The sequence below is a fragment of the Neovison vison genome, chromosome 6, assembly GCF_020171115.1.
Source record: "Neovison vison isolate M4711 chromosome 6, ASM_NN_V1, whole genome shotgun sequence".
In the NCBI taxonomy this organism is placed as follows: Eukaryota; Metazoa; Chordata; class Mammalia; order Carnivora; family Mustelidae; genus Neogale; species Neogale vison.
In genome coordinates this window covers 119678776-119779744 of record NC_058096.1, presented here as the reverse complement: position 1 = coordinate 119779744, position 100969 = coordinate 119678776, and the positions used below count along the sequence as shown (strand labels likewise).

General features: G+C 47.5%; 1 protein-coding gene and 1 pseudogene across 2 annotated transcripts; one reads left to right on the top strand and one right to left on the bottom strand.

Annotated features, from left to right (window-relative positions):
• Nucleotides 1–2896: 2896 nt before the first annotated feature.
• HEG1 (heart development protein with EGF like domains 1) lies at nt 2897–90894 on the bottom strand. Of its 2 annotated transcripts, XM_044252147.1 has the most exons (19): nt 90382–90413; nt 88497–88553; nt 63491–63778; nt 61548–61844; nt 54706–55059; nt 52946–53293; nt 48523–48792; nt 46555–47895; nt 44302–44418; nt 43552–43671; nt 39566–39669; nt 36802–36860; nt 36395–36555; nt 32267–32401; nt 27360–27402; nt 27212–27249; nt 13998–14085; nt 10477–10651; nt 2897–8190 (listed from the first exon to the last, which is right to left on the bottom strand). In XM_044252147.1, exons 1-19 carry the CDS (start codon nt 90392–90394, stop codon nt 8041–8043), a joined length of 4158 nt encoding a protein of 1385 aa, XP_044108082.1. In that variant the 5' UTR covers nt 90395–90413; the 3' UTR covers nt 2897–8040. The 2 variants fall into 2 exon arrangements, with proteins under 2 accessions (XP_044108082.1, XP_044108083.1); XM_044252148.1 differs by lacking the exons at nt 88497–88553; nt 90382–90413 and adding an exon at nt 90839–90894.
• On the top strand, nt 25919–26072 carry LOC122910894 (annotated as a pseudogene).
• Nucleotides 90895–100969: the final 10075 nt, after the last annotated feature.

Here is a 100969-nt window from a genome sequence, read left to right as displayed (position 1 = left end):
AGATCACAAGTAGGCAGAGAGGCAGAGAGAGAGGAGGAAGCAGGCTCCCTGCTGAGCAGAGAGCCCGATGTGGGGCTCGATCCCAGGACCCTGGGATCATGACCCGAGCCGAAGGCAGAGGCTTTAACCCACCGAGCCACCCAGGCGCCCCTCCTGTCCCCACAGTTTTATCTTTTCCAGAATGTAATATAGATGGCATTACGCAATATGAAGGCTTTTACATCTGGCTCTTTTTACTTAGCGCCTGGTTCTGAGACCAAAGCAGGGGCCTGCCTCCTGTGGTGGTTTGTTCCTTTTCTTCGCTGAGTACTAGTCCATTGTACCCTTGTTCCCCAGCCCATCAGGTGAAGGGTTTCCTAGCGCATCTTTAAAGTTCTTCATCTAGGGGTGCTTGGGTGGCTCGGGCTCTCTGCTCAGCAGGGGGCCTGCTTCCCTTCCTCTCTCTGCCTGCCTCTCTGCCCACTTGTGATCTCTGCCTGTCAAATAAATAAATAAAATCTTTAAAAAAATAATAAATTGTTTCATCTACAAATGCCTGCTTGGGCTTTGCTACAGGAGATCCTTGCTAAGCGTTCCTGTTCAGTTACACGTCATAGTTGTGCACACGCTTGCTATCAGGGAGTCACCAGTCTGCAGCTCCTAGAGTGACTGAATCCCTAGGACCTTCAACTTCAGTGTATTTCTTCTGTTGCAATGGTTCGTCTTCTCACTTACTCACTCATTCTGTTTTAGCAAATGCAGGTGGTATTTGAACATCTAATGTTCAATAGGACAGTCTTAATTCCCATCCTTACAGATATCCAATTTTGGGCTCATTAACCCCTTTGTTATATGGGGAGCAGGAGGAGAGGAGGGAAGGGGTAAATGACAGCAAGTCCAAGGTCTTTGGGGCCAGTTACTAGTGAATCAGCACTGAGATAACATTAATTATGCAGTTATGTCTTTCTTTGGGTGACAGGAGTTCCCTACTGTAGAGAACTGATATATTCTCTTGGTGTTGCATTTCTTTGCTTACAGAGTCTTCTCACATAATTCTCCCCTTTAATCCTCACAACTCTGCAAGGCAGTCACTATTATCCCTGCTTTAGGGATCAGGACTCTGAGGCTCAGAGAGGCTCAGAGAGCTGAGCAACACCTTTGGCCTGAGATCACAATCTGGGAAAACAGCCATGAAATTTAGAGAATGCCTCATATCAGTGGTTGGAGCCCAGGCCTTGCAGTGGTGCTGTAAGTTTTTACAAGGTAAATTTAAAAATCGATAAATACCTTTATTCTTGGCACTTCTCTCTCTCTTTTTTTTCCTAAAAGATTTATTTATTTATTTGACAGCGAGAGAGATCGTAAGTATGCAGAGAGGCAGGCAGAGAGAGAGGAGGAAGCAGGCTCCCTGCTGAGGATTCATTTTATTGCATCATTTACTGACTAGAACGCCAGACTTAAAGCCCGATGTGGGGCTCCATCCCAGGACCCTGGGATCATGACCTGAGCTGAAGGCAGAGGTTTTAACCCACTCAGCCACCCAGGCACTCCTCTCTCCCTTCTTCTTAAAGATTTTATTTATTTGTTTATTTTGGAGAGAGAGAAGCTCTGTGGGGTGAGTCAGGGTGGGGCAGAGGGGGAAGGAGAGAGAGAATCCCAAGCAGACTCCATGCTGAGTGCAAGCCTAACATAGAACTCAATCTTACAATCCTGAGATCATGACCCGAGTCAAAATCAAGAGTCAGGATACTTAACTGACTGAGTCATTCCGGAGGCCCCGGCATCCCTCTTCTATCTTCCTGAAGTTCATGCTTGCTACATCAGATGGCTACAGGACGCCACAACCCAGTTCTGGGGATTCAGAGCTGTCTTTGCCATCTAGAATCCAATACACAAGGACTGTGGTCCACCTCCCTTATTTTTTGTCATTTCCCAAGCAACTGGAACAACTCAGTGTGCACTGATGAAGTCCTTTAAGTCCAAGAGTCTAAAAATATTTTTTAGATCTTTGCTTACTGGCGAATCAAATCTGGTCAGATGCACAAGTAGGACAAGTACTCTGGCCAGCTTGTCAGCAATAGACCCACTGTTAGGTCCTAAAACAATACCACGGGTGAGTGGGTCTGTAAATGCTCTGATGTCCTGCTGAGGTGGGTAGGAGAGTGAGAGGGGTCAGTTCTGGGGTCCTATTGAAATCTCGGTTGGGACGGGCTAAGAAAGCTGAGTTGAGGGGGAGCTGGGTCAGGAGAGGAGAGTGCAGCTGGTCATGCCCACTCCGAGCTATCTGATGGACTTCTACCCTGATCTAATGTGCCCAAAGTTCACCCTCAGGCACCAAGCCGACATGGTTAGCCTCTCCCAGTGACCAAGGTTTCCATCATACAGCGTCTGAGAGGCTTACCATCCCTGCCATGAGAGGAACTGAAGGAAGCAAATAATTAATGAACATCTATCTAGCCAGGCAGCCATATTCGCGGGCCAGCATGAGCGTATGTCTCATGGTCTGCTGTCTTCATGTTCCACGGATTCTCCTGGCCATGGAGCACAGACATGCTTGCTTCCTGTCCCTTCCCGTCCAAGATGTGAAAAGGTGGCCTGGGGTGGTTGCGGGGGAGGCATTCAGGAGAAAATATTGAACATCTGAACTGGTTATCTATTCTCCAATCCATAGAAAGGAAAGCAAACACCAGCAGGTGTTATACACCTGAATCAGGCTTTTTTATCATTTAGGTCAGTGTGTCCATCCATCCACCCATCATCAAAAGTGCATTTCCTCACTGAGCTGGGCACTAAGGATCCAGAAATAACTCAGTCCCTATGTTTGCCACACAAGAGTTTCCCAAAGAGTTCCATTGTTAACTCGTGAAAGGTAACCTGATGCCCTCTGTTTGCTTGTTATTATGAGAAAAACACACAGTGAAAATGATATTCATTTTATTGCATCATTTACTGACTAGAACGCCAGACTTAAAGTAGATATAAGTATAAAAATAACCAGGTTCTTACAAATAATACTTTGCTGCTACAGTACTGAATAATTAGTGGAGGTGGCAATTATAATACAACTTTAAATAACATTCTCATAATGGTTTTAACACAATCGACCAGGGGTTTAAGGTTTAAAGGTTTGCAAAAAGAAATTCGGGACAATGTGAAAACTCAAGAAGTTCACATTCCAGCAACATGCTTCTTTTAACCGTTAAGTCCAACAACACAAACATTAACGAAACTCACAGCAACCCAGGATGAAAGACCTTCTGTTTTTGAAGAAACGGGCCAAGGTAATACAGAAATCTGGGTTAGTTTCCCGGATAGACTGGTTCCCTCCCACCCCCAACCAGTCCATCCTTCCTAGGCAATAACTCTGCACCTGCATTGCATGTCCTAAAAACAACAACAACAATAACAACAACAAAAAACAAAAAAACCAACAACAACAAAAAACCTCCAGAATCTAGTAGGCAAATCCTTTGAAATGTCCTGTTAAAAAATGCGGAGGGGACAAAGCTGGTGTAAGATATCTGTTTATAGACCTAAATTGTCCCCTTGGGTTTCACAGGCTTTTTTGTGAGCAGTTGCCAGCAAACAGGATGGATTATAACACTATGGAAAGATACTTTAGCACAACAAATTGACTGGCATTTAATACTTTGATATTTCTAGCCTTTTAACCAGTATCCTTCTCTGGGGATTTCAGAAAAGAAAAAAAAAACCATACACTCAAAGGACAACTCTACAAAACCCTATCTGTTTCCATAAATGCACACAAGAACCTCAGAAAGATGCTTGGTCAGGAAGGAGGAAATGACATGTCCCTTCTAATCCCTACAAAAGTCTTCCCATAGAAAAAAATAGCCCTGATGTGAAGGGCAGTTTTAAAGAAGACAGAGAATACTCTAATACTGAACTTTGCATTCTTCCTGTCTCCAAACAAGTGTTCTCATTTTGAAATCAGGGTATCTTAGAACAATGGGTCCGAACACGACTTTGGAGCATGCTAGGCTAAACTAAGCCTGAAGCAACTAGAATGCTTGGCTTTAGCTTCTTCAGGCTAAGTTACCGGGTACTCGGGCCCTTGGCCAGTGGGCAAGATGGCTTCACAGAGACCCCACAAAGCCACATGTGTGGTATGTCCCTCAGAGGCGCTCTGGGAACTTCCACATCTGAATAAATACCATCCTTCAGAAACATTTTCTTAGGCAGCCGTCCAGCCCTGCAAAGATGCTGCCCTTCTGTTTGGACCAACTTTAAGAATTACCTCTTCGAGAACTTAATAGTCACATCTTTGTTTAGAATTCCAAATGCTAGCAGCCAGCTCGATTACCCTCTTCATTCAACATACTTGGCTCTAAATGAGTTAGCTGCTTCTGAAAACAAATTTTCGTCCAAGGAAGAAGATTTGTCAGCATTTAAGACATTCAACTGAGTATGTTCACGACTCTGATCACATTCACAAAAATATGCTTCTAATACGTGGGAGCCACAGCCTTCCCGCGGACACAAGGCAAAACGCCCTCAGTGGGCATCTAAGTCTGGCTGTGTTTGCCAGAAACCCGGGTCATCACCTCACCCTTCCTACGCCCCAAGCCACGTACCAGTACACTTCCCGCTAAACACAAACTAGCCACTCTTAACCTCACGTGTCCAAGAAATGGATGCAATTACATGCAATGAACCCAAAAGGACTTTTTCAAAAAGGAATCAACGTTGGTTTTTTTTTTTTTTTTTTGCATTTCATGTCATTAGTTCAGTTAATGCTTCATAATATTAAGGTTCTTCAAAAAAAAAAAAAGTATATTATAAGCCCACTTTCCCCTGCCCTCTTTGACATGTAAGGTCCATTTGGATGGTGAGGCATTCACAGGAAGGCAAGGCAGGGAGAGGGGTTTGAATCCTGGCTCTCTAAGGCAAGATATTCACTCTCTCTGGAAGTTCATGTATGCAAGAAGCAGACACTCTCATGCACACTTCACCAGGGTGTGGTGAGGCCAAGGGCCTTGCACAGAGCCGGGTCATGGTGGGAACACCAGAGATTTGGGTCACAACAGGTAGACTTCATCAATTCTCTCCAGGGCCCTGGGCTGGCTCATGGGGCCGAGAGGAAAAGACAGGAGAAAGACCCCCCCCCACACACAAGCTTAAACAAACCCACAGTAGCCAGGAGGCTGACAGGTAATCCCCACGCCCCATCCTGCTCTGAGGCACTGCCCGGCCCTCTAGAAGTTGAAGCCTCTCATGAGCAGTGAAGTATCCCTTTTCCCTTCCACCTTCCCCTAGCTGTGGGGCCCCAAGGAGGCAGGACCGTGGCGTTTCTATGGGCACGAATCGCACATTCCAGGTGCAGGGGCAGGCATGGAGCACCCATGCTGGAGCTGAGGGCTTCTGCTCCCCAGGGGCACACCCTACCCTGTCTCTCCAGTCTAGAGGCTACTGCTGTCCCACTGCTTGTTTGCCCTCTGCCCAGGCAGGACCCTCTGGGAGGTACTGAACCCCAGGCAGACGTGCAGCCGGCCTCTCCCTTCCTCATTCAGGATGGGCAGCCAACATGTAACTGGGGAGCAGTCATGCTGCTTTTCATGCCTTGTTAGACCCTTGTGCTCTTGAGACAGCCCCTCCCCAACCCCACAGCCTCGTAGCAAGGAGATACATTTGAACCTCACATGGTTGGAGGCCTCCTTTTTTCACAGTAAAAGAAAAACAACATTCTTAATCCACTTCACACACACCAAACCTACTCACAAGAAAGCACTCTTGGAACTCACAGGACACTCTTATGGACATCAGCATTCTTCTTAAGAATGCTTTTGAGACAAACACTTAACTTTGTGTAGCTTATAGCTTCTGGTCCTGACACAGGAGATGATCCGTCAGCTGAGACAGCATCGGACACCTTTAGCTGAGAATGCCTGGGAACACACCGCCCCCCCCCCACCCCACCGTGGCTCTGGGGATAAGCAAGGATCTGCATCAAGAGCCAGGAAGCAATATCACCTCACCAGGGAGGCAAGTCTGTTGGCCCAGGTGAGCAGAGGGCAGGTGCTTGGAGCTCTCCAGTTAGATGTGAGACCAGGGGGGCATGAAGGTTCTTTGGTTCCCCAGAAAGAGGCAAGACCCAGAGATTTCAGAAAGGTGATGCCCTGAAATTTGAAGCTGGCATCCGCTGACGACAAGAGAATTTGAATCTCAGGAGATGAGTCCAATGTAATGACTAAAAAGCGTCACCTGACTTGTGTTCCTGCTGCCAGCAGGGTGTTGGTGGCTTGTGGAGACCAGGGGACACAAAAGTTGACACTTAGAACGCTAAGGGTGAAGATTACATAACAGTAAGGGTGAGATAGACTCTGAAGAGATGAGAGAACTCTGAAGAAACAACCACGCCCAGGACAGAACTGTCCCCAAAGGCTAGACAGCTTCCAGAAATGTAGCTCCTGAGCTCCAGGCTTCAGGGTGGGAACACTGCTCTGACCACCGTGTTCTCCTTACTTCATCCCAAACCAGGATGTGTCAAAAGCACATGGCGGGAATAATCGCAGTTCCACAAGGAGCAGGTAAAGACACCGCGCCCTGGGGTGCCCCTCCCCCCACAGGACCCAAGTCACAGGCATAATAAATAAGACACGCAGCACTTCCTTCCCAAAGGCCAACTCTCAACGCCTAAACTGGCCGGAAGGCTTTAGTTCTCTGACGCTGACTGAAACTACCATGTTTCTGGAGGGAACTCTGCAGTAGTATAAAGAGGGACGAATTACTGCATGAGAGAAAATAAGTTATTTCTTCAATGAATAAACAGCTTTGAGCCCTTAGTTGAAAGAGGACACTGAGTTTGTGGGCAAGATCCCAGATGGGGTCACATAAGCCGCCCCAGAAAGGAAGCAGACTCACGGATGTGTGGCTCCATCCCAGCTCCCGGGTCTTCCTCGGGAACCCACACAGGCTTCCCAAAGCACGAGGGTTTCAGGAAGTGGACCGGGCCGGGTCAGCCCAGTCCTCCGGCCACATCCGGGTGCTTCTCCCTCAGCGGCGGAATTCCCGCTCAGGCCCAGTCTGCATTCGGCTTCCCATTTCTACTGCACAGATACAGCAGCTTCCGCCTCCGCGGGGGAGGACAGAGTCCCGAGTCCCGCGCCGGCACCCGGGCACTGCCCTCAGGGAACAGAAGCCCCCCACCCCCCTCCACCCTGGCCCTCAGCTGTGCGACTCTATGAGCCTCCTCCCCACAGCGCCCCGCCTCACTACCGGCAGCGGGAGGCCTCTAGTTAAAAACAAATGCAATTTGTCTTGCCCGAATGCAGACTTGTTTGAAAAAGGGAGAATTAACTGCGGAGGGAAAAAAGAAATAATCTTAAATAAATGTCACCTTGACTACAAAATGGAGTGTGAGCTATGCTTCGCACAGTTCAGTTCCTCATTTTGAGGGCTGGGATGGAAACTGCAGAAGACCTAGAACCTACTAAAAATACTGTGTGCTCACCTGCAGCATCTCCAAACCTTAGTGGTATGTTCATCCGTGGTTTAGCATGTAGATACCGGGCAGGGGAACCACGAAAGAGCCTGTACTTTGCAGTAAATTAATCACCAGATCGAGGCCTATGGGAGCGTCTGAGGAAAAGAGGCCTTCTTTTTGGAACAGTCTTGGAAAAAATCCAAAAGGAGACCTCCCTATCCAATTGACTAAAGTGCAAACTAAGGAAGACTGGGTCCTGGCGAAGGTGCCTGAAGACATGCCCTGGCTAAGAGTCAACCCGTGGCCCATGACCCATGGCTGGTGGCCCCGAGGTGGCTGCCGCATTTGGGGACATGCGGGACTGGCCCCTGTTCATGTTCACAGTAAGGGCAAAGGTGCCCAAGGAGCAGCCCTCAGTTCCATGTCCCAGATCTGTCTCCTTCCCCTGTGGTCACGCCCCTCACGCCTGTCCTGCTGCTTTCTGCTTGCCACAGGAGTGTGGCTCCATGAGTCCTGGGAGCAGCCGGTGAGCACACTGGCCCCCCTGGTACAGTCCTCTGAGTGTGGAGGGCCCACAACTTGCTCAGAGTGCTGGGCCGTCTGTCTCTCTTCTGCACTTAGAAGTAGTCTCTTCTCCTGCTCTCATCACTGATGAAAGATGGGTTATACTGTCCAGGGAAAATGCACGAGTGCCGTGACCCCGGCAGTCCAGTGTATGCCGGGTAGAGTCCATTGCGTTCAAGTTCAGGATTTCTTACGCTTGTGGGCTGGTGGCCAGAGAGAAGAGAAAAGAAGTGCATTTATTATTCATAGATTTAAATTTAATGTGTTTTTTTTTCCTTTTCAAAAAAAAAAGAAGAAAAAAGAACACTATGTTTTAATAAACCCAAGAGGGAGGCAGCTAACTCTAGTGGAGCAGGGTCTGACCTAGAAGTCAGGACCTCCCGGGCCCTCTCTTTGTGGAGACTGGCATCCCTTTTCCAAAGGAGATTTTTCAAAGGCATCCATATTTTCAAAGGAGATTTTAAAAAGTGGAGCCTGGCATCCCTTTTTCAAAAAAGATTTTCAAAGGCATCCATATTTTCAAAGGAGATTTTAAAAAGTGATCAAGGGCAGCCCAGCAATTTTAGACCAATATAGAAAAAGACCTGGGCTAATTATCCTAATTATCATAAAGACTGATTATTACCTGATTATCATCTTGACATTTTAAAAAAGTGTCTTTCTTGCAGAGCACAGCACTAAGGTCCCCGCCACAAACAGGGAACTGACTTTTGCAAGGTCATAGGACTGCCTATTAAAGGTGGAGTCAGGATCCCAGAGTGGGAGGCCATCAGCAACAGGCAGCCATCTCTGACCAGATCCCAGCCTAGACCATGGCTCCCTAGCTGAAGTGCAAAAGAAGCTCACAGGGAAACGACACAGCTACTTTGAGGAGGCCCTCAATGAGGCCCACCGGGAGAAAATGCTTGCCTGGCAGAAAGAAAACACTAGAGACAGCATATAATGAACATGGATCCTAGGAGTGCCCGAGGTACATCTGAGGCCACTGTGAGAGACAGCCTTCTCACTCAGGGGACAGCTTCATACCATAAGCATAGGCTCTACGGACTGCTCAGCCCATTTCTGAAAGGAAGATGGGGCTGGTTTAAGTTCTTGATTATTTCTGCTTCAGGCAACTCTTGTGCTAACTCCACGGAAACACACCAGGGTTGGTCCTCTGGTGCCCTGAGTCTGTCCCTATGCGATTTCGCCAGGCACGGGGGAAGAGTCCCTGGCAAACGGTGTGAGGGTGCAGGTACACTTGCTCGAGCAGCAGACACCCGCAGACACCTGGCTGCCGTGAGAGGAACAGGGCTTCCCACATGGAGAACACAGCCAAGCACTTGTGCGGAAACATTAACACTTAACCCCAGCTTGAAGTTTGTGTCTGCGTCTGTCTTTTCCCTTATTATTTCTTCTACTACTACTACTTCTTCTTCTTCTTTAAAGATTTTATTCACATATTTGACAGAGAGAGATTGCAAGTAGGCAGAGAGGCAGGCAGACGGAGAGGGGGAAGCAGGCTCCCTGCTGAGCAGAAAGCCCGATGTAGGGCTTCATCCCAGGACCCTGAGATGATGACCTGAGCCGAAGGCAGAGGCTTAACCCACTGAGCCACCCAGGTGCCCTCTTACTTCTTCTTGTTCTTCCCCCAGTTTCAAGTTTTCCAAAGGGTCCAATGGAAACAACAGCTTCCTTAGCATGAACCTCTCCCATCCAAAGTCTGAACCCTCAGGCTTCATCCCCATAGCAACTAGTGGGGTTGTAACTTCTGTCACAGCGCTGTTAAGTCACCACGGGGCAAGGTTCCACATTTATTGCTACCTCAAAGAGGTCCACGTGGGATGAGAAGTCACCTCCGTCTGTTTACTTCCCAGTTCAGACAGCCCCATTTGTGTTTGCCACGTTATGTGAAATGAAACGGGCAGGGCACGGGTTATCCAAGGTAGGACAGAAGGAGCCAGAGCTCCCGGGGGTCTACCGTCTTCCCAGATGATGCCGTCCAGGGCTGGATGGGGCCCGCTGTTGAAGACCCACTGAGTGAACATCTCCTAAAACACTGAGAAGTGCTGCTGGGGAGGCCACTGGAGTGTTCTCTTTATCCCTGTTCCCAATCCCACAAGCACAGGAGGTAAAGTGGGGCAGACAAGGGATGAAAATGTGAGGGCCACAGCCTAAATACAACAAATTCTTTCTGCTAACTTTCAGTTTCCAATCTTATAACTCAAAAGCAAATATGGTCCCAGGAAGGGTTATTTCTAAAACCCCATAAAAGTAATGAGCTCGGTTGGGGGAAGTAGCCTTCCTGATCTTGATGTCAAAACTAACAAATACCATGCAAACAGATCATAAGTAAGTTGAATATTAAGTTATATAAATAAGAGGCTCAGGACACCATTCTCTTTAACCCTTAAGCAGCTGAAGTTATCTTTGTTTTACCACAAAACACAATCCCCGTACTTCTCAGAGGGGATCAGAGCCTGAGCTGCCCCGGGCACAGAGATACGCACCGAGTAATACACATCCGTCATCTGGAGGAGATTTTTGGTACTTCCGTTCTCATGCATTTCAATAGCTTCTCGGCCCCATTCTTGTGAGCGGGGGTTTTTGGGGTACTCAGCATATGGGGACATTTGGAAATCTCCACTTTTGAAGATGAGTTTGCTTATGTCATTTTTACTCTTTCTGTGGAATGGAAAATAGTTGATGATTCAAATGAACAAGTTCTGTAAAGAAATATCTATGAAAGCATGTTTTTATTATTTTAGAAGGTAGTTTAGACGGAAAGCTACCATTACATTCTTTTATAAATGCCCACTGAAGAAATGACATTATTGTTATATTTTGCCTAAAACAAATAAAAAGGCAATTAGATGCAAAAAAAATTGCAAAAAGATCTTCCAACTGGAAGGGACGGGTTACCATGGACAGAGGATGAACAGCTATCTATAGTGAAGCAGTCTTCTCCAGGGGACCGAGGTCACTGCATCTTGGGGGCAGTCAGGGAAATCAGAGTCATGAATTCCCAGAATGCTGGAGCCAAAGGGTCTTTAGGATTCTTTAATCCTATGGTTCTAAACCTGCCTAAGGATCAGGATATACACAGAAACTTGTAGGTTTCACCAAAATTTACTAAGAGATGGGCTTTGGGGACGGGACAGCTCTGGCTTTGTGAAAAAATAAGACTTGTTCCCTAGGTCACGTTTTGCTACTAATGAAGCAAGATAAGGCGCAGGCCTCCTGTCGCACCAGCCAGGGCCCTTTTACCCCATGAAGCTACTCCAATGACCATAAAACCAGGCTCTCTCATTTGCAAAAATGCCCATCTGTTTATATTAGCTTCACAAATTCTCATCTCATCAGGTCAGGGAAAGCCCAGGACAAGCTCCCCTACTTGTGAGGGTTCCCTGGCTGGAAATGGTAGAAATATGTGTAATTTACCTATGGAATGGGCCTAGAAGCAGACATTTTTCATTATATTTGCCCTGGATAAAATAATCTCAAGTTTCTTCCTTCTTACCTCCCTACTCTATAAATAAACTTTCTGGGAAGGCACAAAATGACTCAGGGTCATAAAACCAAATGTCCCGCATGTGGCTTAGGCGTTGTTCCTTCTTGCAAGTTCAAGAACAGATGCCACTGTGTTGCTCCCTGGAGGGTGGGGCCTCCGGTTTCAAACAATGACCTAGTAATTCATGACTACCTTCCCTTTTGCCAAAGCCCATAGGCATTGGCTCCTTCTCCAGGTAGTCACACTACCTGGTTCTCCGATACTTAGCAAATAGGAGGCTTACTTCCTCTTGAGGTTTAATCCCTCTAGTTTCTGGTCTCCTACCCAGGATTTTATTTCCACTCATAGTTTGTATTTGATGATCGGGTGGCAACTTGGCAAATGTCAGGCAAACGCGGTACCATGAGGTGTGGGTTCCCAGAAGGGCAGTTAGGGCAAACTGCTCTCTGCAGCCTTGCTGAAAGTGAAAGATATCTTATGGTGTCCTTCTTATCAATGGTCGAAAAGACAACTTGCTATTTTGGTAGGTTCCCACCATCTGTTACGTCAGAAAAATTCCTGTCATTTATAATCATCTAAATCAAAGGTCAGAGTTTTCCATTATCTGACTAGATAATCACCCACAGAAGGGACCAACTCCTTCCTTTCTCCTCCTTTCCCAGCAGACACCCACTGCACTGGCTTCCAAGAAGCCCAGAGCCCAGCATGTGTGCTGACTCCCATTTGCTTATGGGTGAAACAGCCCTGCTAACCCTTCACATTTGTTTGCTTCTAAATTTGCCCATTTGAAGTATGAAGTTTGAGTATATTCAGATGTGTGCGACCATCACCACAATCAATGTTTACAACAGTTGTGTCACCCTAAAAAGAAGCCTCTTACCCTTTACTCCCCAATTCACACCCCTCACTCGCCAGCCCCAGGAAACCATTCATCTACCTCTCTGTCTGTGAGATTTGCCTATTTTGGAGAGTTCATAGAGATGGAATCATACAAGAGGTGGTCTTTTGTACATGTTTCTGTACATATTCAGTTCCCAGGGTATGGACATCAGAGAGCGGGTGCCGGGTGTAAGGGCCTATTTATCCAGAGTGATGCCATCCGGTTAAACAGTGATTTTGTTTATGCAGTAAAACTTAAACTGACCCTGCTCCCCCCACCCCAGGGGAACTTACTTAACGAAGCCCAAATACAAGGGCAGGGCAGGTCAGGTGGGGATAACGGCCCAATGCAGGGATGAGTCAGGTCAGGGGGAGGTATCCAATAGTGTAGGGGGGCGCATACTGTCTCCCTAGCTACCACGGAGTATGGGCCCCACCCTTTGGGCGCCTTTTGGGCGCCAATTCTGACCAAGGTGATAGGCTAGTTCAAATAGCTACTATAGGGTAAACTGAAATTCAATTGGCCACCTGTGTGTGGCCAGGCCCAACCACATGGCCTTTGCTCTATAAAAGTTAGTCTGTAAGGCAGGGAGGGGTCACCCTCTCTGTAAGGGGCAGCCCGACCAGTCAGTTTGATGGTTGGTTTGATTCTCAATGCTTGGCGTGAAATAAAGCTTTGCTTGACCTTTGCTTTGTATCAGTCTCGCTCCTTTAATCATGGACCCATTATTGAGGGATCCAACACCGGGTCACAGGTGGACAAGGTGTTTACCTTCCCAAGGAGCTGACAGACTCCTTCAGAGGGGCTGCACCATTTTGTGTTTCTGGAGCAGGAGTGTTCCAATTCTTCCACAGCCTCACCAATGCTTGCTGTTTTCTTGTTTTTTAATTTTTATTTTTCATTTAAATTCAATTAATTAACATATGATGTATTATTGGTTTCAGAGGTAGAAGTCCATGATTCATCAGTCTTATATAACAGCCAGTGCTCATTACAGCCCGTGCCCTCCTTAATGCCCATGACCCAGTTACCCCATCCTCCCACCCCCCTCTTGGTTTTCAAATGGGCATCTAAGTGGGTGTGCAGTGGTGTCTCCTGGCAATTTTGTTTGTATTTCCCTGATGGCTAATGATGCAGAACGTCATTTCATATGCCTCCTGGCCATTTGTTCATCTCCTTTGGTGAAATGCCTATTCAAGTGTTTTGCCCATTTTTATTTTTAAGTAAAGTTGCCTTTTTATTATTGAGTTTTAAGAATTCTTTCTATACTCTAGACACAAGTCCCGTATTAGACATACGATTTTCAAACCCTTTCTCCTGTTCCCTAGGTTGTGTTTTCACTATCCTGATAGGGTCCTTTGAAGCACAGGAGTTTTTAAATTTTGATGATGTCCAATCTATCACTTTTTTGTTGCTTGTGCTTAGGGATATTCTTTTTTTTAGTAAAGAAAACAGAGTCCCATTTGCTGTCCTTTCTCAATGGCACTATCTATTATGAATTTCCCTTTCTCCTTTTTTGAATGATTCTGTTATACAGGATGATTTAATACTGTAAAGCACCCCAAACATTCTTTAAAATCTACACAGACTATTGCTTAGCAGAGGCAAAGCGAATAAGAATGTGAACTCCTGGCACTCACCGGCAGCAGGTAACAATCAGCGCAATGCCTAGAATCAGAAGAAGCCCACCTCCTGCTGCTGCGATCACCACGGTGATCAGCTGATAAGCTAAACGAGGGTTAAAAAGGAGAAAAGTAGACAGGTAAGACATAATGAATAAATAAATGAATACAAAAGAAGAGTTGCCCTCCCTGCCCCACAGCTAAGACCTTGCCTCCTCTGGTGACCTCACCTTTCATGGGGTGGGGGGCAGGCACGGCTCCTCAATGCTAGCTCTGGCATTTGCTCTGTTGGAGGATGGCAGGATATCCACCCAAAATAGTCCTCTTTAGCATGCCTATTATTTTGAACTTTTTTAAAAAAAGATTTTATTTATTTATTTGACAGACAGAGATCACAGGTAGGCAGAGAGACAGGCAGAGAGAGAAGGGGAAGCAGGCTCCCCACTGAGCAGAGAGCCTGACTCGGGGTGGATCCCAGGACCCTGAGATCATGACCTGAGCCGAAGGCAGAGGCTTAACTCACTGAGCCACCCAATCACCCCTTGTACTGTTTATTTTTGAGAAACTGGGACTCAGGAGAAGCTCTGAAAACAGCAGGAGTAACCCTTTTTTAAGGGAGATTTGCATTAGAAAAGAGGCCTGTACCAGAAGGCAGCTCAGAGTTCACCTTTTTACCTGAGAGCCTGATGTTGGGGCCAGGGCAGCCTGTGTTTACCAAACAGTTTCTCCTCTCACTTTCCCAGGTGGCTTCCCACCCCTGCCCTTGGCAGCCTGGACACCTAGCCATTTCCTGAACTCTGAAGGGCACAGAAGCCTCAAATAGCCAGCTGCCTTTGAGTCTCGTATCTTTGTGGGGCTCCCATGTGTGCTATGTAATTAAAATTGTTTTCTTTTTCTCCTGTTACTAGGTCTTTTATTTGGGGTAGGGGTGGGGGTGGCAGTAGAGTTCTAGAAGGGTAGAGAAAAAATTATTTTTCCTCCCCTGCCTGCACTGTTTGGAGAAGACTTCTCCTTCCTTCCTTCTTTTCTTTCTTTCTTTATTTTTTTTAAGTGTTTTTTTAAAAAAAATTATTTATTTATTTGACAGAGAGAGAGATCACAAGTAGGCGGAGAGGCAGGCGGGGGAGGGGTGGGGGAAGGGAAGCAGGCTCCCTGTTGGTGAGGGCCTCAATCCCAGGACCCTGAGATCATGAACTAAGCCGAGGGCAGAGGCTTAACCCACTGAGCCACCCAGGTGCCCCAAGATTTCTCCTTTCTCAGTCACTTTTAGAACAATGGGTGGAACCCAAATTCTACCTGTAGATCAGCCCCCTGGTCATGTTTACCAGCGCAAGGTAAATAGAAAAAACTAAAGGATATGGATGAAGTTTTCAAAAACTAAATCTGTTTGGTTTTAATAACTGTTCTGTCTTCTAAGATTTTATCCTTTCTATTCTTTTTTCCCCCTCACTTAAGCTGGGTACATTTTATTATGTGTAAATTATGCCTTCAGTAAAGTTGTTTTTTATTTTTACTTATTATTTATTTTTAAAAGATTTTGTTTATTTATTTATTTGACAGAGAGAGAGAGAGATCAGAAGTAGGCAGAGAGGCAGGCAGAGAGAGAGAGAAAGGAGGAAGCAGGCTTCCCGATGAGCAGAGAGCCCGACTCGGGGCTCGATCCCATGACCCTTAGATCATGACCAGAGCTGAAGGCAGAGGCTCAACCCACTGAGCCACCCAGGTGCCCCAGTAAAGTTGTTTTTTTTTTTTAAGTTATGGAGAAAACAGAGAATCATTTCTTGGCTACTTCCCACGCTTTGGTGTTAACTGTTTTTACATTTTTGAACTGATGGTGATATAGTAGATATAAAAATTATTTATTTAGTTTTAGATTCTTACTTGATAAGATAAAAAGTACAGAACCCTATATTATAAGACATATTATTGGTCAACTAAATTCAGAGTTTGAGAATCACTGCTGAACCATGCCAGGAATGAGTTGTTCCCTGAATACATACAAATTGAATTTAACCACCAGATATTAGCAGTCATATTAGTAAGCACATGCATATCATATGTAAACAACAATATTAAAATTTTAATTAATGGTTTTATACTGGTGTATTTCTGGCAAAATGATATTTTCTTTTTTTTTTTTTTTTTTTTTTTTTTTTTTAAAAGATTTTATTTTATTTATTTAAGAGAGAGAGAGACAGTGAGAGAGAGAATGAGCGAGGAGAAGGTGAGAGAGCGAAGCAGACTCCCCATGGAGCTGGGAGCCTGATGTGGGACTCAATCCCGGGACTCCAGGATCACGCCCTGAGCCGGAGGCAGTCGTTCAACCAACTGCGCCACCCAGGCGTCCCACAAAATGATATTTTCAATAAAGTCTACTAAGTATTCAGTTGATTTTTGTTGTTGTGGAAATAAAATTTATTCTCAGGTTGTAAGGCACAGGATTTCAAAAAAGGGCCAATAATCAGATTTTCTATAGTAAATTATGACTGGAATTTACATGATCTCCAGGTATTCAGGTAAAGTCACAGTAATGCACAGAGCTGACAGCAAGTGGACTGTGCGATAAAACCAAATCAACCGTTTACCTATCATTTATTTAAATAAATAGCACAGAAACCTGATTATCTTGAAAAACCATCGGTATTAAGACATACAGGAAACAAAGCCAAACCATGGAGTGAGGTAATTCTCCCCTTCACCTCCTGACACATGTCTTTAAGCCTCCCTTTAAAAAAAAATCTCTTGAATCTGTTGACATTTCTTCATCCCCACCAACACCACCCTAAACCGCCATCAACTCTTGACCCAGCAACTGTAACCATGTCCTAGCTCACCTTCCTGTGCCCCATCTTGCCCACTCCTTTAAAAAATAAGTCTGATTATGCCATTTCTCAGCTTTAAAATCCTACACTGGCTTCCTTTGTTCCTAATGAAAGACTGAAGTCTATTCCTGCTTATCCCTCCACACCAAGTTCAAATTTTCCCACTTCCAGCAAAACAAGCAGGTGCTCATTTTAGAAGTGACCTTTGCAAGTGGCCACAGCTGTGGCAGAGTCCTCTTTGGAACGAGCAGTTTTTTTTTTTTTTTAAGATTTATTTATTTACTATGGGGGAGTAGTTTGTGCAAGCAGCAGGGGGAGGGGCAGAGGGAGAAAGAGAAGGAAGCAGACTCTCCCCTAGGTGGGGAGCCAGATGGGGTGGGGGGGGTGGGGGCTGGATCCAGGACCCTGAGATCATGACTTGAGCTGAAATCAAGAATCAGTTGCTTAACAGACTGGGCCATCCTAGGCACCCCTGGAAGGGGCAGTTTTTTTCTAAAGAGAGGCATAGCTGGAGTAGACCAGTGCTTCTTAAAACTATCTGCAGCCAAGAACCAGTCCTGACAGCCAGAAGACCTCATGGGCATGAGCATAAATTTCCAGGAGGGTATCTACAGAAATGTTCCCAGAAGTTGGCACTGCCTTGGAAATCATGGCTAACTTCTTTCTTCTTTGTGCTTCCCTGTACTTCCCAACCGTTACTCATATGCGTACACACACACACACACACACACACACACAATTTTTTAGAGTATGTTTGATGCTCTTTGGCAGTTAGATCTTATTACTGGGAACTTGAAATCAGCTTATGGACAAGATAATCCAGATTTTTTTTTCTCTCAAATCTGCTATCAAGTCAGTTCATGAACAACTGATTTTTTTTTTTTTTAAAGATTTTATTTATTTATTTGACAGAGAGAGATCACAAGTAGGTAGAGAGGCAGGCAGAGAGAAAGAGAGAGAGGAGGAAGCAGGCTCCCTGCTGAGCAGAGAGCCCATGCGGGACTCCATCCCAGGACCCTGAGATCATGACCCGAGCCGAAGGCAGCGGCTTAACCAACTGAGCCACCCAGGTGCCCCGACAACTGATTTTTTGAACTTAAGACTGACTTTGACTTTATTATGAGGCCACATAATGATCATAAGTGCATGGGATTTTGGGATACCTCAGTGGCTCTCTTGGTTAAGCATCTGCCTTCAGTGCAGGTCATGATCTCGGGGTTCTGGGATTGAGCCCTGCATGGGGATCCCTGCTCAGTGGGGAGCCTTCTTCTCCCTCTCCCTCTGCCTCCCACCCCTGCTTATGTTCTCTCTGTGTCAAATAAATAAATAAAATCTTAAAAAGAAAAAACAAACATGAAGAAGAGCATGGAATTTGAATCAACATTAACTATAACATTTACAGTTTTGTGGGTGCTCTGAACGTTTATTTATTAGGGTAAGATGGAAGGCAGGGAATGTCATCTTAGGCTTGTCCATTCTATCCTTGAAGGGGCTCTCCATAATGGTGTACTTGGAATTCTTAGTCTTTCTTTCTTACTCTTTAACATTTGTTGATATTTCACAGTCTTTATCTTTTCTTTATTCTTTCTGTGGTTTGGTCATAGGTTGCTACTGCTGTCATTGCTGTTGGGAGCCCATTGGGGGCCTTGGTCTTTCCTACGAGCTACATCTGTTCTTGCTTATGTGCTCATTTAGGATGGAAACTACTGCTGAATTGTCTACTTAGCCAGCCCCTCCCTGGGAACGTTCACCCTGTCATGTGCAGGTTATGGTGGACAGGGTTAGAGCGGGTCATGCTTGTACGTGTAGCGTCAACCCTGGCTACAGCTAACTGGTCTGGGAGTAAACACATGATCCAAGCTGGATCAGTCAGTTCCTTCCCAGTAATCTCAATTTGGTAAAGAGAAAGAGAGAATGAGAGGAGAGAGCACAAGCACCTTATCTTTCAAAATGGCCGAACCAGCGACACACACCTGAAGCCCTCTGGTGAGTCTATTTTCAGTTACGTGGTCTGGGAAGGAGGGAAAGCCTGTACACAGACACAGTGAAGAGCAAAGATGAGAGCTGAAGATGGAGTCGTGTTAATGTGTACCCTGAAAAGCAGGCCCCCAACCTCCAGCTGCTATGGCTCCCCCACAATTCCGTGAATCTTATTCCTTCTGATGCTGGAATTTCATGACACACCTCAGGATCCTTCCCATAAACGGCTTTTTGTTGCTTCAGCTAGCGAGGCTTATTTACCCCTTAGAAGAACCTTAGCCAACTGTGATACTGTGATTTATAATGAGAAATGTTTATCTGGTCTTGTCCCTCGTCCTGGCCAAGAGCTCTTAAAACCCTTAGAGCGGCACTGGGGTGGCTCAGTCCATTAAGTGGCTGCCTCCAGCTCAGGTCATGATCCCAGGGTTCTGGGGTCCTGCCTTGCATCAGGCTCCCTGCCCAGCGGGGAGCCTGCTTTTCTCTCTCCCTCTGCCTGCGGCTCTACTTGTGCTTTCTCTCTCTGAAACAAATAAAACCTTAAAAACAAAACAAAACAAAAAACCTTTGCAATTTCCTAAGTGAAGAGAATAGAAAGGTGAGTCTTTTGTTAGATTAATGAAGTGACTTTTGGAAATCACCTGGTGGGTGGGGAAGCGGGAGGGAGGGGAGCGGGAGAGAACAACCCTGTGATTAGAAGGTTGGGAACTTTCAATCCCTACTCCCTGAGCCCGGGAGAGAGGTGAGGGGCTGGAAGTTGAGTTTGCCAATGGTCAGTGACCTAGTCAGTCGTGCCTACGTAATGAAGCCTCCAAAAAATCCCAAAAGGACAGAGTCCGCAGAGCTTCCGGTGGGTGAACACGCAGAGAGCTAGGGAGAGTGGCTCACTGGGAGAAGCTCCACACCCCTTCTCCAAGCCTTGCCCTATGCGCCTCTTTCATCTGGCTGTTCATCCTGAGTTACATCCTTTTATAATAAACCAGTGATCTAGTGAGTAAATGATTTACTTTCAGTTCTGTGAGCTGCTGTAGCGGGTTAATCCAACCCAGCCTGGGGATGGTGGGAACCACTGATCTACAGCCGCTTGCTCAGAAGCACAGTAACAGGCACCTGGATTTCCAACTGGCATCTAATGAGGAAGGGATACAGTCTTACGGGACTGAGCCCTCACCTGTGGGATCGGACGCTATGTCCAGGTAGATCAAAAGTGTCAGAAGTGAGTTAAATTGCTTGGTAGCGTGGAAAAAACACACATCAGAAATGGTGTCAGAATTGAACCAACCAATACAAATTGTTTTAAAATCCTTGAACCTGTTATAGACCTTTCTAGGTGGCCACATTAGCTTTATTTTATTATTATTTTTTTAAAAGATTTTACTTATTTATTTGACAGAGAGAGACACAGCGAGAGAGGGAACACAAGCAGAGGGAGTAGGAGAGGGAGAAGCAGGCTTCCCACTGAGCAGGGAGCCAGATGTGGGGCTCGACCAGGATCCTGGGATCACAACCCGAGCCAAAGGAAGACGCCCAACCAACTGAGCCACCCAGGTGCACCTTATTATTTCTTTTTAACATAGGCTCCCTGCCCAAAGTGGAGCCCAGTTTGGGGCTCGAACTCACCACCCTGAGATCAAGGCCTGAGCTGAGACCGAGTATCGGCTGCTTAACCTACTAAGCCACGCACACAGCTCTCATTAGTTTTATTTTAGAATTCATTTAGTTCTCCCCATATCCCCCCTCACTGAGCTCATTAGTAATGCACAGTTAAAATTTTGCCTTTTAAATCCTTCCATTCCTCTTGCATCAGCTTTCCTTTAGAATCCCTGTTCACAGCATCTGTTCCTTCTCTGTGCCTTTTGAAATGAGTCTTTCTCATACCTACAGGCCTTATGGGGCCAGGTCCAAGAGCAAACACAGAGCAGGACTCCCCTCTCCCAAGCCCTGCTTGCTTTCCATTCTGACACTGAATGAGGTCAGGCAAGACTGCCTGAGATGGCTTCCAGGTGAATGAGATTTCCAGCTGATTTCTGGACAATTATCTTTTTTTTCCTCCTAAGCAGTTTAGTGCTGTCATCCTGGATGTCTGTGATGAGTGATGGACTCCTGCCAACACTACAGCATTTCCGCTGGTGTGAATCTTTTTGAAGCCCAGTGTAACAATAGCCTGAACACACTTCAGACCTGAACACACTTCTGAGATACTTCATACACCTGCCACCAGATGGTGGGATGGGTGGGAAGACAATGTAGGGGATCTTTAAGCTGAATGTTCTAGTTTCATCAGAAGCTGAGGAAAAGGACTGTACTTGGGGAAAACAGGCTCTAAATCCTTTCAGGCCACGCTAGGAGGCTGGTGGGGAAGGAGTCCTGCTGAGGGGGACACAGGCCTTTGAATGGAAAGACTGCCCTACAAAAAGGCACGTTGGGAACATAAAAAAGGGACGGGTAAAAATGTCTGCAGCCAAAGATAACCTAGGAAAATTATGTGAGTTCTGTAATCACAAAGTGACAAGAACCACCAAACAGAAAAATGGTTTGGAGAATGGGAATATTAAAAAAGACATTAAAAAGGTAGCAAGAGGGGAATGGCGTATCTGCAAGTAGATTCCATAGTTATCGAAAGTGACCTTATAAAATGACGTAAATGGAAATACTACACAGCTTACTAGACTTGAAAGCAGGCTATAAAACAGTATATTCTGTTAGAAAGATATACATATATATCTCTGGAAAGATATATAATACCAGTGCTTCTTAGGCTGTACTATGCATACAAATCTGTACATTGATCAAATCGAGGTCTGCAGTCCAAGTCCAGATTCGCATTCTGTAGGTCCGGAGTGGAGGTGAAGCCGGCGCTGCCAGTGCCTAGGCCACACTTGGTGTGGACAACAGTGCAGACGCCGGGGTATGAACAGTGGTGTTTAATGGGTGTGGAGATGGTGGACTGCAGTTTTCTTCCCTCTACTTAAATCTATTGCTAATTAACTGGAGTTAAAAATGAAAATGGGCATATTATTTTTGTGATGAGACAATCTCATTAATTTATTTTAAAGAGAGGGAAGAGGGGAAGCAAACAGAGACATGGGGGGAGATGCGAGGGGAGCCTGTGTAAACGCAGGCAGAGGCTCGGGAAGCCAGGGGCACCTCTGCTATGGGTCTATAAGGGAATCCTGAGGCCAGGACAAGTGGGAGAACCAGCCTTCCGTGAATCTGCGGTATAAAAAGACATATGTGACATGGAAAGAAAATAAAAAGGAGTGCAGGGACAGGTGCAGACATGATCTGGAGGGTGGGTGCTGGGGGCGCAGGTGGCTGGCCCCTGTCAGGTGCCCACGGGAGTCCAGCTGGGCCCGTGCTACCTCCGAGTCTAACAGGCTTGGCAGAGGGCTCGTCCGGACCCCTCAAGCTTGAAGCAACAAGGAGAGGAATCTGCGCACAACTAGGAAGCTAATGGAAACTTGTAGAAAGGCAGGCCATAAACCCAGAGTACAGTGGAGTTGCATCACTCCCAGGAACGTGGGAGTGAGGGACTCTCAAGACTGTGACTGAACAAAGCTGGGCTCTCCAACTCATGGGGCTTGGGTAGGGCCTGTGCCCCAAGATGTCTGCCCGGAGAAGAAGCATTTCTTGCCTGTAAAGTTTCCAGCTTAAGGAAGCCCCTCTTGGGGTTTCTTGTAGCCCAAAGAAGGCCCTCACTGACTTTGATGGCCATGACAGAAGTGACAGTGTGAGTGGTCAGGGCCCAAAACACTAAGTGACAAACCACAGATTCCTCAAGGTGCCATCATCACAGAGGGGGTCAATCAGGTGTTCCCCACTCCTTAAACAACACTGAGGGATGATCTGAGAGCTCAGACAAGGGTGGGGGCAGGTGCTGTTTACTATCAGTCACTGTTCATTGCTAATCAATAGTAAGACAGCAAAATCACACAGTGATAGCCCCACACCATCAAGGTGTTAACCAAAGTCACCAACACAGCGTGGCTGGGAGAGAGCCATGCAGACAGAAGCCTGCCCTCTGCTGGTCATAAGGAGAAGGAAAAGTTTCAGAATCAGAGAGAAATCCTGGCTATGGCCAAGACCCCACAAACATAACAGGGGACACAGGAACTTGCAGAAGGGTCAATGAATGTAGGAGTATATCATCTTCAGACATATATAGTATTTAATGAACTCTGAAAAAAAAAATCACTAAATGCCTCTTAAAGCAATGCTGGCAGTTCTCTCCCCTTTCCCCTCAACACTTTATGGGGCTTTCCCCTAGATCCGTTCTCCCTCCTTGGATCACTCTTCTCCTTACTGAGAAATCGAAGCCTTTCCTGGTAAAGCCTATTTAGAGAACTGTTTGACAAAAGCAGGTTTGAAATACGGGCTCACGAGAGGCCTGTCAGGACCAGGAGGTGCCAGGAGGACTTGGCAGATGGCATCTCCTACCTCCCGCTCCCTGGTTCAACCCTAGAGCCACACTAATCATCTGCTTCCCTCACTCTCTCTACTCTGCATTCTGATGGGGTGTTCTAGTCTATTTCTTGCACATGTGATACAACTCTACTGTACACTGATTCTTCCTCCGTCCCTCCCTCAAAGTACTGTTTTGTTCCAAAGTATTTATTTACTTGAGAGAGAGAGACAGTGGGAGAGAGTGAGCACAAGCAGGGGGAGAGGCAGAGGGAAAAACAGGCTTCCAGCTGAGCAGGGACCCTGATAGGGGACTCAACCCCAGGACCCTAGGATCAAGACCCCAGCAGAAGGCAGACGGTTAACCAAATGGGCCACCCAGGCGCTCCTCCTCAAATTATTCTTAAGCCATCCTCTGTGACATTATCTAAGCCTCTCTGTTTCTGTTTCTTTTCTTTTTTTTTTTTTTGAAAGATTTTATTTATGTATTTGTCAGAGAGAGAGAGAGAGAGAGAGAGACAGCACACAAGCAAGGGGAACAGCAGGCAGAGGGAGAAGCAGGCTCCTTACTGAGCGGGGAGCCGGATGCGGAACCCAATCCCAGGACTCTGGGATCATGACCCGAGCCAAAGGGAGACGCTTAAGGGACTGGGCCACCCAGGTGTCCCAAAGCCTCTCTGTTTCTAATACTTAGGACCTCTCAGAGTAAGATCTGCAGGCTTGTGGTGCAATCAATACCTGTTAGCTTGAAAATCTCTTCTAAAAAACTCACCATTGAGTTGTCGTATTCTAGCATTTGGTGAACAGGTCTCAGACAGCTTAAACATTGTGCCTGACTATTCAGCCTCCTCTTTCTGCATTGAAAGTTCTAGGCCTTCTTCTATTTTTGTGTGCAGGCTACTCTATTCTGTGATCAGTTTCAGAGTGCTCTATGGCTCGGTTCTGGTTTTAAAGGAGGAGATTCACATGAGAAAGTGAACAAGATAATTCCATATCCCAGGCAGCCCTTGGAAAGCACAGATACCTTCCTGAACACAGGCATAAAGATCCCGGACCCAGATGAGAAAGCTTGTCTAGTGACTTTTTAGAAAAGTCCATACACTGCTATCCATAGGGTTTTATATGAGCCAAATCTAAAAAAAAAAAAAAAGGAAAAAAAAATCCTGAGGCCTCCAGTCATGGGATGAGTAAGTCACAAGAATAAAAGGTCCAGCATAGGGAGAGAGCCAACGGAACTGTAACAGCACTGTATGGTGACAGATGGGAGCGACGCAGGTGGCAAGCACAGCAAAACGTATACCCTTGTCCGATCATCATGTCATACACCTGACACTAATGTAACATTGTGTGCCGACTGTACTTCTACTAAAACAAAAAACTAAAGCCTACTTTTTTTTTTTTTTTCCCCTGAGACTGTAATGAGTTTATGAAGTGTTTCATGAGTCAGGCAGAGTCCCACCTAGCAAGTAGAGAGAGGTCCTGAAGGCCACCTTCTCAAGCACTGGTTATTAAAAGATAATTTTGACTACTTTTTAATGTTTAAAAAGTCTAACATATGATAACTTCCTCTTCTTTTTATTTTTTTTAAGATTTTATTTCTTTATTTGACAGAGAGAAAGAGAGATCACAAGTAGGCAGAGAGGCAGGCAGAGAGGGGGGGGGGGAAGCAAGCTCCCTACTGAGCAGAGGGCCTGATGAAGGCCTTGATCCCAGGACCCTGAGACCCTGCCTTGAGCAGAAGACAGGCTTAACCCACTGAGCCAACCCGGTGCCCATAACTTCCTCTTCTTATTAAACCATGTATATACCTGTGATACTGTGATATAATAAGAAATACCTATTTGGTCTTTACTCCTGGTTCTTAGCATAGGAGCTCCTAAAATCCTTGGAATTTCTGAATGAAAGGGGTGAGAGTTACACCTTTTGTTATTTAGAAGAAGCCTCTTTCCACCGCACCTCTATTTATGCTAATGAAGTTGGGGGGGCTGGAGCTGGTTGCCAAGGGAACCAATCAGAGGGTTGGAACCTTCAGCCCCCACCTCGGACTTGGAATGGCAAATGACCATTAATTTCATCAATTGATACTATGTAACAGAACCCCCCTATAAATCTTAAACAATGAAGTTCAGAGAAATTCTGGACTGGTGAACACATAAAGGTGCGGGGAAAGTGAGGCACCTGCGAAAGCATGGAAGTTCTGAGCAGCTGCCCCCATTCCTGCCCAGGCATGTCTTACATTTGGCTGTTCCTGAGTTGTATCCTTTATAATCAACTGGTAACATTAAGTAAGTTTCTTGCACATGTGAGTCCACTCTACTGTAGCTGTAAGTTCTACAAGCTGTTCTAGCAAATTACTGAACATGAGGAGGGTGTCATGGGAACTTGGGATTTATAGCTGGCTGGTCAGAAGTACCAGAGGCCCAGACTTGGGACTGTCTGAAGTCGGGGCAGTCCTGGGACTCTGAGACCTTAATGTCTGGTGTTTGGCACTAAAATGTCAGAATCGCCTGCTGTGAGGGACACCCCTTACCCCTTCAGTGTTAGAAGCTTTGTGAGTAAAAACCAGTTCACAATAGCCTGGAACACCATTTGGTGTGTGATGATTTGGGTCCATCATGATGAATATCTGTGCTTAAGTGCTTTTATGGCTCCAAGGTGTCCTCAGGGATTACTAAATAAGATAGGGTTGTTTACCACTCTGTGGCCTCAGCTTCCTACTTAAAAAAAATAATAAAAAATAGCTTTGCGCAGTGGCAGTATCGTAGCCAATGAGGTTTATCCGAGGCGTGATTATTGCTAATTGAAAAAAAATAATAAAAAATAAAAAATAAAACATTAATTCTGTGAGCTCCTCCCTCTGTTCTATATGACTCTAAGTATATCTGCTTTGAGAAGCGTTTCCCCCATCTTTCTCTTAGGCTGTCACTGTAACCTCTTGCTGTTCTGTAGTTGGGATCAAGCCGATGCCCCAAATCACCAAAAATCCTAGATGGGATGTAATTCCAAGTCTCCAGACTCTGGCCTCAAAGTGGCTCCATGCCCGGCCACCCAAATAGCTTTATATCTGTTGAGTACTGCATTTTTTTTACTTTGTTATTTTATCTTATTTACTTTTTATTTACGCTCAAAGTGCAGTAATGAAACTTACGAACAAGAAAGTTTTATGAGCAAAGAAAATACCAGCGAAGACATAAACTGTCAGGGGACTAGGGACTGGGCACTTCTATACGTGTTATGAGGTCATGTCTAAGGCACACTCATCTATGGAATGAGGGTCAAAGCTCTCCTCAAATAAAGTATTGAATGTTATTATTCCCATTATATCCTATATCCCAGAATTTTTTTCATTCATTTCTCAGCTCTGGATACCAGAAGATGTCAGTGAAAGTGATCTGAAATGAGTCACAACTGCTTTTCTCCAGGAACTGAATCTGCCCTCCATCCTGCAGCCTGACCTGATTTTCTCCATCAGCTGCAGTCCTGCTCCAGGACTCTTGCTGCTTCCACAATGGATACTGATTAGAGTCTCAAGTCTCAGGGCTAGCTGTCAAGCTAACAGCTTGGTCTGCACGTACTCTGCTAAACTAATCCTCCACTCTGCCTTCTTCTCCTTCCGTCCTAGGCCATACCACACACACCATCCCCGGAACAGCACCAGCCCAGGCTGCCCTGAGACCTTCAAGTTGTTCCCTCTGCCTCCACTCCCTTTCCTCCACACCTGCCCACTCAAAGCCTTCCAAAACCTCCAATCCCATCCCCTCCAAGAGGTGCTCCAGAGGCTCTTCTAGTCTCCTAGACCTGCTCCCTCCCTCCCTGCTCCCTGCCCCACCTAATTTTTTGTGTTAACACTCCACAGTGGGAGCTGTTTAGGAATGCACTCATTTCCCCTGCCAGACCTGGACGCCCTGGAGGGCCCTCTGCTTTCCCCATACCCCTCAGCACTGGAGCTTGTGCACAGAGACCATGTCAGCCCTCTATTCCCCCAAACTCTCCACTCTGCCCCCTTGAAACTCAAGATCTTTGCATACTCACGGTTTCCACAGTTGAGACCACCAAGCCCAAATGGGCAACTGCAAGTCAACAAAGAAAAAATGAGAATTAGTTTCAAAAATAAAAAGAAACCAGATTTCGAGATCTGGTTTGTAACAAATTTATCAGAAAAAATGGTCATGGAGCCTACCTCATACAGGTTTCATTTTCAAGCCTATATCCATCTTCACATGCTGCAAGAGAAAAAGGAAAATCCATGAATATGTCCCTTGACCTCCCCTGACCCAAACTGGCAGTTATTAGACACTGGCCACCTTAAAGTGCACAAGAATATTCTAGAACCAGAAGCCTACAAATAGCTTTAGAATTATCTATAACCTGCCAGCTCAACTTTAAAAAATTTTTTTACAGATTTTATTTATTTACGAGAGAAAGAACACAAGCAGGGGGAGGGGCTGAGGGAGAGGGAGAAGCAGACTCCCTGCTGAGCAGGGAGCCCAATGAGAGATGTGATGCAGAGCTTGATCCTAGGACCCCCCCGGGATCAGGACCTGAGCTGAGGGCAGACGCTTAACTGACTGAGCCACCCAGGTGCCCAGCTCAACTCTTAATTTTATCACAAAATTTTCTTAACCTGTTGGTGGCTATTGGTTTCATATATATATATATATATATATGATCATGATAGAAATAGTAATATCTACCCTATAGTTCCTCTAACAAATATAATTCTTTTTGAAGTTCTCTGGGGCCCCTGTGTAACAGCCTTCCATATACACAAATGCTTTATCTTCTTTAATGTGGGTCAAACCTTTAACCTGCTGTTGGCCTCATCAGCCCCTTCCAAGAGGAAGTGTGGGAGCTGTGAAATCCTCTGGGACATGGTCCCGGTGGGTGCCTCAGTTTCCACGGGCGAATGCTCACCCTGTCTACAGCCTGTGCAGGGGATTCTGGATGTATCTGGGGGAGTGCTAATCAGCACAGCACCCCAGAAGAGAACTTGGAACCCTCTGCTTGGTGCTGCTGACGGACTGGAGGGCTTGGCCCAGCCATTGCTGGGAGTCAGCAGTTCCCCAATTTATCCGATCACGGAACACTTGCAACACTATAATAAGCTGACAGAACAGCATGAGCTATAATGTGTGCTTGGATGAAAGCAGACAATAAAAAATGGCCTCATTGTCCAATTCATCGCTGCAGGAAGTGAGAGAAATTTGATTCATGAATAATGTACGATGTACACTGCATTGAAGATCACAGATAAGAAAAGGTCCACGGCGTAGAGCAGCGATCCCCTGACAGACAGCGCACATACTAACGGTGGGATGTGAGTGCCAGCAGCAGGCGTGGTTGGGGGCGAGGGGCGCACACCCTGTGGGCTGGGACAGGCGCCCTCCCATCCAACGTGCCACAGCCTCCCCTGTGGATTAGCACGTGATGACATTAAGTGCTGTGGATGTGTTCAGTGCTGTTCGTTCTTCCACGTTGAATGATGGACGCTGTCTGTTTCCACCATCTCTTCTGTTGTCACAGATTGCCAGTGTATCACTAGAGTGGACTGGAACAGTTCAGACAACACTGCTCTTCACAGTCTGCAATTCCCTTCCGGCAGGTCTCTCCAGCTGGAAACCTGGCCCGCCCTGTTCTCACTCTACAGAAGCACTTGCCCTGGGCCGCAGCAGTCTCCTGCACCAAGCAACCGTCCTGGGAAAGCTCCTGGGACCTGGGGCAGGTTACCATGGACCACGCCACCCGCCACATACCATTCAGTAAGCGCTCAGTGAGGACACCCCAGAGAAATTTCTCTTGAGCCTTGAGTCCTAAAAAGATGGGGATGCTTCTGAACAACTGTACTTTATTTTATGGTCCCTGTAAGACCGTATTTCTTTCTTTGCCCTGGTATCCAGGAAGCTCAGAAGGGGACCGAGGGGCCTACCTTTAGCAAACAGGCAGGACCTGATAGCCTGCCTTTCTGTACTTTTTTGCAACCACGTGGGCAAACTCATATCCCATGCAGGGAAGGAGGAACGAGGCCCCTCCCACATCTTCGACATGCTTGAGTCCGCTGCTGGCTGTCCTCAGGTGGGGCTCCTCTGAGGAAACAGCTGAGCACTCCTGCTTCCTGGGTGTGGGGAGCATCGTGGCCAGGCTGTCCTCATGCTCCAGGGGTTTGCGGGAGCTGGGGAGCCAGCGCTGGGTGTCCCACACCTCCATCTGCAGGCAGCTTCCCAGGCACTGCTGGCATCCCTGTGACTCACCGCCGTCCGTCTCGGCACTGAGGGCCAGGCTGATGTCACACCGGTCTGTTCTATTCTGAACACTTCTTCCTGGAAATGTTTTTACATCAGATCGACCCACCCTGCCCTCGTCTGCCCGGTGGGAGCTATCCCACCCTGGGGCGGTCATCCTGCGAGACAGAATGTCCATCTGGTATCCCGCCCATGAGCTGACGGGCTGGGCTGTTTTCACCGGGCCTCAGAAGGGGCCTCACTTCCTGGCGTAACGATATTTCTTTACTTCAAATGGGCTTGTTTGGTCGCTCATCAAAGATAGCGGGCCACCACAGGCCTGGCACTGTCCTCAGGCTTCTTGAAGGAAAAGCTCACCAGAGAGGTCCAGGGAATGTTAGGCCCCAGCTCTTCTTCTCCACACGCAGGTGGGACTGTGACCCGAGGGGCACTGAAGACAAGATGAGTGTAGTAACAACTAGTGCTTGTGTCCAGACTGGGCTTTGCCCACGGACACGGGACACAAGCCAGCGGAGGTCTTCTGGCCTTTTCGATACAATTAAGTGGTGGAGTCTTCAAGATTCTTTTTGTTCCCAACCTGCACTGTTGTCCTCCCATATTTGCTGTCCTGGCATCCATGTGTGAATTCAACAGGTAAAGCCCACAAAGTGCTAAGCGTGTTCTAGACACGGGCTGGCTTTCAAGGCATTTGGAGCCTGGGGAGAGAAAAAGGCCTGCATGGTGGAAGGAAGTTAAGACCTCAGTGGGAAGGGCACCCACTTTAATTTTATAGGATGCTTTGTAATTCCGGTAAAGCCACTGCGAAGCTCTCTTCTGTGACACTAAGGAGTGCATATATGTGTACAATAGAGAACAATACAGGCTCACTGACCAACAGCTTTAGAAAACATACCCACATACCTCTATCTCCCGTTGAGACTGAGGACTGACCTCAGAGCTGAAGTGTCCAAAAGGGGACTTGTTTTAAGTTCCCTTGCACTCCAGTACTGATGGCCAGAAGATGTCACTGCCACCCATCAGAACCCAGCCAACAGGGCTGTGGTCCGAGGAGCAGCTGCCAAGGCCTAATGGCCACAGACAAAAGTCTAACTAACAAGGATACTGCAGAAACAAGGCTTCGTGGGGCCGTGGCAACAAGCCCAAGAGCCAATGAAGGTATCCTCACGCTGCACCGTGGGTCCTTACTTGATCAATGTAAGGTTACTGGAGACTGTGTCACTGCATTTGGAAAGTCTCGCACAGTCCTGCTGTCACTACTGCTAGTCTGCAAGCGGGGCATGTAACAAATCGCTGGAAATGGGCACGTGGCTGGGGCCACCAGAGCAGGGGGCAGGGCTATTCTCGAGGCTGTCAGAGACTCCCAGAGACTCAGTGTCCAGGGGCCACCACTCCCACGCCCCACTTCTACCTACCCTGCCTTCCCTCCCGCCAGCTCCCCAGCACCCCAGCACATGGATTTAGCAGAGGTCACCTTCCCACATGAAGCGGGGCTCAATGCCTTGGCCTCCAAGAACAAGGAATACTTTGCATTAAACCAGGGAAGATGGAACTAGGAAGCGTCATCTTCTTTGCGTCAAAGGTGCCAATCAGCGCTGTGGGGTCACCATGCCTCAGGGCTGCTGGCCAGTGCACGGGCCAGCCTCCCCTCCAGAGCCCAGCGCGGGGCCAGCGAGTGGAGCAGAGGGTGTGCACTTTCAAAGCCACTGTGTATGTACCTGAGTCAGAAGGTCTGAAGCTCAGGATGACCGCACCACCCTGAGATGTATTTTTATCTGCTCCTGATAGAGCCAGTCCTCTCCTGCAAAGTCCTGATAGAAAGAAGTGGCGTGTCGCCTTTCCCTAGTATGTGACTTTCACTCAGGGTCCAGTACATCTGTCACCAGCAGGTGCTGGCCGAGCAGGAAGCCTGTGCTGTAGACATGCCAATGTGAGGCACGGCTGCCAGCTACACGAGAGCCTTGGTATTGCTCGTTTTTCCTGGGATTACACATTCCAGCAGTCTTTTCTATAAGGCAGGGACACAGCGCACTGGACTTGAATGAATTTTACTTGGCAGCAGCCTTCCGGCCATCCTTGCAGAGCACCCTTTATTCCAAACTGAATGAATTTAAGTCTCACCTAAAAGGTTAGCAGAATTAGGCTTCTGGCCTCACACCTTTCATGAATACTTTAAACCTGGAACTCACTAATTCATCCGAGTCCTGGATGAAAAACAAGGGCCAATGTTGATGGTTTACAAAACACCTCCCTAGACACGACCTTCCTCAATTCCTAGAATGTCCAAGGGAGCACCACTATACCCATTTCACAGAAGAGGAAACTGAGGCTCAGTGCAGCAACGTGTCTGGCCCAGGAAGAAACGTGGTCCATGAGGTAGAGCCGAGCTCCCCACACTCCTGAGCTCCGGCAGGACTTTGTCCCTGAGGCCATAGCTGCCTCACAAAGGGACAGGCCTGACTCTGGGCTTGGGGCTCCATTTTCAAAGATTAGCAGACAATAGAATCAATCTTTGGGAACTAAAACAAGAATTTTCCAAACTTCCCCTAAGCAGGGGTGGGGGACGGGTGGGGGGAAGGGGCCGAGGAGTGGCAGGGAGAGACACTGCCATCGGCATTCCCATTCTGTCTTCTTTTCCTCTGAGGCTGACTGGCCAGAGCAGTGTGCACCCGTCAGAGATAATGCTATTGTTCTACAGAGATAAAATGTCCAATCCCGCTGTGGGCAATAGGACAAAAACAAGTGACCCTCAGTTTGGAACAGTCACACCTCAAGCAGAGAGTTTGGGTCAGAGGAAAGCATCTTCCCTGTGCCGGGACGGGCCGCAGAAGCCCCGAGAACTTGCTGATACCTCGGCAGGAGTGGTCCATCTTGTTGAACTGGAAGTAGCCCGACTTGCACTGGCACAGGGCGACGCCGTCCAGGTCGGTGCAGATGGAAGTCTCCTTGTCACATTCTGGAGTCTTCCGCTTGCACAAGCTACCCGCTAGAAATGGAAAAACAAGACGGTGACACAAAACAAAACCTCCACTTCAAACCCGAAGATGCATGAACTTTCTATTTAAAGAGGCTCGGAGCACAGTTTCTTGAAAAGCCCGCCAGGTGCAAGTCTCCTTTTGGAGGCCCCATTGGAGCCCCTTCTGCCATTCCTTCCGCAAGCAGGCCGTGGGACAGAAGAAACCCCGATCCCAGCAGCCATAGCAGCCATGGCCTGCCCCGGGGAGCCAGCACAAAGCCGGAAACCATCGCCATGCCCCACTGAGGAAGCGGGGAAGTGCAGACCCGTCTCCAGCGGAGGGTGTGTCTGGGCCTGCTCTGGGTTCCTGAGGCCTCAAGGGAGGCCGTGCACTCACAAGGCAGGGTAGCCTGCTGCCCACACATAAATCCCAAGGACCGGCGGGGCGGGTCTTCCGCTGTCCCCGCATGGCGTTCCTTCACTACATTTCCTGGCTGCCTCCCACTATGCTGGAGGTTTCCTGGGGGCTTCTCCATCTCGGGGGCTCCATCACTGTGCTCAGGGATGTTCAGACACAGCGCTCAGCACATGCACGCCCAAGGGGCTGTTGGGCCACGGTCCCCAGACCGTCACCACGGGTCGGGGGCGGGGGCAGGAGTGGGCAGAGGAGTGTCTCTTTCAGGCTTCTCAGTGAGCCTGGTGAGGTTTTCCATTTTTCTAATTTTTCTCTCTTAAATACAACCTTTTCACAATAACCAAAAGAAACCTACACAGAGATCAACTTGGCTTGTCCAGCTCTGGGTAAGTGGCTGTGTCCATGTCGTGGGTGACAAGGAAATATTTCCTTATCCAAAAGCATTCATTGCTGGGCATGTGGCCCGCCCTAAGGCTGTATACAGCAGACCCTCCCTGAGGCTGCATACAGTAGACCCTCTCTGTACACACGAGACCTAAAGAGGGTATGTTTACTATCTGAGACAGGTCCGACAAAATGACACAGTAGGACAAAACTAGGCAACTAACTGGAGAACAAGCAGTAACATCTTCATAGCTGGGGAAAGGGGAAAGTGACGCTGAGATTTGCTCTTGCTGTTGGGAGGTTAAGAGCAAGTTTGCAACCCAGAGATGTCACCAATGAGCAATGTGTGTATATGGTGCCAGGAGGCATGGTCTCCGCTCTCCCATCTTAAGGAAGACATCAATGTATTAAAAAACCAGGAATTGGCTCTTATCATGGCACAGCTAACCCCACCATGGGTGATGAGAACAGACACCCACACGGGGTCCCCGCATCTGCCTTCTGTTCTGAGTCCCAAGGGCTGGGGACCTGCTGGATGGCCTGGTCACAGGGAGGTAAGTTTAGGACACAGCTTTGGTTTTCAACACTGCATTTCCTGTCCTTATCATTGGAAGCTGGCGTGCTAAAGCAGAAATCCATTTGCGCATGTGATAGAATTTCCTTTGTTTATTGTGAAAAGGTTGTATTTAAGAGAGAAAAATTAGAAAAATGGAATACCTCACCAGGCTCACTGCGAAGTTGGCACTACAGAGGTTCCAACCCCCCACCGTCCCTCCTCTAAACTTTTGAAGGCTTTGCCAGTCCTCAAGCCTTAATATAAAGAAATACTTCTGGGGCAAAAGGCAGGCGCTGGCCTTGTCCAGGAGCCAGTCTGAGTTGCCTGGCCTGATTAGATTATTTTCTGGAAGCCAATGTCACATTTTCCTTCCATCCTGCCCATGAATCCAGCCTGCTGGCAAATACCAATCGCCTGTTAAAGCATCCCTTCCCTGTGCAGAAGCAAAGAAAGTTGGCCTTGCCCCTGCAAGAGAGGAACTGCCAACCTAAAAATCCTTAAAGAACATTCGGTCATAAATCCATCAAATGCAACCATGTACAATCCCATTTTCATTTTAAGCCTGACAATGTGTTTGTTCTCCATCCACAATTCCCATGGTCGTTCCTGGGCATAACATCCGCAGGACAGACAATATGAACTTATGTAAATCCAAGGCTGTGACACTCCTTGGGGGATTTCCAAAGACTCTCAACCTCTGGAGGCATGAGAGCTGCGGTCCTCTGGAAGATAAGGAAGTGGAAAGCCCAGAGTAGCTCAGTGCGGCCCATATGTTTGAAACACCCAGATGTCAGAACATGACAGCCCCTGCTTATCCAAGCTACCTCTCTTGCACTCGAAAGGTGAGCACGACACAGAGTTGGGTACAGAGAAGAACCTGGAGAAGAACTGGGAGGAAAAACAGAGAAGTCAGCCTGTTTTCAGCTGAGATGCATGGCTGTCTTTGTTTTCAACAGCTCTGAAAGGGGAGGTACAATATGGGGGCCAGTATAGGTCAGGGCAGGTGAGCAGATGAGAAAACTCTAGCCCTTGCTCTTTAATTTTGCTCTGAACCTAACAGTGCTATGAGAAAAAAGGAAATCTTAAAAAAAACAAAACAAAACAAAGAATGGGACCTCGGCAAGGAAGCAAGGAAGACAGGAGCTTCCCCATAAGCCACATCCAAGCAGTAGAAAGAACAGGGTCAGAGAGTGGGTGTGGCTACTTCTGAGCAGGTACTTACAACTCCAAGTATGTGGCCACTTGATTTGCAAGACATGAAATGCATTTACTTGGGACATAGAAGTAACCCAGTACAATGCTGACCACATAGGATGTAGTCTCTAAGTATTCAGTGAATTGAAAGGTCCCCTTCCTACTTGCTAGGAAAAACCGGGACCTTTGAATCACTGGAAGAGAAACAAAGTAAAATCAAAGAGCTCTTGCCTCCAAGTAGAGAGCACAGTATAACTGGGCGTAAACTTTTTAGTTAATTTCCCAGTGATGCTAAATAACAGCCGCTTCCGTTCCAGAAAGCTTAGCTACTTTTCTCCCCCAAATGAATAACCAGTCTTGCAATGAGCTAGAGTTCTAGCGTCTATGCTCGGGCACAAGGGTAACCCCAGTTCCCAGGCTCTGCTGTGACAGAGCCATGAGGAGAGCCCTCTGTATCAGCACTCAGAGAGCCCAGGGCCACTGGGAACATCCTGGATCTTCCAGCAGATACAACACCAAACCTGCTCCCAGCAACTTCCGTTGGTGTCTGGACACCCAACGGGGAGGCTTCCAGACTCTGCATCCTTCGCATGTCCTGACTGGGTAGCACAGTTTGCTAACCGGAGCCCACTCTGATCGCTGACAAGATAGCAGAAGGAGTAAGCCCCCTTGGTGAGCAAGCCCTTTTAATTCTAGTAAAGTTTTCCCATCCCAGAGGCAAAATTTCCTTTCTAAGACCCAAATCTGCCTTATGAAGTTCTTTTCTATAATCCCCTTTTTAATCTGCTTCATCAGACACAGACATACTGCAGAAACTCTGACAAAACAGGTAAAGAGTAAATAAGAAAAGGGTTAGGAATGGCCCCATGAGTAGGGTCTGGTCTATATTATTCTGGTCTTGTTTCTATGCATTGATCATTTGCAAAAACACAAGATGGGTAACACTGGCCATGGTTTTTTTTGTTTTGTTTTTTTACTTAATGGAATATCATGATGCAGATCTGAGGTATTGATAAGCATGTATATTCTGTGTGTGACTTTGTCTCCCCAGAGAAAGCTGGAACTTTTCAAGGTCAAGAAGACTGATTTCATTACAAATGCTCTTGCATCCCTTCCCACACCAACAAAGTCCAGGAGAAACAGAAGAGACAGCGTGCCAAAGACCAGGTGACTTTAAGGCTATGCATGAGTGTGCATGCACATGTGTATCAAGGTACAGACACGTGAAGGCGTTTTGCTTGACATACAAGTAGGCTCCAAGCCCAACACGGGACTTGAACTCATACCCCTGAGACCAAGACCCGAGCTGAGGTCAAGAGTTGGATGTTCAACCAACTTAGCCACCCAGGTGCCCCTCGCAGAACACCCGTTTCAAACACAGACTGGCTCTGTGACCAGCATGTGGAGTCAGAGCCCCAAGTGCCCCTGTACCTAACCGTATGGGCAGGGTCCTCCCAGAGGACCATCCTCTTACCTTTAAAGATCCGCCTCTGAGACCCCAAGAGCTGGCAGACCTCAGCAGAAGATCTGCAGGAGTTGACACAGTTCTGCATCCCATCGGCCAGGTCAAACAGCGTCACGTTGGAGGCCAAGGAGAATGTGGTTTGCAGGGACACAACCATAGCATTGGACTCCCTATTGGCAAAGTGGGTAAGTTTTTAATTATCCTAGAATGCCATGTGGGCCCCAGGGTTTTTGGAAAATGAATGCATCTCCATTCTCCTGGAAGGGAATGGGAGAGCATGGAGGTCCAGTTACCTTGACCCCAGGTCACTCTGTGGCTTGGTCAAACAGGGCCCAGTTTTGTTGCTGTTGCCTATGTTAAAATAATCTCCCCTTTATATAGACTGGTTCACAAGGGAGTATAATTCTGTTACTTACCCAGAAGCATGAACTGTGGATCGGGTATAACCAGGTAATGCCGAAAAACACATATTTAACTGAAAGGAAAAATAGGTTTGTCATTAACTGTGAGTTAGATCAAAGTCTTAGACCTAGAACCAGTTTCCTATTTTCAGGATAAAACTGGCATTTTCCAGCCCTCAAGTTATCAGCAGGCAGCTTTACAGAGCAGTGGTGTCCTTTTTTTGTGCCCTTCTTAAATGCCTCCCTGCTCTTGTTCTGTTGTTCCCTGAGTACAAAGGGAGAGAGGCAGATAGTAAATCAGTGGGGAAAATCTTGGCAGGAAATGATGTTCAGAACAGCACCCTTGGATGCAAAACATCTTCAAAGGAACAGATCTCTTCTAAGACCGAGGTTTCAAAAAACTCAGAGGCAACTGTTTATTTGGACTTTGCAGAGTGAACAAGGCCCGCTGAAAAGGCTTCAGCTACCCCAGGTTTGGCAGGTCCTACACAGACCCCTCATAATCTACAGTGAGTTGACCTAACTCAAAGTTAGGTCCTCTTCAAAAAGGATCTCCACGGGAAATCACATTACGTGGGTCAAGAGCCCCTTTGTTGAGAGAAAATTAAGAGTGACTCTCCCTGTGTTTGCCTTGTACCCTCAGAGAAAGCAGAAAATCCCTCTAGGGCATAAAGTTCCATGCCTGCCTTTCTGCTCCCCCAATTGTAGGGGCTGGGGATCCTTTCTGTGCAGCAGAAAGTCATAATACCTTGACCTATGCAGCCGTGCCTGTCTTCAAAGCCTGTATGTCAGGCACACCTGACTCTTATTAGATGGATTCAAACATAGGATGTTAGCAAACCTTTCCTGGCTTTGTGTGACATTGCTCTATATTCCAATGGGCAATGATTTATTCATAGTATAATGACTTAAACTGTTTTCCCAAGGAAAAAGAGAAAAGGCACATTTCAGAACAGAATGGCATCTTGGGGAAGGCCATTTAAATGGCTTCTCTAGTCACTGTTTAAATCTTCACTATTCTTGGGCATGGGGATGTCACATCACTAATAAATTATACATTAATACTGGGTGAAAATGAACAAATCAGGGAAGTCACTGAGTGCCGTGTACTGGGAGGGACTGCATCTCTGCACGGGTTTGAAGCCCCTGTACGAACCCAGAAGGAAATATTGACCTACAGCACAACCAAAAGGCAACTGTGTGGAAGCGACAAGAACCCCGGGTGTAGGGGTTAGCAGACATAATATCCTGCTGTATGGTAAAGAATTTAACCTTGCCCAAAGAGAGGTTCAGCCCTTGGCTTCCAGGAGATCATCTCCTCCTGCCTTTGTCCACCTAGAGGCCCTGGGCTACTCCAAATATCTAACAACATGATTTCTGTGGAGCTTTGGGTTACATGGTATCAGCCTGACCTCCAGAAGGACTGGAGACTGAAGTCAGCCATATGAGCATTTGACTATGTCCACATATTGGCTCTTGACACCAAGGCTCAGGGGACCTTTGCTAGTTAGCAGGACTCCATGAATACTGTATACATCATTGCCAAGAGGAGTTAACACAGTACGTGACTCCACGGGGAAAAGAAAACTGAAAGGGCCCAATTTGGAATCCTCCTTGATTCTGCCCTGTGTGTCTCTCCCATGTCTGATTGGGACCTGGACCTTTTCACTGTAATAAACCACAACCATGAGTTTAAGAGCGTCCGTAAGATCTGAGTCCTTACAGTGAATTATCAAATCTGAGGGTGGTCTGGGGGATCCCCAAACTTGCAAATGGTGTCAGAAGTGAGGCTGGTCTAGCGGACTATTCCTTACGTTGCACCTGCCCTGTGTGAACTCAGGCAATGTCATTAACTTTCAGGGCTTCCTGTTCTTCTAGCTGTAAAGGGGCTGACAATACCTCTTACAGGAGTGAGGCTTCTGGCAAAGTGCCCATCGTAGAGTAGATGCTCTGTTGATACGGAAATGGAACTGGAATCTAAATTTTACACAAATAAAATCTACAGTTCTATAAAACCCTATAGGTTTTGGCTAATTTACTCTTACTCATAAAGAGCAAGTAAAATTGAAATCAGAAACTAATCAATGTCTAAAACTTATTTTAATGGCAATTTTCAATGTTCTAAACACCAAATTTTAGACTCAGGTAGCAGACAAGGGATAAAATTTACTACCTGAGCTTCATTTTCATCTCCCTTCTTTTTCATTTTTCTTTCTTTCTTTCCTTTTTTTTTTCTTCCCCTGACAAAAAGAAGCAAAGAGGGAAAAAAGAGAAATCAAAGGCCCTCTAGATAATCTATGCAGTGAATTCTCAACCTTGGAAAATCAGGATTAACTGATACACCTTCGGCATTGCCCTGAGGAGAAAGAGCATCCTTCTCCCCAAGTTTGGAAACAGAAAGAAAGTCCCACAGCATGTCAGTTGCAGATGGGATAGTAGAATTTTCTGGATCTTTCCTCATTGCCAATAGTTCTTACTGGTGCATGGCTTCTAACCATCTGTGACTCTGAGGCTGCACATGAAAAAGAAACGCCAAGGCACTGATAAAGGCTGCATGTGAAGGCACACAGAAGAAACGCTTTTCTTGGGCACCAGTGGTTCTCAGCACCTCCCTTCTATTTCTGAGGAGCTTTTAATTTTATCATGAAGTTTACCTTCCAAACATAATGGAAATGAATATCCTAAGAGATACAGCTGATCCCATGAAGTTCCCAATTCCAAATGAAATCTGTTGGAGAAAACAAAGGACTCGAAGCAAGATGCCTTTTGGAAAACTTACTGTTTTGGTGATCTCATTTTCAACGTCATGTAGGTCTGCTTTCTTCTCCATAGTGGTATTGAGAAATGTTTTCTTTAATTTGAACTCTGCCACGAAGGTTCTAACTGGAAATGAAAACACAACCCGTCAGAGCGTGCAACCATGCGTGGCTATGTGTTTGTGAGTCTCTGGTGTGCCCCTCTTTATTGCACCTTGTAAGACAGTCTGGGTGCATGTCTTTCTCCTTGAGGGTAGAGAACACCTCTCCCTCTTCTAGCTCCCTTCGAGGAAGATGGGTGTCCACTGAGCTGGGCAGGAGGCTCGGACCTAGTAAACCTTTGAGTTAGAAATGCCAAGGAGCCTTCTGCACATTGTGTGAGCTGCTGTGAGGAGCCATCCTGAGACCTCTCTGATAGATCTCTGATCGGCCTACATAACCGATGCTAAGTAAAGCATGTGACAAAGAAGAAAGACTGGCTGGCTTAAATGATACAACCCCAGGAGGAGGGGAGATGAAGGGTCAGGCCTGAGAAAGCTCTTCACAGAGCACCACCCTTGTCCTCTAGGCCCATGCTGTGAAGCCCTCAGCTTCAAGGCGTGCTTTGGTTTCCTCTTCTGGTCAGCATCACCCCATCAGCCCCCACCCTCTCACTCACAGGAAATGCCCACTTTATCACTGATGAAAGACACTTCCAGAAATCAGCTCACTGATTCAGGACAACTGAGGGGCTATGGAGGAAGGTGCCAAACATCTGTGGTGCGCCAGCACTCAGGAGGCTGCCGGGCCCCACTGTCACAAGCCAGGCAATGCACATGCCCCAAATTCAAGATATTGTTGAGTTCAGGCCCGAAAGAAAGCAACCTTGCTTTCAAGGTCCATTTCACGCATAAAGTAAACTTGTATTTAACATCAATTTGTGCTGATGGGGCCTGAGGGGGAATGGAACTTAAAAATGGGCAGACGACCAACAATTAGTATAGCCTGCTTTATATCTGCCTCTTATCTTCCTTTATATTAAATTCTTATCTTTCCCTCTGGACAGAGTGGGGAAAAAAGACCCAAAGCACAGGAACCCATAAGGCTGCTCCTTCACAGAAAGCTTGCCTGCGGAATTAAGAAAAAGGCCCACAAATGAGCCAGGGAACACATTTAACATCTTATACTTACTGTCTAAAGCCCTTAATCCTTATTTAACATCTTTTTGCTTGTTCTACAGTTCAGTGAAGCCAGCTGCTCAGGACTCTTGCTGAGCAGCAGGGAGCTCTTTGAAAACATTCTTGGCCAAATGAAAGCATTTCAGCGTGCTCTAATTTGCATGTTCCTCTGATGTTTATGAACAATGAAGCTAAATGACTTGAAAAGGGAAAGATGATTGTTAACACAAAAGCACCACTCTCTTGGCTCTCCTCCTCCTGATCTGAAGTGCCTGGGGGACCCTGGGCACACAGGCTTCCAGAACCACCACCTCACTCCTTCATCTACACTTCTCCCTGGTCCAGGTTGATACCCAGATTCCCGGGATGGAAATACACATCTTGTAAATGTTAAGTACACAGACCTCTTCTGAACCAGGACAGTGAACGTGGCCTCTGCTTTCAGTGCAGCTATGAAAACAGCATCACACCACCCTCCAGCCGCCAGCCCCTGCCCAGCACAGGGACATCTTCATGCCTACTTTACCTCACCTGGCTTAAAGGGAATTTTCTACTTCATGCTCAACTGTGGATTTACATCAGGGATAGAAATGATATTTTAAATTACTTGTTTTTTATTTCATTAAGCTTTAAATTCCAACTCCAGTAGAAGGAACATACTGTTGTATGAGTTTCAGGTGTACACTACAGCGAATGAATGATTCTGTACATTACTCGGAGCTCATCAGGACCAGGGTGCTTCTTCGTCCCCATCCCGTTTCCCTCATCCCTCTTACCCTCTCCCCTCTGGTAATCATCAGTTTGTTCTCTAGAAACAAGAGTCTGTTTCTTGGTTTGTCTCTCTCTTTTTTATATCAATGATTTTTTTTTTTAAAGATCCATGATGATTACTTTGTATTCAGAGTACCTGGTGTTTTCATTGCTTTCAATTCTGGTCCAAGAGGTTAGGGACTAAATGTTAAATGATACCTCCCATCCGGAGAACTCTACCATTTTCCAAGCTGGCTTACATACTTTATTTTATCTGATCTTCACAATAACCTTGAGTGGGAAGCAGAGCAGGTGGTAATCTGATTTTACAGATGAGAACATTGAGGCTGAGGGCTTCTGTGCCATCGCCAGGGGCTCTGGAGCTGGAAGCCGGGCAGTGGGGCTAATGGCAGGGGTGATTGTCACACTGGTTCAAAACAAGATCACCCCAGCTTCTCCATTCTTAAACCAAAGCCTCCAGGCCTATTTCTACCAGGTATAGCAAAATGGAATAGGTTACCCAAAAGCAAGTTAGCTAATAGAGAAAGAGGAGTTCTTGATTTTAACAGATGTCTAGAGGCCTAGATTATTTTTTCCTTAATAATGCTTTGACTTGATCCTTGTATTTTACACCATTTCCAAAATTCTACCATTAATTTAGTAGGGTACCAAGTGTTTGAAATAAATTTTGAGGCCCAGGACGAAGCTGTTTTCCCCCAGGGTGCCATGTCAGCGAAATGAACTTTCCAGTTCTATAAATGTTCCCCGGGACCAGAACATCATGGATGCAGTCAGCCAAGCCCCCAACACCAAGTCACTTCTGGGCCCGGTACTTACTCCCTTGTCCTTGATCCTTCTAAGTAAGGTCAGATAGGCAACCCTAGCCAATCAGGCCCTGTTTCAGAACTGACCGGGCTTCTAGCCCTCTACAGACTCATCCTTACCCAAAGCCCTCTGGGGGAGAGAGCTCCACTGCCTGTGAGACCCCAGACTCCCCCAGGCCATGGTGGTTCTCCCTTAAATAAAGGACATCAAACTCATTACCTAACCATTTGGGTTTTGTCATCTGACACAACCTTCCTAAAATATCTGATGATTCCCCTCAGCCCGTGGGCAACAGGCATTCATGCAAAGGTCACAGACATTTGTTCTCTCAAAAAGATATTTACTGAGCACTTTTTGCACGTTAAGTATCACACTGTTCAACCGAAGATGATTCAAAGATGAGTCACTTTACCTGCCAGTTTCCCTATCCCGCTTAGATAACTCTACGTTCTGCACTTCTCATTTCTTCAACAAGTTACGTGTTGAACTCAGCACTCTAAAGCAGGGTTAGACCCTATGTGCAAGGAAGCTCTTCTGATGAACACATTATTATGTGATGAGAGCTGTGGGCTGGAATGCAGCCTCTCAGCGAACAGGTGCATAAACTTGGCCACTTAGCACCTTGTCAGTACCTTAGTTTTCATTTGTGTTTGCGTTTTAACCTATAAACTGGAGAGTACATCCAAAATCAACCAGTTTCAAGACTATCAAATTAGGAAATGAAATAGGACAGATCGTAATGGTCCAATTACAGCAGCTTTATAAAAATGTATCTGCCTATGGACAGGCCTATGAAGATCACTTTTACAAATGAATGTGTGAATGCAGTAAGATAATCAGGGTTTTATTCTCTCTTTTTTCTCCCTTAAAAAAATATTTTTTATTACTACATACTTAGAAGATCCCTTTGAAATATATTTTTTCCTAACTACAGTGTGGAATGGTTAGGCAAATAGTATTGTGAGCCAATAATGGCATGTCCGTGCAGTCCTTGGGATATTTTTGGTAATATGGAAAAATGTTTAAGATATAAAGTTTGTACAAATACCACATGATTTCAACTATATAAAAATACAGGGCACACTAAAAAAGATTGCAAATAAGGTGCTATGTCTCTGAGTGATTAAAAAATAGGTAGCAATTTCACTTCTTTCTATATTCCTTAAGTTTATGCCTTGGACAAATACCCATATTGTTTAGGGAGGAAAACAGTCAAGGTTATTTTAAAAAATACATTGTGGTGCAGAATACATTCCAAGGTAGATTCATTCTCTTACCCAGATTGCATATTCCCTTTTCCAGCTGGTAGCCAACTGGGCATTTGCAGGTGAAGGATCCCTGAGTATTGTTGCATGTGGCCAAGGGTGGGCAGGGGTTCAAGAGACACTCATTCACATCTGCAGAGGAGAGCAAACAGGGCCATACTGAATCCGCGGCAGACAGCAAAATCATTATCCGGTCCAGTGAGCACGTCCTAAGAGCCAAACGGTACTAGGTGCACTGGGGCCCAGAGATGAGAAGGATGCTACCCTTGTCCTCCAGGGGCTGCCCGTCTGTTGAGGGTGGAGGCAGCTGTGTGGACAGCTGACATAAATACAAACCAGGATTTGAAAGTACAGAGAGAGAGGAAGATTTCGACGGGAGGGAGAATTAAGGACTGTTGCAAATAACATCTGAACTAAGACTAGAAAGACTTTAACAAGCAGATGGGTGGGTGGGAAGGCTGAGGCACCAGCGAAGTGAAGGCTGGAGGTGGAGAAGCCAAGGGGTCTTTAGGGAGCTGTGGATGGTCCAGTGTGGCCCCGGTGTAGGGGGCCCACAGAACGGAGCCAGATCATGGAGGCTTGTCAACGTTACTGTCTGACCTTACTTTGCAGACAATACATAAGCATGCTGACTCTCCAATCGGCAGGATCTTAATTAAGAAAAAAAATCCTACTCTCCTCCACTTTGAAGGGAAATAGTGTCACTGCTAATCTCAATGAGGTAGTGTGGTACAGACCGCTGGGGGTGAGTTTTTCTCTTACCCACACTGCAGTCATCCCCTTGCCAGGAGGGTGAGCACTCGCATTGATACCCACGGCCGGAGGGGTCTGCGACGCATTTCCCGTCGTGAAGACAAGGGTTCGCGGCACAGCTGTTAACTAAAAACACATCCCGGAATAAAGCAGTTAATCACAGAGGAAATGTAAAAGCAGCTCTAGGTAAATATTTAATTCTTCCAGCTAATATTTGATTTTTGCTTATTTCTGTTGACTTACCCCAAAAGGTCACACCACTAAAATAGAACAGGTTCCCAAGAGGTGCGGAAAAGGTGCAGTGGGGACAGGACCCCGGTGCCAGTTCGTGAGTGGACACGTGTGTTAGACATGTGTCTAGACCCCTGGATGCAAAAACTGGTTCAAATCGAGATGCTGCTGACATGCTTCCAGGTCGCTGGGTTGAGGACTGATGGTTATATTGTCTTTGACACTTAGACAAGTCTACCTGAATCCATACCAATTTAAAACACACATCAGGGGGGAGAAGTCCCTGACTAACCATCCTCCCTGCTCCAGGCTTCTCCCCTTTCCAAAAAAAAAAAAAAAAAAACAACCAAAAACCCAAAATCAAAAATCAAAATATAACCGGGCCTCCACATATGTTGCCATCATATGGAAAAACATCGAAGTGGGACACCCCGGTGCCCTTTTCCCATAATGTAACGATGAGCCCTCTCTGACTCATTTAGGCCTTAAAGGCACCCAGGCTTCATTGTTCCCTTGGACTCCCAGCTTCCAGGGCAGAGACCAGGACTCTGGATTCTGGTGTCAAGAACCAGCACTGTCATGCTCCAGGTACGTAATGACAGTCTACTAAAGACTTATGTCACATGCTCAGGAGTGTCGAAACCCATAGCATAACTGCATCTCTTCCAAGCAGAAGAATCGCTGGTAGAAGGAGAAAAAGGAGGCCGAAGTCAAGAGTTGTAACACCAAAAACAAAAACCCCAAACAAACAAGCTAACCCTAAAGACGGTGTTCCTATTCCAGAAGAATCCTTTATGTATTCCTAAAATCACCGACAGGAGCACGGCCCCTCCAAAACCAAACTCTGTCCCATTGACACTGTCAGAAAAACCCTCCTGACAGCCAGCCATGATGCTGTTAATTCTGCCCTACAGTTATCATTGTAATGACCATAATCGGCTCTAAAGGAGATTTGCGAATTATGTTCCATCTGGTCCTGGAATATGTTTGGCAGGAAATGATGCTCCTCCTGGAGTCCCGAAGCAGGGCTCCCAGCCTCCCCGGAGAAGTCTACGTTTCGTGTCCCAGAGATACTCGGGTTGCTGGCACAAAGAAGGCATCAATGCGCCGGGCACTGGGGGGCTGGCAGCATGGGTGGTGATGGCCCTCCTGCCCTTTGGCTGGCCGTGGCCGACTGGCCGGAACTAGGACACTGACTGAGCTCCCTGCTCTAGTCACTACAAAGCGTTCTCTTCTTTCCTCCTTCCTTAAGGCTGTCAGTCTCCCTGTCAGCCCTGCACCAACAGCAGTGTTCCTTCCTCGGGTCTGGACAAGCCAAAGGTACAATTCTGACCATGACATTGAAAGATCTTTCACTCTAATTCCTTCCACTCTTCCTTAAATTATGAAGAGTCACACAAATGGCTTTATTTCTCCCGTGCTGTCCACTTTCACACAAATACAAAGATAAGCCCAAGGGCAGAGTAAATGGCTCGGATCACCCTATCACTACCGGAAAACATTTGTTCAGCATCCTTTTATGGAACATGTCCCTTTCCTACCTTTGTCAACTAGCAACACACTCCCAGGAAGACCAAGGAGCCTAGGCTTTCCTCGGATCCAGAGCAGCCTTCCCAGCAACTGAGAAGAGAAGCTCAGGGCTCTGACCCGGGAGCAGGGGGTAATCACTGCGTGTCTTAGAAAGGTCACCTGAAGCTTCTCGAGTGCAGTGTTTCCAAAGTCAGTTCCCACATCACTTCCCTGCTCCAGCCTCGGAAGACTTCAAGGCACCTTAAAAGACTCTTGCCATTTGGGGCATTACAAGCTACACTGGCACTATCTACAGATACCACACACAGCCAACGGCATCCTCCCCTCATGCTTTAGGAAGAGTTCTGGAACTCTGAGGTGAGAAGAAGAGGACTGCCATGACATTATCTGATGAGGTGACAGCCCAGACTCTGACCTACTGCAGAGAGCAGCCCTTACCCCGCGTGCCCACAAATCCCGTGCCTGTGCAGTCCACAGTGTGCTTATGTGACTGCCTTTTACCTGCGGCTGGAGATGACAACACTTCTGGTGACTGCGTGCTGCTCGGAGCAGCGGAGGTGGTAGATTTGGGAGTCAATACTTCAGCCGTGGAAATGTGTGTGACTGGGAGAGGAGATGTTCTGAGGAGATGTGAAGTCGGGCTGTACTCTTCCGTCACACCAGGCCCTGGGGTCAATCCTCTCGCTGATGTGGGTACGATGGTCAGGGGGATCGATTGGCTGGTAGCATTTCCATGCACCTGGCTCCTTTCTGTGGTGACAGCCCTTTCTGTGGAGATCTGTGGTGATGGGATTTCAGGGCTGGTTGGCAAGAGCTGTTTTTCAGCCGTAGTCTGTACTGTTGTGGGGTCAGCCATTGGAGCTGCTCTGGTTGACACAGGGCTGAAAGGATGAGAGGTCTGGAGAATGGTGGTTGTCAAAGCTGGAGATGTCTGGGGTATGCTGGTGCTCATGGCTAGAAGGGTTTGCTGAGTGGAGGACTCTGTTAAGGTCGAGGGCCTAGGGATCCCTGGTGTAGACCTCACTGTTACAGCTTCGGTGACCTCTGTGGGCAGAGACTCTGGGCTTGGTGGCTTTGATTCTGTAATGACTTTCTCAGGGTGTGGGTTACTCTGGTTCTTAGGATCTGCTGTTTGACTCTTGGGGAGCATTGCCACAGATAATGCCGTTGTCTCAGTCTGAACTGAGGTCACAGGAGTGTCTCTTGCCCTGGGCAGGACCAGGGTAGGAGGTGAAGGTGGTAGGGTTGTTTGGGAGGCAGACGGTGAGGCAGGGGTAGATGCCGTCAGGGATACGGGTAAGGGCGGTGGTGAGGAAGACATGGGCTTGGGCGCATCGGGAATGGACTGCAGTGGAAGAGTAGAGGCCCTGGTTGATGGTGAGACTGATGAGAACAACGGGTGGGACTGGGACACTGAGGGCAGGGGCAACGGGGGGCCCAAAGAAGAAGAAGAGGAGTCATGAGTCAATGCAGCATCAGTGTCCAGAAGAACCAGAGTGTTGGGCCTGTTGATGGTGGGTGTGTAGGAGGGAACACTGGCTGTGCGCACAGCCAGCGACTCAGTGGAAGGCTGGGCGTACTCCCTGTCATAGGATGACACATTCCTTCCTCCAGTCTGAGCTTGAGATGAGGAAGAAGAGTCTGAAAGTGAAGAGTTTGAGATCTTAGTAGAAGAGGTAGAACTCTCCCTTAAGTCCGGGGATGAACTGTTGTCTGTAATGGAAAGCAATGCCCGTTCTCCTTTGGTGAAAGTGGATGAGACATAGGTGTGGTCTGTGTAGTCACTGGAAGTCCCCTGTTCCATATCCGTGCCACTCACTTGATTGTAGCTAATTCCGGTGACTGCAAATGGAAAAACCAAAGTTAGGTCAACTCGACAAACAAGAAATCTCCCAAACACATGCTAAATGCTTTCCTTGGAGAGGCAGTTTTTGATGGCGAGCATTCTGGAGGAGCGGTGTGGGCAAGCAGGAATGTACAGAGCCTGTGCGGAGTATTTTTACCACCTGGGAGGAGTGCGGGAGGTGGCAATGGAAATGGTAATAAAAGAGAAGTGGGGCCAGTGGCTGAAGAAGAGGGAATGGGTCCAAATTCCTTCCACATGCTTTTTTTGATAAAAGCAAACTGGTATCTAAAAAGCTCTTAAGACCCCAATAGAACAATTGTTATGTCTAAATGGAAAAAGGAAAACCCTCCCAATTTTCCATTCTGTATAATGATAACGAGATATTTCTTTCCCAGGAGATTGACTTTGGCCACGGCTGGCCGGTCTCCTTTATTCCAGGCATCCTGGCAGACAACATCACACACGGCTGAGGCCAGTGGGGGGAAGTGGGAGAATCCCGAAAGTTCTCTTCGGACAGAGCTTCTAAGGTACTTTCCGGGTTGACAGCAAACTTGATCATTCTAGGACTGTAGGTGCGCTGACAGGGGAGCTGAAGGGATGTGGGCAGAGTTCCTGCTCCTCACCTCCCAGGGCTGGCGAGGCTGCCAGGGAACCTGAGACCAAGCGGGCGTCACCCGTCCCGGTCACGTTCCCATACTGGGTGGCGCTCTCGGTTTCTCTGGGCACTATCCCAGAGTGCCCCCCTTCCCCTGAGGTCGTGCTGGCGTTGGTGAGGGACCGCAGCGTGCGCTCTCCATTCCCGGTGAAAGTAGCTGAGGTGTGCGGGCGGTGAGCCTGGGACGTCCTCTCCTCCACCTCAGAACTGCCTCCGGGCCCTGGACCGTCTTCAGTGGCTGCAACAGGATTGAAGAGATGGCGGGTCAGTGCAGGGCTGGAGCGGCAGCACCGTGCGGGAGTCCCAGGAGTGACCTGGGTCTTCCCGGGTCTTTCTTGACACCCCCACGTGAGAAACCACAATGTGGTGCTCCCTGCAAACCCGTCTCAGGACCAAAACCTCAAGAGGCACCACAGATCAGCACACCCGTTCAGGCGACTGGGACTGCTGGGAAGGTTTACTACTTCGGCGAACAGGATGGATACTGTCTTTCTGCTCGGGGATACGTAATAGAGCTTGTGTCAGGGAAACTGGTGGCGGCAGTGGGGCTGGGGGATGCCCAGCAGAAGACTGACTGGCCCACAGGGGCTTTAGATTTTCTGATGAGGTCCAGGAGGGAGAGCCCTCCCCCCATTACTCAGAAGGATTTTTCCTCCTGGGAGTGTCGGAACTGACATGGGGCTTATCATTCTTCTAGAGCATTAGTTTTTTTCCCTTAACGCGTCAGTGAGAAATGCACGGTGGTTGGAGATTAAAGATGGGCTTATTTTCTGTTCTATGTTCTTTTTCTTTTTTTTAATTTTTAAAAATTATTTATTTATTTGAGAGAGAGGGAGAGAACACACACAACTGCACAGGTATGGGGCACCTGGGTGGCTCAGTGGGTTAAAGCCTCTGCCTTCGGCTCAGGTCATGATCCCAGGGTCCTGGGATCGAGCCCCATGTGGTGGTCTCTGCTCGGCAGGGAGTCTGCTTCTCTTCCTCTCTCTCTGCCTGCCTCTCTGCCTACCTGTGATCTCTGTATATTAAATAAGTAAATAAAATCATTAAAAAAAAACAAAAAACAAACAAACAAAAAAACCCCAAGTGCACAGGTACAAGCAGGTGGCGGGGGGAGTGGCAGCGGGGAGGGAGAGAGAGAATCTTCAGCAGACTTCCAGCTGAGCCCAGAGTCCCATGTAGGGCTCAATCCCAGGACCCTGAGATCATGACCTGAGCTGAAGGCAGAAGCTTAACCCACTGAGCCACCCAGGCGCCCCGAGAAAACAAGTTCTTTCCCCAGTTCTTATTCCTAGTCCCAGACCAGATTAGCTCTTTTTTTTTTTTTTTTTAGTTTATTTATTTAAGTAATCTCTACGCCCAACATGGGGCTCAAACTCATGACCCTGAGATCAAGAGTCATATGTTCTACCAACTGAGTCAGCCCAGTGCCCCCAGACGAGCTCTTAAAACCTCATAGAAAACATAGGTAAAGCTGCATGTTAGGGAAGCTCTCTTCATGGTAGGTTTGCATTAAATGGCAGGAATGAGTAGGGGGACAGGGATACACAGCAAGTGCTGAGACAGCCAGGAAGCAGGGAGAGACGTGACCTGACCAAGCTGAAGGGCTTAGGAGACCCATGGGAAGTCTGCCAGGAGCAGCTTGAGGGTTGAGTGTATCTGAGTACAAATTCCCTGGGCAGAAGGGACAAGGTCCAGGCTGGGGAGATTACAAGACTCTTAAATGGAGTTTAGGCAAACAACCCCATCAGGCTTACAGAGTTAAGAAAGCAGAGAGTCATGGCCTGAAACCGGGGGCTGCCTCCAAGCCCAGAAAAAGGAATAGACCAAGAATTCTGAAAGGCTGGATGGCAGAAGGAGTCTGCTTTGACTGATTCAGAGCAAATGAGATAAAGCATTAGGTGAACTGACGGTGAGCTGGTTTCAGGAATGAGGCTATTCCTTATCTGAACCCTAAGACCTGCTCACCCTGAGATCACCTTTCCCACACAAACCCACTGAGCACGCACCATGGAGTGAAGGCTACTGGTACTCAGGAGATGCACAGAGGAAAGGAAAGGGCACGGCACCTAAGCTCCCAGTTTGAGGAGGAGAAAACTCTGAGCCCCACCTTGTGAGGGTGGAAAATGAACCCTTTTGTCTAGGAGACAGAGCTTGCAGTTTGCACGCACATACGTGAAAAAGCACAAATATTCCCCAACCATACATGTAGTACTCTTTCATAATAAGCATATGCTTTTCCATCATCAGTAGCAATAAATGCTAATCTCCCCCATCAATTAGGACGTTCATATGGGGGAAATGGAGCCCCTATTATCAGTGGAAGAGAGGTACGGATTTAAGCCCCTTATCTGCTTAAATGGTAAATTGTTGCATTTTTGCTTCATTCAGCACACATTTCATCTTAACAAGGTGGCTGAGAATTGTTGGTAAAATTACCCAAAAACATTATTAAAAAGGACCATCAGGGCGCCTGGGTGGCTCAGTGAGTTAAGCCTCTGCCTTCGGCTCAGGTCATCATCCCAGGGTCCTGGGATCGAGGCCCGCATCGGGCTCTCTGCTCTGCAGGGAGCTCTGCTCTGCAGGGAGCCTGCTTCCTCCTCTCTCTCTGCCTGCCTCTCTGCCTACTTGTGATCTCTGTCTGTTAAATAAATAAAAATCTTTAAAAAAAAAAAAAAAAGGACCATCAGAGAAACAGTGTTCTCAATTTGATAAATTGGACTTCATCAAAATTAAAAACCTTTGTGCTGCAAAAAACGATATTGTCAGAAAACTAAAAAGAAACCCCACAGATCGGAAGAAAACGTCTGCAAATGGAGTATCTGATAGAGGACTAGGAATACCGGATCCAGACACTATAGAAAGAAACTCCTATGCGAGTAGACTTTCCCCAAAGTGAAAAGACCCTCAACGTCATTAGCTAGAACATGCAAATCCAAACCGCCTGGGATGCCACTTCACATCCAGGAGGATGGCCATCGTCACAACAGGTGATCCGCAGTAGGTCCTGGGGAAGGGCCCTGAGGAACTGGAACCTTCGCACGTTGCTGGTGGCAATATGAAATGGTGCGGTCACTTTGGAAAGCAGTTTGACGATTCCTCAAAGGTTAAATACAGAGCTACCCTATAACCCAGCCATTCTGAGAGAATGTAAAACACATGTCCATATGAAGACTCATACCAGAATGTTCATGGTGGCATTATTATTTTTTTTTAAAGATTTTATTTATTTATTTGACACACAGAGAGAGAGGATCACAAGTAGTCAGAGAGGCAGGCAGAGAGAGAGGTGAAAGCAGGCTCTCTGGTGAGCAGAGAGCCTGATGCGGGGCTCGATCCCAGGACCCCGAGATCATGACCCGAGCTGAAGGCAGAGGCCCAACCCACTGAGCCACCCAGGCGCCCCTCACGGTGGCATTATTCACAATGGACAAAAGGTGGGAAAGCCCCACATGTGCGATCACTGAAGAAAGGATGAACTCAGTGTGGCAAATCAGCCACACAAAGGAAGGAAGTACTAACACAGGCCACAACAGGGATGAACCCTGAAAATGGTATGCAGAGCGAAAATCACAGAAGGCCACGGGCTGCAGGATTTCATTTACAAACTCTCTAGAACAGGGGCGCCTGGGTGGCTCAGTTGGTTAAGCGTCTGTTTGGCTCAGGTCATGATCCCCGGGGTCCTGGGATCCAGCCCCGTGCCGGGCTCCCTGCTCAGTGGGGAGCCTGCTTCTCCCTCTCCCCCTGCCTGCCGCTCTGCCTGCTTGTGCTATCTATTTCTGTCAAATAATAAATAAATCTTAAAAACAATAAAACCCCAACAACTGTCTAGAATAGGCAAATCCGCAGAGACAGAAAGTAAGTTAGTGGTTGTCAGAAGCTGGGAGGAGGAGAGGATGGGGAGCCAGTGCTGATGAGCGCCGGCTTTCTTTCTGGGGTGGTGGAAGCATTCTGGAATTAGCGGTGCTGGCTGCACGACTCTGCAAATACACCAAAAGCCACTGAAATGCACAGTTGGGGCAAACTGCACAGAATGTGAATTCTATCTCCCTAAAGCTGTTTAAACAAGGGGGAGGGAGAGCTGCTCTTGAGGAATGTCCAGGCCTGGGGGGAACAACAGTGCCTGAGGACCTTCCAGAAGCTGTGTGATTAAGGCAGGTCTGGGGGTGTGGGGTGGGCTGCAGGGGACAGAAGGACATGGTGATCTGTGTGTGGGAAGGGCCGGTGGCAAGATTAGCTCCTGGCAGATGAACCAGAAAAAAAGTGGGGCTATACAGCTGGAAGAACGGCCTGGGAATGACGACAGCAGAGGGGCCTCCGGAGTGGCTCCGTGACCGGCCCCTCTGCCCTCCGGGGGGGGGGGGGTACGGTCCTGTGAAGGGGACACTCACTTGAGCGTTCACCACGCGGAGATGAGGAATCCAGGCTCTCTGAGGAGGAGGAGGACAATGACTCTGTGGCCAGTTCAGCATAGCTCCTCTGGCCCGGCGCTCTGTCACTTCCTCTAGACTGGGGGGCAGAGGCTGAGAAGTGGGTCAAAACTGAGGCGTTCACAACTTCGGGATAGGAAGTAGAGCTTCCTGTCATATCTGCAGATGTCTTGCTGTTGGTCAGGAACCAGCGCGCCGTGCTGTCTCTGCTTCTGCCCGACGGGACAGGCCTGGACGCAGCCTCGGTCCGAGACATGGGGCTTCCCAGCTCTGCCTCCGAGCTGCTGGCAAGCTGGTCTCCTCCCAAGGCTGGAAGGGGTCAGGGAAACAAAGGCCATGACACAGATGGGAAAGAGATTCCCCAACAACCGAGACATGAGTCCTCCCTAAGCAAAGATCCCCTTTGCAAAGACCCCTTGTAGAGTATATATATATATATATATATATATATATATATATATATATATATATATTTTTTTTTTTTTTTTTTTAAGATTTTATTTATTTATTTGACAGAGAGAAATCACAAGTAGATGGAGAGGCAGGCAGAGAGAGAGGGAAGCAGGCTCCCCGCTGAGCAGAGAGCCCGATGCGGGACTTGATCCCAGGACCCTGAGATCATGACCTGAGCCGAAGGCAGCGGCTTAACCCACTGAGCCACCCAGGCGCCCCACCTTGTAGAGTATATATTATATGGGTAACCTGACAGGCAATTTCACAGTCTAGATAATTATTTCAAACCTTTTCGATGTCAGTAAGATAGCAATACTAAAAATAAGCGCTGGTGAAGAAGGGAGCTTTTAAAGAGAATGTGCTAAGTAGCAGAGTAACTTGCAGGCTTGGGTGTTTTCTTGTCTTTCCCCCAAAGGGGTCAAAGGAGAGAGGGGGTTACGTCCAACATATATGATGTGCCTACATAAAGGGTTTGCTCAGAGGCATTCTTCTCAAGCAATTTCACTAGTAATTCTTGTTTTTTTTCCCACTAGTAATTCTAATTTTCAAGTATAGCAAACAAAAAATAAACTAGAGGGCGTCTACTGAAACGATGAATTTGAAGGACTATACTTTTATCTTCATGTGTTATTTGGAAGAACAATCTGTGCATAAACAAACTCCAGCTAGGCTGAAGGAACAGGCCGGCTCTCACTGAGGACAATCCCATAGGTGGTAAGAAGCTGTCCACAGGGCCAGCTCCGAGGAAAGCTCTGGACTCTGCTCTGATCAAGCGACAGGACTGCGCCCTCACTTCTTCATCCCTCTGAGCCTGTTTCCTCGCCTATATAAAAACAGGAGGCATGATGCCTGTCTGATGGACTTCACAATGTTCTCATAAGGATGAACATAAAAATGTGATAAGGTGGTGTACCAGACAGAGGAGATGGCATTAGCTGAGAATACGCTCCCTTTTATTTATTTTTTTGTGAGATGGCAAATGGTCGTGAAGCCATCTTTCAAGACAACCCAACAGTTTTTAATTTTTATTTATTTATTTAAAGATTTTATTTATTCATTTGACAGACAGAGATCACAAGTAGGCAGAGAGAGGGAGTGGGAAAGAAGACTCCCTACTGAGCAGAGAGCCCAATGCAGGGCTCGATCCCAGGACCCTGGGATCATGACCCGAGCCGAAGGCAGAGGCTTTAACCCACTGAGCCACCCAGGTGCCCCTCAACAGTTGTTTTAAATGTCCATAAGAGATCAAGTGAAGATTAAATACTTACTTGGGGAATCATTTTGCCAGAATCCCACGGAGACCCGGGAAGGTGCAAGGCCAAATCCATTTTCTGTGGATGGCTCGATGAATTCCCCATTTCCTGGATTCCTGATTATTTCCCTATTTCTTTGCAACCCTGCCTCAAAGGGTGAAGAATGGGCCGATACTGAAGTCTTGGCAATTTCAGAGTCCTTGGGGAAATTCTCGGTCTCATTTAGGGGCTGCAGACTGACGGTTAAAGACGGGAGCATCCCAGGGACGTCCGTGGGGAGCATGGTGGTGACATGCTTGCTCGCTCTCCGGCTCGCCAAGGCACTTGGGAGAACGGTGGAGTTGTTCAGCTCCTCTGTGCTTCCAAAGGCTAAAATGGAAGAAAATATGCTTTAACACTACTCCAGGGTTTAAGAAAATGAGGGATGTATCTAGATACAAATAATGCTTAATACCTTTTGTTGCATAAATCTAGATAATGTGGACCTAAATATAGATAAACACATTTGACGCTCTCTCTTCATGGGCTCTGATTCTCATAGAGCTAAGCGAGGAAGTGGTGAGGTCCTTCACTTAGCACAGTGGAAAGCTTTGGCTCTAGCTGAAAGGAAGATGGGAGAAAGCCTCTAGACATTCTCTGCCTTGGTTTTTATAGAGGAAGGAAAAAACTTCTACTCTGGAATTCCAGCTTAGAGATTATACAGGGAGTGGCCATGTGATAAGGTACAGGTTTTTGTTTTGCTTCATTTTAGCCATGTGATCCTTTTGTTCAAACTGCTGTAGTAGATTAAAATCCGAATATATAAAGGAATAAAAGTAAGGCAGTTCCAGAAGTCCTGCCCCCAGGCCACCCCTGGGGAGGCCAGGGCTCTGCAGACCACAGTGGGAATAATACTAGCCTAGGGCAGTAATTCCGGCCCTTGTCCGCATCAAGCGTTCTCTACTTTTCCCACCTCACGACCACATAAACCTGAGGTTTTGAAAGACCATTAACTGAACTGCCTTTAAGAAGTAACAAAACAGGGGCTCATGGGTGGCTCAGTGGGTTAAGCCTCTGCCTTCGGCACAGGTCATGATCCCAGGGTCCTGGGATCGAGCCCCACATCGGGCTCTCTGCTCAGCAGGGAGCCTGCTTCCCCCTCTTCTCTACCTGCCTCTCTGCCTACTTGTGATCTCTCTCTCTGTCAAATAAATAAAATCTTAAAAAAAAAAAAGAAGTAACAGAGCTTCGAGTCAGCAAGATATACTCAATGTTACCACACTGATTTGATTTAATTCCATCCAAAAGTGAACAGGTCCCATAATTACAGTCAGCTTCATGAGGCTTTGGAGACCGGCTCTCAAGCTTACATACCATGCCAGTGGGCCCCTGGGAGATCAAGGACTCCAGGATGGGAACCCTTTTTTGATGAAAAGGATGGCAGACACCACTATTAATTGTCAAGAGCCTCAAAAATTGAGTTATAGGCCATTTTGGTCAAAATATGCAGTCTGTTCCACAGAAGCAAGTGGCTTGCTAATGACTCCTTTCCACAAAGAACTTTCCAAAGGACACCCTAAGAACTGGCCTCCAGAAGGGCACCCTGACATTCTCATTCCAAACAGGAATAAACCACAGGAAAGCATGGTGAGTGAAAAGAAACATGGCCAGCAAGATCCAAAGGCAAGAAAAAAAAATTTTCTTTTTAAGCCAAAAATAATAAAAGTACTTTATACCTTTATAATGAAAGGTTTCAAGCTGTTATTTACAACCCAGAAAGGGACGAATTAAGTTCTCATTATAAATGGTCCCTTAAAGGGGCACCTGGGTGGCTCAATTGGTAGAGTGTCTGAGTCTTGGTTTTGGTTCAGGTCCTGATCTCAGGGTCGTGAGACTGAGCCCCACATCAGGCTCCATGCTCAGTACAGAGTCTGCTTGAGATTCTCTCCCCCTCCCTCTCCCTCTCCCTAGGCTCCTCCCCTGCTTGCACTCTCTCTCTAAAATGCATAAATAAAATCTTTAAAAAAAATGGTTCCTTGAAGACCAGTCCTATGTGCAGCTGTGACCAAAAGCACAAATAAATATTAAATATAATTAGAGAGGGGGGAGCACAGGAAACACAAAGGTTCCTCTGACTCTTGTACAAACCACATAACCAGCTACGCCTAGAACACAGCCTGCAGCTCTGCTCACTGGGCCTTAAGGAAAGCAAATCGAAGACCGAGCAATCCACACAGCTAGTGATTAAAACAAACAAAAAAAAATAGACTGGACCCCCAAAATAGAGTCCTAGCCTACTTGAACACACCCTTACTTAAAAGCAAAACCAAACAAATAGAAATCCATTAGTATAAAAAAAAGGAACGCATAATAGAGACATGCCCCAAAGCCTCACTAGCCACTTAGCTTCTCAGGCTTCACGTCATTAGAGTCATCGTCTGACCCCGCCAAGTTACAAGTGCTCTATCAAAGCACTATTCCTGGTCAACTGCAGGATTTCATCGATTCATTGCACAGTGGCGGTTAACTTGGACTCAGCCTGAGTACCTGCACAGCAAATCAATGGCCACAGATAAACAGTTACGGAAGTCACAAACACTGAAAGCCACAAAAGGATGATGGTCGTGCTGTCCCTGACCCAGGCTCCATGGAACACTGCTTCATCATCTCACCGCCGTTATTAAAAGCTGCCATTTACCGACCAGTTCGATGTGCCAGGGTCTTACATATACCCTTCTACATTGTGCTAAGAAAGTACTTGATAGACATAATCCCACTGAATTCTCAGTGAAGTAGTGAGTCCTTCTGTACTGAGTACTTCTATACAAGAGGTGCCTCTTCCCAGAAAGAGAGAATGGTTGGTCAAACTCAAGAGTCACCCCTTACACTAGTCTCTGTGCTGAATACATCTCGGGAGAACTTTGCCATGTTTCTAATCAATGGGCCAGCAATATTGGTTATTTAATAATCGCCGTCCCTTGCTCATTACTATCCATGAAGCACCCATTCAAAAATGGGAAGGCCATCCATTTGGGAGTAGAAATGAGCCAAGTTCCCTAATCTTTAGAACAGGAGGTATAAAGAATGCCCCACTCATCTGATAAAAGTGTATGGGCCACTCCCCAATCCCAGCACAAAATGCTGGAACCTCAGGCGTGCGGCGAATGCTCAACCTTGGTCTGACAGCTGTCCAAGACCTGCCGAACACCCAGCTGAAGCAGCTGATGGTTGAGAAAGATAAGCTACATCTACAATCTCCTGAGTTATTTATGCTCTCTTCCTTTACAAAGTGAAATCACCACAAAGCAATTTACCTGGACCGCACTGGCTCAGCCACCCACAGACATACTTTCATGAGTTGAGATCCATTATTATACCCTGAGCTCCTACTGAGAATCTATATAAAATATTGCCTTTTAAAGATCTTAAGCACAATTTCCTCAAAACCGCAATCGGCGGCATTTTCTATTAGGATTCTCAACACTCCTTACAAGAACAGTGTCTTAGCATTCAAGGCCCCCAACACATGCCTGCCTATGGATGAAATTCTATGCTTACTTTATCTGACAATGGTCTCGCGCCCCACCCAGTTTCCCTTTGTGCCCTGGTTTCCAGGAAGCTCAAGGCTAAATTTAGTGTTCAACTGCAGCCATTCTCACACAATTCAACATATACATATCTCTTTCTGCCTTCAAAAGAGAACTTTTCCTGTTAGTTGCTTTACTCATTTATTTTCCCCCCAGTGATCCAATAGCACACGGTCCTTGCAGAACATGTGGAAAGTACAGAAAGATCTAAAGCAGCAAGAAAAATCATTTCAGATGGCTCCTGATCTCTTTTTAAAAATTTAATGTAGCGGTTTGGGCCTATACCTGCTTTGAAGCATACATTCCTGGCATATCACTTATTTTGGGGAGCAGGGAACGCCTGGCTGGCCCAGCTGCAGATAAGGTTGTGCTGAATCCCTGTTTCTTCGTAGCAGAGCGAGGAGGGACAGGAGCACAGAATACCAAGGCCGGGTGTGTGTGGGAGCAACAGAGGCTGGAGCTAGGGAGGATCTTTATGATCATGGGGTCTAATCCCTTCATGTTTCTCCTAGAGAGCCCCATCCTCTCTGGACCAGGCTCCAGGCGGCTGTATGAAAGCTTACTTTGAAGAGAGCACAACTCATGGGACTGCTCTAAGTGCCAGGACTTTCCCTGGGTCACATTTACGGGTGGATGGAGTTGCCAAGCGTCAACAGGCACACCTCCCCACTCCCACCCGCCGCGCTTCCCCTTCGCTTCCCTTGTACGAGTACCAGCCGGCGAGGCGCCTCCAGGTCTGCCTCAGGCATGTCCCGCTGGCTCTCAGAGCTCACGCCCTTGTGCCCCTCTATTCCGCTGTCAGGCTCAGGCTGCAATAGTAAGCTCCTGGAATGTAGATTTAAGGGCTGGTGGGAGGTATACCACAGCTCTGGTTCACATGTGAGCCGTGACTAACCCCACAGAGCTGGGTTTCCCATGTGGCTTCAAATCTCTCCAGGGAGCAGAGAGGCTGGCAGGCTAGACCCAGATGGGTTACTTAACATTCCCTCATTTGGCAGCACCTAAAGCCTGATGTAGCATCTAGTTTTTGAAAGAGGTGGCCCTCGAGATAGCACAGAATACCCACGTTAGTAAAAAGGAAGAGAAATGCTCAGTGAAATACTCAAGGAGTGGGAACGGTATGGCAGAACTCTTCAAAAACTAAAGGTATAAGGTTCTTTTTTTCTTTATTTTTTTTTCTTTTCTTTTTTTTTTTTTTAAAGATTTTATTTATTTATTTGACACAGAGAGATCACAAGTAGGCAGAGAGGCAGGCAGAGAGAGAGAGGAGGAAGCAGGCTCCCCGCTGAGCAGAGAGCCCGATGCGGGACTCGATCCCAGGACCCTGAGATCATGACCTGAGCCGAAGGCAGCGGCTTAACCCACTGAGCCACCCAGGTGCCCTTTATTTTTTTTCTTTTTAAGATTTTATTTATTTATTTGAGAGAGAGAGCATGAGAGGGAAGAAGGTCAGAGGGAGAAGCAGACTCCCCATGGAGCTGGGAGCCTAATGTGGGACTCGATCCCCAGACTCCAGGATCAAGACCCAAGCCCAAGGCAGTCGCCCAACCAACCAAGCCACCCAGGTGCCCCTCTTTTTTTCTTTTTTTTTAGATTTTATTTTAAGTAGTCTCTATACCCAATGTGGGACTCGAACTTACAACCCTGAGATCAAGAGTTACATGGTCCACTGAATCTGTTAGTCACCCCTACAAGTATAAGGTTCTAAAATGACAAATGCTCAAGGAATTTGAGGGCCAACTAATTTTTTTTAATGTTGAAAAATCTAGATGATGACAGAGCCAAGTCCAGTAAAGTTAGAAACATAGGCTGATTTTCAAAATATAAACCACGGTAGTGGGTTGAATTTAAAATATAAATATTAAATGGCCTTGACCAGAATCAAAGTGTAGCTTCCTAGAAAACACTTCCTTTCTACCATTTAGTAAAGTTGGTTGTAAATCACTGAACCACAGACCTTTAAAGCTAGAAATAGGCTCATAGCTTTTATCCAATCTAACCAATGTTTAAGAATAATCTTAAAAGTAAGCTCCTAAAGACATGAATCATAAATTACATACATACGTAGTCAGCAGAAACTATACATAGTATATAAAGGAGAAACTGCCTGCTTTAGGTATTCCAGAAAGGATATCCAGGTTCAGTTTTTGCTTTGGTGATATAAACCCAAACCCCTAGTCTTTCAAAGTATTTCTAAATCCTGACCTATGAAAATTTGGAAATGGCAATTTTGGAAGCAACCTAATCTCTATTTCCAAGATGATTTCTAGCCCTCTCTGTCCTGCTTCCTCAGGCATGTGGATGAAAACACATGCAGCATACATGGATTCTGAATAAAACCTCAGAGGTGGAAAAAGACAGGCAGAGTTTCCAGCATTCTCTTTGGCCTGCGGCTGGAAGAGCCTTGTGATACTGGGGCACATGCTAATCCCCATTACTTACCAACCGTACGGTGGTCTGATGGCAGAGAACTTAAGAGGAGTGATAGACACAGCCTGGGTCCTCAAGAGGATCACAGTGCCTCTGGGGAGACGAATGCTGGATACCCTGGTGTGACAGGGTAGACAGCACATAGGCTCAGAGGGCTGAGAACAGGCTTGCTGGAAGGGAATACCTGCGCAGGGCAGGGGTGGGGGAGGTGGGGGGTGAGGGTGAGGGGGGGCGGGAATGGGGCTTAAGTGATGACTAGGAGCTGAAGAGGCAGAGAGGTGAGTCCCCCACTGCCCGCAGTCTTCCAAACACGGGCACTTTGTTTTTGTTTTTGTGTTTTTTAAATGATACCTAGAAAAATGTCTATCTGTTATCTTTGCACTTTGTTTTTTTTTTAAATGATACCCAGAAAAATGTCTATCTATGTTATCTTTGCCATTGCAATAAGCGATTTTGCAATGATGAAGAAACACAAATCTAACTCCTAATCAAATGACACAACACTCACCATTTCACTCACCCCAAAGCGTGGCCTCTTGTGCAAGGAGACACACTGACAACTCTCAGTGTACGTGGGGAGAGGGGACAAGCAGGGGATGGTGGACACAAAGGGTCTAGAGCAGCCATTAGACCAACTCTAATGTTCCTCCTTATGCAGTTAAAGAAAACATATTTTAAAGATGAACTTCAGAACAAAGATACATTGTACAGATGGTACTTCTGCCCCCAAATACTTTGCATTTGCCCCTAATGCCTTTCCCCCTCAGCCCCTGTGACAGGGATGTTACTAGGGAGCTGTGTGCATCTACTACTTCTATTCTGGATGACATCCATGTGGGAGGCTGGGTTAGGAGCACTCACCTGAGGAGGGCTCTGAGGGAGGGGAGGAAGCCTGAGTCTTGAAGAAAGGCAGCCAGGAAAGCGCCAGGCCTGAGGTGTTTCTCTTGCCTAAGACTGTGATCTCTTCTCCCACCCCCAGAGCAGGAGGAGGGGACTGTCCTAAAACCCAAGTGGCAGCCACTTGGCTGTGTGCAGTCACTTCTTCCGGGAGTCCCTTTCCTCTCTCCAGGGAACCCCGGGATGTTGCACTCTCCGTGTGGGAAGGGTCAGCTCTTCCTTCAGACCCCGAGCTGGATGGCAAGTGAAGTGTTCCCAGAGCTGAAAGCAGACAGTAACAATTACAATTCCATCAGCAGACCTCCAAATGTCTGAGTAATGGGTAGTGGGCTCACCTCTGACCTCTGTGAGGAGAAATGAGGAGCAATTATTCATTCTACAACAAATTCACTCCTGAAGGAGAGACCGCAAACCAAGACAAAGCCTGTGTTCAGATCTCACCAACAAAGACAGCATTTTTAGTGGTCAAGTTATTATAAAAGGGGCACAATGAAGCTAAGTGTCAGACGATATGGAATCAAAGATCCGATTCTGATCCCCATGACTCATCACTCACATTCCACAAAGCTGGTCTCAGAACTGACTTAAAGTCAACATAAACAAAATCTCCAATATCTGCATGACCAGCACCTCCAGGCGGCACCCTGGGCAGTTCTAAGCTCTACGTCCATCACTCATGAATGGAACATAAAATACTGTCCTTTGCACTCCTTATAGAATTGAGTCCCCCACCCGAACTCCTGGAACTAGCTCAGGAAACCATGGGGTCATCTTTGATGGTTTCACCCTCTATTTTTAGGCTGTCACCAAGTCGTATCAATTTTCCTTTGTGAAGAGTCTTTACCAATCCCTTCTCTCTGCACCTAAGGCCACCAGGCCGTGGATCTTAGCACCCGGATCTGCCTGGGTGGTCCTGACTCCAGGTTCCCTCTGCCCCATCTCCCACCCTGCCTGCCAGCTGACTTGTCCCCAGATTTGCTGTGATCATGTCACTGCCCTATTCAAAAACCTTTGATGACTCTTCCTACCACACCAAATCTAATTGGCCTGGTCTTCAAAGTCCTCTGTGACTGCCTCAACTCCCTCCACACAGCTGTCCTCTCCTCCATGTGGGACCAATCCCCTCCCCATGGGAAGCCGCTGGCCAGCCAGCTTCACAAAGAGACCCAGCTTCTCTTCTTTCCTCACGTGATCTGTGCACCCCACTCCTCAGCTACTCCTTCTACCTTGCTCAGATGCACAGAAAGCCTCAAATCCCAACCATAAAACCTATGAGCTGTTTGACCTAGACACCTCAGATTAATTAACTTCTCTACCTTCAGTTTCCAAATTCTTCAAAAGAGGATAATGTGACCTCACTGGCTTGCCGTGAGAACTGAAGGAACAGATGTGTGGGTGTGCAGTAAGTACCCAATTGGTGCCACTTTTCTTTGTCCTCCCTTCCCCAGGCAAATCTTGCACATCCAGCCCCAGCCCCTTCTTGAAACCCTTCGTGACAAGGTGCCAACCCACTGAGCTGTGCAGATTGAAGCAGGAACCACCGTTGGAACCACGTGCACACAGACGCAGCTATGTGGCCCATTGGGCCAGACCTGGTACCTCCCTCGGAGACTGCGGTGTGTGGCACAGTCACCAGTGGCACTGGGATTCAGTCTGGCCACAGAATGTCAATTCCACGTGACTGCTCAGGCCTCCAGACAAAATCTGCACCCTCATGCGGACTATGTTGCGAACTCGCTCAATCACAGCGAGCCACAGAGGGCGTCCGAGCCGCACAGCCCAGGACCCACAGCCCAGGACCTTGGATGGGCCTGGGGCTCAGGCTGGGGAAGAGGGAGATGCAGAAACTTCGTTTTCCAGGAGGGGACATACCTGTAGGAAACAGGCCATCACTGGCACAAACTCACCTCTGGTGAGGCTCTGGGAAGTCAGAGCCGTTGCTGTGTCAGCCCCAATGGGGGAAGTGGTGAAATTTGTCTTCCAGGAAAAGTTGTTTCTTCCTCTAGCATCTGCTGCTTTGGTCTGTAGAGTGAAGTTTTCTGGAGCATCTGAAGAAGTATGGTTCTTTGTGGGGATCTGAGTCCTCACAGCCTCCTTGGAAACCACTGTGGAAAAGTCCATTTGGTTCCGATCAAAGGTAATGTTTTCTATGTGGGATTCAGTGTTAATTTCTGTCCAACTGCTCCCTTCAGCGGCTGAAACAATAAGCAAATAGATCAGTAAGAACTTGCTGGCTTCTGAAACAGAAGGAAACCTTCAGAAAAGCCATGAGCAGATGTATCGGTGAGGAAGTGGATTCAGATCGAATCATTTCACCTTTCTTTTTTCCCCCTTGGGAATTGTTCTGACAGTCCAGTGGGAGAAATTATGAAGCAACAACACCGAGTAGGATTGAATTTTACAGGAAGTGGAATAAATGATGGAAACCACTAGAAGAAGACCAGTGTGGAGCTCAGGAGAGAGCACCTCAGAGGGCTGGGCAGGCTCAGGAAGGGGTGTGGGGGGTACGGGTCAGGTGTGATAGCAAGGAAGGAAGCACTTCTGAGCATCAAGGTTGTGAACTGTGTTTCCTGTGTGGTAGAAGGTAAAAGCAGACAGCTCTCCATCCTGACACCCACTCTTGCAGGCAGGGGATCGTGGCTGGGACAGACACAATTCTGGAAAATCTGTGAAGGATTTGGCCATATTATCAAAACCTCAGTAATATCAATAGGTTTGATGCAGTGATTCTGTTTCTTTGAATTCATGCTAAGGAAATACTCAAGAATGTGAAGAAAAATTTAGCTGCACTGATATTCATGATGCCATTGTTTATAATAGCAAAAAAGAAAGGAAGGAAGGAACAAATAAAACTGAAAATCCTACAGTAGGAGATCAATTAAATCAGTTGCAGTATATCTATATGAAAGAATACTCTGAGGTATTAAAATAATGTTATAAGATAAAGATATTCCACAGGTATTATTGAATTAAAACAATAGGTTTCAAAATAGGATTGAACAGCAATCATGCATGCGAGTGTGTGTGCCAAACACCGATCAATGTAAGCTCTCAAGGTGCCCTCATTGTTCAATCTTGCACAATGCCAAGGAAGGTGCTCTCATCCTCCCCACTTTGCAAGTGAGGCAGAGGAGGGACAGAGGGTCATGCTCCCTGCCCAAGTCACGAGACAGCCTGCTCCCTGTGCTCTCACGGTACCCAGTGGGCAGAACAAAGTGCACTGTAGCAAATCCTTGGTTTCCCCTCATCTCCAGTGCAGAGGTGCCAAGGAAAGTTTGCTTATTCATATGAACTGTTATTTGACCTTGATAAATTAGGGATGGATGCAGGTTAGTCAGAAAATATACTGAAGTGATCACTTGCTGCCATATTGTCCAAGATGGTGCCAAAGAGAGCACTGGTTAAAAACTTCTGGGTCCTATAAAAGTTGCGGGGAAACTGGGCACAGAGGTGGTCATCAGTGGTGTTAAGTGCCATTTGTCAAGGCAGGGGGTTCAGAGTCATAGCAGGCAGGTGGGGCGCCCGAGTCCAACCCAAAAAGGCTGTCTTGCTACTCTGATGACGTCTGCACATGACCCAGAAATGGCTTGGAAGCTAGAGCCTGCCACCACTAGGGTACCAGCTCCTGAAGATCACATCAAAAGAACATTCTAAGAGTCGTGTCCCTGGATATCCAAACTAATATGGAAGTGAATAGGAAATACATGTGCTAATTGGAGGGCACGGAGTTTAATGAATTTCTAGAGAAAGCAATGAGGACAAGGACCACTTAAAGTTATTGCTGATTACATGGCTCCTTTAAAAGCCCATTTTTATTTTCCTCATTTGGGACTGCAATCTTCTTTTCTGCCTAGGAACAGGGGCTGTGGGCACTGTTGAGAAACGTCTGCAGGAATGAATGAAGTCACCTCTATCTGAATGAGTCAGGCAAAAATGGCCAGCCATCAGACCAGTAGAGGCTATAGGCTGAACCAACGTTTTGGCTCAAAATATCACACACACACACACACACTTTCCCAAAAGGAACAAGTTATTTTCCAGATCAGCATTAAGAGGTGTATAAAGTAAGACACGAATGCAAGCCATGTATGTAACTTCATTTTAAAAAGTTACAGGTGAAATTAATTTTAATAAATATTTTACATACTCTGACATATTTAAAATAGTAGCATTTCACTATGTAATTGATATAAAGATTATTGAGATACTTTGCCTTCTTTTCCTGGTATTACACCTATAAAATCCAGAGTATTATTCTAGCTGTACACTTCAAGAGCACAATAGCCCCATGAGGCTATTAGCTACAATACTGGACAGTGTAGTTCTAGACCAGTGGTTCTCAGCATTTCCCCACTCTGGTCCCCTCCTGCCAGAAGTGTGGCTCACGTATTGGTGTTGGAGGCATGGTGATTTTAAAATCTTCCATAAGAGATTCTGACAAATTTTCCTAAGGGAACCCTTTTCTCCTCAGATCCCTTGAGAACTGCTCTTTCCATGCTTCCTATTCTGTTTCCTGTAAGTGATAATTAACAGAAACTTCCTGAAGAGGTAGGGAGGTTACCCAGGCATCTGGGCTCTTCTGGGGCCCAGCCCCAGACAGGCAAGTCCCAAATTTAGCTGGCAGTGGGCTATGGAGGGGTATTTCCAGGGGCAGCCACCAAGTCCATAAGTTAATCTTGAGACTGGCGGGGGTGGGGGTGTTACAGAGACCAGAAACCCACCCACACGGCATGTTCCCTTTGTTCTTCCTATCTGAGCTGCACAGCAAGCTGGCTTCCAGAGAGAAGGTGAAGAAAGGATTTGAGGAAGCTTTCTCTCCCTTTGGGCACAATGAGAGAAATTAGTCTTAAAAGATGTCAGAATAAAAGTGATTGTGGGTAGAAAGGACTCAAAAACCATACACTGAAGCTGGTAAGCCATGAACAGAGGAAGAAAATGAATTTCACTCTATTATAGGCTTTTTTTTTTTTTTAAAGATTTTATTTATTTATTTGTCAGAGAGAGAGGGAGAGAGAGCGAGCACAGGCAGACAGAGAGGCAGGCAGAGGCAGAGGGAGAAGCAGGCTCCCTGCCAAGCAAGGAGCCCGATACGGGACTCGATCCCAGGACACCGGGATCATGACCTGAGCTGAAGGCAGCTGCTTAACCAACTGAGCCACCCAGGCGTCCCTCTATTATAGGCTTAAGATGAGTTTGAGATTTGGTTACTGTTGAGCCTCTAAAGCTCGTATGGCTGAGTCTCTGAGGAAGCAGCAAGATGCCCTTCTTCAAGGAACTGGGAACATCCTTCGTCAGCTCAAGGAATTCCACTACAGCCCACAGAAGAAACAGAAGGGCCACATAAAGACAAGATGTGGCTAGCACTGAACCACGCGGTCTCCCTGGAGAGTTGGGGAAGAAAGAAAAAAATTGTGCACGATCAACAAAAGAGAAAGGCAAACAATACTCTTGTACTGTCCCAAATAACCTTGCCACTACAAACCAAATATGATAAATAATGCATTTTAAAAGAATTTTTCTAAATGCATTGCTGAGTTGGGAAGTAAAGAATCAAATCTTCTAAGACCAAATATGAGCCAAGAGCTGGAATTCAGAGAAGTGAGCTAATTCCAGAACTGGCAGCTGCCCTGGGACACCTGCTCAACTTCTGTGACCTTGAACTTCTGTTCTGGTTTCCAAGAGGATATAGGAGATACAAGACAAAACTCTTAAGAAGGGAGTCTGAGAGGAAACTCTTTTCTTTTTTTTAAATTTGGTTTGAATTTTTTAAGACTATTTGTTTTATTATTTTTTAAAGATTTTGTTTATTTATTTGACACAGAGAGAGAAAACACAAGCAGGGGGAGCAGTAGAGGGAGAAGCAGGCTCCCTGCTCAGCAGGGAGCCCAACATGGTGGTTGATCCCAGAACCCCAGGATCATGTTGTGAACCAAAGGTAAATGCCTAACTGACTGAGTCACCCAGGCACCAGGAGGAAATACCTGTATACAGGGTATTTCCTGTATACAGGAACGAGAGACAAGGGCTATACCATATCTATAAGGCACACAGAAAACCAATTTTCCCTGCAGAATAGGACAGCAAGGAAAGGTGGCCTTTGATCTCTGTTTTAGGTAATGGAAAGCAAATTTCACTCAAGAATTTTTAACCATAAAGGTAGCCTTCATGTGGGTGTGCAGCATGAATTCACAATGCCTCTGTGGTCTAAACCTCAAGCAGAGGTTGTATTTTAAAATTGGTCCTGAACTTTGTAAATATACTAAAACCACTAAATCATATACTTTAAAAGGGTGAACTTCATGGTATGTAAATTATATCTCAAATACACATGTGCATATATGCACACACATACATACATATACCTCATTAATGGGAAGGAAAAGTGGTTCCAAAATACAGTGCCTCCTGCTCAGCAAAAATAAATGTGAATGCTCTCTAAACAAACATACCTTCAATCCAACTTTATCATTTATTGATATGATTCTAAGGAAAAAGAGATCGATCACCATCAAAAGGCACAAAATATATAAGGAAAAAAAAGGCATCAATGGGCAAAAGCCAGCAACCTAGACAAGCAAAGACTTCAAATACTGGAATTATCAGTCAAAGAATATAAATATATAAAACTCCATGAAAAGAAAGAATTGAAAATTCTTTCAATTTTCATAGAGAGACTATGAATAATGGCCAAAAAACATGAAAGGACTCTAAATGGATATTCTAGAGATGAATAAATTATAATAACTGAAATTAGGAAACCCAACAGATCAGACATGATTGAAAGAAGAACTAATAATTACAAGACACATCATGAGAGAATGTCCAGGTGATAAAAAAATATATAGAAAATACAAAAATGAGATGAAGTGACAAGGAAGATACAGTGAGAAAGTCTAACATATATATAACTGGAGTTCTCAGTGGGCCAGAGAGAAAAGAGAAAAATAGCAATATTTAAAAAGGTAATGGCTAAGAATTTTCCTAAATGGATAAAAATGAATCAAGTAAACTAAGGAAGCCCAACAAATCCTTAAGAGACTAAATAAAACAAAAATACAAACCCACATCATAGTCAAATTGCAGAAAACCACAGACAAAAGTATGTCTTAAAAACTACCAGCGGGCAGGGGTCCCTGGGTGGCTCGGTTGGTTAAGTGTCCGACTCTTGATCTCAGCTCAGGTCTTGATCTCAACGTTGAGTTTGAGTCCTGTGCTGGGCACTAGGCATGAATCCTACTTAAAACTAAACTAAACTAAACACCAAAAAAACAAAACAGAAGGAAAAAATGTGACAAATCTTCTACTGAAGATGACAATTAGACTAACAGCTAATTTTTCAACAGCAACAATGGAAGCCAAAAGACAGTGGGTAAATATTTTCAATGTGCTGAGAGAGGAAAAACCAGAATTATACACTCAGTAAAACTATCTTTGAAAAATATCTTCAGGTTAACTTTCAAAATAGAAACATTTTCAGTCAAATTTCAGTTTATCAACAACCTCCACTAAAGGTAATTATGGAGAATTTATTTCAAGCATTAGAAAAACCATACTAGGTAAAAAGTCAAAAGAAGCAAGAACATATAACGAGCAAAGAAAATGGTACATATGCACGTAAACACAAGCAACACTGAATGTATAAAATAATTTCTCATTTGTGAGATTAATGAAACAAGGTAGAACAAATTGTGGAGAACACCTGTGCATAAATCAGGAGGGGATAATCGGAATCATGTTGTTTTGAAGAGTGACTTTAAATTGTGTTGAAAATGCATTTTCATGTTTCTCAAAATGACCCTAATGAATAGAAAGAGCGTGTATCACTTCCAACTTGTAGAACTTTCAATAATATGAAATTTCCATTGAGAGAAACCAACAAATATTGACTAAAACCAAAACAATGACTCAGTAAATAGCAATATAGGCCCATTATTTAAAGGTATGGGCAGGATTACTGAAAGAACTTGCTACAGGGGTTTAAAGTGATTGAGTCTGGGAAACAGAAAATGATGATGGTAGGAGTGGTCAGGTTTTTATACCACTGTCATAAAACATAGTGGATCTTTAAACTACGTATGAGTTTGATAAAACATAAAAATTTAAATTTAAAGACATCAGATAACAAGCCAGGGTAAATGTCTGCAGTGCATGATAAAAGTTCAGTATTCTTTTTGTTTTTTTTTAAAAGATTTATTTATTTATTTATTTGAGAGACAGTGAGAGAGAGCATGAGATGGGAGAAGGTAGGAGGGAGAAGCAGACTCCCCAACCACCCAGGCGCCCAAAAGTTCAGCATGCTTAATACACAAAGAAGTTTTTCAAATTCCTAAGATGGACATCTCACAGACAAAGGACAAGAACATGCGATTCACAAAAGAAAATGTATGATTGGGGGGTAAATACATGACAGTGTTGCTGGAGAGAAAGAAAACACAAATCCAAACTATAAAAGACTTTTTAAACTTTTTATATATTCATTTTTGCCTATAAAATTGGGAGAGACTAAAAAATTAGTTAAGATGCCATGTCACTGTGGACATAGAAGACGGGCACTCCCACACAGCATGGGGAAGAATGAAACTGGCCCATTCTTTCTGGTGAAAAACTTAGCGATCCACCGCAAAAAGCCTTAAAAACAGGCATATATTTCTACCCAGGAATTCCATTTCTGGAAATTAATTCCAAGGAAATTACTAAGGATGTACACAAAGTTTCAGGCACGACAAAGTTTATCGCAGCACTGTTTATAATAATGAAAATTGGAAACAACCTAAATTTCTGCAATAGGAAGTTGGTTAACTTAATTATGAGACAACAGAATTTTAAAGGGATGGTCAAAATATATTACTGATACAGTTATAGATATGTACTATGCTCACCCTGTTCTGTTAAGTGAAGACATAAATTAAAAAATGGATTGTATCCTACGATCTTATGTTACTAAAAGTATATGTTTTTTTAAAAAAATGCATCTCCTAGGAAAAAGAACAACAACAACAGAAAGGCTGGTATCTTGGTAAAGGGACTCTAGGTCTGGAAATCACTTATAACAGCCTTTCTTTGGTCCCTAGACCTGCTCCCAGAGGCGGGTAAAGCCTGCAGATTTCAACATAAAGGTGTCTCACTCAATTTGCTCAGAATCCAGCAATTTCTGAAACATATGCACGTGAGTTGCCTGGACTACCCAGCTGAAGGTTCACCTGTGTCTGGACCACCCTGCCTCGGGGTACCCAGCACCTGTCGTGGCCACAGCTGGTGGCCTGATCAAAGACAGGTGCCCACAGCCATCTCGCTACAGCAGCTAGAGACCAAAAACAGCCCTGGTCAGTACTGCCACTGCTGGGCCCCGTTGACCTCAGAGACTTGTGGGCTTGTGATGCCCCTTCTACCCTCCTCCCCTCAGTCACAGGTGCCAAGGCCCCCTGGACTGATGAGAAACGTTGACCTGTACTGTCCTTCTTCACCTGGGGATCTCTCCCTTTCTTCCCCAAGGAAGAGGCAACACTAAAAAATTGCTGGCTCTCCCCAGACCTTGTGAATCTGTGTTCTCTACAGGAGGGTCCTGTTGTCTAAAAGGAAAAAAGCCTGCCTCCAGCTCCTTGCCTGGATCTAGAACTCCAGTGCTTCACAAGAGAAGCAGTGGGTACCGCACAGACTGTGGTTAAAGTCGGGTTGTCGGCGTTAGACTTCTGGTTCTACTGTGGACGTGCTCGGTGACCTTTGGCAAGCGACATAATTCGTCTGTGCCTTGGCTTCTTCATCTGTAACAGCACCTGGCTCCCTGGGCTATGACAGAGAACACACCGGGGAGAGCTTCCAAGAGTATCAGGTACGTAGTGAGTGCCGCATCTATGACAGCTGTTCAGGGGATCTAGGTCTGTCAAGTTTGAGCGAACACATTTAGAGATGACCTTGGCAGGTACTTCCCGGTCTCCCAACCCTTCTCTGGGCAGCTGAGGTGGCGACAGACATGAAAACTCTCCTGGAAGCTCAGAGAGTTCCAGTGAAAGGACTGAGGTGGGCTGAGGGTCCACTGGGGCCTTGCTCTGGCTTTCTTCTGGGACGCTCTCCTAGCAAGTGCAGAGAGAGGCTGGGGAGGCCCAGGGTGAGAGCCAGGCCCACCTCCAGCATGATTAGTCCCTGATGGCACTGGCCCAGGGTTCTAAAAGGGCAGTATCCCACTGCCCCATTTAGCTCTGGATGTCTCTCTGCTTCTCTTATTGCCTATGAACTATTCTTCAGAAAAGGGTTTGCCAACCACGCAGCACACCAGGCAAGGTCTGCTTTCATTGTGGACATACAAGTGCTTTCCATGATCCCATTTAGTCACCTGGGGACAACAATGGGTCAAATGTTAAGATATCTATTGAGGTGCAAGGATAAGTCCTTTCGGAAGCCCTGAGTGGTTGAGGGCTATCCTGGTTGAATTTTGTTTTCCGTGTGGCTCCCTATTCAGCACAGGTGTAAACCCTGAGGGGAGAGAAATTCAGAGTAAAGTGGACAGGGGTCAGCAGGGACCTACCACAGGCAGGGGAAGCCATGCAGGAACCTGCTCTGGGGCTTAGTGGAGAAGTGAAATGGCCCTGGAGAAACGGCAAGAAGGTACCGTGCAGGCTTCGTAGTCTGGGCCGGATGGGGAGTGAGGAAAAGAGGCTGTGCTCCCAGACACTCAGGGGTAGCCTCTGAGGTGGAGGGGCCCCCAGAGGCTGGCACCTTTCACCTCACTCATCCCTCTCCCCAAATGGCGGAGGCTGTTGCTCTCACCCCACTCACATGCCACGGCAACCGAGCCACACCAACCAGCCTCACACTGGAGCTGAGATGTCCCAGTTCCCCGGGTATCTTTTGAGCTGGAGGTAACCATCTTTCCCTCCGCACTCAGCCCCCTGGGTCAGGCCCTTGCTTTCCCTTGTACTATGAATGGCTATTCAGTTAACAAGAGACTTTCATTGCTTTGACTGTCTCCCCCCACCACCAAGTTGACAACTTCCACTTCTATAGTGTCTTAATGTTCCAAAACATCTGTTGGTAAACCAACATCAGGGATGCTGGCCCAGCCCAGGAGTAGGATTTCCTAATTAGCGGCTGCTACAGAGTCCACTCCTCACCACCCACCCCGTGATTTGGGGGTTTTCAACTTGCATTGTTTCTGAGTGGTGGAGTGGGTGTGTACAGGGCGTATGCTGTGTCATCTGAAGAGGCGATTTCCTCCCAGAGGGCCCAGCCTGCCCCCACACGGCACCACCCCCGGCTCCCGCAGGCTCCGAGTCACAGAGTGAGAGCAGCCTGCCTTTATTTTCACTTCCTCCCATTTGGATTCAGATTTCACAAAGGTCTGTTCAGCGCTTACCACGTGCTGAATGTTCTCACAGGCATTTATCTCATTTAATGAGAACGACAGCTGGTCAAGTGGGTATCGTGGCACCCGGGGACACTGGGAGGCAGAGAGGTTAAGTGGGGGTTCAAGGTCACGCGCTCAAGGGCGGACGACACAATCTGAACCCAGGTCTCATTCCTACATATCCCAGCTTATTCCGTGACATGGGGCTTTAAGGCGCTGGTCAGGACAGTGTCCCTTGGTCTTCAAATTCCTTTGATAAGCCTATCTGTACTGCCCTGCTCCTCACTGAGAGTGACACAGTGTGTGACACATGGGCTGTGGAATCCGCCGGACTTGGTTTGAGGACAGCTGCACTTACTAGCAGGAAGACTGAGCAAGAAGACCTCTAACATCAGCTCCTCAGAGATAATTTTCATGCGTCATGAAAAGAATAATAAAGAAGAGTGGAGGCAGAATGGAGAATGAGTTTGAGAGACAAGAGAAGCCTATTTTCAAAATAGGAAGTTAGAAGTGACATAACTTCCAAGTGGGAATGCCTGACAGGTGGTTGGTTAAATTTGGGACTGTCAATTAGAAGGAAGGATAAGAGGTAAGAAGGGAAAAGTGAGGGCCAAGGACTGAACTAAGAGGAACTATGAATCAGAGGGAGAAGAAGAGTCAGTGAAGGAAACAGAGAAGACCAGGGAAGACTAGGATGAATTAGAAGTAGGAGTCCGGGAGGGGATGAGTACCCAGGACAGAGCAGAGAGGCTTGGCCAGGCCTGAAGAAAGGCTGAAAAGCCAGGGATTCAACAAACAAAGCCCTCAGGACTTTTCTGAGAGTCACCTGGCAGACAGAAGATGAAGCTCAGATTGCTTAGGGGTTAAAGCTCATGAGGGAAGGTTCTGGAACAGTAAGACACCGACTGTCCAGCTGCAAATTTCCTGTTTCTGGCTTCCCCTTGGACCTTTCCTGGGATCCCTCAACTTGGAGAACACCCAGGAGAGCTGGGTGTCTCTTAGCCACACGGCTGTAGGTGATAGCATGAGTTCTTACACCAATGATAGTGAATTTCTTCATAACTTGAAAAGATTTTCTTCAGATTCAATTGCTCACACAGGAATTGAATTACAATTAAAAAGCTCCCTCTTTAATTCCCCTTTTGGCATGGCAGATGTCTATAAACCACAGGAGGAGGAGGATAATGTCCACAGGAACGTTGTAGAAGGGAATTTTGCCCTTACTCTCAGAGCTCTAATGAAGAACTCCCACAGGGTTACAATCTACAAAGTACTTTTTTTACAGGATAATTTCAGAGGGGCTAAATATCCTGTTACATCCTGACATTCTGAGTGGCAGGTAAGATAGGAATTCTTGCCCGATTTTAGGGAAAGAAGGCTAAGACCCAGCACTGAGGTCACCTGCCTGGAGTAACCCAGAACTAAGCGGCAGAGTGGAGACCAGGGACCCACGCCCTCTTTCTGGGGTCTTTGCTAGTTAACCACACCCAAATGAAACCAATGGGGACAGAGAGAAGCTCATCCAGCTCTTCCCAAACTAATTTGTGGCATGCAGCCTGCTTCGCTAGCTAGCATCCACGGTGTTTTGCATCATTCATTCTACCCGAAGTTGGGAAATTGCCAGGGTTAACCTTGGTGTCCCATTCCTCTCCGAAAGTGACCCCTGCCCTTAGGAATCAGAGCAACCAAGTAGTCTGACCTCAGATGACAAACAGGGCCCAAGAGGGGCAGGAACAGTTCCAAGTCCACAGTACAGCCAGTGAGTGACATTTATAAATTTAAAAAAAAAAATGTTTACTTTCATACTCATGAGGACGGCTATTATCAAGGGAGGAAAAAAAAAAGAAAAAGAAGAAGAAAAAGGGAAGTAAATGTTGGTGAGAACTTAGAGAAATTGGAACCTTCATGCACTGCTGGTGGGAACAGAAAATGACACAGCCACTGCAGAACATGGTTTGGCCATTCCTTCAAAACTTGAACATAGGACTACCATATGATCTAGCAATTCCACCGCTAGGTACACACACGAAAGAATTGAAAGCAAGGAACCAAACAGATGTTTGGACACCCATGTTCACTGCGGCATTACTACAATAGCCAAGAGGTGGAAACAATGTAAGTTTTTATCGATGGAGGGATGGATAAGCCAAATGGGCTCTCTACATACAACGGGGTATCACTCGGCCTTAAAAAGGGGGGAAATTCTGACACCTGCTACATGAATGAAATTCGAAGACATCATGCTAGGTGAGATAAGCCAGTCACAAGAGGACAAGTATTACATGATTCCACTTACATGAGGTACGGGTAAGAGGGAAGGTCATAGAGACAGGAAGCAGAACAGAGATTTGCACACGGGCTGAGAGGGAAGAATGGGGAGTCCTGACCTAATGAGTTCCTATCTGGACTGATGAGACAGAAATGGGTGGTCATGATGGGAGTACAATATTATGAATGTACTCAGTGCCAAGAACTTGTACACTTGAAAACGGTGAAAATGGCGACTTCTATGTTATGTATATTTTACCACAATGAGAAAAAAACATATTTTTTGAGCATCAACCACACATAAGAAACTGTGGACTTTACCTCAAGGGTCCTATTGCTTTTAAGAGAGCTGAATGATGCCAATGTCAATGGCCCTGGGGGGTGAGAAGCCATGCAGCTGGGCGGAGAACGTGCCGTGGGAGTTTGGAAGGTGCACAGCTGGGACCAGAATCCCATCCTCCCTTCCATGGCTGCACTCTCTCTCCAGATCACCACCTTCACCCCAGGAATCCACCCAATGAGGGGGATTTCCTGCCGGATGGCCAGCAGGTGGGAGATGTGGGAGCAGGCAGGAACCTTGGGGGCATGGAGGGAAGGTGGCTCGATCTCACCGGAGGGCAGCCGCCTACTCGGCTCAGCTGCTCTGGGCTGTGTTTTGAAACACTGCTGCGGATGTAATGATTCTGGGTGGAGGACGTTTAGGAGCCAAATGAGTTTGTGTGAACAAAAGGCAGCCCTCGATCGGGGACTGTCCAGGGCTCTCGGGGAGTTTCATTTCCTTCCTTGTTCTTGCCCTGAAAGGAGCAGCCCTAAGAAAAACTGTACACATTAAGAAGTGTTTAGACTTGAGACCCAATGATCTGATTTTTAAAAAACATATCCCCCTGGAACAGCCTCTGGTAATGAGAAGTATAAAATTCACCAGGCGTCTTATCCTCCCCTCCCTGTGACAGTCGGCTTTTGTCTAGCTGAGCATCCTCTAGGGAGCAAGGCAGGGTTGGGGGACTGAGCCGTGACCTGGGGTGGAGCTGGCCTGGAGCCCCTGAGTTTGCGGGCAAGCTTCCAGAAACACAATCGCCTCTGAGGTGGCCTGGGGGTGCTAAGAAGGGAAGCAGGCCAACCTCGACAGGAGAGGAAGGAGGACTCCGATGGGACTGACCTCACGCTCCTCGCTTTAAAAATAATTCTATAGGCTTAAAAAAAAAAAAAAAAAAAAAAAAAGGCCTTGAGAAAAAGCCCCAGGGTCAGATCAGAAGATTCCCATTCGATTAAGTAAGTAAAATAAGGCTCTCTGCCTCTCTCTGCGGGGTGGGGGGCGGCACTATCTTGTCTCTGGGCGCGTCTATCTGGTGCCCCAGTGTTCTTTGCCCCACTCATCCTTTGAAAATAAACACCCAGCAGAGGGGCCGAAGAGGAGGCTCTGGGGCAGGGGCAGTTTTGAGAAGGGGGCCTGTGGTGCCTGGAAGTGAAGCTGGGGGGAGACAAGGACGCGGGCCTGTCTCCCGTGTTGTCACCCTAACATTCGCTCACACCCAGAGAGGAAGCCCGGTGGCAGAGCTCCACCAAAGGAGGGCCGCCAGCGTGGCAAAACAATAAAAAGGCCAAAGGAAAAACATCCTGGTTCCGAGGAGGAAGAGGGAGGTGGGAGGGAGGCTGGCGGGAGGACGAAATGAGATGCGGCCCTGGGCCTTCACACGCTGCGCGTGGCCCCCGACTTCGGCTAAGTCCTGCCGTGAATTTGCTCCGTAGCCCTGTGTGACCGGGCCCATGACTCTAAGGAAATTCAAGCAATATCACTTGTCTGGAAAGTTCACTGTGTTAGAAGATGTACACGGTGGACGGAGGGCCTGCTGAGAGGGGCAGGGGAAGGGAGCAGGACAGGGCTGCCACGGCCTGTCCCAGGGTGGGGTGCTCTCATGGCCAGCCCCGTGGGAGCCCTTGGGGCTGCATGAATAAAACCTATTTAAAGACCAAAATCTAAAGTTTACTAATAGGCGGGGTTAAGTGTTAAGTTGTTAAGTGTCTGCCTTTGGCTCAGGTCATGATCCCAGGGTCCTGGGATCGATCCCCGCATCAGGCTTCCTGCTCGGTAGGGAGCCTGCCTCTCCCTCTCCCACTCCCTCTGCTTGTGTTTCCTCTTTTGCCGTGTCTCTCTCTGTAAATAAATAAATAAAATCTTTAAAAACTGAAGTTTACTAAGAGGCTTTTACAATTAAGATTGGGAAACTTGACACTCAATTCAAACATAACCCATCTTTAAATCAGTTGTATGCCCCAGCTAGTTAAGAAAAAGAGAGAAAATCAAGAGAGAAGAAAGGAAGAGGGCAGGAAAGAGAAATAAAACAAAAAGGGAAGGGAGAAATCTACAGAGAGAAGAAAAGAGATTAAAGTTAGGGAGACTAATGACCAAAGCAGGGTCATGACAATGATGATGACAATGATGACCACAGCAGCCCGGATGAGGCACCATGCCAGGCATTTCACACGGACTGTCCCAGTCAATCCTCACCACAACCCTGGCAGGTGGGTGCCATTATTACCCCCCATTTTGTTGATAAGGAAACTGAGGTGTCGAGAGATCAAGTAGATGGCCCAAGATTCCACAGCAAATACTACACTGGGACCCCAGCCCAGGTCTGTCTGACTCCAAAGGTCAATCTAAAAAACCTAAAAAACAACAAACAAACAAAAAACCTCCAAAACCCAGAAAAAAAAAAAAAAAAGAATGAAGGATGAGAAAGGAAAGCGCAAGACAAAGACAAAAAGACAAAGAGCTATAGGGAAATGGCAACCTAGTCTTAAAGGGCAAGCCAGGGAGACACAGGCAGGGCTTCTCAGGTGGGCTTCCGGGGCATCTCCCTGAGGACGCCTGGATTCAAACTGCCATTTCAGGACCCAAGTACCATATCTTGGGAGCCTATGGGGCTCACTGTCCAAAAGGAATTAAGTGTATGGACAGGATCAGAAGAAAAAAGCAAGGGAGGGAGGGAAGAGTCGGTAGATTCCGAGTGAGTAAGAAAAAGCCGTAAGATACAGATAGTCGAGGCTCTGAATGTGTGATGGAGAAACTAATGGGACCATAAACAAGCAAAGGGAGGGCAGGTTCTTGGGGAGGAAGGGGTGACACGTCTGCGTTTATAACGGTTATCTATTGTGTTGAGAGTGAACCACGATATACGTGCACATGCTTGGCAGGAGGCTGAAGGCAGGGACCCGGATATCTGAAGAGAAGAAAGGTAGTTGTGGGAATCACCCCCTTAGAGAAAACAGGTGAAGCCATGCTGTGTCTTCCCTCCATGCCTCTGTTTTGTGGACCTCCCTACCTCCCTCCCTCCCTCCCTACCTCCCTTTCTCTCGGGCTTCTAGCAAAATCTGACTCGTTCCTCACAACCAGCTAGAGAACACCACTTCCAAGAAGCCTTCCCCAGAGAACTCCCTCCCTCTCAACTGCTGTTTTAACTTGTTATACAACTATAATTTATTTGGTCATATTTCTACATCCCTTAGGAGAGACTGGCTCCTGGGAGGTGCTCAATAAATACTCACTAAACTGAGTTGCAGGTCAAAGGTCAAGGGCAGGCCTGTGAAGAACATCCCACTAGGTAGGAGGGAGAGGAGATGAAAAGCTAGTCACCCAGACCCGAAGCCACTGACAAGACAGAGATGGCAGACTGAAAAGCGGCCGTAAGATTTTCTAGAATGTTCTCTCTCTCTCTCCCTCCTCTCCTACTTTCTACTCGTCTGCCCACATGTATCTGCTTGCTGAAGACCCTCCTCACCCAGAGTAATAATAGTAAGGCCCGATGCATGCTTACAATGCCTCTCCATGTGAATGACCTTTCATCTCACCCTGACAGCAGCACTGTGAGGTGGACGGAACTGGCAGTATAGTCTTCATTTTTGCAGATATGACAACAGTCTCAGAGATGGGATGCCTGGCCCGGCTCATAGTCAGTTCACTGTATTCTGACTCAAATTACTCGCTGTGTCTGCATTTAAAGTGCATTCACAGTCAAAATTATATTTGCTCCTCCTCCTCCTTGAAAGCCTTGTCAAGGAAACAGGAGAGGCATTATTAGCCCCAATTCTAAACAGGGAAAGGAAGACCCAGGGACATGAGGCCCACGCCCCCGGCCTAGCTAGAAGGCAAAGGGGTTAAGACCGTCAGAGGTCGTGAGTTGCCACTGGCATTTCTCTGTCCTAACCCTGCCTGTGGCCATACACAGCAGCACGCCCACACTGCCAGGCATGGCCATATTCTACGTAATTCCCAGTCAACCACAGGAATTCACCTGCCAATGAACATGGTCCTCTTGGAAGAGACCCCATTAAGACCATACTTACTCCAGTAACACTGTTACTCCTCAAGCTGTTTCCTAAGATCCTCTCATTTTTAACAGAGCCTAAGGAACAATCTTGGGTTTCCTGAATAATGACACATTTCCATCCCCTGGTAATGGATGTGGGTTATTCTGGAAACAGACAAAAATCCAAAGCCCAATCTAATGACTGATGCAGGAGACCGAGATACGTGACCCCATTTTGGTTCCGGGATGAGGTTTAAGGGCAAAGAAAACACCTATGAGGGGCTGATGACCCAGGCACTGGCTCCACAGGTCACTCCTGACTCCTTCAAATGCTTTTTGAGGGCTGCGTCAATAACCTCCAAAGATTCTGACCTGAAGGAGGTCTACCCTTTGGTCCCAGAGGTCCTACTTTGATTTTAAAGGCCTATTATTTTTAAGTCACTCCTCACATAGTGCTTTTATTGAATCCTAATTAAGCCACTCTCTTCAGATGATTATGGGTGAGGGCTATATTGGTTGCACTTAGTTTTCTGTCTTCAAGTCTTCAAATCTTGCTCTTTCCTCCCTGCATTGGAAGCTAAGGATGGAGAGAAACTTCTAGGAATACCAAGAAGTGAGGCTGGCAAGGCCCAGGGTCACGGTAGGTGGATCAAGGAACAAATGTCCTTGGAAGGTGGACTTGAGCCCTTTACATTTGGAACTTGTCCCCCATCCAATGAACCTGGAGGTGAAGGATGTACTGTCGTCAATACAAAGGTCAGGATAGACAGGCATTGGTTTCAGCAGCATCACCGTGGCCCCAGAATTTACAGAGCTCCCCTGCCCCAGCAACCAGCAATCTGTTTCACAGGGATAGAGGACACTTACATTCCGTAAGTAGGGCCCACTAACAGCCCCTTTGACAGATAAGAAACCAAAGGCACAGAGAGGCTGAGTAATCCACCAAGGTCCCCCAGCCTGCAAGTCTAAACTGAGGCTGCCTGCCTCCCAAGCCTGGACCTCCCCAGGTCCATGACTGCAAAGCCACAGGGCTCTTATCCACACCCTGGCAAGAGATGATTCCAGAACATGTCTCACCGAATGGCACAACAAAAGTCCTGGTGGCTCAGAGGCTACAGGAATGACATTCATGCCTACCGTGAGCTGTTTCCATCTCCCTCTACCACTAAGAAAAGGAAAAATGGAGTGGTTTTCAGTACTAGCCTAACTCATGATAATCACTAGTAACAACCTTGTGCAAAGAACAATGTCCAACCATTCCAACCTGGTGTCTCTCTCCTGTATTCCCGCTATTCTGTCCTCCAAAGGGACTGCTTCAATGCTCACGGACAAGGACGGCCCAGGGTCAGCCAGTGAGCTTGACCCTGGCCTCCTCCTCTTCTAGTCATCTGTCTTCCTCCTTGGTCTTCATCTCCCGACTTATCAAAGACATTGTGCAGAAATCTGTCACACGTATCAAATCTGTCTCCGTGCTTCCAATAGCCCAGTTCCTTCCCAGCAGAGACACGGGGGCTGCTGTTATTCAGGGTCTCCAGTGAGATCCAAGTCACCCCTCGAGGCCCCCGCAACCGCAGGAATGGAGAACACAGAGCCTGCCTGCCACACCACCTGACCTGGTAGCCTTCCTCGAATATTCTTATGTGGTGGGAAAGCGAGGAGAATACCATGAAGCTCAGGTATCCCAGAACCCAAGAATAGAGCAAAAAGAATGTGTCCATTTTTAACAGCGTGTGTGGAGTTAGAATGGGCTTTGCAGCTCCTTAGATCTTCTGACAGGAGCCCTAGGTCTCGTGGGAGCTGGTGCTGCTGCAGTATCACCTGGGTAGTGGGTCGCCACCAGCTGGACAGATGCTTCCTGGGCCAAGGCTGAAGATGGGTATAACCCAGTCCTCCTCTCAAGGAGCTAGAGGTCCAGCAGGCTCACAGGTGTCCCTCACACAGGTTCCACAGCTCCCGGACCCTCAGTTAGGAAGCCAGGTGTTGAGTCTCCTCACATGTCAGGCCAGCATTATGGAAGTCAGAACGTATTCACAGGATAAACCTGATACCCTTAGAAATAAAGCTTTCAACATGGGATGGACCATACTTTATTTCATAAGTAAAGAAATGGAAGGCCCAGAGCAGGAAGCAATAGGCCCAAAGTTACCCCGTGTCTAAGAGGCAGAGCCAAGCCTTGACCCTGAACCTTCTGGTGCCTCCGGCCACTCCCATTGCTGGAGCATCACTTCCACAATGAGCTATAGCTCTGTCACTGTCATGGTTGTGAAATTGCTTCCCTGGTTTCCAGAACTTTTCCAGGAACAACTGTGTCTGTGAAATGCAGCCAGTCACATCACTCCGTTGGAAGCATCTGGATTTGTCAGATATCTCCCAATCTAAGGTGACTTCTAATCTTGTACCATGTCCTGAACAAAGAGACCAAAAGTTTCTGAGCACAAAGTAAAATTTACTCACTTTGGCTAGAAATCAACCAGGGTAGATAAGCCAAAAGAGTGAGAGCCTTTTTCCCTACTTAGTTTGGAAGTAAGTCCATCATTTAATGAATGAAGAAAGCTTTTTTGAGAGAGAAAAAAGGAGGGGAGGAGGAAGGGGAGAGGGAGAAAGTGAATCCCGAGCAGGCTCCACGCCCAGCACAAAGTACAGGGTTCCATCTCAGGACCTGGAGACCATGACCAGAGCTGAAATCAAGAGTCGGGGGCTTAACCAACTGAGCCACCCAGGCACCCCAAGGAAGCTTTATAAAGGTCCCTTCAAACCCAGACAGTCTAAGATTCTCTGAAGGTAAAGAGAATTCTCAAAATGTTCTTATAGACTGAAAACTGAAATCTAATTTTGTCCTGTATGTCACAATTTAAAGGATCAATTATTGCCAACGAAATGACTCTCATTTAGAAAGATACAAGGTCTCTGTGGCATTCTCTTGCCCCACCCCAAATCTTGCATTCCAGTTCTTTCTAAAATACTGTGTTTCCCTTCTGCCTGGCCACTTTGCCCACAGCATTTGGCTCGGCTGCCTTCCTGCCCAGATAGAGCCCCCCTAACATAACACGGCAGAGGGCTGCTGCCCACTCTGGAGCAACCCACCTCCATCAGCGATGTCCGCCATGTTCCTGCTGGTTGGATGCCCCGCAGAGTCAGACACCCACCAAAACATCTTCTCTTCAACTTGATTCAGACCACAGAATGAGGTGGAGCCCCAGAAACTTCCAGAAATGTGGTTAGTAGAGAGAGGTTATGATTGGCCACACCCAACACACATGCACGCATGCACACACACACAAACACACACACACACCATTATCTGAAGACATCTGGATAAAAAAGAAAGGCAGGAGAAATGTACCGTGTTTTAATCAAACTGCCTGGTAATACACAGGGTGTGGTGAGAGCTACATAATCATACAATGCTGTTGAAATAATCTGGTACCGTTTGGTAGTAGGGTCAGGAATTTTAACAATTTCCACATCCAGGAATTAACACTAAGCAAATAATCAGAGACAAATATAAAAACTGATGCACAAATATGTTCATCACAGCATTATTTATGACAGTAAAAAATTGGAAACAGTTATACAGCCAATAAAGACATAGCTAAAAGTTATAATGGGACAGTATCCTTTCTGGATATCATACAGAAATATACATGTGTCATATATATGGGGAGGCTGTGGGGGTGTGTATCCTATTTTTTTTAAGTAAGCTCTACATCGTGGGGCTCAAACTCACAACCCCAAGATCAAGACATGCTTTACGACTGAACTGGCCAGGCACCCCTGTGTATCCTATTTTGAAATATATACTTTTATATTCCTTATAACTGAGAACTATAATAATTGCTAATGTTTTAATATGCTTCTAGTAGTTGGAATATAGGTGATATTTCATTTGCTGCCTTCATTTTTCTGTAACTTCCAAATCATATATGCTATACATATAAAACTTACATAATCAGAGTTATGTAAGTGTTATGATTTTTAGTTTATTATTTTTTAATGTTACACTTTTCAAAAGGCAAAGATGACGATGCAGCTTGAAAATACCTCAATGCTCACACTTTGTCTTCAGCCTCAGTCAAAAATGTCACCTCATGGCCTCACTGTTGACTGACAGCAAGGCAGGCTTCCAGAGGAAACAAATGTCAGAGAGGAGGGGGCCCCTGACTGACAGGGAGAGGCATCCTCGCCTTCTGAGGGCTCCTGGGCCAACAAGGGAGCAGGAATGCAAGCAACAGACAAACACACTAGAGACATACATCTAAACCCCGAACTCCAGAAACCCCCCGCACCACGGCAACACCCCAGCCCAGGCACCCCAGACTGCCCCACAGTAACAATGTAGCCCCTCTGCCGTCTGCGCTCTCCCTCAGCTGGAGAAGACGGTGCAGTCCGCTGTCCTATTGCACTGAGAGGTAAAGTATGAGGAAGGTATTGCCCATCCCGTGTTCAAAGATCCAAGAACATGAGGGCTGCTCAGTCAGAGAAATATTACTGCAAGCATGCGTTCTTCTTTCTACCTCCAATTTTTGTCTGTGGACCTATTTTTCCTTTATCATAAATGGTTCCCTTTAGCATCCATTTACTCAACAAATACCATGAGTGCTTACCACGTGTCAGGCACTGAACTAGCCCTGCCTTCCCATCTTCATTTCCTGCCTTGTCTTCCCGGTCTCCTCTCCACATCACTCCTCTGCTAAAACCCTTCATGGGGCCAAGCAGAAAATCTGACTGTCCTACCGTGGTTCTCAGGACCCTACGTGATCTAGCCATAGTGGCCTTCCTTCTTTCCAAACCCAAGACACGAAAGCTTATTCTGGCCTTCGCGTTGGCTGTTCCCTCTGCCTAGAGGACGGTTGCACACACAGTGCACCCAGTCTGCAGGACAGAATGGGGTCTGGAATGTTATACGCAACTGCCTGGCGTGGTTCGAAGGGGATGCAGCCAAGAAGAAGCTGGAGAGTCAGCAGGGCAGGGGCTGCAGACCTGGTATCCCAGCAGGAGTCTGGATTTTTTATTTTATTTTATTTTATTTTAAGTACAATGCAAAGCCCTTGGAGGGTTTTCAGCCTGAGAGTGAGGTGACCTGAATTACATTTAAGAAGATTGCCCTGGGCCCTGTGAACAAGATCAGAGGGAGAGCATGCATGGAGGCAGGGAGAGCAAAACAGAGCCGTGGAGATTGTGAGGGCAGATTTGCGATCTGTAGAGAAGCAGAAGCAACCGGAGTCCCCTCCCTGCTCCCCCAGAACAAAGATGCAGAGGGTGAGAGAAGGAGACACATGCTGAGTGCTTGTCAGCTTCTCATTTAAGACCCTGTCGCCATCATCCCCTTGGCCAGGAAATTACCAGGCTCTCCGGCCATCCTCCTGTAAATGGTCCCTGCTTTGCTCCCTTCCATGTCCACTGCCCCCATTCTAGTCCATGCCTTCAGTGTTTTCCTCCCAACATGCTGATAAGCTGCCTGCTAGCATTCCCAGATTTCTGAATTAAGTCCCGGACTGTAGGAAGGCCAGACCCACGTGTGGTTTATCTGCGAGCCCCAGCTCCAAGCACACTGACCAAGCAAACAGTACTGCTCCTTCCTCAAGAGCTCTTAGAGGTTCCTCAGATGAAAATAAATGCTGCAAGCAGGCCTTTAAAGCCCTCCACAATTGGCCCGAATCCACCTTTCCAGTCTGGTCTTCACTCCACTGACTCTGGACCCTAACAGGTGCACTCTTCCCTGGACTTCCTGGCTACTGACCACTTCCAATTGAAAGGTCAAGCTTTTCAGGTGCACCTGCGTGGCTCAGTCGGTTAAGCACCTGACTCTTGATTTCAGCTCAGGTCACGATATCAGGATTGTAGGATGGAGCCCCTAGCTGGGCTCCTACTCAGTGGGGAGTCTGCTGGAGATTTTCTCCTTCCCACTCCCTCTACCCCTCATGACCCCTGCGCATTCTCTCTCTCTCAAATAATTTTTTTTTTTTTAAGATTTTATTTATCTGACAGAGAGAAACACAGCCAGAGAGGGAACACAAGCAGGGAGAGTGGGAGAGGGAGAAGCTGGCTTCCCACCGAGCAGGGAGCCCGATGTAGGGCTTGAACCCGGGACTCTGGGATCATGACCTGAGCCGAACGCAGATGCTCAACAACTGAGCCACCCAGGTGCCCCTCTCTCAAACAATTTTTTAAAAAGATTTCATTTATTTATTTGACAAAGAGAGAGAGTGGCATAAGAGGTGGGGAGGGGTAGCGGGAAAAGGAGAAATAGACTCCCTGCTGCACAGGGAGCCCAACATGGGGCTCGATCCCAGGTCCCTGGGATGACAACCTAGGCCAAAGGCAGATGCTCAACCAACTGAGCCACCGAGGCATCCCTAAAATAAATAAAATTTTTAAGAAGGGAAGGGAAGGGAAGAAAAAGGAAAGGAAAGGGAGGGAGTAGGAGCTGGTCTTGAGCTTTGTAGTATGCGGGATTTTGCTGATGCCAATACCCTACCCTCTCTGTGCTATCCATATCCCAGTCCACACTCTCCTCCTGCCCACATTTCCGGCCCCCAGCAGCCTCTCCACCTCTCCAGTCACCTCTCACCACACCATTCCTTCGGTCAGTGTGATCTCCTTGTGACCTTTCTGGATCACTAACACACCATCATTTTACTGGTTCCAGCGTGGATGCTGGTGTCCCAACAAAACTCCCGTCTGTGGGGGGCTGCACATCACCTGGCAGAGCTCCCCACACATAGAAAGGACTCTATCAGTGCTTTCTGGTTTACAGATTAGCCAGACTGACACAGCCTGACACACCGGCCCCACTACAACAAAAGAAGAGGGAAAAGCCATGATAGAAACATCTTTGTTCTGTCTGTGCAAGATGAAGAGGGAATGGGTCGGAGAGGGCATGCACAGCCGTTAGAAAGAAAACGATTTCACCGCCTCTGAATCGGGGTACCATCCAACCTCTCCTAGTGAACGAGGTTGTGTAACAGCTGCCGTATAACATCAGCCACATTCCCAGCACAGAGCCCAGTGAGAACATCATTAACTCATTTCGGCAGGGCCCATAATTAACAGCATAACCTCTGCTATCAATACCATATGGACTGGCACACAGAGAGGGCACAATTCATCACATCTACATAAAATGACATTTCATCCATATAGACAGATTTATGGTCTTGTCTTGAGCAATTTCCAAAAAAAAATTTTTTTTGTTTGGATCTCTACTCTGTAGGACAACCTATCCCCACCCACCACCACTTCCATAGCCTCCTCCTGCCTCTGTGCCCTGATCTCCAAGAAAGGGCAGGAGCAAGGGACCAAGGAAGAGAGGAAGCAGCATGCTGCACTCGTCCTGGAGATCCCATTGAGAAGACCAAGGCTGCACCGTTCTCAAACTGTGGTGAGAACAAATGAATCTGGTCAAACCCATCTGAATTTTGGTTCCTCCGTGTACTGTGTGATCCAAGCTCACCAAGCTTCCACTCCGACCACTGTGAAGGAGCAGGGCTCTCCCTTACAGGACCTTTTTTTGAGGCTTAAATGGGAAAGCGCCAACCAGACTCCACGGGTGCTCAAAGCTGCAAGTCCAAGGACAACCCCAAACTGGTCTCCTTCCCTGAAGTGAGGTGGGCAGAGCGAAGCCACGGAAGAAGGCAGTAAGCGGCTAACAATCACAACTGCCATCTGTTCTCTGCTCGCTTTGTGAGAATCTCTGAGACGGCAGCAAGTCAGCTCCAAGAACACAGCTCCCAGCCGGCTCAGCAGGGCTGCTGAAGTCACAGGGGACCACACAGGCTCCTTCCCCAGCCCCCCAAGCCTAGGTATGCAGTCACTGCCCAGCTGGGCACCAGACCTCTTTTGTTCTTCCTCTACCCACATGGGTCAGGTCTTGGGCAGAAAATACCAGTTCAGCATTTGCACGCCCATCGAGGGAAGCAGTAAAAGGGCTCTTGCAAGGTTGAAAGGATGTGGCTTTTAAACACACCAAACACACCACACACACACACACACACACACACACACGCCACAGAAAATCCCTTTCCCCACACTCTTCCTTCTATTTGGAGCAGCGTGCATCAGTGCAAGTGGGCTTCTCAGGAATCCCCACCACGACCCCTCCCAGCCTCAGCACATGCTCTTCCCTCCAGGGCCCCCTCCCGCCCAGCCTGGGCCGCTGCCCCATGTCATGCTTCTCCCTGAAGCTCCAGGCTAGTTGGCCTGAAAAGTTAGAGCACTTCAGGGGACAGCTATGTAAGGAGGGGCCGGGCTCACAGCGCTTCCTTTGCTCCAGGGAGTTGCATTTTTCTAAGATTATTATTCCTTGGGCTGGCTGCTCAGCTACTCAGCGTCATTTCCCCTTTGGGTGGGAAAGTTCTTTCCTTTTGCATTGATTCTCATTAAGACTTAAGCCTTTTTCATCCCCTTTCATCTGCAGATCTCACAATTAAAGCATGGTCCACGGAGCACACAAAAATCAAGGCACATACACTTAAGCACTCAGAGCTGCGGCTCAGGAAGTCCTAAGTTGTTCAAACACACACACACACACACACACCCCAAGAAAAAGAAAATCTCTAGGACTTAGCATCTTCTCCATCTCCACCGGCTCAAACACCAGCCACGAATTTCATCTGAATAGTCAGCAGGGTGTTAGGTGGGTACACAAGGAGGGGATTTGTGGAGGAAGGCAGGCAAACACCTCACAGATGGAACACAAGTACGCTTACTCAGCAGCGAGAGTCCTGCCCTCTGCCAAGACGAAAAGGGCTAGAAATGGCCCCCAAGGAAGAAAAGGACATCTCTGGCCCCTGCTGTTGACACCCACGTATCCAGAAGCCCCAGCCATGAGTGCCAGGCACTGACCCCTGGTATGCCCACAGCAGAAAGGGCTACAGGCAGTTTCCCCAATAATCAAATGAAGCACATTATTTCTAAGACTTGGGGCTCATTACCAGCAGGAGCGAGCACCTCCCCCAAACACAAAGACATTACTACAGACTCACAGAAATCACTTACTGCTGGCTCTCTTGTTCATTGCCGTTTCCCCTCTAAGTGACGTTGTTTGAAGCACCACTAGAAACCAAGCACAGGTCATGTTGGATCCTCAGCCACGATGAGTAGCTTCTAGCAGTTTTCAACAGGTAATCAATTTCCTCTCTTAACCTCGCCTTTCTAACATCCCACCTGAGATCCAGCCTTAGGTCTGCTGAAGAGCAGGCATGACTTGGGTGGGCTTTGCAGGGGGTGCCAGGAGAGACCCACTTAGGTAGGGGAAGTTTTGGACTACTCTGGCTCCTGCTACCTGCTCTGGGGACTCCCAGGTGCATTCCTCCAAAGCCTCATGCACCCCAGGCCTCCATGGCTCTCAGCTTCCAAAATGTATCAAACTGGAAATGTTGCCAGGCCAAGACAAGCAGTGTTACTGCCACACCTAGGAAGAAGTATGGGTCCCTTAGGGCAGGGGGATGTCCCTAACCAGCAAAAGAGATCAGCCCCAATTCTTACCTGCTGCATCCTCCTAAGCCAGTTCCCTCCACTATCCCTCTGCCTATAAGGCCCAGCTTTCTGTGATGTGTAGGGATACCCAGCTGTGAAACGGAAGGAGACTCCGAGTGCAAGCCTTATCCAGCCAGTGTCCCCACAAATCAGCATCCTTCCACCCATCCCTAATAAGATGGGACTCCGCAGCTAAGAATGCCTGACCACCAACCAGAGAAACCTGCCCCCAGCTCTTGGGTGTCTCCTCTGGAAGGGCCTCGATCCCCTGTACTCCGTCTCCACTTAGAAAACTCACAACATACTACACAGTGTTCCTTAGTTACTTTTCTAGTGTGGGAAAGCCTGGGAATGTTCTCTTTCATGTTGATTCCTTCCCATGGAACTTAAAACAATGTACGTTGTACAATGTACATTGTAAGTCATCCAGAGTCAGAGTCACAGTGGGTATGTCTCTGATCAGTCTTCTAAAGCTTCTTTCTCCCCTCCCTTTCCTTACTGTTCTGAGTTTCTCAGTCTTGGGCCAGTGACTTAGAAATTCACAAGGACAAGGCATTCTGCAATGACGGGAATACTACTGAATACGGAGCTGAGTTTTTACTGGGGGTCTGACCATTTTTTTTTTTTAACTTTTTTCTTATTTAAGAAGGGGAAGCATCCCTAGGTTCAATGAAGCCAGCTAATTCCTATACCAGATAGTGTGTGTGATATGATAAACTTAAATGAAGTGCCAATTAGGAAAAGGAAATCTTCTCAAACTTCACCTAAAATTCAAATCAATATCGGTGTTGCCAGCAACCTTGCTTTTCTAGAATGACCCTGAGAGAGAGGGTATGCCTTGTGTCACTCACAGGAAGGCAATGGCTAACACCACATTGCTGACTGTTCAAAGCACTTGTCATTTATTTTTACTTTCATTTTGTCATGCCATCACTAGGAGGCTAGGGGGAACAGGAATCATCACTTCCATTTCACAGATGGAGAAACTGAGATCAAAAGCGGTGACATTCCCAAGGTCACAATGGTATTGTGTTTGGAATTCCACTGGGTCCTAACCATTTCTTCCAGATCTAAAGAAGAAAATGCATATAAAGGTCCAGAGGAGAGGGGGCAGGTCCCTTTCGGAGCAGGATAGGCAATGGCTATGAATTGAGCAGAGGCCCACCGGGAAAGGAAAGAGGTGGGGGGGAGGAAAGGCTCAGGGACAGTCCAGTGTCACTGTTTGCCCTGCAGGGGTTTGCCCTTGCAACCCCCCACCTCCACACCATCGCCCCGTCCCTCCTCTGCTTTTAGAGTGAACCAGTAGAGCGTTGTGTTTCCAACTACGTCCTTTGTCCTTTCCAATATCCTCAAGGCTAGAACTCTTAAGAATCAGGTGTTTATATTTAAAAGTTAGGCTCTGTACCTGGAGAGGCCATTTCTGTGTAGCTACAGGAAAAGAATGGAATTGGGGAGTTGACGGGAAGATGTTATCACCTCGGAGGTGGGAGAAGCACTTTTGGAAATTCTGCGGTGGGGGGGTTCGGTTCTTTTCTATTTTTCAAAGGGAAAAGAGGGGGAGAGGTCTGGGGTGTACCACGGAAGACAAGTTTTCTTCCAAGCGGTGGGGGGAGAACAGGGCGGTCACACCCCCAGTCTCGCCACTGGCGAAAGCGTCTAGGAAAGCCACTCTCCCGCTCGCCGCCCTCCCAGGCTGCCCACCCCTGGGCCACCCCCACCCCCCAACCAGGGACCCGGGTCAGCCGGGGTGCCCCGGCCGAGACCGAGCTCGCAGGAGGGCCTAGGGCGGGGATGCGGCCCAGAAGCGCGCCCACGCCCCCCAGCTCGAGGCTCCTCGGCGCCCGGCAGTGGCTCTCACTCACCCGCGCTCCCGCCTCGGGGGGCCCGGCGCGAGGGTCCCCGGCGTGCGGCGGCGGCGGCGGCCAGCCCGAGGGCCGTGCGGCTGGGGCCGGGGGACGCGAGCCCGCGGCGCTCCCGGGGTGGCGTGGGCGGCGGCGGCGTGGGCGGCAGCTCGCGCTCGGGGCCGGGCTCCGGCGGCCGCGCCAGCCCTGCTCCTGCGAGGGGCGCCCAGCTCGGCGCGCGGAGGGCCGGGGAGGGCGGCCAACCCCGCGTCCCGGGGGCGGCCGGCGGCAGCAGCAGCAGGAGCAGCAGCGGCGGCAGCAGCAGCAGCAGCGGGCGCGGGCGCGGCGGCGAGGCCATGGTGGCGGCGCCCGCCCGCACTCACATGCCCGGCGCGTGGGGCGGGCGCGGGGCGGCCGCGGGTGCGAGGGAAGCGGGCGGCGGGCGCCGCGCGGGGCCGGGGAAGTGAGCGAAGTGAGGCAGCGAGCGCAGTCCCCGCCTCAAAAGTTGTGGGGAGCCGCGGGCGGGCGGCCAGGGCTGGGCGGGCGGGCGCGGCGGAGGCGGAGGCGGCCCCGGCGCCGCTACATGCTAATTAGCCCGGGCGGGCCGCGGGCAGGCTGCTCCTCCTCGGGTTGACATCACCGGCCGAGCGCGGCCGGGCCGGGGGCGGGGAGAGGGCAGGAAGGGGGCGGGGGCCGGCCGGGGACCGCGGGGTGAGGTCCGCACAGCCGGCCAACTTTGGTGTCTCCCTCTCTCTCTCTCTCTCTCTCTCTCACACACACACACACACACACACACACTCCCTCCCCACCCCCATTAGGGTTGCTCTGCCATTGGGAGAAAAATCAGAAAAACCGAGTCCTCCCAATCGGGACCGGAATTTCCCAACTCCTTGAATGCCCAGTACGTGGATGAAAAGCGGGTACTGGGTGATGTAGTTAGCACTAACCAGATTGTACAATTTGGTTATTGGTGCGTGAGAGAAGTGGAACCTGTTCCCCTCTCCCCACCGCGCGAGGTCACTGCCCCTAGCTAATTGGAACTGCCACCCTCCCCTCCCACCATCACCACTCCTCCTCCAGGCCCCAGGGCTGGTGCTGGGTTCGCTGCTGCCAAGCCTACCTCATCCTGTGCCCAACGCGGGAGTCACCTTATTCTCCAGAGCCTTCTCAAGCCTGGACTCCATCCCCTTGAGACCACTGCCTTTGGCTCACACCAAGAGTTTTGCAGAAATGTCCCCTCCAGGGCACCCAAACAGGTCACCGGGAAAAGAGAAATGAATTCGGGCATGGCTAGGCAAACTCATAATCAGAAAAGGGGTTGCAGATAGAAAATTAAACAAAGGGACACACAGAGATCACTGAATTTTAAATGAATACTTTCAGGGGAGAGATTCAAAGATTCAGTGAAAATAAAATTTCTTGGCAAATAAAGTTCCATTTGTGTCCATATCCCTTTCCTTCCGGGTAAATAAAGGATAAAATATGTCTAAATTTTAGGGACTGCAAGTCTCTTTATTTTTAGGTTGAAGAAAAGGGGGCTCAAAATGGGAAAATAATTTGGTCAAAATTCTGAAGCTAGACCCAAAGATTAAGAGATTTACCTGTGAAGGATTGTGTGGCATTATTAATTCTGGTCTCACAATTCAGAATTTGCAATAACCTAGATGATGTCTCAACTGAAATGGATACTGGAGCTCTTGGGAGAATATCGTCAGTTTCATCAGGGACTCCTCGGCCATCAGACCCTTAGGAAACTATGAGTATGGCCTTCCCTTTCAAGCCTGACTGTTCACCCCACCCCACCCCACTTCTTCACTCCTCTCTGCTGTCTCCAGAGCTCCATGACCCCCACCTCCAGGGCAATGAGCAGATCATGGTGTCCAGAGCAGCTGCAGATGGACCTAGGCCCACTTTCTAGTGATTCAGTCCAAATGAGTCACTTGGCAGAAAACATAAAGGATGCCGTGTATAAACAACTTCACCTTAAACAGGGGAGTGGGGAGTAACCATTTGGTTTTATTTTATTTCATTTGTAAAGAACCACAAAACAAACCCAACTTGCCAGGGCTCTCACATGGAATTTCCAGGTCTTTCCAAGAAAGGACCATACAATGATCCCCCGTACGTAACGTGGTTTGCCCTCGTGGCCCCAGCTCAACTTCTTAGGATCCTACTCTCATATTAACAATCAGAGCTGCCCAGCTGCCCAGATGCAGCCAGACAAGCCCCAACAGGCCAAGACACTGTGCTCGGAGGTTCTGGTCACCACCATGCCCTCCCTTTCTCTTACTCTTCCCATAGCAGAGGTTGCACTCCCTGGCAACCAGTGACATTCAAGGGTTTAATGGCCCTTACAGGCTTCTTGTGTAGATTCAGAGATCCCTAGGGAGTCTGCATTGACTACCAAGGCCCAAGGAGCAAACATGCACCTGGGACATGTCCCTCACTTCTAGGCATCCCAAATTGTCCTCCCTAATCTTCTCTTTGTCTTCTAAGAGAAATAGCCAAACTCCTATCAGCTGGGAAGTGCTTCCCCTGTGGATGAGAAGGGGGAGACCCAGGAGAATGTGGAAAGATTGATCACAGTGAAATGGCCCTGGGCACTTTTCTATCACCTTCTAGGACAAAAGAAGAGAAAACAGCAAAAGAGAGTTGGAGACAGAGAGAACCTTAGAAAGAACAGTCAGTGGGCCTTCCTGACTTGACCGCTGTTTAACTGGGTGGTCCAAACCTCAGTCTCCTCATCTGTAAAACGAAGATTTCCTGAGATGATTGCTAAGGATATGCTCCAGCTCTGGTGTTTTATGGTTCAGTAAAGACCTTCTGACACCGTAGCAGGGAGGTAACAGACAGGTGTTTAAGGATATTTGTGGTGTTTTCTGCCCAGGGATATAAAAACTGAAACATGATTTTTGGTCACCATGGATGGATTGGAAGAGGCCCTTACTCGAGCCAGGGGAAGAAATCAGATGACATCTCAGATCCATCCCAGCCCTGGGCATCTACTGACCTAAAATGAATCAGCTGGGGAGCTGGCTTGGACCTAGTTCCTAGACTGAGTGAGGCAGGAGCCAGACATTCCTAACCTCTCCAGAGGTGGGAGTGGGGACCCTCCAAAGTGGTGGTCAGTGAGCTCTGCAGTCAGCCTGTGTCTTCTACCCAAAGATGCCTGTAGTGGGAGCTTTGCAGGGGCTTATCCGGCTGCTGTGTGAGCTATATTGGGTTTTGGCCAGACTGCAGTGCTGAATCGGCCTACCCCAAACGCTGCAGCTTCGCGTGACCAATGTTTTACTCTTCTGGTTCTCTTGGCAGCCGTAGGCACGCAGGTGAGCGTGTGGCTCCTCTCCACACAGAGTTCCCCAGGACCCACATGATGGCCACTCTGTCCTTCTCTAATGTATGGTTTCCGAAGTTGCCCTTGGAACTGACATCCCAGTCTGCCGGAAGTCGAAAGAACATGGAGACGTGAGCATGGGAGGTTTGAAAGGGCTGAGCCTGAACGTGCCACGCGGCCCTTCCTCTCACGTCCTACCAGAAAGAACATTTGTCACGTGGCTCCCCAAACTGAAAAGGAGTCTGGGAAATAGAGCCTAGGCATAGAGACAAAGAAGGGGAAAAGGGATCTGGGTAGACAGCTAGGAGTCTCTGCCCTACTACTCACTATCAGTAGGGCAGGGAAAGGAAAGGGAGGGCAAAGGAGATTCATTGCTCTGGCCTCAGTTTCCTCCTGCCTAAAACAAGGGTATTGAATCAGATGATCTCTGAGGGCCCATCTGCTTAGCATTCTGTGGTTCCAAGAGGTGATGAAATGTCCTTCTGCACCAAAGTAAACAAGCTTGCAGATTCCTGCTGCAGCTCGTCCTCAGCCTGAGGAGTTCTCCTCTGCCAACTGGTGTGGTTGGTGGATCCCGGAGAGAGGGCCTTGGGTTCCCTCCAAGTTCTGTTCCCAAGCTGTTCTCACTCCCTGGCCAAGTTCAGTGATCTCCATTGACCTCAGTCTCCCCACCTGTAGAGTGGGAGAGAAATCATTACCCTTTGCTGCTTCCCCGGGTTGGCTGAGGATACAATGAGGTCACCATCCAGAAGGCATAGAATTCTTCTGACTGAAACACTCCACACTGTAACCAGAGCCTTTAACAACACTGCACCCTGAACAGGCCTGAAGTGTGCCCAGCTCCTGAGAACAGTGCCCTGTAGAATTCATGGCAGTTGTGGGGTGGCATGGCCATGGCTGGGGTGCAAGGGCAGCTGCAGAGCAGTGACATCCCAGGACCAGGATCCTTGAGGGCTGATATCAGCCAACAGACACCTGCATAGAGTTTCATCCGAGGGTGGTGGGCTGGGCCCAGGCAGCACCATCTCCTCTGGCCTCTGCTATGTGCTAATTGCCCCATTACACCCTGAGTCTGATAGTCATCCTCTCATCTGCTTTACCCTCCCACCCCCAATTTGTGAGCTGCTTTCTGGGAAGTTCCATGCCTCATTCATCTTTGTATTCCCAAAATCCAACATACTACTTTTTTTTTTTTTTTTTTTTTGGCATTCAACTAGTATTTACTAAACGACTACTCTGTGCCTAGGATTGTTCTAGTTTTTGGGTGAGTCTCAGACCTCATAGACCTTAAAGGTTTGCAGAAGACAGACAGTAATCAAAAGAACATAAACGGAAACTTGTCACTGTAGAAAGTGTCCTAAAAGAGAATACTTGTTTGTTGGGGGGGGGCAGTTCTTCAATGTCCCTGTAAACATGAAATTGAGCCACCATCTGAAAGCTGTGTAGGCCATTAATATGCAGGCTGAAAATCAGGCAAGGGAGAATAGGGACAGTATGTGTAAAGGTCCCGAGGCAGGAAGAATTGGGATACATTTAAAAGACTAAAAGAAAACCCATGTGGCTGGAGCACAGGCGAGAAAGAGTGTGGAGGGAAGTGAGGTTGGAGATCCTGAGAGCAACCAGGTCCCACAGACCCTCACAGCACATCTTAAAGGTTTTTGCTTTACCTTAAGAATTTAGGAAAGCCATTTTAAGGTTTCAAGTTGGAGAGGTAGGGTGAGGTGGGAGTGGAGAAGAGAAAGGGGTGAGGATTGACATGAATTGCATTTGGAAATCATTATTCTGGCTATGATATGGGGAAGGACTTAGAAAGACCTGAGAGCTGATGCCTGAACTCTTGGAGTCCAAGTGAGAAATGATCATTCTTGGACAAGGATGATAGAGATCAGTACACAGAAGAATATGGACTTGAGATTGTAGGAAGCAAAATCCACAAGGTATGTTGATGGATGTGGAGGATGTGGGAGAAGAGGTCAAAGATTTCCCGAGTTTCCGGCCTTTATGTTTGGATGGATGGTAGCACCCTTCCCAAGGAGAGGGAACGGTGGAGGAGAACTGGATCCTTGAGGTTAAGATCATGAGCTTTGTTTTGGACTTGGGTCTGGGTGACTCAGACGTCCGAGTGGCAATGTCAAGTGTACCTTCAGATGTGCAGATGCGGAGCTGAGAGGAGAGGTCCAGATCTGCCTACAAAGGAATGAGAGCACCGAGAATAGAGAACACTCTAGTAAGTGAAGAGAGTCTAAAAATGAGCCCTGGTGCTGCAACATGAAATGGCTTGGGGTAAGGAGGCTGAGCCGGGAGGAGCCACACAGACGTAGGAGGAAACCCAGGAGAAGGTCATGTCACTGGAGCAAAGGGAAGGAGGTGGTGGTTCACAGTGCGTCACCCTGACAGAAGGTCATGTAAGGTGATGACCGGAGACACCCATTGGCTTTAGCAACACGGAAGTCCCCCGTGGCCATAATAAGGAAGGTGTCGGCGTAGCAATTGGAGCAGATGCAGCAAAAGAGCGAGTAGGGAGGAGCAGGAGACGGAGAAATGAAGTCTCTAGAAGAGTCTGGCTTTGAGGGGGACGAATGAGTCAGGACAGTAGCCACAGGGGAATGAAGGAGTAGGGCAGTTTTTCTTGCTTTTAGGGGAAGAATTTGAACGTGGAAAGGGTGTACACGGGAGAGAGAAAATGAAAGCTCTAAGAAAGAGAAAAGGTGGTTGGCAGGATAAAGGGGTCTGAGACTCGGGAGTGCAGGCAGAGGGACTGGCCTTGGAGGGAGGGCTAGAGGAGAGGGTAGCACAGCGAAGGGGTCTGGGTTTCTGGCTGAGGACTTCGATTTTCTTTGTAAAATAGCAAATACAAGGATATCTGCTAAGGATGGAGGGACTGGAGTGGGGGCAGGGGAGCTGAGGGATTGGAAGTCTGGAGGAACATGAATATAATTTCTTTCCCAGGGCTGCTGTAGCAGAGTGCCACAAACATGGTGGAATAAAACAACAGAAATGTATCCTCCCTCAGATCTGGAGGTCCCAAGTTCAAAACCAAGGTGTCAGGGGGGCCACGCTCCCCCCGAAGGCTCTAGGAGAGAATTCTTCCTTGCATTGTCCTAATTTCTGCTGGTTGCCAGCGAGCCTTGGTGCTCCTTGGCGTGTCTGCACATCGCTCTGGTCACATGGCCTTCGCCCCTTCATGGGTGTCTGTATCCGCGTCTTCACATGGCCTTCTTTGCAGCGCAACAGTCTTTGGATTTAGGCCCAGCCTAATTCGGGATAATCTCCTTTTAACTTGATTACTTCTGCAAAGACCTTTTCAAGTAAAGTCACATTCGCAGGGACCGGGGTTAGGACTTGAACATATCTTTTTGGGGACACAGTTCCACCCACCACAATGAAGAAGTTTGGACATCAGAGCAAGTGTGAGAAATGTGCTAGAATGCCCAGCCCATTCAAGGGCTCACAGAAATTACTGGAGAGTGCCCAGCAGCACGAGCTGTTCCCAACTTGCCTCTCTTTGCTGACCAGTGTCCAGCATCCCTGGCCTGAGCAGGGGCACCACTTTGGGGTAGGTTCCCTCCCACCAGGAACAAAGACTTCTGACCTCACATGACCTCCCCTTCCTGTCCCAGTCTCTACATCCCACTCAGTACAAGAACCCTTTCAGACAGAAGCTGCTGACCCTGGCAACACTAGGGGTTACAACAGAGGAGAGAGAATTCAAGCTCTACCCTCCCACCAGCACCATTTTGCTCAGAGCCACAGAAACAGAGTGCCTTGGGATTTTGACAAAAGAACTAAAAGAACAAACCCATCTCCCTGTTTTTGATCTCTCAGGAGAAGCCTTACTGTCCCCTTTCTGCCGTATCAGGAATGGTTTCACATTGTCCTGGTGAGCTGGGCTGCTTGTTGGACCCCAGGCCTAGGGAGCCCTTGCTCTGCCTCCACCCGCTGGTGCATTTATTTGCCTTGAAGGCCAAGGTGAGCCATAAACACCACAGTCCCGCTGCAGACCGCAGAGACCTCCTCCAGGGAGGAAGACTTGCTCACAGCTTGGCCAGGCTCCCAAGCATCACGTACAGCAATCCGGAGTAACCACTTAGACAGCTTGGGGTGGGTCCTCGAATGACCTTCCGTTTCTTGTCTGCCCATCTGAAAGGACCATTCCATTCCAAACAACATTCCTCCGATAAAATCGGTTACACACTGTAAACGTCAATGAGCCAGGAACATTCTCCGACGCAACAGGATTCTGATAAAGCGGTCTTATTTTGCAAAACCTTCCAGCATGAAAAGTCCTCCCTGGAGCAAGCAGGGAAATTCCTAGGATGCCAGGACACTGGACAAAGTGGCAGGGGGCCCAGGGGAAGAGCAGAAAACTCAGAGGTGAACTTCCCACAGAGGGCAGAGGAGCCTGGGTCTTCAGACATCCTTTCATTCAGTGAAGAAGTCGACAATTACTGGATGCGCACATCCCAAGGGCTGTGCCCTGATCCGGAGTCACTGGGGAGGCATTGCGATTGCCAAGCTGCCTTGCCGTTTAACATGCAGCCACAACCCACAGTCCAGCTGGTGATCCGGGAAAACGTCCCCCGTCCCCATCTCAGCTGGACTCCCCCCGCCCTTCCCCCCGCCCCTCCTCTTTGCCTTGCTCTCTGAGGCTAGGGGTTTTCACCTGCCTCTCTAAACCCCCTTCACCCTCTCCCCACTTTTTTTGGTCTTTCTCTGTTGCTTTGTGTTCCTGGGTGTCTCCTCTATGGGGCTGTTTCTGCTTCTTTCTGCCTCTTCTCCACGTCTCACTTGACATCCCTGAGTGTCTCTTAACCCATCCATTTTTCTACTTCTCCATTGGGGATCTGGTTTTGGGTTTGTTTTTTTTTTTTCTGTTTGTATGGTTTTCTTCCAATCAACTCACACCCAGTGTTTCTCTCCTTCTCTGTTCTGTTTCTTCTAACAAACTGTTCCATAGAACTAAAGGCGTTTAAAAAAAAAATTCGTAGAATCAACTTTCACATTCCCTGGGTTTTATATTTAAAATTGGTTGAAGAATCTGTGTACTTCTCTGTGTTGTGTGAATTTCTCCCAAGAGCATGAGCAACTATTTGAAATTTTTTATTAAAATGGGATATACATAGAAAAAAGTATACCCGTGGCGTGCCATAACATGTCCCGCAGAGCTCAACGAACTTGCCTCATAGAATGTTTGTGTCCTCAGCATTCAGAGGGAAAGACACCTGCGTTCCCTTCCACTCTCTGCCCCTGTGGGTCACTGCCATCCTGACTTCTCTCAGTATTGGTTAAGCTAAATAACAGTTATGTTAGGAGTCTCTTGATTTATCTGTTTTTAAAACTGGCAAAAAAGGAACACTTAAACCTGTGACTTTCATTAGACAAAAGATCTCTCTAATCTCTGACCCACTGTGGACCATAAAAGGTAAGTAAGGGTCTCAAAGATAACAAACACTAGGTAAAAGATAATAAATGTCTCAAGACGTCTCCTGTTTCCAAAGATCTTTGTTTCACAGGAGCAAGCGGAGACATGGCCTGCGACACCGTTTGTTCCTTCTAAGTATTCTGACAGTCGAGCATGCTCACCTCAGGGAGTAATAACGCCCCTGACAAGGCTTCGGGGACCTGAACAATAGGCCCGTGGAAAACACATAGACGGCCAAGATGGGACTTATCTTCAGACAGCAGCGCGGTGCCCTGTCCACTCCTCTGTACCGTCCCCACTTCATAAGGAGAGAACTGTTAAAGAGTGTGGGACCAGAAATAGGGCTGCATGTCTGCTGCAGAGCAGAACCAATCTGAGGCCCTATGCTCTGGGCCCACATGCGGTCATTGTTGGTGCAGGGCAGCTGCTGCAGCCCCAGTGTGAGGAGGCAGCCTGGGTACCCACTACAGTGCCACCCAGCTCTTCCTCATCCCCGCCCAACCCAGATAGACCCTGTGCTCTGAGGCTCGCACCCAAAGGGAGCAGCCCCACACTGCCGGCCCAGCTCAGTGCTCTGAGGGTGCACGCCACCGACAGGATCCCTGCCCTTGTCTGGTGGGGAGAGGAGGGTGGTCTGCATGAGAGAGGGATTTGGGAAGAGGCCGCATGTATGAGAAGGGTACCTAGCGGGAACTCCTATGCAGACGGAGAAATGGATGGGAGTCTTGAAAGCTAGGCATCAGGCCGGTGGTTCTCAAACCTGGCTGGATAGGAGAATTGACAGGGGAGCTTTTACGAAATGGCGGTCCCAAGAACCCACGTACCTAATCAGTCTCTCGGTAGGGCCGGGCCATTAGGAGTCTCCAGAAGCTCCCAGGTGATTCTAATGTGCATCGGGGTAAAGAACCACTGCGTTAAACTTCATGTAGCAGGACACAGAGACTGAGTGGAAGCTTTCCGCAGTAGAGGGATGTGATCAAAATGGCGGCTCAACAAAGCATCTTTAAAAATACAGATTTCTGGGCCACGTGAGTGGCTCGGTCAGTGAAGTATGTGACTCTTGTTCTCAGCTCAGGTCTTGATCTTAGGGCCATGAGTTCAAGCCCCGAGTTGGGCTCCACAGTGGGCATGGAACCTCCTTAAGACGGGGGGCTGGTTAATTGGAGGGGGAGACAAACCGTGAGAGACTGTGGACTCCAGGAAACAAACTGAGGGTTTAGGAGGGAGGGGGATGAGGGGATGGGTTCGCCCGGTCATGGGCATTAAGGAGCGCACGGATTGCATGGAGCACTGGGTGTTACACGCAAACAATGAATCATGGGACACTACATCAGAAACTAATGATGTACTATATGGTCACTAACATAACATAATAAAAAAATGCATAACAAAATGC

Coding starts and splice junctions, on each gene's coding strand:
- HEG1 (XM_044252147.1), bottom strand. Junction 61,845..63,490: donor TTCCCAGAGCCTCACCAGAG/GTGAGTTTGTGC, acceptor GTCTGCTTTCAG/CTCTGGGAACACTTCACTTG. Junction 47,896..48,522: donor AGCCTCGCCAGCCCTGGGAG/GTGAGGAGCAGG, acceptor TTCCATTTGCAG/TCACCGGAATTAGCTACAAT.